Source organism: Ornithodoros turicata, chromosome 1 (assembly GCF_037126465.1).
Source record: "Ornithodoros turicata isolate Travis chromosome 1, ASM3712646v1, whole genome shotgun sequence".
NCBI lineage: Eukaryota > Metazoa > Arthropoda > Arachnida > Ixodida > Argasidae > Ornithodoros > Ornithodoros turicata.
This window is the reverse complement of record NC_088201.1, coordinates 202,408,633-202,547,052: the sequence shown is the minus strand read 5'-3', so window position 1 is coordinate 202,547,052 and position 138,420 is coordinate 202,408,633. Positions and strand designations below refer to the sequence as shown.

The 138,420-nt window shown below is 45.8% G+C and overlaps 4 protein-coding genes across 8 annotated transcripts; 3 read left to right on the top strand and 1 right to left on the bottom strand.

Annotated features, from left to right (window-relative positions):
* Positions 1-24,871: 24,871 nt before the first annotated feature.
* LOC135378956 (solute carrier family 22 member 3-like) lies at positions 24,872-45,677 on the bottom strand. The gene is made up of 11 exons (XM_064612144.1): positions 45,579-45,677; positions 43,641-44,038; positions 40,419-40,522; positions 39,435-39,589; positions 38,445-38,613; positions 37,509-37,656; positions 37,246-37,343; positions 35,278-35,483; positions 29,028-29,215; positions 28,764-28,897; positions 24,872-25,780 (listed from the first exon to the last, which is right to left on the bottom strand). Exons 2-11 carry the CDS (start codon positions 44,001-44,003, stop codon positions 25,546-25,548), a joined length of 1,800 nt encoding a protein of 599 aa, XP_064468214.1. The 5' UTR covers positions 44,004-44,038; positions 45,579-45,677; the 3' UTR covers positions 24,872-25,545.
* Positions 45,678-58,356: 12,679 nt separating this feature from the next.
* On the top strand, positions 58,357-79,831 carry LOC135378954 (zinc finger protein 883-like). 2 transcript variants are annotated; one of them, XM_064612141.1, is made up of 7 exons: positions 58,357-58,571; positions 60,479-60,587; positions 63,460-63,523; positions 63,867-63,982; positions 64,118-64,347; positions 67,891-68,043; positions 76,665-79,831. In XM_064612141.1, exons 5-7 carry the CDS (start codon positions 64,224-64,226, stop codon positions 78,053-78,055), a joined length of 1,668 nt encoding a protein of 555 aa, XP_064468211.1. In that variant the 5' UTR covers positions 58,357-58,571; positions 60,479-60,587; positions 63,460-63,523; positions 63,867-63,982; positions 64,118-64,223; the 3' UTR covers positions 78,056-79,831. The 2 variants fall into 2 exon arrangements, with proteins under 2 accessions (XP_064468211.1, XP_064468210.1); XM_064612140.1 differs by lacking the exon at positions 63,460-63,523.
* Positions 79,832-81,081: 1,250 nt separating this feature from the next.
* LOC135375502 (uncharacterized) lies at positions 81,082-96,696 on the top strand. Of its 2 annotated transcripts, none has more exons than XM_064608197.1 (7): positions 81,082-81,606; positions 88,228-88,531; positions 89,228-89,381; positions 90,189-90,371; positions 92,191-92,269; positions 92,356-92,486; positions 96,540-96,696. In XM_064608197.1, the coding sequence occupies exons 1-5, from the start codon at positions 81,301-81,303 to the stop codon at positions 92,237-92,239; spliced, it is 996 nt and encodes a 331-aa protein (XP_064464267.1). In that variant the 5' UTR covers positions 81,082-81,300; the 3' UTR covers positions 92,240-92,269; positions 92,356-92,486; positions 96,540-96,696. The 2 variants fall into 2 exon arrangements, with proteins under 2 accessions (XP_064464267.1, XP_064464265.1); XM_064608195.1 differs by lacking the exon at positions 81,082-81,606 and adding an exon at positions 86,243-86,739.
* Positions 96,697-101,852: 5,156 nt separating this feature from the next.
* LOC135378953 (uncharacterized) lies at positions 101,853-119,398 on the top strand. 3 transcript variants are annotated; one of them, XM_064612139.1, is made up of 11 exons: positions 101,855-102,164; positions 102,228-102,389; positions 102,508-102,688; positions 102,757-102,867; positions 106,520-106,656; positions 106,759-106,859; positions 108,835-108,967; positions 113,810-113,986; positions 117,571-117,929; positions 119,007-119,060; positions 119,173-119,398. In XM_064612139.1, the coding sequence occupies exons 1-7, from the start codon at positions 101,962-101,964 to the stop codon at positions 108,921-108,923; spliced, it is 984 nt and encodes a 327-aa protein (XP_064468209.1). In that variant the 5' UTR covers positions 101,855-101,961; the 3' UTR covers positions 108,924-108,967; positions 113,810-113,986; positions 117,571-117,929; positions 119,007-119,060; positions 119,173-119,398. The 3 variants fall into 3 exon arrangements, with proteins under 3 accessions (XP_064468208.1, XP_064468209.1, XP_064468207.1); XM_064612138.1 differs by lacking the exon at positions 117,571-117,929 and having other exon boundaries at positions 101,853-102,164; positions 113,813-113,986; XM_064612137.1 differs by lacking the exon at positions 117,571-117,929.
* Positions 119,399-138,420: the final 19,022 nt, after the last annotated feature.

Genomic DNA, 138,420 nt, shown 5'->3' with positions numbered 1-138,420 from the left:
CATGCTTGTCACTTAGCCTCCTGATCACTGTTGAAGGGGTACAACTGTACACAGCTGTGTCGACAGACAGAGCTAACAAAAATACACTTCACCTTTCAGGGTCCGACCGAAACGTCATCACCTTGCTGCTTGATATTAAAAGAAGCATGAAGTTGGTAGAGCAGCGCCTTGAGACAGTTGATTGTTTCATAGACACATACTGCCAAGGGAAGTCTGACGGGATACCAAACTTCCCATATCTTCCAGTCAGCACCGAGAATGAACTTCTGCAGTTGGAAACACTGCTATGTGAGGACCGTGCCAGGGTATACCTGGTGCGTTTCTCTTCCACCTGTAACTTTCTCGTTTTTTCACATTTCATTTTCCCAAGTATCTGTGAGTCTTTTGCCTATCAAGGCATGGAACACTCTCGGACTTTAAAATCTTTGTTTCCGGTCGTGGTGTTCAAATATTTGTACGTTGACCCATGTATTTTCTTCCAGGTCGAACTTTTGTCACGCATGGGTGGAAACTCTATGCTAGAAACTGTGCGTCTGATCATGAACCGGGTGATGAGGAACACGGTAGCACTGGAGTACAGCCTGAAAGGAGCGCAGCAAAAAAAAAAAGAGTTTTTCGTCTTTGCGACTCTACTCTTGCGTTGTTGGTAAATATCATACAAGCTTGTTCTTCTTGTTTCCAGAAACTGCATCTGCCTACCATTCCGGGTACGTTCCATACTTCTTTCCTTCCAGATGTGTTGCTCAAGAGGTACCAGACAGCCATCGAGCAACAAATTGATGGGAGAATTGGACGCTACTTGGCTGGAGCTCCTGACCGGGATGGTGGACGTGAAGCTCGCAAAAGAAAATCGCGGACGGCGGCCGAAGAAGAACATTGAATGGTTTCAGTAGCGTTGGATCACGCAATAAATCAGAACACGCCTATACCTACCTTGTACACGGTTTGTCATGAGCATTATTATTGGATAGCTTAGGATAGTGCATCACTATCCAATGCCAATTTGCCAGCAGCATAGCGCGGCATGCCTTGCCACTGAAGGGGAACGAACCAGGCACAGGAGTCCACCTACCAAGGTCTGAGCAAACAAATACATAAAACATTAATATAAAAATATAAATACAATAAATGTCCCCGCAGAACCACGACGGAACCAATACCGAAATCGTATTGGGGACGCGTCGGGCGTCGGTACCGGGAGCCAATATTGGGCCGGTGCGGGTGTGATGTTGCACTCCCGGAGCGCTCCCGGTACTGATCCCCGGGGAAACCCCGTTTGAGAACCAATGCTCCGCCGACGTCAGACCGGTGGGCTGTGCTGCTCGGGAAACCAATGCACCATCGAACACGTAAACAAGAGGTACACAAAGGGAAAACAATTTGAAAAACATGACTTGAAAACCCGAGACATGGTGGGGACAAAAACAGACAAACACAAACACGTAATTTAAAAACAATCTATCAAAACGATAAACATGCACAAACTTAACACTGAATAGCAGAGAAACACTCTAAACGGCGCAGCTGCAAACGTGTAAACAAGAGACACATGCAGGAAAATAATATCGAAACAAACTATCAAACGAGAGGCATTACAAATTTAATAAATTGATATGGAAGTAATCTATCTTTTGAGCTATTATAAAATCATCCTTGCGACCTAATCTAGTCGAACAATATACAATTTTCGTCCTACTCAGGCACTATAAACATTACCTTGACAGAGGTATATCCAACACGTAGTCAACCAAGCCAGCAATCTTTGCTACTTGAGCCTGGAGGGGTCTCTCTCTCTCTCTCTCTCTCTATATATATATATATATATATATATATATATATATACAGGGTGTTTCAGTTAAATCCCTGGGCTAAATAATTCGCGAACCGGTGCACCAATCGAATAACTTTCTTTTTTACAAGTATCTGTCCAATACCGCCTACAAGATGCGCACCGCGTGAATGAGCGGGAGGCGCTCATTATTTAAATAAAAATGCAAATGAGTTTCGTAAAAAAGCGTAACTTCTAAAGCAGGGCGCTGCCGGTATTAAAATAGGTACTACCCCTTTTGGGACCTTCAGTGGACACCTTTCAGAGAAAAATCTGCCACCGAAGCGGGTCATTTGTTGCAGTAATTAATTGGTTTCGGTTTACGTATTTTTGTCGCGGCTGGTCGCGGCGAAGCGCAAAAGGACGTAATTCATTGGTGTAAGGACGTAATTCATTGATGGATAAGGGAGTGAAAGAGCGTCTTTTTGCGCTTCGCCGCGAGGTCTTCTTATAATTCTTAGGTCTGGTCAAGTTTGCACAGAGGCGAAATTTCTTAGTGATCAACTATCGCAAATAGATATTAGCATTATTCGATTCTCAAGAACACCACAAGAATTCTATCAAAAACAAACAGTAGCACGCGAACGATCTAGGAATAGACGTCAATATCAGTGCAAACTGGTCTTAGAAAAAACATTATCTAAGCAAGCGAGAAATATCACCTACGGAAACAATACTCAATCAAAACTAGAAACGTTGCATTTAATGTATTTCAGATCAGACACAACTATCATGCATACATTATTCTCAACTCACAAAATATCAATCGAGTGAACATCTGAACCAAAAGAGAAAGTCAAGCTCATTCAGTGATAGAAACAATACTAATTCGAAACGAGAAACAAATTTAATTACATCATTTTTCATAATACCTTTGCAACAGTAATTTCTACACGCAGACGCCACAAACAAAACACTCATCTGAAATGCAAATTATTGTAAAAGCTTTCTATAGCGAAAATCAACGCACACAGATCAAAAACACGTTCCCATCTAGTAGAATATTTTTTATTAATATCAATGGAGTGATCATCTGAAACAAAGTAAAAGTAGTAATTAATTTATGCAAACATTCTCCTAACCACGCAGCGCAAATACACCACAGAAACACGTCTTTTTCATTCAGGACCCCCAAGTGGATTCGAAGTGAGAGAGGGAAGCCGCTAGCCATAAAGTTCCCATGCACTTTCGTTAAGGTTACGCCCGCAGGGAGTAGGGGAATTCTACAATGGTCTTGGTACACAATGTATAGTTGAAAACCATAAGCTCGCTCCTGCAAATCAAGTTAGGGAAGGGAGGTTTCTAGCGCGGTCTTGTACGTAGAGTCATTGAAAGCACACGTTTTTTCTTACTCATCACATCTTTTTGTAAATTGATTTTCATAATTCTCACAGCAGGTGGATATTAATAACGTTCTAAGTCTGATATCATGATACATTTTTAATAAACAAAATGAGCACCTATGTGATTTAATTGAGTGTAGAAGCACACTAGAAATCAGAACGAGGAAGTTTCAACGAAGAGATGGATGGATTTTGTACTCATTACCATAGGTCATGGGAGGACATGATAAAAGGCTGCTTCGAAAAAGAAGAGCAACGAAATGATTCTATTATCACAGCATTTCCATACATCTTAGATATGGTCGCATTCGGGGATAGGGTACAAATTATGGAATTGAACGTGCAAGAACTTGTATGCAGAATCTACAATAGTTATAAAAATATTTGCACGTCAACATCGGAAGGGCCGCTGGGATTGATGGTAGAGTTCTTGAGGTTTGCTAATGAAGAATTGAAATACGCTAGACCAGGGGGCTTAATCGCTTCATCGTCGTTACGGTCGTTACAAGCTAACGAGTGGCGGGAAATTCAAAAAGGCGGGAGGGAAATTTAAAAAGGTGGGCACGTGATAAAACACGTGCACGGCGCTCTTCGCGCGATACGTGAAGGCCGTGGTACACGTCACGCGCAATGTGCCACGTGCCCACCTTTTTGAATTTCCCGCCACTCGTTAGCTTGTAACGACCGTAACGACGATGAAGCGATTACGCCCCCTGATGTAATTGTAATCATTGTAATGGAAATTGCATTAATCAAGAAAGCAATCAGATCAAATTATCATATACAAGCAGTCTATATCGCACGATTCATTAGGGATTTGTTGAAATTACACGTAACGGTTGAAATGGAAAGTACATAAAAAATCTTATCACGTGATACGTTCCACTAGAGCGTCTACACAATTTTCTTCTTGATGATGATGATGATGATGATTAGGAGTTTAGTGGCGCAACGACAACAAAGATCATAATGCGCCAAAACTCTGATGTGTAAAATAAATTTCATTTAAAAATATACTGATTGTTTTAAAAGGATAAAAAATATTCAAATATTCAAAAGGTGAGTAAATGCATAAAAGGGTAACTGTGACACTACAACTCATTAATGATCCCTACATCTCTAAAAAACTTAAAAACATTTTCAAAAGAAATGAGGGCCTCATCACCCAGCAGCAATGCTGGATGGAGAGGTACACAGCGTTCATAGAGGAAAGAAAAATGGCGTTGACGATGTACCTCGAGAAAAGGACAGCTAATAAGTAAATGCAAAATGGACAGGTCAGTTCCACACTCTGTGCACGCTGGTGGGTCCTCTCCTTGTAACAAATGCTTATGGGTCAAGAAAGTATGTCCCAATCTGAGCCGACTAAACAAAACTTCGTGCAGTCGGCTCCGAAAGTGTTGCACGCACTTTCCAATGTGCGGTTTTACGGTGTGCAACTTGTTGACTGTTTGTGCTTCCCAGAAGTCCTGCCATTTTTTTTTAATGTCTCCCTTTAACTGACGGACTAGATCACATAAGGGAACTTCAAAAGGTGTGACATCGCCTCCCTGGGCAGAGGCTGCTGCGCGGTCAGCTTTCTCGTTTCCACTTATGCCGACATGGCTGGTACTCGGCAAAATGCTAATGTGTAACCTCTACCCTGTACGACTCTCGCTAACTATTGTGCACGCCTCACAAGAAGATTTTTGAGTTTTCATAGTATTAATTGCATGCACAGCACTAAGTGAGTCCGTATATATAACAGAAGATATTATGCGCGTTGGTAAGACATGTTTGAGTGCCACCACAATAGCGTACATCTCTGCACTGAAAATGGACAAGACACTGCTAAGACAATGGGATTTTGTGCAGTCACCAGACACCATGGCACATGTTACAGCTGAACTGGTCTTCGATGCACCGGTGTAAATTTCAGTGTGATCACCGAAGCTCTCCTTGAGAAGTTCAAACTCGTGCTGTATTTCAACTGCATGACTTTCCCGTTTGTTGGACTTCAACAGTGAGATATTGCACGCTATATAGCAGGTTGTCAGGGAGGGAGCATTTTGCTACATTGCAAGGAAGACAGACAGACCCATAAACAAAACATGCATAGTCTAACCTGGAGCGCACAGTGCTCGTATATATGCGATGAAGGGTCTCACGATCGGCACCCCAAGACCTGTGTGACAGGATTTTCAGGATATTTAAAGACTTGAGGCCCTTTGCTTTTAAGTATTTGATATGTGCTGAGAAGGTGAGCTTTCTATCAAAAGTTACTCCCAGGAACTTGTGTTCATCCCGAACGGCAATATCCTGGCCGCTCATTTTGAGTGTGTGTTCTGGGAATAGACCCCTAATTCTTGTAAAATGAATACAGACCGTCTTGCTCGGTGAAAACTTAATGCCGTTTTCACACGACCACTTGTCTAACTTGGCAGTTGAAGCTCTCGCTCGCAAACAGCCACACTTGAAGCTGAGCATGACATCTGCAAATCATCAACGTACAAGGAATACTTGATTGATGGCGGAATAACGCTCGCAACGGAATTCACTTTCACTATAGGCAGTGTAACGCTGAGAACGGAGCCTTCTGGGACACCGTTCTCCTGCACGAATGGCCGAGACAGCGTAGCTCCCAGTTGGACTCTGAACATACGTCCTTGAAGGAAGTTGGAAATACAACGAAACAACCGGCCGCGTATTCCCAGGGAGTGCAGGTCTCTTAGAATGCCGTATCGCCACGTTGTATCGTAGGCTTTTTCACGATCGAAAATTATGGAAACACAGTGTTGCCTCCTAATAAATGCTTCTCTTATGGTAGTCTCTGAGCGCAGGAGGTGATCTGACGTAGAACGAGAGGATCTGAACCCACATTGGTACTGGTCAAGGCATTGATTTTCCTCCAGGTAGTACATAAGCCAGGCATTGACCATGCGCTCGAAGGTTTTTCCAAGACAGCTGGTCAGGGCTATAGGCCTATAACTCGCTGGATCCGAAGCTTCTTTGCCAGGTTTGAGAAGAGGAATGATGGTAGGCTGGTAGGCAAGGATCCTTCTCGCCAGACAAGATTGAAATAATCAAGAAGGCTTTCTAAAGAGGGAGTTGATAAATGACTGAGCATAGAATAAGTGATACGATCAGGGCCAGGTGCTGCGAATTTACGGCAGCACAAGGCTCTGAGCAATTCTTGCATTATAAATGGCCCGGTTATAGGCACACCTATCACCTGTGCCACTTGAAATGTTCTGTTTTTCGGCATGATGTTTAACTCTCAAGAAGTTATCAGCGTAATGTGAAGAGCTTGACACATTTGCAAAGTGTTCACCGAGAACATTGACTTGCTCCTCCATGTTCTGACAAACAGTACCGTTTACCTGCAGTAAAGGAATAGAAAAACTGATATAGTCACCCTTAATTTTTCTCAACAGGTCCCATATTATTTTAGAAGGGGTGCTTGGGTTCAGGGATGACAGAAAATTATTCCAAGAATCTTTCTTGGCTTGACGTCTTGTCCAACGTGCCTTTGCACGCGCTTTCTTGAAAAGAAGTAAGTTTGTGCTTGTGGGGTATCTCCTGAAAATGCCCCACGCCCGATTTTGTTGCTTGCGGGTTTTCTCGCAGTCACTCGTCCACCATGGCTTTGGACGCCTTGGGAGGTTACCCTTTGTTTGTGGTATCGACTGCTGAGCAGCATTTATAATAGTATTTGTAATTAGGCTGTTTGCCTCGTCAACATCAAGATGTTGAAAAGATTGGGTCAAGATATTGGCCTCTTTGGTGAAGAGGTCCCAGTCTGCCTTTTGTAGTTTCCACCGAGGCGGGCGTGTTGCAATGTTGTTGGTGGGGCCACGAAGTGTGACAACAATTGGGAAGTGGTCGCTACCACGCGGGTCGTGATCCACTCTCCAATGTAAAGAGGAAAAATGGGAAGGACTGCAAAGAGAGATGTCAATAGCAGAGAAGGATTGTGTCGCAGAGTTTAGGTAGGTTGTTGACCCTGTGTTTAGGAGGCAAAGTGACCTTGAAAAGAGAACTCTCTCCACCATCTTTCCACGGCTATCAACCTTTGCGCTGCCCCACAAGGGATTATGCGCATTGAGGTCGCCTAAAATCATCAAGGGCTGAGGGAGCTGGTCAACTAACTTTTCAAACTCTCTCTGACCGACGGAAGTTGAAACAGGAAGATATAATGAACAGACAGTTATAGTCTGTTCTAGACACACACGGACAGCAACACCTTCTAGGTCTGTTCTAAGCGGAATATTCATTGAAGGTACAGAGCGAGGAAGGGCAATGGCTACACCACCCGACGAACGTGCTCTGCCTACACGGTCTTTTCGAAATATATTGCACCTACGAAAGGGGTTGAAATTTTTGGGATTTAAGTAGGTTTCCTGCAGACAGAAACAAGTTGCATTGTGTTCCTCAAACAAGTCATTAACGTCATCCAAGTTAGAAAAAAGACATCGGCAATTCCACTGAAGTATGGTGCCAGCACCCATTAGGAAGGTAAGGGAGGAAAAAAGTAGCAACGACTTTGTCATAACTTGGATGTGTAACTTGGAGTGTGTGGGCATGAACGTTTAGCTTAGGGCGGAGTAATTCTCGGTGGAGGCATCTTCGGTGTCTCTTTTACTTTCTTGCCCCTACCTCTGCTAGCCGTTTTCTCTCTTTGTTCTTTTCCAAGAGAGGAAACACCTGACATACTGGAGGACGGCTTCTGTGACAGAGAGTCGTCGTCCTCCACCTCCATGTTTTGTTGTGTATCTTGAGACGAGGCCTGTGTGGAGCCGTCCCAAATAGACTGCGTGCCGTCAGCTTCACAGGAAGCTGAGGCAGTGTCCTGGCTGCTCGTCTGGCAAGCCAGGGAACTTGGAAGGGACACTTCCGTGTCCTGCTTTTCGTGTTGGGGGGTGTGGGGTGGAGGCTCAGACGTTTGAGTCTCCACTGAAACTCTGAGTGGTGCCACCCCCCTGCGCACCACCTCAGAGAAAGTACCTTTTCTTTGAAATTCAACCTGTGCGTTCCCCGCCCTGTATGTTATGTTTTGTTCTGCCTTTACTCCCAAGATTTTTTTCTCCTCTTGCTAACGTGGGCACGACCTGGAGTAGACTGCATGCCCACCCTGACAGTTTGCGCACTTTAATGCATTTTGGCACGAGTCAGAAGAATGGTTTGTCCCTGCACATTTTGGGCAAACAGCCTGACTTCACAGACCTGCGAACCGTGCCCAGACCGTTGACACTTAAAGCAGCGTCTCGGGTTGGGGACGTACGGTCGCACTGGGCAGCTGACATAACCTGCTTTGATGCTTGAAGGCAACTTATGGACTCCAAAGGTGAGAACGACATGTGGTGTAGGTATTTCTTTTCCTTCTCTGCGGATGATGATCCTCTTAGCGTTCATTACCCCATGGTCCTTTAAGTCCTCCGTCATCTCTGAGTCAGAACATGGTAGCAACTCACTGGCAGATATGACCCCTTTCACTGTGTTCAAGCTACGATGTATTGTGACAGAAACTAGGGTTTCTCCAATGGTCTTTAGTGAGGAGAGTGCTGTACTTTGTTGCCTAGTTTGTACCTCGACCTGTATGTCTCCGGTGTTCAGTTTCCTGGCGTTGTAAGACTTCCCGACTACTTGTTCGAGTGTCTTCGCCACAAGAAATGGGGACAGCCCTGCAAATGACTTTGTTTCATTCTCTGCATGGATGACTAGGAATTTAGGAAACCACGGCTCTTGACCGCTTTCAAAGAAGCTCATTGCTTCATAAGCCATAAGTATTGACGGGCATCTGTATACCCAAAAAACTGGTATCTGTATTGGCTCGAGCATCGCGCCTGTTCTTTCCGAGACTTACCTGAGTGTAATTGACAACGCTGTTTTATCCTTTATATCCTCTCTGTCTTCAATTGATGTCATTGTTAAAAGGTTTGTAGATGATCTGGTTTTCATTTCCACCAATGAGAGTGTTATTGATCAGTGTAAAAATGTAGTTGTGTCCGCAGCCCCAGAGCTTGTATTTACCAGTGAGTTCCCCACTGTTGGCGTGCTTCAGTTTCTTGATATCAGACTCTTGTTACAACCCGCTCTTTGTTGGTCTTACGGCAAATCTCAAGCTACCCATTTTGCCCGCTTCAAGCACTCTAGCACTCTCATTCTAAAACTGTAAAACGGGGTTTGATCACAGGTATCCTATCAAATGCCGTAAAAAAACCTTGTTGTCATCATATCATTCCCTCTGTGGAAAGTCCGCTTCTCCGTTTGAATGATGCTGGTTACCCCCATCACATGTTACTTGGTGCTTTAAATGTTTTGTTAAACACCTTGCTTCCTGGTTCACCCGAAACTAAGCCCTCTGTCCCCAAACGGGTGGTTTTACCCTTCTTTCACAAAGTGTCTCACAACTTGTTAGCCGTTGCGAAGAAGTTTCAAATCAACATCGTTTTCAAGAACAACTTCCGTCTTGACCGCCTCACGCCATTCGCCAAACCTGAAGTTTTTTGCAAGAATCACCGGAATAAATTTGTCCCTTGTTCTTCAAATGTTGTTTACCAAATCCCCTTAGCTTGTGGTTTCTGTTATATTGGCCAGACAAAACGTTGCTTAAATGATCGGTTGAGAGAGCATTCTTTAAAAGTAAAAAATAAAGCTTCAAACTCTAAAATTGCAGAACATTTGGAAGAACGCTCAGATTGCTTCCCTCTATGGGATGAAACAATTGTAAAGGCATCCGAAGTGGACCCTCACAGAATACTGTTGAGAGAGACCCTTTTCATAACTTCTTGTGGGAACAGTGTCAGCAAACCTTCCGTAATCCTCGGTCCGGCCTTGAACAGACTGCTCGTTCCCCCGAAATGACCTCCTATTTTGTTCTCAACTGGTGTTCCCTTCCCTTCTGTTTTGTATATATTCCTTGTTTTGTGAAGTAAAATTTTCAGCTGTGTTTGAGACTTCGTGTTGTGTCTGTCCCTTCGTGTTCCCTAGTCTCGGGGTTTTTACATTGTGCATCATCTTCACCAGCTCGCTTGCTTCCTAGCCATTTTTTCATTGTCATTGCAATGTCTTCGGTGCGGTGCCGCTTTGGGCGCCGATCAGTTTTTTTAGAATTTGATTTATCCATAAAGAGTGAATGTTGAATTCAGTGCAAAGGGTGTGTCGACCACCACCGACCCCAACCAAGGGAACGTGTCTCACACGTTAACATTTGCCTGTGCACTATACCCAAGTGCAGCTTCTGGAGGGTGAAAGATTGCCCAAGGTTGACCCTTGACGCCAAAGAAGGTGAAAAAGGAAATGAGAGGCTGAAGAACTAGAGAAAGATAAAGCAATGAAAAGAGAGATGGCGACTAGCTGAATAGTCCTGGCCTGGCCTTCCAGGACCACCCGTCTATGGGAAGCGGGGGCCAAAGTGGTGTATTGCTTTCCCAGAGGGGCCCCGAGGGGTCCAAAACAACCTCTGGTTCCACTCAACCACCAAGATCCCCCTTTCCCCAGACACGGTACAGCCACGCACAGCTATACGTGGGGGTCTCCCTCCAGCGGCGACCCAACCCTGAGTGCAGGAGGGGGCTACTGCGGCTGCTGCCGGGCGATGGGGGCGATGGGGGCGCCAAGTTCCCGACGCCAGGAATTTTTCTTCTTCTTGCAGTTCTTGCAATGATGTCGAATGAACAAAAGTTCAATATTAGCATACAAGGTCTGACGTATGGTCACTTATTGAAGCTCAACGAACATATCAATTGCGGTGGACCACCGGACGATTTTCATCTAATACTCTCTTGTACGCCATTCAAGAATCTTCATACAAAGAAGGGAAACATCAATCAGAGATTGTGCAAGTTCATCGCGACAAAGTGCAAGTTCTTGAAGCAATACAAACACGGCGACAACGTATCGCCTGCGTTAATCAACGCTGGATTCAAGCGCCTAATAATCAGACTAAACTATTTGATGTCTTCGGAATTCATCAATCAAGACAACAAACGAAAACTTCTGAGTTTGGAATAGAACTGTAATTTATCGAAATAAACAAGCGTATAACTGAAATAATAAATGTAATATTGGTCATCAATGTAATGTGTTCTACACATCGCAACGAAAATAGCTTATTAGTATGGCTAGATTGAAGCTTGCTAAGGAGACGTTTATTCCACACTACGTACAAGGATCCGCGCATGGAATCAGCGCTGACAATTTTACTCAGAGATTTTGCTCGACTACACTCTGACGTTCGATGGATAGAATTGTAGAAGAAGAATCGCTAATTGAAATTTAGAGGCATGTTGCACCAATCTTTGTTTACAAAAGAGGATCACTAATATTTTGCGAAAGATTATTTTATGAATTAAATTTCACAGTGTATATATTTCTCAAACAGTTGGACAGTTTACAATACATGTTGAAAGGAATCTGTTATCAAATGACGCGATGCAAGTGAAGGATCTTACAAGCATGACGCGCAGGCGGAGTCTACAATTCTAATCATCGTAACACGCGGCACACAATTGCAATCAGATTTTGGGAGAATCGAATTACACAACTATACAATGAGGATGAGCACTACGCATAAACACAATAGAAGATATGTAATCTTAGTTATAATAAGTAAATATTCCTTTTGCAGACTTAATCAAAGAAGCACAGATCATACATAAACATAGATCCAATTCACAAAATGTACTTGATGTTTTCATTAGCCATACTGTAAAACTATCAGCCTATTCATAATGTCATAGCATATCAGGCACTACACATGGAAAGGGTATAGTTTAATTTTAGAAGTTTTCAACTCATAATGAGACATTTCCTCCCCACAAACTGCTCTCCATTAAGACAGGGAGCTGTCCGACTGAATTACTCGAACAATCTGGTCCTGTAGCAAGAGGCGACCTTGACAACAGTGGATATTTGTCACCCACCAGGTGAGCTCCTCCAGGTCAACCTTGGTTAGATGAACCTGGGAATCCCAGGATCCGTGCGAAAGAGTGGAGTTCCTCAGGCGCTGGAGGGCCCTGTAGTACAATGGAGCTAGAAAAACTGCTAGGACCGTTGCATTTAGCTTCTCTGTTACTCGAGACAGTTGTCTGGCGGACGCCACTTTCTTCTGTAGAAGTTCCTTTATGGCATCCGACAGCAAGTTCCTATTTTCCAGAGGAAGGGATATCTGCATGAAACGTGTGTCTAGGACGAATCCGAGGAATTTGACTCACTGACACGGCACTATTTGCGATTTTGTCATGTTCACCAGAAATCCGAGGGAGGACAACATTGCCACCACTTCCGTGGTTAATGGTTGAAGGTCTGACGCAGTTTGGTGAAGGAGCAAAATATCGTCGAGATAAATCACAAGCCTTGCTCCTTTGGATCGAAAGAATGCCACGAATGGTTCGAGAAGTTTCGTGAATACCCTTGGGAATGAGGATAGGCCAAATGGGAGGACGTTCAATTGATAAATGCACATTCGCCACTTGAAGCAAAGAAGGTTCCTGTGCTTGACGTGGATTGGGACCGACAACTAGGCATCCTTTAGAGATATCCGTGTCATGAAGTCGTTCGGCAAGATTCAGGATCTCACTGTGTGCCAGCCTTCCATTTTGAAGTGCTCTTACCTTATGACGGGGTTCAGGTGGCGGAGGTTGAGGACCGGTCGAACCCGTCTTTTTTGGGGACAAGAAACAGGGGTGATACAAATGTGGTCTCCTTGTGTGGAATTACTGATATAGCCCCTTTTGCAATGAGCGCCAATACCTCCTGTTCGACCAGGTGTGATTGAGCCAGGGACATAGCTGCAGCTGGGGAGTGGGAGGACTGGTGGGGAACTCCAAGGAGGTCCAAACAGTAACCCTGAACTACTTGTAGGATCCAAGGGTCCTGAGACGATCTTAACCATTCCGGAAGACACTGTGCTATTCTGCTCGCAGTTTTGATTTGGGAGGAAGGTGGTGTTGAACTTACCGTTGGCACGACGAGCATACCCCAGCCCTCTGAAGCTTGTGTTCGAGGGGGGGGGGGATATGGAAAGGGCTGTCGGGACAGCTGACTCCTGAACGGCAGCCTCAGGCGCTTGGAGGTCATCGGGGGAGTATCACCTGCTGGTCTCTGCAGGCCCGCCTCAACTGCAGTGTCCAGTGAGCGCAGCAACGGTGCATTCTCCTGTAGAAGGGTGAGGAACTGCCGGCCGAACAAGCGGCCAGCGTTCTCCCCCGCTGGCTCCGGAATAAGGTTCTTCATTGGGTTCGGGAATGTGGCCAGGGCCCGCTCCCGTCTTCGCGTATCAGCAGAGCGTTGGCGTGCGCCACCAACGCGGCGGCCCTTGCCACCGCCGCTGCCACTGTGGCCTTTGAGTGGGGGGGGGGGGGGGGGGGGTCCGTCCACTGTTGGTGTGAGGAGCGTGGCTAGATGCTCCAGGGTCTCGGTGAAGGCCTCCTGTATGTGCTGCAACTTCCTATCCCGTGAAAGGTTGACTGGGAAGCAGCGACCGGCCCCAAACGTTTGAATTTCACGGTCCAGGAGTGAGGTCTAGAGGCCGGCAATTTAAGCGTAGGCGTGCCCTTTGGCCTTTTGGACCTTTCCGACCTGCCCTCCAGAATCCATGACCAAGAGATGAAGTCCGCCACTTCTGCAGGGTAAGAGGTGGAGGAATCCTCAGGCTGGGGATGCAAAAATGCTGTCCCTGGCTGCTCCCGTGGGTCAGCTGGCGATTCGTCATCTGCAGGTGGCTCCACATGCTCCTGGAGAGAGGGAGCGCCGATCTGCTCCGTGAGTTCGAGGCCTTGGTCATCTTGATTCTGTACGTTGTTTCTCTCCTGATGTGCCACATCATCCACTACAGGCACCTCTTCGTGACCCTCAATGATTACATCCTGGTTGGACAAGAGATTATGTAGAAGGGCAGAGGTGCCCGTCAATTCGTGCTGCATTGCAGCCATTCCCTGTTGCATGGAAGACATCCCTTGTTCCACAGAATCCAGGCGCGATTTCTCATCCTTCTTGGGAGAAATCATGACTGTGAGAAAAATAAAAAGTGGGATGGCTATAAGCTCCAGTAAATCTGAGTCCTGTTTAATCTGAGCGGACCACTCTTGGTTCTTACAGTCACACGAATGACATTGGGCAAATCAGTTGGGTGGGGTGCAGTGCTCTCCTTGGTCTATGGCGGGACTTTGGTTTTGAATTGCAATTGCCCCTGTGCCAGCAAGTCAGTACGCACGTAGTGTTGCTTGACTGCAGTGAGAATATCATATACAGTGCAAGGGTACAGCTTGAATAATTACGTAACTGCTCCCCGGACAAGGTAGCTACCCCGTAAACCACAAACATCTATCGGACGTACCAGAAAAATCCAAACGTCTACATCCAAAAGCAACATCTCATCGATGTCCATCGTACGTACAGAAAGTACTTTAGAAAAGTTGGATGTCTAAGGAACGTACACTGCACTCTGATTTCAGACGTCTAGTGTGCATCCATTGTTATGTGCATTGAACGTCTAATATATGTTGTAAACATATGGCGTCGAGAATGTGAATGGGAAAGGTTGTTTCTAGTTTGATCGGCAGGGCGAAAACGAGCGCCCACACTCTAAATCCAGTGACGGACACGTGCCGGTTCGAAAAGTTCCCTCAGACAGTACAGCCGGTGCACAGCTGCAACCGTCTGTGAATAGCCGTAACAGTTCTGAAATAACAGGCACAAGGCTCCCGATCGACAAATTTGAGCAGGTATGCAAAGCCGTCACATTGGCATCCAACAGCTTTGTGTCCGCTGAATAATATGTGTGCCTCATGACTCGTGTGCTTGTTGAAGAATCCGTGTGCCGGCTAATTACATGTGGTTTCGTTGCAGCGAACTACGTTCCTCCGCGCACCGCCGATGAGGAGTGACATGGCATCGCGTATTCTTCCAAAGTGCATTCTTTGCTTTGTCGCCTTCCCGCCGTTGTCTGAGCCGCAACCTCTCCGTTGAGGCGGATGACACCCGCACTTTTCAGTATAGGTCTAATGTTCGGTGAAGTGCAAGAAGCGTAGGTCAACCTATTTGTGATGCATCGTGCAACGCCTGTGTTTTACTTTTAACTGTCATCGTATGTTCTGTTGCAGACGGTGGACGCATTACAAATGGCGGCGGGCGAGATCGGCTATATGGGTGAAGCGACGTTCATTACAACTGAGGCTAATTGTATTGTTTCATTCTAGGTGACCGTGGGACTGTGTCGACTGCAAGAAAGTGAGTTACAAAACGGTCTAGTGTTCCAGCATTCACGTTGGAAGACTGCCAACCTGCTTCTACTCACTTCGGTTTCTTTACAGGTTATTTGCTGTCTAAACGGTCACACATAGCAAAATTGCAACTGCTTCTTACATCGAAGCGTGTCTGGTGGAACTTTTTGCTTGGACTATTGTTCGTCGGCCATTTCGTTTGAGGAATTATCGTGCTCGTCGCCAAGGATGACCTTGATTGAGTTTTGCAGTGCCTGGTGCATCGGATGGGTTGTGTGTCCGTGCAATGTGTGCACGTGTTGGAATCAGTGAACTGTGTATGGATGCAATTTAAAGGTACGTACACGCCAATAAAATTTAGTGCTTCAAGTTTGATGTCCTTGGAGCAGTTTTTGTTTTACGAAGCCTTTAAGTCATTTTTATGTTTTTAATTTTTGCTTACGGTTCTCGAGAGTGTGTCGTGTATTAGGGGGTCCGTTTAAACCTTCGAAACGATCGCTACTTTCGAGTGGCCGTGGCCAGTTGATCTGATGGCACATATCCGTCAGTGGGTTCAGTGTGCAACGTCGATTTAAAAAAAATAACAAAAGAAAAAACGCAGTATTAAACAATATATTTTTAATCGGTCGTCGTTGTAGTTCTCCTTAACTGACACAAAAATGCCTCTCTCCGTGTGACCAATTGATCAATGCTCATTTAATGCCCCCTTCTTCTGTGCCCCCTTTCTTCTTTTTTCTTTTATTCCAAACACCACGCGTGGTTTTTCACGCACGTTCGGTTTCCATCACTGACGGACGAGTAGCCTTTTCCATCTTCTGATATTTTGTGTTCAGTGACAAGTGAGTTAATTGGAGCGACGGCGGTAGCGTGGTAAACTGCGTACGTTTGGTATTTGCCTTACTCTGTGTTCATTGCATAGTTATGTAAATTGTGACATCTCTGGTGAAGCCTATCAGCATCTCATCCTTATTGAAATTCCGTGCTGCGCGTAGACGCTGTATAATACCAATATTAGCTTTATATAACTTTCAACCACAGCAAAGGTAACATGGGTAGCTGCGACTTCAGACAACTGTGTCGCGATTGTAAATTTTAACACGTGTGATGCTATAATACTGAAAGTACCAAGGTACAATGGTGTGTACTGCATTACAACAATTTCAGTGAGATTTGTATTGGAAGTATTTGTTCTCCAGTGCATTAAAGAAATTGTGACTCAGAACTGTGTTGTGTTGGATTACTATTACCTCGCTTCGACCAAGAGGTTGAAAATTTGTGCTGCTGTTCATGTGAAATGAAAAATATTTCCTGTATGACGCATGGTATGTACCGTGTACAGTGGTGGTCATATAGAACGTCCGATGGATATCCATGTGTGCTTCGGATGTATGTCCATTAGAGGGGAGAAACATCCAGCTTGGATATCTCTGCAACGTACCAGCAACGTGATTTGGACAAGCATTCGATCATCTATAGTACGTCTTTTCAACGTAATCTGTATGTATCTGGATATCCATTGGACATACTAAACGTCTATCTAAACGTAAATCTAATGGATATTTGTGGTTTACTGGGTACTCAGGAGCTATCGCACAATGCGATGCAAGGTAACTTCGTTCTGCAAGCACTGCGCTTTACACGCAGTGTTGCAAGGATGTCAGGCAGCTCGTTCTTTAAGAGAACGGCACAAGGCAAGGCAAATATAGAGGAAATCCGTATCTCACAGAGACAGGCAGTCGCATATGACGCGAGGCAAATATGCTCGACATCTCGCTCAAGGCAAGGGGAACTAGAAGTCAGCTCGTCCCTTACGGGGACGGCCTCTCACATAAAGCGAGGCAAATGTGAGGCAGTTTGACTTTGCAGAGGCAAAACAGAGGGTGAAGAGAAGCGGATTCCTATAGGGAACGGTTTCTCGCACACAGCGAAGTAAGGCAGTACATCCATTAGTGGGAAGGCCTCTCGCGCAAGGCGAGGCAAATACGGTTACTTTTGTCCTTTTGTCCCTGGAGGGCGTCCTCGCACACGAGCACAAGAGCAACGTGCGCCTTACGGGAGCAGTCTCTCGCACTATGCGATGGAAAGAACCATACGGAGAGCCACAGCGAGTATATATACCCGCACAGCTCTAAAATCCCTTCTCGTCTAACTACCCCAATACGTAGTACCCGGTTTCGAAACCCACGTGGCGGTTTCGAAAGTACGGACTACGACGCGCAGAAGGCAACTCGGGGAGCCTAAATTGCTGACGAGAGGGGTATCATGCTAACATGATGATCAACGGAAATTATACTCACCAGATGGGAAAATACGTAACTTTGAAACAAAGTGACGAGCGTCAATAAGAAACGACCGTACGGCGCGAAGCGAAGAGGAAAGATGGCAAAGTGGGACGAAGAAAGGGAGAGGGTGAGGCAGACCAGGGTTGTTTTCTCAAATCTTTGAAACGGCTGTATGTAGCGGAAACATGAGGGAAATGCTATGTGAAACATGATAGTAAGTGCTGGAGGATACTGATATATAATTGCGGTCGCTTTTATTACCGTGCCTTTACTACTGCGCCTCTGACTCGCCATTTAGCATGAGTATCCTTTAAAATGCCAAACGAGGATTTTTGCCAGTGTTACCAACTGTCCCAGGCAAAACTCTGGACTGATTCCAGCATGGTTCCAGTTGAATCTGGACTGGTTCCAGTTGAATGTGGATGGTCCCGGTATGGTTCCAGTTGAACCTGGATGGTCCCAGCTGGATTCCCAAGTGGAGTGGCTGGTTCCACATTGGTAAAATCAGTGGTACCACTCTGGCCTCAAATGGTTCCAGAACTTACAGTGGGAGCCACACAGGTACCATTTTGTTCGCACAATGGTCGATTGAACCACGTGAGATTCCAAGCTGGGCAGCTTCCCCTTTGAGATCCGTTAGGGGAGGAAGAGTCCACTCTTTCCATATGCGCTTGTGGTTTGTTTGATTCATTATTTTGATGTATTTTAGCACACGTAACATCTATTTTTATTGCTTTTTATCCATCTACATCTTCGATAAAATGTATGCTGCAACTTCAATTCGTGCTCATATTCCCATCTAAAAGTGAACGTCATAAAAAGTACCAGCATACAAGGTGTGAGGTGGTCAACAAAACGCCATGCTTCCTGTGGTCTGTGAGTGCATCGCGCAGTCAACACAGAGATGTGCCTAGACTAGACGCAGTGAGTGATTACGCGTAAAATACGTGAGAGATGTATCGATTATTTCTTTATACTTAGTGTATGCTCATAATAGAATAAACAATATTTACTTGAACAGTATGTGCTTTTCTACGCATTGCTTTCGGTCATGCATTCAGTGGTCCCATCTGCTAAGTGGTCGGATCCGATACCACTTAGCAGAGGGGACCACTGGATAAATTCCATTGGTCCCACTTCAAGTGGGACCACCATGAAACTGGTTCCACTTTTAACTGGTCCCAGCCAGTGAGTGGTTCCACATTCCAAGTGGCTCTTGTCCAATAATCCACTTCGAAGTGGTCCCACTCCAGAACTCCATTTTTGCCTGGGGAAGAACGCTGTTCGTTCGCAGAGCCTACACTCTCAGAACCGAACTTCACCGCACAGCATGTTGCGCACCAATTCCACCCACGAAAGATTTGCTTACTGCTTCTGATTTGAAGAGAGAAGGGGACATAGGCACTTTTATAGCAATTATCATATATCCAAATTGCTATTCGCCCCCCTCGCTCTTCGAATCAGAAGCGGACTACGGCGGACTACGGCGTTGCAGACAACGTGCTATACGGTGAAGTTCTGTTCTGAGAGTATAGGATTCACGCAAGATGCGCTTCTCGTCACGGATAATGATATCATTGCGCGCAAGATTGCTGTGTTCTCCACTACCTTCCATGGCTGCGGGTTCCGTGATGTCATCTTGTTTTCACGTGGATTCCTTGCTGTACAAAAATGAGATTTTCTATTGAGACGCAGAGGAGGACAACAGCTTTCCTTGTGATTGAGAGATGCATCCTAAATACAAAATGCACACAGCAGAGAGACATGAACGCTGCATGTGCAGGGCGTTAGAAACCCTCGGTGCTCTTCTATGCAGCGGCGCAGCACCTCGAAATGAGCGCTTGCAAGTGCACGGAACCAGGGTTTTTCGGACATGCGACTTTTCCATCCATTTTACCACGAAGTGATTATGTCGTCGCAGTGCGGGCACTAGTCTGTTTACATGTGCTCAAATTTTCACAGGGTAATTTTGAAAAAGAAATACGAAACAAATAGTTTTTTTTCACCGAAGCATTGTTATGTTCACTGATCCCGGATGCACGTATAGCACACATGCCGATACAGCAGGTGTGTCACGTAATGTGTCACAAAATAGAGGGGTAAAATTCTACTTCGGGGTGTCATTGGGGTTTGTCATCGACAAACTTTCGGTGTGACTTGCGCGCACTTGATCCGATTTCAGTCGCGAGAAATATTCTGGATATAAATCTGAAATGTGCCAACTCAGCCCAACTTTATTTCATTTCTGTGTTGTTGTCTTTCTTTGTGTTTTTTCTTGTTCGAAACAGAAAGGGCCATTTCGTTTTCTCAACCAATTTCAACACAAAACACATTACCCTACTACAATAGCTGCGGCAATTTTTCTTTCCGCAAAATCTCCACCGCGTTAATTACTCCGTCACGTAATGTAGAATACTGTGGAAAGAAGCGACGAGTCTTCCCTCAGTTCCCTCTTCCATGCTTCTGCTGATAACGGCAGCAAGCTTGAAATGACGCAGCTATCTGAAGCAACAGTGAGGTGGTTGCAAGAAAAGCCGGGTCACGGGGTGCTTCGTCTTCGCGTTTGCATAACTTGACGGAGGACTGCCCGGCCCGCAATCTCCGTTAATCATACAACAGTTCTCCGTTTCCTCTTTGCCATTACCCAGTAGCGCGGGTGTTTTGTGAAGCCATGGGATCAGGCCTCGAATCATGCTGTTGCTGTGTGTAGTCAGTTTGGAAGAAGTATTGATTCGATTCGATTCAAAATTGAACACATAATTCCGTATTCGATTCGGAACAGGGTTATGCGCCTCGTGATCCGAAATATTCTAATGGTCGCGCAGCCCAAATATATTTGACAATGTATGATTTGACCTTAAGTCCTTCAATGATGTATCGCTTTGCATTCCACTCTTCACCGGAGCGGACAGAAACCGGTGCGCTTTCTCGTTCTTCATTCTATCACGCTCGTGCCAGTGGGCGGGTCGCACGCATACTGATTTTAATCGGCACTTACGTAGGGGAACGAAACGAAAGGGAAACATTTTTCTTGAGCTTCCGAAGTTCAAAACTCCTCTCTGCGCGACGTCATCTTTTGAACTTAGTTCTGCTTTGAAGAGTCTAGCACCCCTGAACACAGGGAGGTGGAGGGTTCGAATCCTACCACCGGCTGTACTGTCTTGGGTTTTCCGAAGGCTTTCGAGACGAATGTCTACACAGTTCCCCCTGAAGTCGGCCCAGGAGGCATACTAACCTATCCATGTCCCTACACGCCTTCCTGCTGTCCTCTCTCGAGTCAATCCGACGTGCTACTCAGACGACTGCCCCATAGCCGGACGTTAGCTGCAATATTGACGTCACCGGCGCTCCCGTCTGCTAATCTTCCTCTTGATAGGACCTCTCGTCAACAATGCTCCCTTCGGTTTCTTTGTGTGTGTGAACAATTTACCAGTGTGCCTTTTCTAACAATACATTTCTTTTCTTGTAGTCGTCCATTTTTATTCCCTACAACGCAGTACAGGCGTCGCCACCCTTAACCGTAGCGCAGGAGCGCGTGGCCTGCTTGCATGCCAGCGCCGCCTTGCGTCGATGCTGAGGTGGAGGCTCTAAGACCATGGTACACGAGTGTCTCCTCTCGATCGGTTGAGCTCAGGGTAATCGGCATAGTACGAATGGATCACCTACTGTATAGTATCACCTTACGCTCTCGCAAAACAGGCACAATAACTGCGCGTGTGCGTTATCTACCACACTTTATCTAAATGCCGGTTTGCGGAAGGGCGAGTTTGAGGGGCACCACATTCTGAAAGTTTGAGACATATGCAAACACTGTAGGCTCACCCATGTTTCCTCTGAGCGTTCTGTTCACTATGATATGTGTTATCACAGATTTTCTTTGTTCTTGTTTCATGGTGCTGAGGAAAGATTTGGTAACGTGTTTGTGTCGATGCAAATACGCTAAAGAAACAATGATATATTTGCTCGTATACTGATTTTCTTATCGCTGAATTGTCTGCAGATACCTAACCGAGTAGGTGATCCGTGCGTGCTTGCCGTGCCCCTGTCGAGAGGGGGCGCTTGTGCTCCACGGCACCAGAGTCTCCACCCCAGCACGCCCCATCATCGACACAAGGCGGCGCTGGCATGCAAGCAGGCCACGCGCTACGGTTAAAGGTACTGTAAAGCAGTAGACAAGAATGATATGCCGATGATGTGACTAGAGCTTTTGTTGCTTCTAAATACTATAAGCGGAACCATACGACCGACAACGCGCTATAAATATTTTTAATTTGCCATGAAAGATGCGGCGTAGTGGAGCGGTGCGACGCCTGGTGTCAAACAACCCCCTGTACAGCGGGCAACATTGAAAATTAGTATTACACACTATGACATCGGAGTTTCGTTATTTTAGTAACCATATTATTAGTTTTCCTGTTTACCTATGCATTCTGAAACCCCTGTTAACAGTTTAACCTGTTAACCCCTGTTTTTGGGAAGTAACCCAGTGCTGGCCGCTGTTCGATGTGGGCTCTCCCTATCCTTCTTTGCTGCGCCTGCGCGCTCCTTTTGTTCGCGGCCTCTTTCGAACGAACAAACTCTCTCCGTGAACCTCTGTAACAAACAAGTCCCGACGCTGTCTGGCTTCTTGAACGTCTGACACATTTTTTTCAACGGCTCAGCATTTCATTTCAGTTCGCTTATCCGTCTATCCTCAGATGTGGACGGTTGTGTGGATTGCAGGGGCGGATTTTATCGTGGATTGTTATGTCGGACCCAGTGTTATACGCATGCAATGTGGTTGCCGCCGTATGTGTCAGAAGTACGGATTCATTTCGAATACCTAGTACAGTGTTGCCCGTAATCTTTAATTGTAATTTTCTAATTAACTGCGCCGTCGATTGGAATGAAACTTGCACAGTTTTTGTCCTGGTGGCTTGGACTATCGAATAGCCACACTAAATGACATTTGATCGGTGCTGCTTTACAGTACCTTTAAGGGTGGCACGCTTGTACAAAAGCATTATGCGATTACTTGACCCGTTTAGTCGTTCTTCACTTCTTGACACTCGCTTACCAGCTGTAATGGGGCTTGTAAGCCGGCAGTCACGGTCCACTGCATCGTCCCGAAAGCTACTCAGGAGTGAGTTACTCATTCGATCACGTGGTATAACCCGGTCACGTGATTACGACCTACCCGGGGGTTTGTTTAGGAACGCACCCTAGACAATATGGTTACGAACAAACTACTGACGCGGACAGCTGCACGTGAGTAGTTTGTTCGTAGCTATCTTGTCTAGTCTTTTGGGCCGCTCTATTTCCCAGGTATGGATAATCACCAACTACCCTGCCTTGTACAATTATAGTGCCACGATATATGTTTGGCAAGCATCCACCACAACCACAAGCACCACTGGCGAAGTCTTGTTTCGGTGTTCGCTCTCACTAAGTCACTAATATTTAGTGACTCCCACCCCCTGCGAGTGACATCATGTGAGTAAGACAGAGAAACACCTGTCATATCCTAACTAACTGATTTTTTTTTATTATTATTACTTTTTTGACACATGCTTTAAACAACATAACTGCATAATCCATACGGATCATAGCCTAAGGCTAGTACGATCTGGTAAAGAAAGAAAAAATACAGTAACAATGTTCAACAGCAGCAACAGTCAAATGTCAGTGCCAAGCTACCGACATCCAGTCGACAGCAAACATAAAAACGTAATCATACCAACTAACACTTATAGCAAGAAACAGTAATACTAACACTTATTCAGTAGGAACCTTCGCACAGCTAATTTTAAATTGTTGGACATTATAACATATAGAGGCAGAGAGTTCCACTTGATAACTCCTTGGTGTCGCAGAAGACGCTTACCATATATATTCGAGAACTGCGCAACATTAAAGTGGTGTTCCAACATAGCACGGCTCGTGCGTGTAACAGATATAAGCCTTACTCCAGCAACAGCTCCCTCGTTCATATTTATGTAAGTGATAACACATTTGGAGTAATCACCATTCGATGTGTCATTGTATTACGCAATATTTCTATACCAAGAAAGTTCTTCGAACTTCTGCTCGTCACCCTATGGCGATCGACTTCCGAAGCCCCGACGGGCAACAGCGAGGCACCGTAGCCACACGCTCTGCAATTGATTCTACAATAAAACCTGGTTATAACGAAGTCAAAGGTATCTGGAAAATAGCCTATATAAGCGGGAGTTCGATAATAAAGCGTGACAGGAAGTGGCGTACACAAGGAAGCACCTCACCAGATTTAAAGCAACCATGTACGTTACCAAGCCGACCTTTGTGGTGAGCACTTTGGCTCGAACACAACAAGTACCGCAGTACGGTGCTGCACGGGCTTTCGCCGGTTCACAGTTCGCGCTAAACGTAGTCGGCCGGCGGAGTACGTCGAATCTGCCCGAAACGCATACATTTCAGCCGGAACAACTTTGGACAAAGCGTCAAATCAAAGAAAAAAACACTGTAGATCGAGACATCACTGTAGATGCCCAGGGAAGGTATTGAGCAGGCCTTCTCTCCTGTCCGAGGAGGAGGATGGATCGAAAGGGGGTACATTTTCCAAAGTGGGGCTCGGGAGAAAATTATAAGTTCACTGCACACATACACACGACATATGTAGGGAGGGTTTTTAGCACACATGTGCCCCTATACTGCTGCCAGTCCAAAACAGTAGAACCATTTGTGCAGTGGCAGCCTCAACCAGGTGGAGGAGATGAGGTCCCCCGCCCCACGGACACAGAACAAGCTCCATCCAAATCCACAAGTCTTCAGCCCTCTGTGTAATCTGACTCCTGAGACATAGGCCGAAAATCTTCACGAAGTCTACAATTCGGATAAAATTGTTAATTTTTTTTGTGCTGGTTGTCCAGTGGGTTCCAGTCCATTTTGGTGTCGTGGGGAATGAACAAGCTGACAACGCCGCAGGAGCACCTTTTTAATCTAGGAAACGGACGTGTATTGCACTGCTGAGAGGAGACCGTCGTTCCATTCTTCGGTGTCTAGTGGCACCCCTAGCTTACCGCCAATGGATCTCTGGAGAAACGCCATCATGACGCTGTTAGACTAAAACCGAAACAAATCGGAAGGGGAGGTCTGGGTTCCACGAATGGGCACTTGTTGGCTGCCACCTATCGAAAGAAAAGTAGGACCGAAGGTCGCGTCCCTTTCAGGGACCAACGCAATCCCTCAAGACCGTGGGTTTCGGGCGCGACCTTGTTCACCCCTAGCTTCGAGCGTATCTCCCTCAACCAAATTGGAAATTCTTCACGAAGGGCGAAAGAGCGATATTCCGAGGGTTTTTACCCAAAGTCAAGCAAATTGGTGTTAAAACACGTTTTACGTAGGCACAGGGAAATACATATTGTTTTCCTTGCGACTGAAATTGTGTAAGAGTATTGAGGGTTCGACTACTGCACGGGCTCGGGCTTACCCAAAAACCAGAGCCCAGCCCGCGGGCCAGGCCGGGTAAAGCTTTATTATAAGACCAGGCCTAGGTCGGTCTCGAGCCTATTGCTACCCCTCTGTTAGATAACCAATTTTACAGCCTCACACACTGGGCCGGGCCAGCTATCTAATACATTTCTTCGGCCCGGAAACTTGGGATCCTTCAGGCTTGGGCCTGTCCCGGGCTAGGTATGCAGCCGTCGTACCGAGCCCGCGCGGGTAAATAGAGGGAAGGCCGGGCTCGGGCCGGGTCTAAAAATGCGGCCCGTGCAGTGTTCTGTTGGGGCTTTATAGCATCGAATAGGTAAATTGTCTAGGCTACACATCTTTACGGTACTTTTAATACCACAGAATCGGCGTATTTACTAATTTACGTCTATCCGACACTCCGTATACAGGTCTATATTATATGTCATCCATGATAATTGTTATATTGCGGAACGGTTAGTGTCCGACGACTTCTGTATGATGTCTCTGATGTCGAGCACAACATCGCTGATGCCATAGCTCGAGAGGGTGGTCGTCTCGGATCCATATATTTCCCCCAACTTGCTGAGCACCGGCTCGAGACTGTTGCGACTCATATGAACGGGGCTGTGACGAGAGCTTCCTTCTTCTGCTCTTCTTCTGTGCGATTTTCTTCCAAGCGGAAGAGGGGCTATCCTGCGTCAAAATGTATGCACAATAAATGGCGCCTGAAACAATTGATGAAACGTAGCAGTCTATGGGGCAACTGAACGCGGGGGAACGTATAAACAACGCAAGCCTCACGACGCCCTCTTGTGTCCTTCAATATTGAATGATAGCAGTTGAAGAGGAGGCACCAGCAATGGCAGTTTCTGCAACTGCCGCTATTGAATGGACTTTTTCCGAGTAAACGTACGCGCATGCGCAGCCAGCTGCAGGCGGCTACCATGTTAGTTGGGGGGAGATAATGGGCTTCCTGGCTACGTTTTGGGGGCGAAACTTGATCACGCCTTGATTACTCTAAAATGCGCGTTCACCCTTTCAATTTTTTTCTTGCAATCTTCCGTTGCTGTACTTTTCCACGCGACGTGCCAGTTTCGTATAAGCGTCACCATTATTACTGTGTGTGTGTGGAAGGGTGGGACATGACGTTCGACATTTTGCCGCTAGGGGCGATGTGAACATGGAAATGGTATAGATCCATAACTTAAAAACCCGAGACCTCGTCTGTGTTGTCGTTTTTTTTTTGTCCCCTAGTCTCGGGTTTTTAAGTTAGGGATCTATACCACCAGCTCGCTTGCTACCTCTCTATCCTCTCGTTATGGAAATGGTATGTTGCGTATATACTAGCTCCTTTTGTGTAGGGTGGAGTCACCCTTTGCAGAAGCGAACGCGGCAAAGCCGCCATGTTCACTCCCACGCTTGCCATGTATGAATGCTGTGCACCGATCTCACCCACTTTTTCAAACCTCCTCTCCTACGTATTTACTCAGCTCCAAAATGTAGTGTATAGCTATGCGTTAACTACACTTTTGTGAGACGCTGCGCCAAGAAAACATGAATAATCATCAACATCATCACTTTTGTGAGCGCATCGCGAGCTGTGCGTGGGAGTCAAGATGGTGGAAATTTGTAGCAGACGACGCTGTTCCAGATAGCATCGAGCCACCCTAGGAAATGGGCGATTAAATTTTGCAACTGGGCGTCCTAAGGCAAGTTTTCTGCAAGGGCCACTACCTGGTCATGATCATGACTAAGCTATAAGTACAACTCGGATGGCGTGCCGTTCTTGTTTCATTCTGATGATGATGCCCGAACATGCATGGAAACGTCAGATTACATTTTGTTTCATTGTTGCGTTAAACCAGTGTTTTTCCTCGTCATGTTTTGTGTGCGTCCTTCTATGCTTAATGGACTTTTTTCACAATGGCCTATACGCATGCGTATGACCTTGAGGCGCCGGAGAGGATTATCTCCATCTTCACGAGATGGCGCACTATGGGGACGACAGAAGTGGGGACCAGTGTGGGGAGACCGCACGAATGGCGCGACCTTGTTGCACCCACTCCGGACCTGTTTTGGCCCTTTGTGCTATCCACGTGGATTTGTTTTGACGCGCGCCGAGCATGGTTCGTTGGAGAGCCGCTAGGGTACGACGCGTATCTGAAAAAGGTCCATTGCCTCTTCAACTTCTACGTTTACCCGAGAAAGATGCCGCGAGCGTGTCTGTCTGTGTGAATGAAGAAGTGACTGGCAACAATGTGACAGAAAATGTGTTGAGGGTAAATGCGCGTGTTCCCTTGTTTCCTGGCGTGACGTGGTGCGCTGAAGAGAATGCAGCCAGCAGAGTGTATACCGGAGGATGCGAGTGCCATCATTATGTTCAAGTGTTTGAATTTACTCGCGACTTTTTCTGGTTAAATGTTTTCCACAAAATCGTAGTTTCGTATGAAAGGGAGGCTAAGTCCCATTACGAATAGTAGTCGACGAGAAAGAACCAGCAGTGGGTTACGAATACTGCGATTTCCGGACAGAGAAGTTATACCAGCATCAACAACGAGAGCTGGCCGAGCCAGACCAGAATTAGTTAAGATACAGACGTACGTAAGCCACAAACGCCCAGAAATTAAGGGATTCAAACAACTCAAGGAAAAGGGCTGCCGACGCCAGCAGCCGGACCCGGATATTCTGAGCTCCGGTCGTATGTGTGGTGTACTTATTGAGGCCACTACCTACTCACTAGAGACCTGGACAAATGGCAATCACCTGTGCGAGAGCCTGGTCATGGGTTAGTTACGCTAGTGGCCGCTGCAAGCGCCACATAACATTATTGGGGAGAGGAAATGACATGTCCCCTACTATCATCATTGCCACCCTCGCTCGTCTGCTACCAGGCTGTTGCTAAGCACGCGCTTACCCTCTCCCGTATCTCTTCGTCCTTGTCAAGACAGGCCACCATACCTTGCCGGCAGTTTCGCACGTGGTAACGAATCGTGCTAGCTAGCGCCAAATCCCATAGCGAAGTGGCGATTGCCAGAACTACTATCTCGGTGCTGGGGGCTTTGCGGATGTCCAGGTCTCTAGTATAGCAGTAGATCATGTTTGAGGCACTCTATCTCAAGGGAAACGGCGTGCTGGTGCGATGTAGCGGTTAGCATATCTGACCGGAGATTAGAAGACCCAGCTTCGATTCCTGGCGTCAGCACCTCTTTCCCCTTAGTTCTTTGTATTCGTTATACCAGAATTTATGGCCAAAAGCTCACTCCTGATCATCCTTACTCATGCTCAATACAGCGACTGAGCTGTAGACTTGCCACAGGGGCAGTCTTAACCACCGTTCCAAGAATATATCACGGCTATCGTGAACCATGGTTTGTTGTTGCCACACGGGAGTTCGTGATATGCTAGCATTGATCTCGTGATTGTAACACAACCGCCAGGCATATTTTCATTACGTTGTGTACCATGAAAAGAAAATGTCATTTTTGATTCTTAAATACTTAATTCACTACTTACTTAAATTAAATACTTAAATTAAATTCTTAATTAAAAAGCTTAACTATCACTAAGTACACGGTACGCGCATGGTTATTTGCGCGAAATGTCATTACACGCGTATATTGACGTCACGTGAATGTGGCGGTTACTGGGTTCGACCCCCAATGCCCCCAAAACTCACTCGAACATATTGAATTTCTTGACAGCCTCCGGTAACCTGGCGGCCTTCGTTTCCGGAACGCAGGTGACGAGGATGCCAGCGACCAGACAGCAAACAGCGTAAAGGACCGGTGGTCCGCCACTCTGCAGGGTCCACTATACGGGAAGAGAAGAACACATCAATTACGTTATAGACGCACGCAAACACAACCACTCCAGCGTGCAGCTACAATGTGTGTAATGAAACTCATATTGACTCTTCTCGTAGCGATAAGAAGGACATTACCAGATGTTGCGCGAGAGTAGCGCAGATCATTCCACTCCTGCTGCAGACAAAACCGCAACAGACAGCGATGGTTCTCACAGCTGTGGGGTTCACTTCGGCAATAACGAGCACCACCACAGTCTGTGCAACAGTTATGCCTAGCAGTTCCAGGATGTCTGTCAGAACTGTTGGAACGGCGCTTCCTTCATCTGCAATGAAAGGCAAAAGATGTTTGTAGCAGACGACGCGCCGCTCCGTGACGCAGGCGAAGCCAACACCTGTGTCACGCCCCTCTCGCGCTCCTGGTGCCTGCGAGCCCCTTTCATTCTTTCCTGGTAGTTGGTGGTAAACGGCCATAGTATTAAAGCGGTCTTGTCCTTCCTGCCTGGTCTGTCTATCAACTACATTTGTGACCCGGACAACACCCGACATGTACCGACCGCCAGCAAACCCCGCCGTTAACGTACCCGACGCCTTTCCGCCTGCGGCCTCACCGTCCAGCGCGGCCACGCCCACCTCTGCAGCCGTGCAGCATTTCGCCGTTCGGCTTCTCCCTTTTTGGCCCCAGCACCCAACTGTCATAGTTTTTGCAGGCGGAGTGCCAATTTGAGCTCTCGCACATCATCACTCAGCTCACCAAATTCCGCCACGTTGTCAGCGTTCTTCCGCAAGACATTGCCGCCCAGGTAGTCGATATCCTGTCTGCTCCTGCAGCGAACGCTCCCTTCGATGCCCTGAAGACTGCAATCCTGGAGCGCACTACAGCATCGGAGCGTAAGCGCCTCCAACAGCTTCTGACTGCCGAAGAGCTTGGTGATCGCCGCCCGAGTCAACTCCTCCGCGACATGCAAAATCTCCTTGCCGATCGCGCGGCGACTTTTCCCACCCTCTTAAAGGAGCTCTTCCTGAGAACGTGCAAATGATTTTGGCCACGGCAACCACCCTCCCTCTGCAAGACCTGGCCGCTCACGCGGACAAGATAATGGAGGTCTCCCCTCCGCAAGTCGCTGCAATGCCTGCTGTCGCCTCCTTCTCCCACGCAGTTGCGTCTGGACCAGCCACTTGCACCGCCATTACTGACACCCATCCTTCGAACCTCACGTGTGCTGTGGCGCAGCTCCAAGCCGATTTCGCCCGTCTTTCGACCCTGGTAGTTTCCTCACTCGCCCACAACGACCCTCGGCGGCAAGGATCAAGATCCCCACGGCGTCGTTACAACAGTCGTCCCCGTTCTCCCACACCTACGCCACAACAGGCGTCCCGTCTCTGCCATTACCATCGCCGTTTTGGCTCCAACGCCCAGCACTGCATTCTTCCTTGCTCCTGGGCGGAAAACTCCGGCGGAGACTCCACTCCACCGGGACACCGAGGCTCCACCGGCGGAGACTCCAACGCCACCTTCGCCTGCTTTTCCAGCGCCTGGCTGACCACGGCATCGTCGTGAACGTGGCAATGTGTGAATTCGGTGTCGCCTCCACTGAGTTCTTAGGCCACCGAGTCACTTCTGAAGGCATTGCCCCCCTGGAAGGCAAGGTAGAGGCCATAAGCAACTTCCCCCGTCCTGAGCCCTTCACACAACTGCGCCGCTTTCTCGGTGTCTGTACTGCGCAGAGACCCTACGTCCTCTTGAAGAATTGCTCGCCGGCGGGAATCTAACACGTCTCCTTTACCGTGGACCCTGACAACCGAGGCCGCCTTCAGCAAGATCAAAGGCGACCTCGCACAGTCGACGCTACTGTATCACCCGCAACATGATTCCACAACAGTACTCATGGTCGACGCGTCTAATGGCGCCGTCGGGGCAGTCTTCCAACAGCAGATCTACGGCAATTGGCGGCCCACGGCTTTCTTCTCCAAAGCCCTCCAACCTCCAGAGAGAAACTACAGCACTTTTGGCAGTGAACTGCTGTCTGCCTACCTTGCCGTACGGCATTTCCGGCATTTCTTGGAAGGCCGTCGGTTTTCCATCCTTTCCGACCACAAGCCCTTGACGCATGCCTTCCGTCCCGCCAGCAGTCGGTACTCCCCCCGAGAAATCCGCCATCTCTCCTACATCGCGGAGTTTTCCACAGACATCCAGCACATTCGTGGGGTGGAGAACTCTCCGGCCGACGCATTGAGCAGGCTTGCGCACCTGAACGCCATCGACCCACAACTCTCCCCTGAGCTCATCGCCCAGGCCCAGACCTCCGATGACGAGCTCACCCGCTTGCGCGCTTCCAACACCACCTCTCTGAACGTTACCGACGTCGCCATTCCCGACTCTGCGCTGACGCTGTGTTGCGATACGTCCGGGGCCCAGCCCAGGCCTTTCGTTCCAGCCGATCTTCGCCGAGCGGTCTTCAATTCCCTGCACGACCTTGCGCATCCCGGCGTTCGCGGCGTCCCAGCACATGATCAGCGCACGTTATGTTTGGCCCTCGATACATGCCGACGTTCGGGCTTGGGTCCGCGCCGGCCTGTCAACGATCAAAGGTGTACCGCCACACGATCGCCCCCCATGGCCAGTTCGCTCTTCCCAACACTCGCTTCGACGTGGTGCATCTGGACATTGTGGGCCCCTTGCCTCCGTCATCCGGTTTTCGGTACATACTGACAGCGATCGACCGGTTCACCCGTTGGCCCGAGGCGGTGCCAATGCCCGACATGACTGCCGAAATTGTCGCCGCTACCTTCCTCTCAGCATGGATCTCCAGATTCAGCGTTCCGTCTCAGGTCACTACTGACCGTGGCAGACAGTTTGAAAGTGCCCTCTTCTCATCCTTCACCAACTAGCTCGGAACTGCCCGAGTGCGGGCGACATCATACCATCCTGCATCCAACGGCATTGTCGAGCGCATGCACCGTCATTTAAAAGCTGCACTCATTGCTCACAAAGATCGTACGATCATGGCTTGCAAGACCCACAGAATTTGCTCGTAGACATTCCCTGTTCCTTTCGGGGCATTTTTAATTGACAAGTCTGAACAAGATGCCGTTACCTTAACACAGACACGAAAGGAACTGGATTAATCCGTAACATCTTTCGATGATTTATGGGCGAAATAAACCGTACTCTCGCTGTCCAGACGAATGTCGGCCCAGTTTGACCGAGGACGCTTACTATCCCCCGTGTCACCCTCTCCTTCCTGCTGTCATACCTCCATATCTCTCCACATCTCTCTCCATCTCTCAAAAAGTCGATAATGCGGAGCGCTCTCCCTCGGTTGTGTGTTGGCACCGAGCTCGCGGGAGATCGTGCGACCTGGGCAGACTTCACGGGGGAACTGTGCCCGGGGGAACTGTGCATTTGCCTTACAGCGACTGGAGATCGAACACCCTGGGAAAACGCCCAGACGGCACGGCCGGCGCCGGAGCGCTCTCTAATTGGCCTCCGTGAACGATTTGTCCAATCATCGTGCGGGAGGACCAGTCATAGGCCTCTCGGGCTTCTTGGGAAGCAGAGGGAGGAGGAAAGCCGTACACTGCTATTTCTCTCGGTTGCCGTTTTCAGTAAAAAGAACGAGCAGAAAAGGAAAAAAGCGCGCGGAAATGGCCTCGAAAAAAATTCGGATTTGGAGGTCACTTTAGTGGCATCCGCGGAAATACGCTCTTCAGGGAAACAAATGAAGCAACTATTGTTGTTTCGCGTACTTAAAGGGACTGTCGCATCCGTCGAGGTTTGATTCCGAAACTAGAGTGCCGTCCTATTCCTCGGTTATCACCGATAATAGATCTGTTTCACAATGACCTATGCGCATACGCATGTCCTTGAGGCGCCAGTGATGATTGTCTCCGTCGTTACTGCATGGCGCACTATGGATACAACAGAAGCGGGGTACGGTGAGGAGACCGCAGACCGCACAAACGGCACGAGCTCGTCGGTCCAATTCCAGAGAGGGTTTGGTCCTTTGTGCTACCCCAGTGAATTTGTTTTTGACGCACGCCGAGCATGGTTCGCTATAGAGCCGCTAGGGTACGATACGTGTGTGAAAAAGGTCCATGACGCCGAAAATTCGACGCGACTTTGTACAGTTTTTTTTTTTTTTAGTTTGAGTTGAGTTGAGTTGCGTTCAACTCAATTAGCTAAGTTGAGTGTTATTAGTCGAGTTAGTTGAGTTGAGTGAATTAGTTCTTTTTCTGCGCAATTTGATGTAATGCACGGCAAGAGTCGACTACAGATGTTGAGAGTATGCCAGAATTCCCTCTCTGGAAATCAGGGAACACGTCACTCGGACAAGACGAATCGGTGAACGCCCTTCGGCGCTGGCAGTGCCCTCTCAGGGAGCGGGCAGAGGGTACTTGGTGACCGACCAACGTGAGAGGAAGAACGGCGTCTGCAGGTCGCGTACAGTCTGACATCAGCTTGTGGAATGTTGCATCTGGTAAGCGTGGGACGTCTTCGTACAGCCAGGAGCGTGTGTTCCACGTAGCATGGTCGCGTCAGAGCTCGCAACGGTAAGAGAAGGTCGACGTATTTACCGGGGGCTTTTCATTTGGTATATTGTAGTGGGTACGCAAAGCAGAGCAGCTCGGAGACAATCGCCTGCGCTGCGCTCCCATTCGTGTGCCTGGCTTACGTCATCATGATTCTACTATCGCTGCGGCTTCCTTAGCTACAGAGGGACTCAAGTAGACTGTGAAACTAGGGGCGGATCCAGGACTTTTCTGAGAGGGGGGTCCAGCCTTAGCCAGCATGGTAGATACAGGATTTAGGTCAACTAGACACTGTGTGAAAACAGAAATTGAGGACACTCCTAGGTCCGCCCCTGTGTGGAACCATGTCGGAACATTACTGAGTCGGTCTCATGCACACGTTTCCGGATGAGATAGTCCTTTGAAGGGCTGAAGAGAGTGTTTCTGCCACAAAAATAGCCTCCAAATCTGCCGTTTTGCGGGTACCATTTCCACGTGCTATACGGGCTGGAACCTTGTTTCTGAATCCGTTAATCAGCACGCACAAGGGAGCGTATGTTATCACTGGGACGAGGTTCTGTATTTCGTAATTAAAAAGTTTCGTTAGTGAAAACCGAAACAGGCCGCACAGAAAGGTTGCATGTACAGCCATAAGGAGAGCCACTTACCCAGCAACATAAACATACGGGGCGTTTTTAGCATTCACAGAATTTTCGACTCATTTGCGAAATTCGGGGATCGATATTTTAATACCCCTGTCACACGGCGCTTTCAATGCGGATTGAACCCGATCCGCATCGAGTTTCTCAAGAGCGTTTGTGCGCGATGGTGCTACACGATCCAACTCTATCGAAAGGTTGAGTTGTCGACAGGCGGCGCTAACAGCCAGTACGCTGTGATTGACAAATATGTTCCTAAAAAGTAGACAATAACCGCATCCGCTCCCGCATTGTGCTGCTTACTAAGCCCTTACGGGGAGCGCGGTGTCGAGAGTGGTAGAGATTACACAAATTAGCAACCGCAGTCGCCCCTCATACCTAGACTGAAACAATAACCGTGAAATTCCATGGGCTTGTATAGGAACATTTGCAAATTAATGTAATGTTTTGTTTGCAACCAGAAATTCACTGACTTCGAAGATGCTAATGGCGGTCTTCAAGCTGTCTTGAGAATCTCAATCTGTTAGCAGAGGGCGTTATATCTGTTAGAAGAGAGCGACAACTACTGTGGGCGTGCGTACACTATCGTGGATAGCAATCTGCTTTGCTTTTTTGCGGACTAAACGCGCAAAAGACCGAACTCCCAATGCATTTTATGATAATTTGATAACCGTCCTTTCAACAATTATGTATCATGCACTTCCCAAGCAGCACAATGTACTGAAAGTCGAGTGCAATAGGGGTGGACGGTGTGTGTCTTATCAATGTTCTTTAGCTTCAGGAGTCTGTTCAAGGCCTTCCAACTACCCGTCCACCCCTATTGCACTCGACTTTCACTACATTGTGCTGCTTCGGTTGGTATGTACCAAATGTAAAGTGCGATTAAACGTTCCAAACGCTTCTATGCTTGGGGCCGCAGTACCCCTGCACTTTGTAACTTGTGGAACTCGGCTGCATACTCCTATAGTGCGGGTGTGCGGCGGGTAGTTCCAAGACTTGTGCGGGTGCGGTGCGAGCCGAGAAGGGTTCGCGCAAACCTCGAATCACGGACGCGAACAAGCAACGTACAAAGCGCAACCTCCCCCCCCCCCCCCCCCCACACACACATCAGCTTTCGGGCGTGTCCTCTGAATTTGTAGAAGACGATCGCTCAGCGTTTCTGTTTGTTGCTTTTTCGCCTATGAAAGCCTATGAAAACCTAAGCCTATGAAACCCACCGCCTCGAAAGAAGACGTCCAGCGAACAGGAGAACGCGGTCACTAACATGGCACAGGTCAGGGTGCGTGTCCGTCCCAAGTATTCCATTCCACAGTACGTCAACATCGCAATAGGTAGGAAGGTGAGGACAGTCACCAGCATGGTCGTGCTGGGATTCATCACCACATAGACGTGGATGCCGTAGTACGTAAGTGAAACGGTGAACCTTGGAAGAATAATGAGAACAAATTACTACATCGCGGACTATCTGTGACCGTTCATGATGGAATATGATGAGCAGCACGTTGGAGTTTGTCCAGGACCGTTACGAACATTGTCGTACGAGGTGTGTTTTTAAATGAGTTAGCATTAGCGTCCTCGCTACGAAAGAATCGCGGCGTGGTCTGTCTGTAGCCACTGCGCGGCGCGCATGCGCGGTGAGTGGAGAAGGAAGGAAAGAGAGGACGCGTGGAGAGCGCGACGCGGCGCGTCGGCATTGCAGTGCAGCTGTGGTGGTCGACAGGTTCAGATGTCTCTGCGTGGGCACACCATGGGTTATGAAACCGGTGCAGAGGAGCGGCGGCGAAAGAAAGCTGAGGCTGCGAGACGGCGCCGCCAAGCTGAAACGAAGGAAGCCCGAGAGGCTCGTATGGCTGCGGATACTGTCTTGCGTTAGCTTTGTGTAGGGTTGTGTGAAGGTTTGTGTAACGTTTGTGAATGGACGTTGAAGGGTTGTGTAGCGTTGTGAGGGGGAGTTCCTGAAGGGTTTTCAAGCTTTAATGTTGATGCATTTCCGTTGGACCCACCAATGAACCGACCATGATTTTCATTACAGATCACATTCACAGAGGGGCTTCCATAAGGGAGAGTGAAACAAAAACACACAGTGGACGAAGGAGAGGAGCTAAATCACTTAATCACAATCAAGGGCTCCCGGGAATAACTGAAATAACAGAATGGGGAACAGTTTTTGTTGAAATCCATTCTAATCTGCAAAAATCCAAAACAAGAACGCGTATCCTATTATGCCATCGCGACATTTTTTATGCAAATGTGGCGACACCGAAACCATCAAGACAGCACTCGTTCGACCTCAGAGGGTGACGTGCTTTGGGACGATGGAGATGACTGGAGCAGGTACTACTGTGTTGGGCAGAGGAACCGCTATGCATCCCTGATAGGCTGGCGACGGCGAATGTCATTGGCTCCTGAGGCGCGCGTCTTCGTTTTCGGCTTATTTGCATATTGCAAAATTTGCCGAAGGATATTTCAACGCACCTGCTTGTTCGTTCTTTTTTCGTTTTTTTAATCGAATGGCTTTTAACGATGGTTGTCCTCCATTCTGCTGTCTCACTTTTGCACGAAAGCCTCTCACATAAAATCTCACATAATTTCAACGTTTTCTATTATTTCGCTTTTGGTATTTAAAACAGCGAATTTTTCAGGCCACCATCGGTGGTGGCGCCGACCACCGCTGACAGGTGGCGGCAGAAAGCAGGAAGTGACGTTTAATCGTACATGCTTTCCCGTTCCCCGGTGACCGGCTGCGTTTCTACAAGCTCTCCGTCTCTGTTACCGTCGTCCCACTTCCTTTCTCACTACGAAAACGGGTAAGGAGGTGAGGATCTGACAGGGACGGACGAGCTTGCACAGTCCGTGATCTTCAGAGTGCAATAGCTCCGTAAAGCGGGATAGCATAGCGTCTTCGTGTGCATAAATCAATACACAATCAATAAATCAATACTTGCAACGTGATTTCTTCGAAGCTATGGAAATGGTTTCACAACCCCTTTAATGGCTCAGCGTGTAGGATTGTGAGTATATGCTTCATCCTGGGCGGCTGTGACCAGCTGAATGTGTGGAGACATTTCGTATGCCAAATGATGTCTGCGGTCTACCTGATGTATGACCATTGTCGCCACACCGATTAAAAAATAGCGCTCCATCGACATTCGCAGAATGATTCGAGTAGAAAGCAAACCACTTACCAAGAGTAGAAAAGAATTACGTTTGCGCGTCTTAAACTTGGAGCAAGAAGAACGCTCAGTAATTCCACTCTCAACATTTCGGAGTACTTCTCTTCTTCCTGTAATTGCACATCCATATTTACTGTATGCTCACCGTGAACGTTTCTGACAGTCCTCTCGACTCCTCGATGACCCACATTCTGCACTATATCCTTACTATATCATGAGGTGCACTGTTATTGTGCGTTCCATAACACAGCACGAAAGAGACACCCGTTTCTCACCTTTTCAAGTTCAAGACGAATGCTCCGCCAGAGCTCCATAGTATGTTCGGGCTTAGTTCCGTTAATCCTGCCAATAGTGAGAACAACTTCTTCGGCTTTGCTCAGATTCCAGCGGGATATTAGCCACCGTGGAGATTCTTGGATCCATCTATTGCATAGACGGAACGGTTTATGAAGGAGCTGTGCATTTTGAGGCCCAACCGCATGCCGCGTTTTTCGAGCGGCACGCAACGCTGTTGTGAGAAACGCCTACATCTAGCCGCATGCGGCATTTCCACGACGGCGATTAGACGGCGTCCCAAGCGAGCGTTCCCGTATTGCCTCGACGAAAGAAACTCCTCACGACCTGATAAGCACTATTATTATAAGTGGAAACGTCATACACACAAGTGCTTTTGACCGACGACATATTATAACCAACAAGATACTGCACCAGTGCGTACCATTCGCGCAGAGCCATTTCTTGCAAGTGTCGTCCTGCTATTGAACTTCACAATGTACCCAAACACGTACAGTTCCGCTTGACGTCTTCATCCATCTGTTGCACACTTTCCCTTTGTGTTTTGTATGCCTAAACTACGGACGCTTACACATGAATTTTCTGTGTAACGCGATCCACCAGGGCAATTCCGGGAGCCGCCATCTATGTATATGGGTACGCCAATAGTAGACCGATCGGATGTTAACGTGATCCTACTCTGATTGGGAAAGCGTGGGTTACACTTCCGCCCCTTGCGATCGAGATCTGTCCGTCGCGAACGTCAAGGACGGCGTCCCGTCTCTATTGTTCTCCACCGCCTGGCTTTGCTGCAGTCGCGAAACGCAGCCGTGCGCCGCTGAGAAAACGCCTCACGCAGCTGGGCCTTTATGGTATCTTGGACGGTATCGTCAAAAAGGTATCGATTTAGGGCAAAACATGTTTGATTGTTGACTCACGGAAATCCTAGGACGAGCGTCGTTGTCGGCACCATCAGCAACAGTTGGAAGAGGCGCCAGCCAACATTCAAACTCTGGGCTACTCGGACACAGGCTGTACCCGCAGCGTAACCTCCCGCTATGACGACGCCGTACAACCCTCGGTTCGACACTGCCACCACTTCGATAACTGCACGTAGTGAAAGTATCATAATGTCATAATGAACACTGGTCGGGACGCCCTCATTTACGCCCTGAAAGAGGTTGACATTGTTTCTTGCTGACTCAGTCGCTGGATTGGGGAAGTTGTTGTTACTGTGTTCAAAGACAAGTAAGAGGAACCATACACAGGGCGTCGCACGTAAATTGAGTTGCGCATCAGGAGAAATGACGGCTATATTATACGAGAATTAAACAGCAGGAAATATGTTGACAGATGTCCCGGGCAGTATTTTATTCAAAACGAGGCTCCGAATGGCTTCGAAGTGTCACCTGGCAGCGCGCGCGACAACAGGGCACTGAAGCGCGCCGTCAGGTGACGCTCGCAACCATCTTGTCCAGGACTAACTGCTTTGAGTATACATAGTGTTACTTGGTAGTCACTTACAAACATAGGTTTAGATTAGCATAGTAAAGGCATCATGTGGCCTCACTTGGGCTCTCATGGGCTGCGTTCCCACTCCTCCCCTTTAAATCGGGCTTTTTTGTAGCAACATTGTGCCGGTCGTCTAGGCCTGTTCTTCAAGATATTGGTACCGCTGCAAAGCTACAATTGTGGGCTAGGGTGGTACAGCGCTCGTTTCGCGATCGGTAGCATGGTTACGATGTTATAAAGCCGAAAACAAAACCTGGGTATGAGTGCAGTTTGTAGAAAGATTAGATGAAAACGAGGAAAGCTGAACTCTGTGGTTTGTTGAATCGTGCTCTATCATGATATGAGAAAGGAGGTGCCGAGTAACATTTTGGTATAGAAGTGGCAGGTGGACGAGAAATACCAGAATGGAAACTTACGTAGCACATAGAGAGGGAGTGCGAGGGCACTCACTGCACTTGCAACGAAGAAGCGAAGCACAATATAGAACGCGATGTTTGTAGCGTTGCCGATGGAGATGCAAAACACAATGACCGCTATGCAACTCACCATGGCCACTGGCTTCCGGCCGATACTGAAAACGTGAGAAATATGCACTTGACGATTATTATAGGTGGTAATGCGAAATTTGAGTGCAACTGTTAAGCTTGAGATCCGGACACATAGTCCTTTCTTCGGGTAGCACTCCTATCCCAATTCGTTAAGTAACTGCCGCGATTTTGCGGCCGCACGATTCCAGTCGCAAATTTGGTGCCCGGCTGACCAAACTGCAACCAGATGCGTTCCACCTTCCTAAACGTGCCCTCCTTCTCGCGCCCTCTTCACTGTGCCCGAACGCTTCCCCGATGGTTTCCTCCTCAGGCTCTCCCTTACTTTCATCCTTTCCTTCGTTCCTCGTTCGCTCTGCCGGTTACGACACCGACGCTCCTCAGCGCTTTAAATGTAACAACTTTATTTAAATGATGAGTGGGAAGTTACATGGAAAGGGCTTATCGGGCAAACGAATGCAGCCTCCCTGCGTACCCCACGTTATATCAAGGTCCCCTGGTTGGACTTTCCCTGCTTAAATATCCTTCGCAAACTGGCAACGTAATAATTAGAAGTCATTTTTTATAATTCAAAGAGAAATCACGTGCTATCGGAGTGAAAAGATTGGTCAACTTCGCACCTAGAGAGAAATGAAAAATCTATTCTGAAGGTAGATATTTTGTTCTACCAGAAAAGGACCTCTCCAGGTGATGATGTCCAATGCACATCTATAGCCAAATATTCCCAGCACGAGTTGACAAGAGCAGCGGACCTGACAAGGCTGCAGAACGTTCTTCTGCGAATGTCTACTGGCAGAATTGCCGTGCCAATTTTCATGAAGTGTGTCGGTAACGACAGGTTATTTGTGTACCTACCTGTCCGATAGAATGCCAGAAATAATGAAGCCCACAATGGTTCCAAGCAGGTAGACGACAGTGGTGGCTGGAACGAACCACGCTCTGTCGCATACCAAGTTCCACTGTCAAAGAAAAATAAAAACAAAATTTGGTGTCTGCTCCTGTACGGACAAGAAAAACACGTTCCTCTAGAGCAGGAATTGCCAAGTTCACTCACGATCTCTCGTCGTTTCTATCCGTACGTGTTAGTTTACACGATGAAAAGTAGCTGCTCTGAGGCTGAAACACACTAACAAACACAGAAACAATAGGAGCTTCAACTGTGCTTAAGAACATGAGCAATTGAAATGCAGTAGTCGTCGAGAAAGCTAGAGAGCTGCGAGAGTCCATTCACACACCTCACGAGTGGCCAGTCGCGTGTGCTAACCACTACGCTATGCTGGCCTCCACTTTCCATAGAAATCATTAGGAAAGAAGCCAGAAGGAAAGGTTCAGTACAGAAGATAGCACTTAGAACAGACGACCACTGAGAAGATGTAGACGGGGCGAGCGCTTGTCCCGTCAACATTTTCTCATTGGTCGTCTGTTCTTAGCGCTATCTTCTGTACTGCAATGCACCAACTAGTCCATCAACGTATACTGCTTGGAAAGATGCAGGAATGGGGGACAACAAAAGACTTAAACACAGGCGATACCTCCTGCCAGAGTCGAAGTCTGACAGCCGCCATGATCGATATACGGTGGATGCGGCCACGGCCTTTGAACGTGTGAACGCCTGTCCGCTTCGCTGTTCCTGCTGTCCAATCCAATCCAATTAGTGTTTCTTCTTTGTGTATAAATCGTGAAAGTTGAAATACTGCTTGCCTCTTAACATTTTCAGTTACCGCCTGGTAAGTCTAAAAAAAAAAAGAATCCAGGCCACAGTCTCGATCAAAGAATGCCAGTTGGTGACAACAGCACTGGGTGCGTCTCTTCAGCTACTATTGCATGGAAGTAGTGCGCGTCCTCGTCCTAGTTTTCATTCCCTCACCTATAGACCTTTCTAGCCTACCCTCGAACCGTGTTTTTGTACCCTCGGCAACAGGTGGTTTTCATTTTCTTCCGGGCTGCTACCCCGTGGTTGCTGCCGTGTTTGGGAGCGGTCGTGGCTTTAAACTCTGCAGTTTTCGACTACGTACAGTGCGGAGTGTAGTACGCAATCAAAACTGTCCGCAACGCGCATAACCTTCTCCCTGGAAAGCAGCGGGTGGCAGCCCAGTGACTGATGGATAGCGCTAAAAAAGGACAAGATGGCGGAAATCATGTTTTTAGGAAAAGCTTCGTCTATATATTTAACGATATATATATCGATACAGAAGCTCGTATCAACATTTCGAGGTAAGGCTACAGCAAGAAAAGGCGCTCTTTTTTAGAGATGGGACGAATCCAGAAATTTCCGAATCCGAATCCAAAGAAGGTTCTGTGAATCCACGAATCTTACGAACTTAAAAAAAAACACAAAAAAACTCTACTGAAAAGTGTTTTGAAGCAGAATTTGATATTTTTGTTTAGTGAAAAACAAATACTTCACTTTCACTTTCAGAAGGTAACAGACACGTATACCTCTCCTTAAATGTAGTTTATTCAACATGTTTATCGACTACAGGAAATACATGAACTCTCGAGCCTTAATTCTGTCCATAAAACTAAGAAACAATCAAAAGCAAAACCATGTAATGTAAACAACCAAATGCAATACCAAGAAAACACCCCCCGGTCAATCAAGCTTTCAGCGGACGGTCGCTGGATTCGAAAGATTCGATTTGCCGTTTTGGGCATGGGATTCGAGGATTCAAGGAGGAGGATGAGTGTCGTTGGGAGGAACCCGAGAGGTCTGCCTGCCTGATTAGGCGGCATGTTTCTCGGGAAGGGAAAGGTTGTGGAAAGGAGGAGAGAAAAGGATGATGTGGAAGACCTAGCGGAATCCGCTCGGGGAGGAGGATAGCTGCATCCATGGGCCGACTTCAGGGGAACTGTGCCGGCATACGCCTATTACACATCTGAGGGAAACCCAGGAAAAACCCCAGACGGCACAGCCGGCCCGCGGATTCGAACCGCGGACCTCCCAGACTCCAAGCGCACGCGTTACCGCTGCGCCACCGGAGCTGGTCGAGGATTCAAGGATTCAAGGATATAAGGATTCAGTTGGCCCAACATTCCTACGTCTTTTTCTTTCAATTGCCATTGGATACGTGAGTACTCGAGCTGAATACACTAAAGAAAAAACTTGGATGGCCGAAAATTGCAACAATTTCTCGTCGTGGTATGAAAGATGGTGTTATCTTGATGCCAACACAAAAGGAACTGGATCCCATTCGTTGCGTCCTTTGTGGTTTATGAGCGAAAGAAAGCGCAATTTATGCTTTCTCTTACCCTCTCCTTCTCAGGAAGGCCGACAATGTGGAAGGGCCCTCATTGGACTCCTCACACAGAATTCGTCCAATCATCGCGGCACATCGATTGAGGAGTCCAATGGAATCTCTCCCCGCATTGTAAAGAAGATGGAAAGCGTAAATTGCGCTTTCTTTACCCCATAAATCGACTTCCTTTTGCGTTGGCATTAAGGTAATGCCTGCTTTCATACCGCGAGAAATGACTGCAATTTTAAATTTAATCCCATAAAAAGTGCGAGAACCAAGAAGTATACTCAAAGCAGTACCTATTTGAGCACTTGGTACTTAGTTGTGAGTGAGGCCAGCTATGATACGCACTTTCAATACAGAACTTCACCGCATAGCACGCTCCTAGCCAACCACCATCCCGAATGTCATCGTTCTCTCCCCGGATTTGCTGGAAACGGGAGGCGTACGCCATTTATGTGACAATTATATGAACGGCATTAAGTGTCACAAAAATGCGTTCGCCCCTATATTCAACGAATCGCTGGAAACAAAGATATCATTAGAGATTATGATTAGCTAGCAGCGTGCTATGCGGTGAAGTTCATTTTTAACAGTGTGGCATAGTAGTAGTAGTAGTAGTAGTAGTAGATGAGGCATTTAAACGAAGGACGAACACAACATCCATAGGCGTACTTCAACTGAATAATTGCACTTGAAAAAAATGGCACAAGCAATGGGATTTGAACGCACCCTCCGCTCTTGGGTCAGAGACCCTACCAAGCTACATGCTAGCACGGTGATCTTTTGTTTATGTATCGTCATATGGTAAGATCTAGAGCACTGTCGATCCTACGCTCACCTCTTCCACGATGGTTCCAAAATGGCGGGAGCTTTCGTACAGCCATTCCGTACAAGACACGACGGAGCTGTTGTCCGACCCGTTGAACATCTGGCATTGGCTGTACGTGCCGTCCTCGTCAACGGGGATGCTCATGTTCTTCCAGTCCTCTTCACTGACTTGAATGCCGTCAGGGGGAGCGCACCAATGGTTCACATCAGGAGAGGCGACCAGAGGCATCATGTTGTTTGCCGCCATTACGAATGCTGCTAGACTTCCATAGAGTAATGTCATCCGCTGGTAGATGCCGTCCTTGGTTACGAAGCCAACTTCACGAGAAGTTGACGGAGAAAGCGGAGATAGTTCCTTCGTAAGAGGCACCATTCTCTCCGGTGGTGGTGCTGAACGGGGTTCGACTTCTGCAGAGCGGAAGAGTTATCGACATTCAAACACAGACACACAAGTAACTGTCAGTACTGAGTGTTACTATATCGAGACGGTAGAAAAGTAGAAAATCGAGCGAACTCTGACTAAACGTTAAGGACGAACACAGACACAATTTCGAACAGAGAGTGTCCTACTTCTGGGTACCTTCCGGTTAGTAGCGTAGCCAGAAGAACACTCTAGGAGTGGTACTACGGGAACTTTACAAGTAGGAGAGGATTTCCCCCTGGTTCTCCCTCTCTCATATGCACTGCCAGGGGTACGGTACCATCTCTGACCGGCAATCAGAGTGTGTGGATTCGAATCCCACTCCAGTACTTTTCCTTGAACTGTCATGATTCAACATGGGGACGATTTGAGGGGTTTGAACTCCCACCACCACCACCCTGGCTACGCCGCTGCCTTCAGTCGTCTTATAGAGCCCGCGAACCATTGAACGCGTCATCCCTAAGCCTTAATATTGAGATGCGTTTGGTAAATAGTAGGTCAGTAGGTCAGTGCTAAATGTCTGCACCACGGGCTTCTAGAGATCACTAAGGGCGTAGCCGCCAGAACACATCATGACCTGAGTGACCTGAAAGAAGTCCTTGAGAGTTCCGATGCCGGAAGAACAGCGCATGAGGTCTCAATTCCGCATCGCGCCGTTTATTGCTTAACTGCAAACACATGGTTCAGCACAAGATGCCTTTTTCACTATCTGCTTGTATTTTGCGTAGAAAATCATGCACCCGAAACACGAAGCGCTACAAAAGTACATTTTTTGGGGCGCTACAAAAGTAGATTTTGAACTGGGCCCGCGCTGAATGCAATACGGCATATACAGGGTGTGTGCAGAAAAACATGACCCGCATTTTTACATGTAACTCGTTGTCTACTTAGCCGAGGAACTTCCGGTGGCGCACGACGGCGCATTTATGCGTGCGAAATCTGTAGAAAAATTGTGGAAGCCATACCCAGCTTAAAAAATAAAGGGAACAACGAAAACGTCGGCTTCCGTGCATCAGAATAGGGCAACATGGTGGACAATAGGGTGTATGTGAAAGGGCAACGTGGTGCACGTAGGAGAGTTGTGTTCAAGTACCGCTAGGGGAGCTATCGGTGCATAAATCGAAACGATGTCCCACATGGATGCTCATCGGCAGTACCCCTAGCGGTGCCTGCACATAACTCTCATGAGACGGAAATGCACTACCATGCACTGTCGTGACCGCCCTATTCTAATGCATGGACGCCCATGTTTTCGCGCTCTGTTTATTTTTTTACACTGAGTATGGCTCCCAGGATTTTTTTGTAGCTTTCGCACGCATAAATACGCCGTCGTGCGCCACCGGAAGTTCCTCGGCTAAGTAGACAGCGAGTTACATGTAAAAATGCGGGTCATGTTTTTCTGCACACACCCTGTATTTATAATAGGACTCCCTGTAAGCCATTCTACAATGACATATCAGATATTTGGAAATCTCTTCGTGAACCCTTTAAGACGAGTGCTACAACAGGATTTGTGCTGTTTCTTACCACGGCTGATGCTGAAGCAGGGTGTTACCAGAAGAGACGCAAGGACAGTCCACCTTGCACGACGAATAAGCCAAGGGACCTGCACACGTAACACGAGGAGACCACTTACTTCTTCTTCGCACTTTCGCGAACAGCGATGTCTTCTTCCTCATCAATCACACTTAGCATGATCATCTAGCGTGAACCGATTGTCAGGAACCCACAAATCACCCACGGCCACCCACGGGTGGGTGAGTGAGTGAGTTGCACTTAATCCCTTTTATTTCAGGGCGGACTGCCTTGCAACAGAGTCACAGGTGCGGCATAATGACGTATAATATAAAGTGGTATAAAGTAATAAAGTGCATAAAGTGCGGTAAATATAAAATAAAATTAAGGTGTTCTGTCGTTTTTCGATTGCTTGAGTTCAGGTTCAGATTAGCTTAATCCCTTTAGAAACAGGGCAGATGTCCGAAAAAAAGGGTACGGATAGCATAAGCGAAGATTCAGACAAATTGTCTAGAAAACTGCGGAAAATAACAGGTGAAAGGGGATAACACATCCGGGGTGTCACTAGTAGGGTCAGGTGGGGCAAGATCGTGTTTTTCAAAAACTAGCCATAAGCACATTATCAGGGGACTAAAGCTTCCGAGCCTATAAATGCAGAACGGGCGTAGCCGCGGTCTAAAATAAATGCGGAACAAGAAATTCAAAAGTGTAAATTGTATCATCTTGCCCCAATACTCTGTGGACAAGACAAGACATCGCGTGGGGCAAGATGAGACACGCCGTGGTTATGAACAATACAAAGTAGTTTTTGCAATCCAAGCAGGCAAAGTAAATCACGTGGGCCCCTATACAAGCCCCTTAAGCCCACCGCCCATATGATATGCAATAAAATCACACAGAACCGGGTCCTACTTTGCTCCACGGTCCATTGCAAACAAGGCACCGCCACCCGGCATCGGGAACTTGGCGCCCCCATCGCCCGGCAGCAGCCGCAGTAGCCGCCTCCTGCACTCACGGTTGGGTCGCCGCAGGAGGGAGACTCCCACGTATAGCCGTGCGTGGCTGTCCCGTGTCTGGGGAAAGGGGGATCCTGGTGGTTGAGTGAACCTGGAGGTTGTTTTGGACCCTTCGGGGATAGTCGTCTTCATAAAGTTGTTTCTGCCAGGCTGAGAATTGGGCGCACGCATTTGACCCACAGTCATCTCCTCCGCAATGACAAGGCTCCGCGTTGCATGAGATGCGACGAGACGAAATCAGTCCTTCCTTCACATGCTCATTACATGTCCATCATACGACACACACCGACTTCACCATTTTCACGAATTGCACACATACCATACACCTCTACATCCCTCCCTTTTGCTGGGGGATGAGGCTGTTTTACCGTTTCAACACGTTTTTAACTTCTTTCAAGACATTGGTATTTTACCTGCATTGTAGTTTTAGTTATTTGATTTTATGTCCTTTGGTACTCTAACTGTAAACTTTTGTTTCACTAAATCACTGTACTTTTAGCTTGTACTTTTCTTACCATTGTCTTGGCGCATTATGGCCTTCGTTGCTTATGCGCCATGGAAACCCGAATCATCATCATCTTCATCATCATCAAGGCACCGCCAGTCTGATATGTCGCTGGTCGGTCGCTTTTGCGTGGGCTTCTGCCCCGGTGCCGGCTGTGCTGTCTGGGGTTTTCCTGGGTTTTCCTCAGACGCTTTCAGACATATGTCGGCACAGTTCCCCTAGAAGTCGGCCCAGGACGCACATTTCCCCAGGGCGCCAGTCGTGACGTTGCCCATATACGTGAGGCCGACAACGGCAAGCCCTTTCACCATCACCACCACCACCACCACCGCTTCTGCTTTGCTGGGAATATCCTCGGAAACAGGAAAATTTGCTGGAAAATCCTAGGCCATATGCAAAAAAGAAATCTCTGGGGAACAAGCATAAAGCCACCTAATAGTTCGCTTATCAGTTTCTAAATTACTTTAAATTTAAGTTGCGCTAATTTAAAATTACATTAAATTGTCGCGTCTTGCCCCGTGCATGTCAACGGATGCATTATTTCCATTCAACACCGGATAACGAAGAGTGTCCATATTTTCCATGTATCTAGATGAATGAATAAAGAAATAGGATGTGGACTTACATTGGCAGAATGAACCTGCGAAACGCTCCTGCACAGACGACAAGAAAAAGGACTGCAGAAAATCACGCTTTCGCGGGTCTTTACATTCCAGGCAGAACTATTTCTCTATCTCTATCTCTCTCTCTTTCTTTTTTTTTAACGCATACATTAATCCGGACGATTCTTACAATTAAGCGGACACGCTCCAAGGATGTGGATATGTTCCAAGTTTGGCCTTTCTTCATATTAATCTTCCTTATAAGGCTTAACTCTGCTGGAGTAGGTAATCTTTCTCGTTTTCAATCACGATACCGAGGTAAGTATACAGGGTGTCTCACATAAAGTGTCATAAAAATTATATTTAAAAATTTACACGTCGGAATATTGAGGGGTCATCAGTATTCACGTTCAGAGAGCTTTTGCCGTAGTGTGAGAACACTTTTATGGATTTTTTGCCATGGGAAATTTATTTTTTCGAATTAAAGTTCAGAAATTGCCTAGTCAACCTAACATTTTTTCGACAGATTCGCGAAGCACGGGTGGGGTTTAGCCCACCACGGAAAAATTCATTTCGTGGTATACAAAAGTAAGGAGCGGAAAAAAATTGAGAAAATCGGCTTTTTCTGACACGGGTAGTATTTCAACGGCGCACAAAATCGGCCGCAAAGATGCGATGAGAGGAGTACATGCCTCTGTTTATGCCCTGCCCTATACCAAAAGGAATCCATGTAGCCTCAGATTATTATCGCGATGCCTCTTCTTTTCCCTATTCTCTTGTGTTTTGCAGTGTTCTGTCTATCATCTGGGCAGGGGCATGTCCTCCTCTCATCGCATCTTTGCTACCGATTTCACGCGCCATTGAAATACGCGCGTCAGAAAAAGCCGATTTTCCAAATTTTTCCCCGCCTTACTTTTTTACCACGAAATGAATTTTTCTGCGAAATTGAAAAAGCTCTATGTATGTGTGTGTGGTATGTGTATGAGATGGTGAAGCCTCACCGAGGCTGACATGTACAGTGGACATGTAAAGGGGATAGAAGAGTGTAAATGTAAATGCAGGTAAATGTTATCAAATCGAAGTAGTTGAACGTAATCAATAAAAGGTAAGAGTAATTAAAGGTGATTAGAGGGAATTAAAGATAATTAAAGCAAGAAAGTTGAGTTTAAAAGTAATTGATGTAAGACACGCGGAATTAAGAGAAAGATTAAGTGAAATTAAAGATTACTGCCGGTATCCGCAGGTAATTAAATGTGATTAAAGGTAATTAACATCAATTAAAGAGAAATTGATAGTAATTAAAGCAAGAAAATGTCATTAAATGGAAGTCAATGAAATTCAAGATTACCTCAGGTAACCTGCCGTTACCTTTGGTAATTAAAGGCTAATTAAAGGTTAATTAAATTGACTTCCACGTAGTAGTTGAAAGTGTCGAACCGGAAGTCAAGTATAGACCGGAGGTGGACAACCGGAAATCAGGTCAGACCGGAAGTGGAGAACCAGAAATTACGTATAAATGAGAAGTAGACAACTGGAAATTGGGTTTAGACCAGAAGTGGACAACTGCAAGTTGGGCTTAGACCGGAAGTCTACGCCCGAAAGTCAGTATAGATGGAAAAAAGTGCTTAATGCTAACATATTTCTCTCTCATTTTTTTTATGCCTGACAAGACTAACCTGGTATGTCAATAGTGTTCTATTTGATTATTATGTAACCTTTCTTTTCTTTTTAATGGCAGAGCCATCTCAGTACATGAATTGTAATATAGTTCATTGTTATATAACATTTCAGTTTATCACGAGAGATTCTCCTAGGTACTTCAGTTGTAATCAAGTGCATTCTTATGTAACCTCTCAGTTCGTCGTGACTAGGGCCTGGAATTTTAGGCGTTTGCCTGTGAACGCCTAAATGCGACATTTTCGGGGCTTTCCGCCTTTTTATGGACGCTACTGAATTGTGGCCTTTTTTGCATTTTTAGATGACATAACAGCCTTTTTTAGAGGTGCATGTGCAAGTGCGCCTTTCAGTCTCATTCTGAGTGCTGCATTTTGTTTTCATTTCTGGGATTTTAGGTCTTTTGCTCCTCCTTTGTGCTTGGTTTCCTTCAGTACCTTCGTTTTCTAGACGGGGTTCATGTTATAGGGTTCTTCGTTTCCGGGTTTTTTTTTCCCCGATTTTTCACGGTAGTTCCCCCCCGAACAACAACAACAACTACATGAATGACTATGGGATGAGGTGATTCACCGCAACAATTGCCGTTCCATACCTTAGTGCATGTAGGTTAGTATATGAGTGGGATGACGATGAAAAAGATGAGGCATACACACTCGTACACACACCTCTTATTCCGTTGGCCTCCTATTCCGTTGGAATCCTGAGCATTGTGGCTGCCGTGAGTTCGAAACTTCTCTAACGCGTGCTCGGTGCCTCTCTCTCCCATTGAACTTCTATCTTCACCGTGCTGGCCTCGAATCGGCACCTGCGTGCCCGCACTGCGGACAAGCCGAGACTGTCCATCACTTCTTTCTCGACTGCCCCTCCTACGTCACCATTCGTCGTCGCCTTCTCGTCCCCCCTCTTCTCTCCATCGGTGCTCAGCTCTCCCTGACATCTCTGCTATCCCTTGGAGCCTCCCATAATGGCGTTAGGGACCGCGCTGTTCTCCATAGTATCATGTCATTCATCTCCAGCTCTAACCGATTCTAACTCTTTTTTAACATCCTGTTGACCGCACCTCAGTAGTCCTGGCCAATCTCCCTAGCGGATAAGCGCAATCCCGCTTGAGGAGCAACAACATGAGACACGCAAATGGGGGTTGTGCCTCATATGCACCAAATGCTCATAACCTCCAAACGCTCAAAACCTCCAAACGCCCATAGCTCCGGTGGCGCAGCGGTAACGCGTGTGCTTGGAGACTGGGAGGTCCGCGGTTCGAATCCGCGGGGTTTTTCCTGGGTTTCCCTCAGATGTGTAATAGGCGTATGCCGGCACAGTTCCCCTGAAGTCGGCCCATGGACGCAGCTATCCTCCCCCCGAGCGGATTCCGCTCGGTCTTCCACTTCACCCTTTCCTCTCCTCCTCTCCACCACCTTTCCCTTCCTGAGAAACATGCCGCCTAATCAGGCAGGCAGACCTCTCGGTTCCTCCCAACGACACTCCTCCTCCTCCTCCTCCTCCCATATGCACCAAAAAAAAGTTGGTGGTTTTGGGCGTTTGGTGGAAATGAGCAGGAGGGGAGAAGCTGCTCATAAGCACCAAACCTCCAGAACATCCGAATGCTCATATGCACCGAAAGTCGGGCGACCGCAAAGGCCGGGTCTTTCTCTCCCGCATTTGGAACAAGGTCATAGGGGAGAAAGGTGGAATGAATGGCGACTACCAAGGCCGCTTAATGTAGCCCTTTTTTCATTGCCGCTTAATGTGTCAGTTTGAAGTTTACATAACAGCTTGGTCCTGCTTGCATGTAGCCAGAACGAATAGAATTGCTTCCTGATCTTGTCGCGGTGTCTGTACTCCGCAAAATAAAGAGAGGAACAGAAAGAACAGACGCAATTTGTACAGTACAAGCGGTGCAGCAAATGGAACCGCTTTTATGTTCCTCATTAAATGGCGTGCAGTATTTATTGTTCATTAAGATTAATGTTAATTGAAAAAAGCATGCCTTCCAATTTCGAAGAAATGAGGTGTGCGACCGATAGCACTCGATTTGCTATGATCCGGTTCATCAGGTGTCCACAACGACGCTCATGTATTTTTGGGCGCACGGAAAACCGCGCGGGACCTTTTCTTCCGCCACGCAACCAGGGACCAATTTTTCCTGGACCAACTTTTCCGGGACTATTTTTTTCCGAAACTCAATCCAACGCGCTCTACACATTCTCGCTCCTATAGTTCTTCAACCTTCAATCTGGAAGGTGACTGGCTTGGTTCTTTGGATGATTGGTTTTCAACACATTTCTGTTTGCCCACCGTTTTAGGCATTCAAGAGCAACGCCACTTCCTCTTATAAGTAGAACTCGGAAATTTACGTGCTAAAACCATGAAAATAGACAGGTATTTAGACCCTCAAAAACAACTAAGCAGGCAAGAACATGCAAAAAGAGACACGTTGTAAACTTGTAACACGTGCCAACATTACTTCAAATGTACGCTTCACGACGCAGGCTTTAAACCGTGGAACTGTAGTGAATGCTACAGAACCATTCGATGACGCCAGTGCCTGACTGCGACGCCGTGCAGCGCCAAGCCTCCTTCCTGCACCGCTAGTTCAAGCTCACCAGGTGTTATCGTTGATTCTCTAACATATATTCAGTTTCATTGTATTTCAGTTTATTTCTTCAGTTTATGTTTACTACTCGTTTTCTCTTATGTTTACTCGTTTATGCAGCGTTGGCCGCTATGGAGTAGACGGCGTTCCATGCTGATATCCGTCCATCGGCCATGATTTCCAGTATTAAAAATGTTTGGCAAATAAAAAAAATAAATGGCATTTTTCAACGATTTATCCCCGTTGAATATGGACAAATTTTAACAATGTATTATTGTTTGTAATCAACTGGCCATTGTATAGGAGAAAGAACAGTTTGAGTTTATTTACTTTTCGCCTATGTGCAGATGAATCTAAATTTAGTTCTTGCAACAGACATGTAACCGAAGAAGTTCTTCGAAACCTAGGAAAGGTAATCATGGTAGCAGATCATTCTACTTTATCTTTCTTTTTTTTTTTTCGGATAGCGTGTATGTGTAGTGACCCCAGACTGCAGATGCATACACTAAACGAGGTTGAACTAAGGTTTTCTATGCTGTTAATTTAATATCTTTCGTTGTGCTATGGCGAAATTTTCTTTTTAGCACCCACAGACTTCGAGTGGCTTTCGAGCACATATGGCTATCCCGTTTCAGACCGTTCCCTTTAAATATGTCACCAGCAATGAGAGGGTGCTCAGAAGAAGCACAGACTAACGGTTGCTCCCAACCTGGGGTAACTTTCTTCAATATGTGTCCTACTGGTTCGTAAATGACAAACGTCTACAAATAACCAGTGGTCTCCCAGCAAACAGGAACAACAACAACAAAAAGCAGAGGACACTGATTGCCCGCTCCGTATGCTCGAGTCTAAAGTTGCAGAAAAAGAGCTGCGGATGACACAGTTCACATGCAGTTTTGAACTCCCTTCGAACAAATATATTTCGAACAAACGGCGTCGATCAACTAGCTTTCTACCACGTGGCGTTCGATCAAACGCCTTCGATTAAACGGCATTCGACCAAACGGCGTTCGACCAAATGGGCAGACACCACGGCGGACGTGTTTGTCACGTCAAACGCCCATTGACTCACGATAACCCCATTCAAATCCACACATTCAGCCAAATTCGAACTGTATGAACTTCCAAACTGACACATTAAGTGGCCTTGATAGCCTCCATTCATTCCTCCTTTCTCACCCTATGAGCTTGTTCCAAATTAATGGAAAGGAAGACCCAGCCTTTGTGGTCCCTCGCCTTTCGGTGCATATGAGCATTCGGATGTTCTGGATGTTTGGTGCTTATGAGCAGGTTCTCCCCTCCTGCTCATTTCCACAAAACACTCAAAACCACCAACTTTTTTTCGGTGCATTCGGGCGTTTGGAGGTTTTGAGCGTTTGGAGGTTATGAGCATTTGGTGCTTATGAGCTACTATACAAATGAGATATCACACACGCAGGTGGGTCGTAACTGATGGGAATAGTAGTTCATCCAGTCGGCCACCGGAGATGAAATTCTGTGAAGAGCACATCTCCGCATGGCAATAGCTCTGAAGTCATAGGAGTTCAAGTGGGTTAGAAGACGTCAGGAACACATAGAATGAGTGCAGGCACTGACGGTGCTGCACAGGGTTAGAACAAGGACCCAAGATTGCTGCAAGGCTGAACGGCTTCTTGTTGATACGGGTCAGTTGGGAATAGACCATTGCTCTCTCAGAACTGTATAGAGGGCAGTCGTTGAGGACGTGTTGAATGCTTGCCACTATGCCGCAGTTGGAAGACGAGCTGCATGGTTGAAGCATAACCAAGTCTGTGACTCCGAACTGCGGGGTTTTCAAGAATTCGGGTAAAACCCGATATCTACCCTAAATCCTTGCGGTCCTTCAACTTCTGTGGTTATATGTAAGCCGTCGGAAAGGGACTCATAATATCAGCAAGGAGAGCTATTTGTGTCAACCTACTCCTTTTATAATCCCCTCCTGCAGGAGAAAAAAGACGAACTTTTGTGGAGCTCGATCGGACAAGTGTTTGAATACCACAGTCATTCACTGCCGCTGTTCCGAGCGGGAATGTAAAGATTGTTGTTTCTCGTCCCAGTGTCACAGCAGTGGCTTGTTTCATATGCCTTTCGTTTCACCCGAAAATTCTCCGATCAAGCAGAGATCGAAGCGCACGATTTCTCCTTGAGTTCTCGTACCGATTTTTACCCCCCCCCCCTCGGATTTTAAAAATCATAAAACACGAAAACGAAGAGCCTTATGTATATTTGATCAAAAAACTTGGCTTTTCTTGGCCATTCAAGATCTTCGAGGGCAAAGAACTGAAGGTATTATTCAATGTAGCGCGGTTCGAGGCCGCCTCAGCATTCGTGTACAAGAAGTCAAAGCCTGCACTGTACCGTAGCCTTTAAATGAGCATCTTTTCTTGAATGAAGCATTGTGAAACACTAAGAAAGTCATAGAGCGTACCAAATTAATGTGCCTATTTGTGCATTGCATCGCGTATTTTTAGGGCCTGAAGGGTAAGGGTTTAATGCGATTCTTCCCAGAATTTGCCCCCCCCCCCCCCCCCGAATTGAAGATTACCTCTTTATGGAGAAACCCAATTTTGCGTAATTGCCCTCAATCAGCAAATTGCCCTCACTGAAATGTATATATAGGAATGCGCACTAACTTGTTTGGTAGCAGATGCAGTGACATCACAGTTTGTACCAAACCAGTACCGTTAGTTTGAGTAACTGAGCCTGATTTCTCCAGGAATTTTGCGTACTGCAAGTTTTTCCAACCTGAAATTCGCATGAATTTAGAGCGCACGTTTATTTACCCGATTTTTATCTCCCGAATTTAGAAAGAAATGTTTCCCGAAGACTTCAGGCTCTACCTATTTTGGTGTTTTTTAGGGCCGAATGCCAGCCTATTGCTTGGAATGCCAGCCTATTTATATCCATCATTTTTGTGACTTTGGTGTGACATTTCAGTTTCAGTTTTGTGTCTCTCCTTTTCTTTTCTGTTCTTCTTTGTCTGTCCCTTTTCTTTTCTTCTTTGTTTTCCCATTTTCTTTTCTTTTTTCCTTTTCATTTCTTCTTTTTCTTTTCCTTTTCTTTTCTTCCCCCATTTTCCATTTCTTTGGAATAACAAGCCGACCTCCGTCTGACTGAACTTTCCTTTCTTTTTTCTTAATAAACATATCCCCCCCTCATCATTTTTAGTGCCGAAATTTCCGGGCCCTAGTCATGACAGAGCGTCCAATCAGCGTCAACGTTCCAATTGAATATGTATATTACATTTTCCCTCAGCTAAAGTTATCGTGCGATGTAAAGTCACACGTTGTTAGTGTTGACACCTATCAACCTACCAGTTCACCTTCAGATACAAAATTTCCAGACATAAAGTGCACTTGGTATTGTAATAAAGATTATGTTCGCAATGTGCCGTGAAGGCAGTGGATCCTGCGCATCAACTGGCCAATCGTCCTGCAACGCACGCATTGTGAAATTAACATGTGTACAGTGCAGCTTTGTCTTCACTTTGCATTGCCAGTCCGTTCGGTTAACCTTTCCGTGGAATACATAAATGAGCTTATTGCACATTACATTTTGTTTTAATTTGGTGTTGAAGTAGACATCCAAGCAACAGTCAATTTACAAATGGTGGACGTTGCTTGGATACTTGTTAGTAAAACGGGGGATTCATCATATCTGATAACTAGGGCTCGGAGATTTCGGCAGTAAAAAAAATGGGAAGAGGCAGGCGTTTAGGCCCTGAAAAACACCAAAGTAGGCAACGAAATGCCAAAAATAGTCATTGGCATTGGTGTTGTTTCAGAATGCTCCATCCAGGAAAAATTGCTCGTTTAAAGGCTACGGTACCATAGAAGGTTTGACTTCTGGTACAGGAATGCTGAGGTGGCCTAGAAGCACGCTATGTTGAATAATGACTTTTGGTTCTCTGCCCTGGACGATCTTGAAAGGCCAAGAAAGGCAAAATCTTTTCATCAAATATACGTGAAGCCCTTCTGGTGAACCAGGGTACTGAAGGAAACCAAACACAAAAAAGAACAATAGGAAAAATGCAACATTCAGCATGAGCTGGAAAGGTGCACTCGCACTTGCACCCCTAAAAAAAGGCTGTTATGGCAGCTAAAAATGCTAAAAAAAGGGCTACAATTCAGTAGAGTCGATAAAAAAGGCAGGCAACCGTGAAGATGACACCTCTCTGTGTTAATAGGCATTTTCGTGTAAAGGAAAATGCCTAAAATTCCAGGCTCAATTGATAACCGATTTCTTTCGTGTTTATTTACCTGGCAGCTACTCACAATGCATGAGATGCTTGTATTTCTCATGCTGTATAGCTGTGAAATAATAGCCCCATCATCATCATCATCATTATTTGTCATCCAGTCATCATGATAATGTGATTATTTATCCTGTCATTTATGTATTGCTGTTGTGCAAGGGGCACTGGACGACATACCTTGGTGCTCGTTTTACCTCCACTGGTAGTGACCTGGATGACTGAACTTGTGCCATAATTTTGATCTCGAATCAATGTAGGCTGCAGCCTTTGTGGCATATTCCTGTAGCCTGTGTTCAATGTTCGGACATCAAGGTTCACGAGCCAATTGATAGATAAAAGGGGCGTATATTTCTTCTATGACGAACCATTTATAAAGTGAGGGAATGTGCAACCCCAGGTTCAACCGTGCATGTATATTTATTCGACTGAGTCTACTTTCATGATGTCGGCACTGTTGCGAATAAACTGTTGTACCAAAGATACATGATTATTACTGGACCATTGTAGAATGGGAAGCGCGCCTCTGCTTCACAGACTGTAGGAACGGCGTCGCTGTCCCCTAGGAGATGTCCGTTGTATATGCTCCATTTGTCGCAGTTGGGAACCTGAAGGGTGGAACACACAAGTATCTCTTGGCTCTTCGTTAATGAGAAGGATGTCAACCGTTGCCACCCTTTGCTCCTGAAATAACACAAAAGAGACAGACACGTCCAGAAGTTAAAAAAAGTAAACTAAATATCAACAGCTCTCGTATGCTCGCAAAATGTGAAGACCCTAAACAGTGTGCCAATTATGCGTAAATAAAACTTTCAGTGTGTTTCTGCAAAGCTGCCCAAGTTCCACCACAGTGGTACTGCTTTTATTTGCGAGAACCCAGCGCTTGGTGGTTCAGCGAGGGATTTCCCTCTCCCCTCCCGCTCAGAGGGAGTGTACACTCTCTCAGTTTTTGCCCCCCCCCCCAAAAAAAAAAAAAAAAAAGTCGGAGATTGCCCCCGATTCGTCAGTGCCCCACTCTAACGTCTCACTAGCTTCAGGTTTATCGTGCCCCAGGCAGACTTGGTCTTGATCAAGCTGAGATGTCACAAACTGTACGAAGAAAGTATGAAAAACAAACATTTATTGTAAGCTATACTCTTTGAGAAGTTAAACATGATTTGTTTGTGAACAGATTTTACAGTGAAAGGTGTGGTACAGAATCGTCACTACCAATACCCTGTGCTGCGGGATGTTTTTCTTTATTTGACCCACATTTTTTAAATAAAAGAATTATTAGAGCTGCATGAATTTCAGTTTTGATGATGCGTTTTGAGGCTGTCGTTCTCTGTAGGAGACCGTGTACCTATAGTGTACAGCTAATTAGTTAAAATTCATTCATTGACTTATTAATTACATTTTCCTGGGAAATGCGAGACCCTTCACTCTTCCCGTGCATCGTTTGGACGGACTGCGAGGCGGACATAACTTGAGAGAGAGATAAATTGCCAAATGTATATCAAAATGATGGTGAAGGTGCCTCACAGAGTTGGGAATATGCGTCCTGGGCCGTCTTCTAAGGGAACTGTGCCGACCATGTGAGGAAAACCCAACAAAAATCTCCGGTATTCGAACCCGGGTACCTCCCATTCTCGACGTGATATAACCAGGGCCCCGATCTTCATATAGTGATCGTTATCGTTATATTTGAAGTTCGCGCGCCTCAAAGCCGCTTTGATAGGCTCGCGCGAGAGCTCGTGGCGAATCACGGGCCGAAGTGATGCGTAACGCGCGTTACGGGATAACGACAAGTTGAAGATCGGGCCCCAGCGCGCTAACCGCTGAACCACGTGAGCTGCCATATGCAAACCAGACAAAACTAGAATTACACACTTTTCGTGCGCAGAAAAAACGACGCGACTTTCGCCAATCAGCTCCGTCGCTTCAAAGCAGACGACGCCCGCCAACTTTTCCAACCACCTGAGTTATTTGAATTTTTTTGTGCGTTGGAGGCCTGCCTCTCGGAAAACAGCTAGAATCGAATGTTTCAACATGCGTGCCGTAAAAAACGCTTATAGACATTTTTCACACATTTTTGCGCGCATTTTACACTAGCGCCACCCAACAACGTCGACAGCGGCATCTCTGTGCCAGGACCAAAGTTGCGAGATGTAAACAAAGTTCGTCGCCAGCTGCGAAAGCTTCGAATGGGTGAACGCCTTCGATCTTAGTAGAAGGAATACGGTCCGTGAAGTTTCACTGCGTTAGAATCCACCTCCAACACGGCGTGTGCAGGGAATTCAGACAACGATGTGTGAACGCACGGATGCTACTTTATTCCTCCGCTTCGGAAACTGAAAAGGAATCAGGTATTGCCTCCACCGTCCTATACTCAACCCGCGACCGATTCTGTGAACACGCTCACAAAGGAAAGCTCTCGAGGGGAAGGCCAAGTGACAGGGGGCCGTCTCGATGTTGTGCCCCTTGTCTGTATGTGCTTGCGGCCATCGGCGAAAGAAAGTTGCAGAACAATTTAGTATCGCGGTAGTTTCCCATAGAGTCGGGGAATAATAGCTTACTTAGCTGAACAAACAGGTGCTTGCCCCCTCACTACGTGTGACCTAAACCGGCGACATATGTTCCAAAGTTGCGCAGAAAATGTCATCTACGAAATCCCGGTGTCATGTAACACTGTTTATTCCGCGCTATGTAATGTTAAACAGAACGCATGCGTTAGCTTGCGTTCTGTGCTGCACCTGAAATGCCGTGTGAATGCATATTGCTATGAGGCGCAATATGCTGGCGCAATATGCTCCAAAAAACTGGAGTACAGGTTGGCTGACTCTAAGGAAATGCTGGGCAGAAAATGCAAGTAGCAGACTGCATGACAAGATCATAAGCAGTGTTTCTGTTGGGTCTTATGTAGAACACACAAGTAATCTCCACCAAGCAAGGCGCACAATATGTCAGAAGATAAGCATTGCCACAGCAGACAAATCGGTGTTGAAAAGTCATCTACGACTCTTGGAGGATACATCTTTAGCAGCAGCAGCTGAAAAATGTTCGTCGAGTGTCAGTGGGTGACCTAACGTTGAGAATGCCTAAACGTCACCGTGGAAATGCACATAATTCCTCTCATCTCCTACCCCTGGAGTGAACTGTTGGAAGCATAATCTGTATAGTTCAGGAAGCGTAGACTTTGTGGTCAATGGAGTTAGCATCCATCCGCTTCTCGCTCAGTTCTTCCGTAGATGTTTTGCATGTTTTTCAACGAATGTTCCGGTATAGAGATACCACCATGAGCTGCTCTGGCAGAGGTAAAAAAATGATGTGCATTCCATGAAAAAATGGCTAGGAAGCAAGCGAGCTGGTGAAGATGATGCATAATATAAAACCCCCAAAACTAGGGAACACGAAGGGACGGACACAAACACGAAGTCTCAAACACAGCTGAAAATTTTACTTCAAAAACAAGAAATATATACAAACAGAAGGGAAGGGAACACCGGTTGAGAACAAAACAGGAGGTCATTTCAGGGGAACGAGCAGTCTGTTCAAGGCCGGACCGAGGATTACGGAAGGTTTGTTGACACAGTTCCCACAAGAAGTTATGAAAAGGGTCTCTCTCAAAAGCCTTCTGTGAGGGTCCACTTCGGATGCCTTTACAATTCCATAGAGGGAAGCAATCTGAGCATTCTTCCAAATGTTTTGCAATTTCAGAGTTTGAAGCTTTATTTTTTACTTTTAATGAATGCTCTCTCAAACGATCATTTAAGCAACGTTTTGTCTGGCCAATATAACAGAAACCACACGCTAAGGGGATCTGGTAAACAACGTTTGAAGAACAGGGGACAAATTTACTCCGGTGATTCTTGCAAAAAACTTCAGGTTTGGCGAAAGGCGTGAGGCGGTCAAGACGAAAGTTGTTCTTGAAAACGATGTTGGTTTGAAACGCATTCCATGTCGTGGACTGCAGCTGTTTTTTGCTTCCAAAATTCGACACATGGGGAAGAAATCGGAACACTCGGTGCTGCTTTGTATTTGGTGAAACAATGTTCCGAGACATGTCAATGTCAAGCCGTGTGGGGCATTATATCATTCCAAGAAAGGGTCAAGCAGCCTTTGAACCTTCCTTGAATGTTGTCCCTTGGAACGCTTGAAATCCTCGAATTTTGGGTTAAATTTTCTGTACGAACACTGTGTACTATGAATACATTGGGATCTTCTTCACTATTTTGATATTGTCCTCTTTTACATGCTTGTGCCTGTGCCCAAGGACTGTCAAGCAAGAAAAACAATTGGTGGTGAAGCTAGAACAGTACTTCAAGCGAGCAGGACAGAGACCTCACGTTACAATGAACTAAGAAAAATGGCTTCCGAAAACAGTAAGTTTCCTTCAATATTTCTTTTATGTCTAGCCGCATGACATTAGCCTATATGTAGAGAGTGACTTTTTCATTTAAACCCGATTCCGCCCGGTTATTCCCCCCCGAACTGACTTCCTACCAATTGGGGTTAAACCGGATTTCTCCCCGAATTCCAGTCACTATGGAATCCTCAGGTGACGTTTCCACTGAAGACGAACAATGGTTGCCACGTGTAACACATGTAAGAATGGGTCACTTACGTTCCCAGCAATACACCCATGTGTGTCAACACTGTCTATGCTTTCGGGGATTACCGCTGGGAGGTCACGATCCCGCAAAAGACAACAGAAAAAAACAACAAAAACAAAAAAGACAGATTAGGAAAGGACTTGATAGACAAGAGGAGAAACAAAAGCACCCGGAAACACCCAAAGGCACATTATCGCCCGATTTCTCCCCGAATTACAGATTTTAAAAAAGCGCCCGATTTTTACCCCCCGAATCTGAGAAAGGCATTTAACCCGAAAAAGTCACTCCCTACCTATATGATATGCCGTCGAGGGGGCTCTGTCATTTTGCACATTTCCAAAAAATACAATCTGAACATGTGAGGGCTTGACAGTACAATTTTTAGAATTGGTTATTCAGAAAAAAAAAAGCTTGTGTTCCGTCATGACAAAGGGCTACATTGTCATGATAAGCGAGACTTTTCATTTGATTATTTGTACAGTCATTTATAACTCACTTTATTCATGGAATAAAAAAAAAGTTCTTCTTCTTTGTGTAGCTCAGGATGTTGACTGGCACTCTGCCTTTGTGGTAGTATTAGGTTAAGTACAGCAACGTTAATTGCTGCTAAAACATCCTTTTGGACTTGTTGTTACGTAACTTGCATGGGGCAAGAACGCTAAACCACAAGCACGGAGTAAGAAGACTGGGAGGTGAAACTGCCCATAAACGAAGCGCCGACGCGCGACCAGAGACTGGCACGTTGGAGGAGAGAAAAAAGGCAGTTGCTGCCTTTACGCGACAGATGGCACAGCGGCACTGTCTTCCATTTTGTGCTTTCACATGGAAGGCTATGGGGAAAACAGTGACTTTCGCGAGTCGTACGGCAGCCTCTACGGACGAAGACAAACTGATGAACTGAGTTGCTTCGTCACAGCTGCTCGTGGAAATAACTTGGTATCTTACTACCATTATTTTAAAATGCCAGCATTTAGTTTCTAACTTAAATACTTTTTAGATATCCTGTGGCACCTGAGTAATATTTCAGAGGTGCCTAGCTTGGAGAACCATGTCAGGTTTAATGGCTGCGCGGCGCACTGATATGCTGGGCTGAAGATCATGAGTGTTAATGCTGGGGGTATGTGGGAGTTGCCGTCTGTCAGCTACTCTTGACCACACCCTACTAGGTTATAACGACCATGTCATAATCGGCAACCCCTATGAGGAGCCCGTCCGCACGACCCACTAGGGGCACTACTCATCGGCACGCAAGACCTACATCATGATTGGACAATGGAAATTTGCATTTTGAATGCGCAGAAGACGGCTACCGTAGCAGACGACAGCAATGGCTCCTATGAAAACGCGTAGAATGATGATGATAACCAACTTTAGAATGAATACATCTTCCGTGGTATACCCACCGATTGTACAGAAATACTAAGGTAAGCTGAAGTACAAAGTATTGTAGAAGTTGAGGAAGCAATAACTGGGCCAATGAGTGCCGCCACCGCTAGCTTCCAGATACGGCACTGGGAAGGGGTGCCCATGACACGGTCGTTATAATCTAGTAGGTCATGCTATTGGCACTGCACTCGAACGCTAAAGAGTTGAGTATTTAGGAATCTACTCAGTTACTTCTCTGCTAGAGGCATCCTGTAACTGACCTTAACTACTCTTTGAGTGTCTGCTACGAGCTCGCTATACAGGGTGGTCCACCAACCATGGTAGAAATTCATAGTAAAAAACGTAGGCCCTGGAGAGACATGTGGTCAAGGGATTTTTTTCTGCTAATAACTTTTGCTGCATAGTGGTAACATTTTTATTTCCTTTCAATTGATGGAAAGTTAATTTCTTGAATTGAACTTCGAAATTTCTCAAGGTAACCTAACGTTTTCTTTGCGGAAATGGGTTCCCCGTGGTCATTTTACTCGGTATAGCCCATAATCCCACTCGTAATGCAATGGCAAGTGCCGAAATAAATTCGCCGAAAATCCGTGGAAATGAGCCCTTGGCTCCGCCTCTTTTTTGACAGCTCGTAGTCTGAGCGCAAAACTGCGAAGAAAGGAGGTTGCATTGACGCGCCACACGAGGGGGGAAAGGGTGACAAGCCGTCGGGTGACCTCATTTTTGATAAGATAGCTCCGATTCCCGCACTCACCGCCCGTGTTTGTTCCGTGAGTAAGGCTTGTAACCCTTTCCCCTCTCGTGTCACGTGTCAATGTAACCTCCTTTCTTAGCAGCTTTGCGCTCAAACTACGAACCGTCAAAAAAGAGGCGTACGTTGCAAATAAATAAATAAACCAATAGTGATTAAAATTAGCCTGTGTATGGGAAGTTGGGTTACTTTGCAGAAATACACTGATAATTGAACTTCTGTATGCAATAAGGGGATAAGTCGAAAAATCCCAAACTGAGAAAAGGGGCCTAATCTGATTGTTCGTCCCATTGAAACACATGCGTTTTTCTATTTCGTACCTGTAGCGGGCCAATAAATTGCAATACAGTCCTAAATTTTCTTTCTCAGGTACATACTGGTATGTAGATATCATTGCAGCAAAAATAGTAAAAAGGGGATAAGTCGACTTATCCTCTTATTGCATTCGGAGATTCAGTTGTATTGACGCATCATAATCATTGAAATAGATTTGTCCACCAACAGGGTGTCTACCAACCTGGAAAACCGGGAATTGTCGGGGAATTTCAATGAGCTCAGCGCCAGAAAAGTAGGGTAACCTTACTAATACTCAATAAATTATGTGTTTTGTTTGGGATCTGTATCAACATGTAGCAGCAGGCACCAAGTTCCCTTTTGTTCTGATCAGGGAATTCTCTTGCAATAGTCAGTGAAAACCTGGAAAAGTCGGGGAATTTTATGGCTACAAATTGGTAGGCACTCTGATCAACTAGGCAGATGTTATCCATGTCACAAATTGCTCTTTACTTCCTTGTGGGGAAGAGTGGAAAGGAGGACCCTCCTCCTCACTCATTGCGATTTACATTTCCTGAGTGTCATCAATTGAATCTAGGAGGTATTCTAATAGAAGTATCATACATTCCTTTCTTCAGAACCAACAATGTCTATGCGGGATGTTGTAAAGAACCTCTCTGTGACATCTACTGTCTCTTACTGGAAACCAATGCAGGCACAGGGGCGGTAAACACAGATCACTCTCCTGGGAACAGTGAGTCGACACTTCAATCTAAACACTCTTCAGCGTCTTCACGTTTTATGAGCCTACGACAGCTCTTGATGTGTTATCCTTTCCTTTTTCTTTTTTTTACTTCTAAACCTACTTGTCTCTTTCGTGTCATTTCAGGGTCAAAGGGTGGCAACAGTTGACTTCTCGTTAACGAAAAGCCAACTGGTACTTGTATGTTCAAGTCGTCACAATCCTGCCCTTCAGATTCACAACTGTGATAAAAATGGAGGTGTCCCCAGAGTTGAGCTGTCAGCTCTCGAGAGTAAAATCGGAAACCCTGCATGCTGCCTGTCTACCAGAACAGGGCCAGATAGAGCAACAGCACTGCAGCGTGTCTGCATTAGGAGGTGAGAGTTGTGGTAAAATTTTTGTAAGCACAGGTGGTGAATGTTTTCCGGAATATTCTTGAAGAAGTTGCCGCAAGTATGATTGCGTAAACCTGAGTCTACATCACAGAGAAAGAGACTAGGAGATAAAACTTAGCTCTATCTTGCGACCACAGACTGTACGGGGGAGCACATGCCCCAGCACACAGTGCCACCTGTTGCATGCGGACACAAATTTTACGAAGCTTGCGCTCACCTGACGCTTGTTCTGCGCTCCGCCTCTGCCCTTGCTTGGGTCAGCGCTTTGCGTTTGAAGGCTGCTCAGTTTCCTTCGAGTGATGTCGTGGATGGGTCAGCACTTTGTTATGCCAGTATGCAGATTGTGCATGAAAGCTCATCATTAAACTTAGGGGCACCTAACCATTCGGATTTTGTTCTGACTGCCTACCTCTTGGACTCGACAGCGTTTGCCTTTTACCCATTTACAATTACTTTGGAAGGCAGACACTAATCTTGCTAAGTTCGAAATACAGTCCAAAGAAGCGTGCAAAATGACACATTAAACCAAGGGGAAAGTTTCTTCATGCTTACAACACTTGAACTAAAAGTTAGAAAAGAAGAAGAAGGTGAAACGTTTTCAAGGTTGCGCTCCCGTCACCTGCACAACAGAACCAAGATCCAACAGAACGCAATTGTTTCCCGTTGATTTCGCTGAACAAGAAGTGCTATGTAGTTGACATGCATGATGTTTATTGTCAAGACAAACATCGTTCGCGTTCATCAGTTTGTTTTAATTCGTAGAGGCTGCCGTATGACACGTGAAAAGCACGGCTTTTCCCATAGCTTTCCGTCCAGCAGCGCAAAACAGAAGGTAGCGCCTCGCCATCAGTCGCGTAAAGCCAGTACAGTATGCCCCCGATAACTTGAAGTCGTAAAAAACGGAAAAAATTTCGAGACAAGCTGGGTTTCGAGTTAAGCGAACAATGAAAATTACGTTGCCACGATGTTATGACAATGCGCTATGTTATGAAACGTTAAAAAAAAGCGTTCCTACAGTAATAGGGCTCGTGAACAATTCCGAAGCCATTTATTTTTTAACATCATCTGATACAGAATAACTCCGTAATAGCAACTGCTTAGCATTCACGTCTGGGAACAAGAAAGCATCTTCAAGCACTTCAATGCAACGCATGAGACGCTCCTCCCGGCACGTCACTACAGTGGGCACTATCGACCATTTCAGTATCACTCAGTTCACCGCTACTGGAACATCGCCGTTGTAAAGCGCATGGTGCTCGAAGTTCAAGTCCTTTAAGTCACTCTCCCCACAACATGCGAGGCGCATCACGTCGTTGCACAGTTCATCACAGTCACTGAACTAGTCTGCTGGCTCCAGTACGGCAGTGGAAGACCAGAAACCTGCATGAACGAAACAGTTCACGCTAAAGGCTTCATGAACTTGCTGCCAGGCGTTTGATAAGTGCCACCTTCCGCTCCAAAGTCAGGGACTTCCACGTGCATTGTTCAGCCATCACGCCGCGAAGAACGAAATGTGACTGAGACGCTCGGACGAATGCAGAGGAGGAGGAGGAGGAGGAGGATTGACGTTGGGTGGAAAGGAGAGTGTCGTCCGCCTGCCACAGCTAGCGGCGCGTGAGTCACTAGGACTGAAAGGCTTTGACCCTGACCTAGCCTGGGGGACCGAAGAATGCACGTTATCAGCCGTAGGTACGCTGACCTACCAGTGATGGAAGTTTGAGACATCCGTACTCCAGCAAAAAAAAGCTTCGACTCAAAAGGGCACAAATACATCAGAAGCATTGGGACGAGGATCGGGACACAAAAACATTTTCGGATAACCAATATTTCGAGATAAGCGAGTTCGAGTTAACGAGGGTTTACTGTAACTGCCTTTCTCCTCTCCCCCAACGTGACTGTGTCTGGTCGTGTGCCAGCCTTTGTTTGTATGAGCAGCTTCATCTCCATGTCTTTTTTCTGTGTGCCCTACATGCACTACACTGGGCCAGAAAGCTCCCAAGAGAAAGCTGTGCCAGACTTAGTTTGCATGCCTGCCACATTGGCACCAATGACTGATGCACCAATCCTCTTGTTCTGTATGTTGGTGCCACCTGCGTGTGGTGAAATGAATATGAAGCGCACGCAGAAGAAAATGGCGGTTTTGAAGCGAGACGGGCCATAGAAAGTGCATAGAGCGAGATTTTGCTTGATTTTTAATTCTTCCTGTACAAACCACCTCCCGTGGCATAGTGGTTAGGATGATTGTTTTCCACGCCGAGACTGGGAGGTGACACGGGTTCGAATCCTGTCACCGGCTGTGCTGTTTAAGGTTTTCCCTGGGTTTTCTGAAGACCTTCCAGACGAATGTCGACACAGTTCCCCCTGAAGTCGGGCCAGGACGCATACTGACCCCCCACTGTCCCTCAGTCCTTCCTGCTGTCCTCTCTCTATCTGTCCACGTCTGTACACCGCTCATAGCCACAGTCACTTCGCGACGCTAACAGGGAATCGAAATCTTCTCGTACAAGGTGATAACGCTCACAAAAAGTTCCAACGAAACTTCAGATTAATGGCTACATGTCTAGGAAGTTTAAGGTTGGCTAACCACATCTTTTGTGTTTATGATGCAATCGAAAAGTGTAATGTTTGCTAGACCAACCCTGTGTGTACTCGGACGGTAAATGCAGTGATGGCCAGTAGTTAACTACATGTAGTTAAGCTACCTGATTGTAGTTAAAAAGTAGTTATCAACTACTTGCAGAAATGTAGTGGCAATTACTAGTTAAACTACTATTTTAAGTAGTTAACTACAGCAGTTAGGTTACTGAAGGCGCCAACTACTTCCAATATTGCCGCAAGCTTTACGGCATGATTGTGCTTCCGACTTTTTCCTTGAGCTACTTGTTTGATGAGAACGGAGGTGCAGAGCAATTGTGTTGTGCATGTTTACTAAATCTTCACTTTTAATGCTTGTCTAGTGAAGCCTCATTTGCTGCGAAATAATTCTGCAACTTAGTTTATCGCGTAGGCACAGAAAGAATCCCGCCGCAAGCTTTGTATTTTACGATCGTAGCAATGGCTTGAGCCAAAGTTTATTATTGCTTGTGATTCATATTTAGCTGTCCAAGAACACTACAAGGGATTGGTGTTGGTGGACAACGTTAAGTAGGTATAGATGTAGTTAAAATACATTGCAGTAGTTAAAGAAGTAGTTTTATTTACCTCCCCTAAAAAGGTAGTTGAACTACTAGTTAAACTACTCGATTGCAAAGTAGTTAGTAGTTATAGTTAAACTACTGTAGAAGTAGTTAGTGGCCATCACTGGGTAAATGTTCTGTGGAACGTTTCTGAGGAAGATGTCGTACATCTGGCCATCTCACAGTATTCAACGTTGCAAGATTCCAAGCAAGGTTTTGTGGGCTTACGCCCTTGTATGCGATATGTCAAGATCAGTCGCGGTAGAGCGTCACTAGATTTGGAGATGACCCTCGCTTTCCCTGAGGTTTTTCAATGTGGCTTACTTATCGTCTTCTTGTTTTATTTTAGGGGCGACACCTGGTGCGTGCCACATAAAAGAAGAACCTCCAGAGGACTGTTCAGATGAACATCCGATCGTGGAAGTGAAAACTGAGCCTTACGACACTGCGATATTGGAGGGGCGGGATCATCTGGAACACAGTGATGACTCAGCATCCGAAGGTAAATACAAAATGGTCAATTGATTTAGTCACAAAAATATTGGAATGGTAGGGTAGGCACAAAGAAAGATTGTAATAAATGTGATATGCGGTAGCAGCGAAATGCGGTAACAAACGGATTCTGACTTTACGTGTTGAAAGTAGTGAAGGAGGGCGAGAAGGCATTAAGCAGTGCTTCTACGTCTACGTGCTGTCAGCAATGACCCCTTGTAGACGCCGCCACTGCTCACACCATTACGGTTGTAGAGGAGACAGCGTTCCTCTACATGGCTCCCGATAAGCGATGATAGTTGTGGGAACCTCCTCAACAATACTTATCCTCCGCTATTGAAGCCATCCAGAATAGAGCAGCCCGTTTCATCGTTGGTGACTACTCACGTCATTCTTCAGTCTCGGTAATTAAACAACAACTTCAACTCCCTAACCTAGAAAGACGTCGATACATTGCAGGGTTGTCTCTGTTTCACAAGTTCATTCATACCATTCCGCCTAGCCTTTCCCCTATCACTCGTTCTTCCACAATCTTTCCCCGCTTCGACCATTTGTACAAGGTAACTCATTTCGTCTGGTACACTGATATCTTTGCTAAATCATTTTTTTGTAAGACCTACTATTAACTGGAATGATCTTCCTTTGAATATTGCGAAGCTCACTGATCACACCACATTTCATGGGAAGATATCATCTACCATGTAACCATTCACTAATAATCAGTTGATTCCTTTCTTTTCGCACCGTTATTTGTCAAGTGCATTTATTGTTATACCTAATATCTGTACAACCCCACTCCCCCATGCAATGCTCGCAAGAGCCTTTCGGGTATTGTAAATAAATAAATAGATAGAATGTCCCAGGGGGCCCGACATGCTGGGGAGCTTCTCAACCGGTGGCTTCTCTCCGGGACATTGCCGATAGAGCCATTGCCTACCGATTGCCAGCTTGTGGCATGGCACGGTAGAAGTGGTGCGTCGTTGTCCACTGACAGCTACATCACTCCCCCCCTCGGATGCGGAGAGGTGCTTGTGGTTGAGATCCACATCGATACCACGAGCTGGAGAATGAAGACTGCACGTGGACGGGGGATACCAAGCATACGGCAGTCAGTAAAGCAGCTGTAAGATGGCATGGGCAAGCACAATGTGGGCCATGCATGTTCCAGTGTGAGGAGCCGAAGCAATGCGAGCTCAAGGGAGAAGTGTGTGGTGACAGTGCTGCAACCGCTACATGATTCGTTCCCTATTCTTCTTTCCTCTGGGGCTAGTGTTGCTTTTATAAGTAATGGTTGTATGAGTAAACGGAACACTTATTCACAAGGTGAACAGCCTGTAGGTGGCGCTGCAGTTTCTTTCAAGAACGTGTGTGGCTCGTTAGATCTGCATAGCTGTTGAAGAGATTGTGAAAAAATAGTCCGCTGTTGCTGTGTCCTGCATGATGGAAAGCCGATCTGAGGCTGAAATATGGAAGGACGGACACAACGAAACATAAGGCTGCAAGATGCTGCTGAAAGATGGCAGACATTGAAAAAGCCAACCGTATGACAGGACATTCTTCAGTGCTATATGTGTCAAGCTCGGGATTAGGAAATGAATGACACCTTGTAAAGTTACTCAGCGTAATCGGTATGCACTGTTTGGGATAAGGATCATAAAATTACCTTGTGGGACAGGTGCACACCCTCTTCAATACGTGCTTCACCAGCACTAGTCAAGTGGAGGCTAACTAAATGGGAGGCATTTTGCTCACACATTCATACGACGAAGTCGTATGAATGTCGTATGTGTGAGCAAAAATGTAAGAGTGAAAGGAGGATGAGTGAGAGAGAATGACTGGTTTGTCCCTTCAGATGACGCACCTTGGAAGTCGCTGAGAAGGCATGTTAGCTTAGCTCAATTGGTAGAGCCCTGGACTGGCAATCCAGAAGATGTGGGTTCGAGTCCTAGAGCTGGCTAACCTTTTCAGTGACTTTCATCTTTCATCGTTAATTTCTTAGGCAAATTGAGGCCTTGTATGTATTTGTCCCTTCTATGTTGTTCCAGCCTCAGAACATCAGTTCTTTCTTGTTCTTTCTTGGATACCTTACCGTTTCAGCCTGAAGATTCAGCCTTACCTGATTCTCAAAATGCGGATGTCTTGTTGCCTTTTCTTTTAACTTCTGTAAAAGTGTTTAATCTACAACTCTCGCTAATTTTGCATCGATACTTTATCTAGTTTTCCTCTCAAGCAACCTGACCAATGGGAGACAACTGAAGGCTTATCTAATGATAAATGGTATATTCTGGGAGCTTGTGCACATATATGAGGAGCATTCAGTAAGTTCTAAGCACCACATAGCAGTCAGAACTCAGGGCCATTTATTCTCTTTTTAGGAGCATTTTCTTCTGTTTTGTCGAACAATTCAAGGGGTTGCGACAGGTCATTCCAGCTTATTCCAGATAAACTTTAAACACGGTTCTTTGCATCAGTGTGAACCAGCATTGAAAGTTTCACCGTGAAGAGGGTAATAGAAGCGGAGAAAATGGGCATCGTGAGTACCAAAACTGACATCACAGTCCCCGCTGCTGCCAATAAGGCAGCGCACGACAAGTCACATCTTTACAGCTGCCAATGGGAATGGATGCAGCTCTGCGACACCTGCACTTCGCTCGGGAGTGAACACACATTGTGTCCTAACACAGCATCTCCATCACAGCCCATCACATTGTAACCCATCATTGAAGATTTATATCGCAGTCAGATTTCAAGGCAGCCCCCTCCCACATGCACGTCTCTGAGTACTCCGCCGTTGTGGCGCCACAACCCAACAGGAGCTTATGGGTGCTCAGTTTCTCAGCAACCACAATAAATAAAAAGGAACAAATGGCATCCGAGAAAGCGAACGGGGACGAGGAGGTATGAACAGCCTTTGCCTCGTTTGGTGCAAGTTTGAGGACCCCGTGCTCCCACCATGAAGCCCGTGCACCACATCGGCAGGGAAAACATTGAAAACGAGAAACAAGCTTTATTCACATAGTTAAGAAGCCCACTTGAACCAAAAGCTCCCGCGTTCCCCCCCCCCCCCCCCCCTTACCCCACAAGTTGTGTGTCTTCCGATCTTTCTTTAATACCCTGGTACACCCCTTCTATGCAATGTCACCTTTGTCGGCCTAGGATCCATACTAACCCCTCATCTGTTAATGTCAGTACGTTTCACAATTGCTTCGTGGCGCTAACACCGAATAGAAGAAATATGTCACTTCTGTTGCCTGGTTCTGAGTTGTGACTGCAGTGCCATCTGCTGGTACTCGATTAAAGTATCATCGTTGTTATATATTCCCCGCCCCGAAAATGTCCAACAGAGCAAAGCTAACTGTGCTATGCTAACAATGCTAACTGTGTGTCCGTTGTCCTTGTGTTTTTAGCGCTTTTGTTCCGCCATGCCTTACCAACAGGCCCAGTCTGAAGTTTTAAGAACAGAGCAAAGTTCAAAAATCTGTTCTATTAATGACTAAGTCCTCTGCTGCTGCTACAGGTGCTACTAGTGAAGCACTACCTGTTTCTTACACAAGTAGCAGAAAAGTACCACTTGCTTTTCTTTTATCACTCGCTTTAAATATAATTTCTGGACACGTTAGAGCAAACACGCTGTACGCTCTGTCACAGGACAACGGGATTTCGTATACTGCTGATAATTCACAATCAACTATTTCATCTCTATGTTTTATGTTGCACTCCTTCTTCATTCTTCCATTACTCAGTGGGATGAGTGAGGTCAACCTTTGTAGCTAACTGAATACCACCGGAACACCGAACCTACTCCCCAATTTCTTCAAATGATGTCTTACATACATACGGCAACACATAAGGTCTTCCCGTGGGTCTTTCTCTAGCTTTCTTTTGTCCTTTTACTTCTCTATGTAACCCCTGAAGAATGGAAACAGTCATGTGACATGGATAACGTGGTTCTTCTAATCTTGACACCTGCAGCAGCCGACCCCATGTGTACATGTGTTTTTCATGTCCCTTGTCCTTTCAGCTCCAATTTCTTCGTATCATATGTACCAACAGGCTCACTCGGCCATTCTAATCAACTAGCACACTCTGTAATGTTAGCCAGAGGTTGTTATGGGGAAGTCTTCTTGTGATGAGTACCTGAGACAGTGCAAGAATATCAGGACATCTTAATTGTAAAGTAGGTTGCATTGTCAGTGGTCAGTTAGGCAGGAACCCTGAACAGGCACAAGGTGTTGAGCAGTTGTCCCACATTTTCTGGGAAGTCGGCATCCCGAGAGGAAACTGCTCAATCCACTTTGCCAAGTGATCAGTAACCACAAACAGATTACTTATAGGACTAGAAGCCAGGGCAGGACATATTGCTCTGAGCAGGCTGTAACGCTCAGGGGGAAATCCAGCACGAGGTTTTGCTCTCCGGCATATTGGACAAGTACAAACATACGTCATTACGTCCATTACATTACATTGAAACCTCGTTAATGCGTACCTGGCAGGGACACGAAAAAACTACGTACTAAGCGGTAGTACGGCTTAACCAAAAACTCAAAATAAAAGTCCACGTGCCTGCCTAATGGAAGAAAAATAGAACATGTTCCACAAAATGAGGATAGATATCGCCGTTTATTCACTTTGCAACAAGATCAAATGGCTTCAAATCCACCAACATTATTGGCGAGCTGTTCCAGATGTCCCCGTTTTCTGGCAAACTGCCGCAGTTCATCTAGCGCTCGTGCAGCTTCGGCGACCGTTGGACCTTCCATGTCTTTTACCCCATCTTTGTCGTTGCTGTCGTCGCCACCGTCGGCGTCACTTGCAGCGAATGACTGGTCACTGGTGACAGAGGCGACAGTCTCAATGTCGGACCAGTCCGGACAAGTTTCAGTGTCATTGTTAGTGTCACGGAACAGCTCAAACGGCACAGTTTCTCCAGACCCTCGGTGCTCCAACACTTCGAGAAGAATGCTCCTGCATTCGTCGTCATCAACGGCGTCCTCTTCGTTGACTCGGTCATGTCGTCCGCGCATACTGTGACTCCGGCTCGTCGGAAGCAGTTCTGCACCGTCGCAGGTGCAACCTGTTGTCGTGAGTGTTGCAACAAATGAATTGCTCCAAGGAGGTCAATTGCGTAGGTCTTGCCACTCTCCATGTCCAACAAACTCCTCCGTATGAGATTCCTTCTGTAGTTCTGCTTAAGGCACGAATTACACCTTGGTCCAGTGGCTGGACAAGAGCGGTTGTATTTGGGGGCAGGAAGATCAACTTCAGGGATGTCAGGTTCTCCAGATGAACATGCGACGATGCATTGTCGAGTACAATGACGACATTCCTGCCCTTCACTGCGAACCGCCGATCCAAAAGCTGGATGTATTCCTCAAAGATCTTTGCAGTCATCCAGGCCTTGGTGTTGCTTCGGTAGACGAGGCCAGACGGCAGCTAGCCACCCTTAAAACATCTTGGGTTAGCAGACTTCCCGTTGACTAGGAGCGGGAGCTTCTCGTTTCCTGCCATGTTTACCCCAAAGGCTACGGAGATCCTCTCTTTTGCATGCTTGCCACCAGTACAGACTTCTCTCTTGAAGTGGAGTGTCCTGTCCGGTAGAAGCCTGTAGAATAGCGCCGATTCATCGATGTTGAAGATGTCCTCGAGGACGTAGTCGTTCAGAATTTTCTGCAACATTCCCGTCGTCCATCCTCGGGCATGCTCTTCGTCCGCCGCGGATGCCTGGCCGGACACTGCCCATGTGCTTACGTTGTGCCGTGCCTTAAACTTCACCAGCCAGCCATTACTGCACACGAAGCCTTCGTGGTTCAGCTGCAAGGCGGAACATTGTGCCTTTTCTGTCAGAAGAGGACCGCTGACTGGCAAGCTTTTGCCGCGGCAGCATGATATGCCGGTGATGTGACTAGAGACTTTGTTGCTTCTGAATACCATATGCGGAACCATACGACCAACAACGTGCTATAAATATTTTTAATTTGTCACGAAAAATGCGGCGTAGTGGAGCGGTGCGACGCCTGGTGTCAAACAACCCCCTGTACAGCGGGCAACACTGAAAATTGATATTACAAACTATTACATCGGAACTTCGTTATTTTAGTAACCATATTATTAGTTCCCCTGTTTACCTATGCATTTTGAAACCCCTGTTAACAGTGCTTTTTGCGAAGTAACCCTGCGCTGGCCGATGTTCGATGGAGGCTCTCCCTACTTCTCTGCTGCGCCTGCGTGCTGTTCGCGGCCTCTTTCCAATGAACAAACTCTCTCTGTGAACCTCTCTGAATAAAACAAGTCTGGCTTCTTGAACGTCTGACACATTTTTTTCAACGGCACAGCATTTCATTTCAGTTCACTTATCCGTTTATCCTCAGATGTGGATCGTTGTGTGGATTGCAAGGGCGGATTTTACGGTGGATTGTGGTGGATTGCTATGTCGGGCCCAGTGTTATACGCATGCAATGTGGTTGCAGCCGTATGTGGCAGGAGTAGGGATTCATTTCGAATACCTAGTACAGTGTTGCCCGTAATCTTTAATTGTAATTTTCTAATTAATTGCACCGTCGATTGGAATGAAACTTGCGCAGTTTTTGTCCAGGTGGCTTGGACTATCGAATAGCACACTAAATGACATTTGATCAGTGCTGCTTTACAGTACCTTTAAGCCACTGCATCAATGCGGCTTCCACATCCGGAAAGGTTGAGGTTGTGTTGAGGTCCACATCCGGAAAATCTACCCTCGCATGCGACACCGATTCACGCTGGTCGAAGATGCATTTGTTAGGATCTCCTCCCTTGCATTCTACGCTCCACAAAGTGTCGTCAAAGGAAGGCCTCTCTCGCGTGCAAGTGTGGACTTCTTGACGCCTCGCTCGACGGTATGGATAATGTCCAATTTCTCCTGGATGTTCAGGACACGGTGTCGTGGCATGTTGCTGTCCCACAAGCCAACACAAGTGACAAAGCAGTGAGAAACGAAACAATAGGAGGGAGAGGAGGTTCGGGGTTACTCCCTACTCTGCGGGAGAATGACCTCTCCTCCTCGCAGGAGTGACGTATTGGCGTTGCTCCGTCTCTGGAGGAGCCACGTGCTTCCAAATCTTCGTTCTTGGTAGGGAAGGAGCTAGTTTCTTTGTTCTGCGTGGTCTGTTTCAGGACGAAAAGTACGCATTATCCGATATTGAGGCTACGAGCAGCTACGGCTTAAAGTAGCACAGAAGTCATTTTTAACACCCAGTTTTCTTCCTATAAAACTGTTAAGTAGGCCTGTAAGATGCACCATGCGAAGTAATTTACACCACAGAGTCATAATTATCGCAGAAATTGAATTTAAAATACGCCGCAAAAAGCGACCGTGCGCAACGGTAGTGAAGAGCAGTACCAGCCTGTGATCTGCCTGGAACCTCGCGCTGACGCTATAAGGAGAACGCTCGCTGATTGGCCTAGAGAAATGTTGTCCGCTACTTCGGGGTTCTGATAAAGCCTTTCTCCTTGCTCGGTAATGCTTCAGCCGCTCCTTCTATCCCCAATTCTCCGGGAAAACTGGCAAAACAGGTTTACGGCGGCAAAGGGACAAGGCGCTGACCCCCACTGACCGGCAAACCAGAACGGGTTCCTTATGCCGTCATCGGTGACGTGCCATCATACCTCCTCATCCTCGTTATAGCTGGAGTGGCGAGTTAAGGGTGAAGGCGCGGAGCTATGTTTATGTGAGTTTTTTTTCTGGGAATCAAATTGCACACATCAAAACCTTTCGCGCTAATCTGTCTAATGACACACACACTTTCATCAGATGTCTTAATCTGAAATTTTTTTGGATGGCCCTCTGTACTGCTTTAAGCAGGTAACAAATACAGTGGTTTCAATGGAAGTCACGATGGGGATTCAGTGCAACTACTTCTTGAGCGGAATTATGGCTTAAGCGGGTACATATTAACAAGGTTTCACAGTATTTCATTACGTCCTGCGTCATTCCTGGCCATGTTGTGTGTCCATAAGTTTTCCTGCCACTGCTGTGACCTGCCGAGGCCGAGTCATGAAAGATAACACACGAAAGCCTTATGCAACTTCCATGCCACCATGACTGTAAATCTGTATGAGCCGTCGCCTCATCTGCCCGGAGAACATACATGAACAGGATGCCATCCTCGCAAGTAGATAGTAGGTGTGCCATTTGTCAGACATTCCAGTGTCCACCTGGTCCTGCTCAGCTTGCCAGTGGCACACTGCTTATCACTACGTTTTACACATCCTTTACAGACAATAAGGATTTGTGAGTGGGCACACTTCGATATGTTGTACCATATGTTGATGTTGACATGTCTGATGATGCCCAGATGCTCTGTCTTATTGGTTTACTTTTCTAGTGCATCACTTCACTACTGTAGTGTTTTCATTCATGTTTTAAGCACAGATTTATAAGCATGTTATAAGCACGGAAATGCATTATTTCAGCTAGAGTGTTTCAGAGTTTAATTTGTTAATTTGTTGCTGTGTCATTTTGGTACCCTCCGTCTCTACGGTGCTACATTTTTATGTACAAAAAAGTCGTTAATTAGGTGAACAAATACGGCAGTGAGTGTGTTAAGGTACTCCATCCCATCTGCATTCTCACCTGTTCCGTTTTGACGATTTCAGATGCAACAGCAAGCACTGGCTACAACTCTTCGAATGCACAGTGCAACACCAGCACTGCTGAACTTCAAACTCTATTCACGAACACTGTTCCACTCACCGAGCCGAATCCCGGAGATGTTTCTCCAGACCAGAGAGAGACTCAAGAGGCAAGCGAGTCATTGTCCCGGACCTCTGACCACCAGAAATATGGGACGAACAGGTGCACGGTCTGTTTCACTCCGTGCATTGACGTTGCCCACTTCGACGCTCACCTCAAAACTCACAGTGCAAACACATTTACGTGCAACATGAATTCTGCGCCAATTCATCAAGCATCACACGGAGTGAACATGAACACAAAGCACCACACGGTCGAAGGGTTGTACAAATGTGGGGTGTGTACACATGAATGTGTGTCGCAGGCCAGCCTGAAATACCACTTGCTGGAGCATGCCTGCAAGGAGTCTGTGCAGCGTCACATTGAGGCCAAGCATCAGATGGGATACTTTGGGAGTCACTTCAATCCATCTACATTCCCCTGGTCTGAGAGTGGCGAGAACCAGAGAGAGAACCGAGACGAAGAGCTGCACGAGTGCAACTTCTGTCCTGCGACGTTCAGCTGCAGCACGAGCCTGCGGCACCACAGGCAGCTGCACGCGGGGGTCCAGAAGCCATACAGGTGCGACCTCTGTGCCGCAGAGTTCAGTCAGGGCTCGATCCTGCGGCGTCACAGGCGAACGCATTCGGGCGAAAAGCCCTACAAGTGCGCCCTCTGCCCCGCAGAGTTCAGCCAGAGTGGGAGCCTGCCGCGCCACATGAAGTTGCACACTGGCGTGAAGCCACACAAGTGCCAGCTCTGCCCCGCCGAGTTCACCCGCCTGCACCTCCTGAAGGAGCACGTGCGGACCCACACGGAGGAGAAGCCGTACAAGTGCGTCCTCTGTCCCGCAGGGTTCAGGCACAGCTCGAGCCTGCAGCACCACCGGAAGAGGCACACGGGCGCAAAGCCCTACAAGTGCGACGTCTGTCCCGCAGGGTTCGGCCAGAGCACAGACCTGCGGCGCCACCAGCAGATACACACGGGCGAGAAGCCGCACAAGTGCGACGTCTGCCCTGCAGAGTTCAGCCAGAGCACGAACCTGCAGCGTCACAAGCGAACACACACGGACGAGAAGCCGTACCAGTGCGACCTCTGTCCTGCGGCGTACAGAGACAGCACGAACTTGCGTCGTCACAGGCAGAAGCACACGGGCGAGAAGCAGCACAAGTGTGACCTCTGTCCCGCAGCGTTCATCCAGAGTACGCACCTGCGTCGCCACCAGCTGATACACATGGGCGAAAAGCCGCACAGGCCCGACCTGTGTCCCGCGGAGTTCAGCTACGCAGCGAGGGTTGGCGGCATCACAAGTTGACACACCTGCGAGAGGGAGTAGAAGTGTGGCATTTATCAGCACGAACCCGCGGCATTGCAAACGTGAGACACATGTGAGAGGTGGCACACAAGTGTCAACTTACTTCTGTTGCTTGTCCTCTACCTGGAGACCTGAAGATGCACATGGTGATGCGCGGAGAGGGAGATGCCGTACAACTTGAATTGGAAAGGCAGAACGAGCAGTTAAAGCACACGTAGCACTCACTGCCTCCTTGGCAACTGCCGTCTTTCAAATGCTGTACGGATTGAAACTGTAGCCCACCTGTCAGGCCTCACTTGCATGCATGAATATGCTAAGGTTGAAAAAAAAAAAAAGTTGGTGCATCTAAAATGTGAAAAAACCTCCAGTGATGGAAAGTCAGACACAAAGAGGATGCTCCCTCACAGGGGCTTCGAAGTGCCAAGATTTATTTCTGTGAACGATATCCCTTTGTTCCTCTTTTTCTTCTGGAGAGTGGGGACAGATACTTATCTTCCGGTTATTTTATTCCTCACATCTTATGAGCTGATCAAAAAGAAGTAAACAGAAAAAAAAAAGGTAGGAAGTGCACAAACAGAAGAGTGTTCTATGGGTTAGACGACACGAAAGGAATAAATGAAGCGGAACAAGGTAAGGATCCGTCACAAGAGCAAAAGCAGGGACGATAAATAAGCCCTCATCGGGCACTCAAGTGCATCCTTCCTTTGTGCGCCTTTTGATGTGACGGCATTATTGCGGATACGTCCCAGGATATTCTGTGACGTGAACGAAAGGTAAGTATAGTAGCGCCAAGGGGCGATAGCTTGCACCACGTGCAAGCTATCGCCCGCACGTGTACCGCACTGGGGCATAGGTAGAGCCTGAAGTTTTAGGGCTTTACCCGATTCTTCCCCAAATTTGCACCCCGAATTGATGGTTGCCTCTTTAGGGTGAAACCCGATTTTTACCAGGCAAATTGCCCTCTCTGGGATGTCTGTAGGTATGCACCATCTTACTTGTTTGGCAGAAAAATGTAGTTGCATCACCGTTTCTACCAAACCGCTACAATTAGTTTGAATAACTGAGCCCGATTTCTCCCCGATTTTAGCGTAATGGATATTTTTTTCACTCGAATTCGCATAAATTTAGTGCACATGTGTATTTACCCGATTTTTACCCCCCGAATTTAGAAAAAAATATTTCCTGAAAACTTCAGGCTCTAAGCATAGGCCGGCATTCACAAAAATTCATTCAGCATTCGCAACCATGACTACAACTGGTAACATTGTGTCGCCATAGAAACATATAATTTATTCCTGGGTTAATATGGGTCACTATTCTCAACCCGTACCCGCAGCCAACAGAAACAGAAGTTTTGTCGGGAAATTAACTCAGATACACCAGCACCCCGTATATTTTCAGAAGTTTGCCCAACCTGTCATGCCTCCCAGTTTCGGTTTTTTAATTTGGGTGTGTTTCACCCGTGTCTGACCCGCTACCTGTTTCAGGCGTTGATTTTTCTGGCGTGTACATTGTATACCCTGCGGTTATTGGTGCGTATAAATTGCAATGTAATTCCAAAACAGTGCGTCCCAGCGCCAGTCTTAAAAAAGTACAAAGTTAGCCCGTGTGAGTCATCAATATTGCTCCACAGCGAAGTGGTGATACCTAGATCGTTAAAGCATAGATCGTTTAAGCTAATTGCAGCGATTAATCTCCCTAGTCTTCCATCAGATATTTATTTGTATTGGACGTGTTTTGTTTTGGTTAAAACTAATAAACAAATTTACCAGTGTATGTTTTTTAGTTGACACGGAAAACGCGGAACCCGGTACGTATTTAGTGCTACAGTTCCAAATAACACTAGTGTACCGGAACTGAGGGTGGACTGTGATGTACCAAATGCGAAATTTGCGTTCCTGGTGGTATAATCAACGTGTTTGTTCCACAAAAGATTGGGCTGTAGGCGTGCATCAAGGTATTCATGCAAGTTAGGAGATATACAGGGGGTCTTTTTTTAGCGATACAGATTTTTCATAAAAAAACTATAAGGGCTATAGACATGCCGATTTCACTTCTATCATTTCCGGGCCGGCGGATGTCTTTGCCATATGTTGCTCTACCGTCAAATGACTATACCTAAAAATCGTTAACTTTTTAATTATAAAAGCTATAAAGTTTACCCAATGAGAACGTTGGTTCCTTTCGGTGACCTGATATCGTAGCTGTTTTCAGGACAAAAATCCGTTCGGTAGTTCGTCCGCAAAAAATTAGTGAAGGAACAGCATTTTTGCTTTATTTTCTTCATTGCGAGTCTCCGAAGGTGCGCAATGAAGAAAATAAAGAAAATGGTGTTCCTTCATGAACTTTTTGCGGACGATCTACGGAACGGATTTTTGTACTGAAAACGGCTACGATATCAGCTCAGACAACAGCTAGGTCACCGAAAGGAACAGATGTTCTCATTGGGACAACTTCATAGCATTTTATAATTTAAAAGTTAATTAACTATATTTAGGTAATTAGTCATTTGACGATTGAGCAACATATGGCAAAGAACGTCCGCCGGCCCAGAGATGATAGAATTGAAAACACCGTGTCTATATTAGTTCTTTTTTTATGAAAAATCTGTATCGCCTTGAAGACACCCCGTATGCATAGTTGTGCTTACGAAGACTGTAAAGAGGAAGGGAACAACGGAATTGACTACGGCAACGACACGTGAATTATCATTCTGAAGGGCGGTTTTATCGGAGGGTGTTGCGATTTTGCGGCAGATTACGAAGTTATCGGCAAAGAGTGATTGTGCTAAAACACCCGAAGGGAGATCGTTAGTGCTTATATATGAACTCTGCAACTACCATTGTGTCGTTTCGAAAGCTGCGCAAAGTATTATATGCAATAGTGAAGCCGATCTTGATTTCTATGATTGTCATGGAAGTCATTTTTTTCGTATAGGGGTAGTGCGCAGACCGTGGCGCCACTACGCGGACATTTTAGCGTGTTGGCTGGTGACACCATGAGTGACATCTATCAGCATCCGACGCGATCCGACCAATAGTCGATCGGTTCGCCACTGTTTTTCAGCGTGCGCGCGCACATTGTTTGATTCGTATTTCAGACTTCATTCCTTCGTTTTCATTCATTCAGTGTTCTTTCATACTTTCGTTCGTTTTTGGCGATGTCATAGCGTAAGTGTTCGTACTTATTGCTTACGGTGAATAGTGTAGAAAGCGCAGTAGTACCCGTGTGCTTTTGTGCACGAAATGCCAACGGTGTGTGGTGTGCCCGGCTGCAAACTACAGCATAGCAAAGGTGACGATGTGAGGTACCACTCCGTGCCTAAAAAGTACAAAGAAGAGTGGCTGAGAGCCATAAACTGGCCTCCGGGAGAAGCAGTGCCCAGGAACCTTCGCGTATGTTCGCGTCATTTCGCCGAGGATGCCTATGGACGTAACCTCTTGATGTTGAAAGCTGCGTGCGGAACGTCGAAACATGCAAGACTGAAACCAGGTGCTTTGCCGACGCTGGCTCTCAGGAGCGTTTCAGTGACGACCCACGAGAGCGTGGACGTAAGTATATTTGTTTCAATGATAAAAAAAAAAAAAAATAAGGAAGCGTGTTCCTCGCAATGTGTGATGAATGCGTTATTCTTTGAATACGTACAGGCTGCAGCACGTCACAGCAGAATGAATAGACCTCTCCATGTTTGTAAACAAATGACGTCATAGTTTTACAAGGTCTCGCCCGAACGCCACGGTCTTGAGGGGATTACGATGGTCTGAAAGGGACGCGACCGGCGGTCTTTCAATGGGTGGTTTTCAAGTTGAGAGATGCCGCTACGCATGCTGGGTCTTCGAGCTTCCGGTCCGAAATTTCGCTCAACTGGAGCAAAGCGAAACATTATAAACTCTGGCTTAAACGACAACCACGATGAGTTCGGCTGGGAAGGCCTGGCCCCAAAGAAGTAAGGTACCTTAACAACTACTTCACACGTACTTTTCTTCTGACAAAGATAAGATTTCGTGACAGATCGTGCATGTTTCGGTTTCGTTTGGCGTGCGCTCTGAAATCGTGATCTTTTGCTGGGGGAAATGTTCTGTTACAACGGTGGTCAACTAGGCGCTTCTTGTAACAAAGATAACAATTAACATTTCAGATATGACAAAACAAAATGTACGGGAAGTATTTTACGCAGCAATCTTCTGCACTCTGAGGATAATACGCATGTAGTTGTTTCTTTTTAGTTTGGGACGAAGCTGTGACTTTAGTGATATTCTTTTCACATTATGGTGGGGGGGGGGGGGGAGTTGATAATGTTATCACAGCTACGCACAATTCAACATGATAAGTACACAGTACGACATTTGATGACAAGTGCCTACCCAGGCAGCACAATGTACTGAAAGTCGAGTGCAATAGGGGTGGACGGTATGTGTCTTATCAATGTTCTTTAGCTTCATGAGTGCGTTCAAGGCTTTCCACCTACCCGTCCACCCCTATTGCACTCGACTTTCAGTACATTGTGCTGCCTGGGTACACCCGTAGTTCAATTTTCGTTGACGCTGATAACATTTTTCCAAAGGCACAGGATCCAAGGGTACGCGATACGTTTTATGTCCTTTTTCCGCAGAATTAGTGCAGTTAAGCGCTGAACATCCGCGTTGAAAACACGGTAACACTATACGGCTCCAGCAGAAGTTCGGACCGGAAGCGTAAATCCACGTGACATTGCAACTTCTCGAACGTCATTTTGACAGGAAGTTGCAAACCACCCATAGGAGGCAGCGAACAAGTGCCCATTTGTGGAACCCACCCCTCCCTTTCAGCTTTGTTTCGGTTTCAGTTTGCCTACCAACAACATCATCATGACGTTTCTCGGGTAGAGGCATGGGTACAGGTCTGCTGCATGCTGGATGGCGGTGCCCGTGCCCGAAAAATAGTGCGTTCCTGAATTAACGCCAGGGGCATCGGAAGTCCTTCAGGGCAAAGGGGCGGGTCGAGCCCACATCTGACTTAACCCAACCTAACCTCGAAGAGCCCTGGGTTCATTATGTTCTTGTTAGAAACAACTCGTCCATACAATACGTATCCGATGTTCGATCGAACCTTTTTCTTTTTGCCCCTGTTCCGATGAAGAGCAAGTGCTCGAAACGTTAACCGATCTTTCAACTTTTCTTTTTTGTCGCCAAACTGTTCTCCCATTCATTGGTACCTTAGTCCTTCCGTTGTGTTCCTCTAGAGTCACTAATGAGAAGAGTGGCGACACAATGAGACATGCCGGCGAGCGCGAGCCCGCCATCTTGAGTCATGCGCGGCTGCGTCGCCTAGCAATGGGACGCAATCTCCCCATTTTCCGGTGTAGGACAACGCGCGGTCGAAGCAGCTTGCAACCGAGGAGACTGGTTTTGGACAGAAGTGACTCAACATGGAGTCGAGTTCTTGGAAGAAGAAGCCACGTGAGACGATAGGCCCAATCGTGGTCACCGAAGGGCGACTCCGGGGCGGAAAAGGAATACGAGTGACTCCCTGTACCGGGTGTTTCACGGATATCCCCCGGCTGAATAATTCGTGAACAGGTGACTCCATCGAAGAAATTTCTTTCTGGTAAAGATCCTTGGGACGTCGGCTGTCAGCTGAGTAGTGATCGGCTCATTTGCATACGCTCACTAATTAAATAAACATCCGAACTTTTAAAATTTACTTTAACACGCTTACGGAACCCCTGTTTTACGCATCAGGGCCTTCAGCGAAAAATATTGCAAGGAAAAAACGGCGTCGACACTTAGTGATTTTTCCGAGTAATTAATCGGCTTCGGTTTACATATTTCTTGCGAGGAGCAGTGCACTAATGTGCTCTTTGGATCAGCTATCCGGCTGTCAATTTCGTGTTCATCCGCATGGTTCACGCACGGGGGCGACGGAAGATTAGGAACAGCCGCAAGAGATGCTTCCTCATCAAAGCGACTGGTAAACAGCGCTGGCGGTTCTGTCGCTCCGTAGGTGAGATAGCGTGCTCTTATCATGGATTATGACGAATGCGCCGCGAGCGCTGTGAACTAGTGGGGTACACTCTTAGAAATTAATTACACCAGCACGCTCCTAGCCAACCATCATCACGAATGACGACGTTATCGCCCATTAGACCTCTACCCCAGAAACGTCATCATGGCGTTAATAGAAAGACTGAAACTGGAAGAAATTGGGAGGGGAGGGCTGGGTTCCACGAATGGACACTTGTTCGCTGACTCCTAATGAAAGAAAAGTAGGACCGAAGGTCGCGTCCCTTTCAGGGACCATCGCAATCCCCTCAAGACCGTGGATTTCGGGCGCGACCTTGTTCACCTCTAGCTTCCAGCGTAGTTCAACTCTACCAATTTGGTGGCGCTGTCGAACACTATGACGTCATTTGTTTACAAACAGTAGAGAACTGTAGAGAAGGAATACCAAAGCGTCTCCTGCGGTCTTGCGGCTGTTCGTTATCTTTCCGTCACCCCCGTGTGTCAACCAGGCGGATGAACAAGAGATTGACAGCTGATTCAAAGAGCGCATTGGTTCACTGCTCCGCGCAAGAAATATGTAAACCGAAACCAATTAATTACTCGGAAAAATCACTAAGGCTGGATTTCACCAACGCTGGTTAATTTTGAACTGAGATCAAGGGTTGCTAAAACGTAAAGTTAACACTCGTTTCTTTTTTACAAACGTTAGTTAATGACGTAATGAATGTTTCAGTGCGAAGAAGTCCCTTTAGTGATGCAGATTTGAGCGTTAAATTCGAGTTAATTGATCGTTGATCTCGGTTCAAATGTTAATCTGCGTTGGCGAAACCGGGCCTAAGTGTCGACGCGGTTTTCTCTTGCAACATTTTTGGCTGAAGGTCCCGATGCGTAAAACAGAGGTTCCGTAAGCGTGCGAAGTAAAATTTAAAAGTTAGGATGTTTGTTTAATTAATGAGCGTATGCAAATGAGCAGCTCACTACTCAGTTAATGACCGATGTCCCAAGGATCTTTACCAAACAGAAATTTCTTCGATGGCGCCACCTGTTCACGAATTATTCAGCCGTGGGATTTTCGTGAACGGGTGTTCGTTTTCAGTCTGTGCGGTAGCAGGGCTGAAAGTAAGTGTGTCTCGGACGACAGGTAGAGATGAAAAATCGGGTGTCGGGACGCTCAGAGGCGGAAGTTTGGGAGGAAAAAGTGAAAATCCTGGAAGGAAAAACGGCGGTGTCGATGCGGACAGTCGTGTTGACTGTATATTTGGCCCGAGCGGAGAAAGAGGGTAGCGGCGGAGCACAGAGGAGAGGAAGCCAATACGGGCGCGCGGCGGCGCGTGACGTCAAGGCGGATGCGCAACTGAAGGAGGGGGTGGGGGGAGTTTGAAGTATACAATGGAGTGCGAACCAAGTACGAGTTCCGGTCCAAGTAGGCGACAAAGGAAAATAGAAGGCGATCGACGCCGATGGGCTGCCGAGACTGAGAAGCAAGGTCTGTCTGCGGACGCCGCGGTTCAACACCGAAAGCGCGCAACGGACACCGAGGAGGAACGAAAGCAGAGGCTTGCACGGCTAACTGAAACGCGCCGGAAGAAGCGTCATGCAGACGCCGAACTTAGCGCGACGGAAGTTGGGGCAAAAAGAGCTCCACTGGGATGTAAACGCTCTTCGAGAGGCGGAGCAGCCGAGAGGGCTAAGCGACAGGCGGAGATGGAACGAGAGCGGGTATGTGGCGCAAACAACGCATTCGTCAAACACTTCATTGAAAATCCTTTCGGGCTTGAATGGAGGCTCCGTGCGCGCCTCTGGCACAACAACGATTTGAAAGCGAAGCATGCCTGCGCACTTGCATGAACTCAATACCGTAAGCGAGCGCCTAATTCCACCAACAATTCCGTTCATGTAGGTTCACAAGCTGATATATAACGCTGCTGGGGTAGCAAAAGAAGGAAACGCTTATGCTAACGCATTTCCAAAGGATCCTCCTAAATTTCACCCTAAAATCTTGCAAAATTAGAGCAGGTAACGCTGAACTGTGCTCGTTTTCAGCGAATATGAAATCTTACCAATGGAAAATAAGCACGCCCATTTTACAAACAGAGACTGTCAATGTCAATCTCAAGAGTGACCACGAGCTCGCAACTGGAAGTTATGCGTCCGTACATGAACCCGCATCAAACGCGGTCTCCGGCGGCGGCGTCATCGTTGGTGCCGGTCGGCGCGTGGCAAAACCGCGAAACGGGCAAAACAAAACCTCGGCGGCGGCGGTCCATTGTAAACAAAACGCTTTCGACGAGTTTCGCGCGCTGCAACAAAACCTTTGGTTCTTCTCTTTCATAGTTCCTCCCTACATAAATGGGAGGCAGTAGATGCTGCGTCGACAGCTGCGACAACTACTCCGTAAAGAACAGTGCGGCAGTGTTCCACTTGTTTCCGTCCAATATTGATCTTCGACAACGGTGGATAGAGGTCTTGCGTGCGGTCAACAAACGTTCGGGATGGACCCCCTCCAAGAGCACAGTGATTTGTTCTGACCATTTTTCGGACGATTCCTACATAACGAATTCGAGTAACTCAGCCCGACAAAGCCTCGGACTCGGTAGAAAAGGGTGCAGGCTACGTCCCGAAGCAGTGCCTTCCCGTTTCAGGAAGCGTGCAGCTGATGAGACTTGGGGAAGCTGTACGTCGGCAAAGGAATGTCGCCTGGCGGTAGTGTATTCTAATCCGTACACAGTTTCTCAAGCTTCAAGTTGTACACATCATATGCGTCGTCAGAAATGCTATGGTTACGATACGACGTCTAGGTTTTCCCCAGTTATGAATGAATGCCCAAAAATTGGCGTCAGATCATTGATAGTGGAGCGTGCCTTACGTCCCCAAATCCCTTTCGGTAATGAGGTGAAGCCGACTTGCAGAATGGTGACGGCCACCAAAACAATGCAGATTTCTATGATAATGTGACTCGTGCATTTTTTTTTACAACAAAGCGCAATGCAGGGAAATGGCAGTTTTATGAATGACGTTTGAAATATTAGCGCCAATAAACCTAAATATGCAATGTTTACAAGATTTTTTAAAAGTTTTACGAAGTGCACCCTTCAAGCTAAGCCGTTTACCAAAAGATGCTGCTTGACTATTACGTGGTGTTGGCAGATTAAAACAAGGCAGTCATTGGAAGAGCCAGCTGGACATTGTCATTCTCAATGCAGCCCTTTGTAAATCATCGCAGAGCCGGGCCAGTGTTGCGCAATGCTTCCCACACTTGTCCGGCAGTTAGCAGGTGTGGGCTACAAAGTGACGCTGCTTTCTAGCTTTTTCGGATTGTTCCAGTACTTTCCATCTTGTTTCAGTACGTGTCATTGTTAACAACTTTTTCGGATTAAATGTCTGTCCCAGATTCGGGAGTGGTGCTCTACAGAAAATGAAACAACAAGGTTGCACTCTATGTCTCAAAATACTAAATGGTAGACAAGCGAGACTGTCACATGCAGATGTCACACGGCAGATAGTTTCAGTGTTTCTGTGTTGCTGTGCTGTAAATATGGAACCAGTGGACATCACGAGGGCATGAAACCGAAATAAATCTAATTGAGTACTTTTATGTATGCACTTGATACGGCAATATCATGAAACACAGCAACCGTGTTTTGTCTAGAAGCAGTTGCTGAATTGCATAGCAGAACGGAAGCACGGAGCTGCTGACGGTAACATCCCACAGTTTGAAAACGCCATCAACCATAAGTTGACCATATGCATGACAAGAAAGCTGGTGATAGTGTTATTTCAGATTTCATTTAGGTTGAGACTGCCTCTTTAGTCACATTTTCTTCTGCAAATAAACCATGCCGTTAATAATTTCAGCCTGCTCAAGATGCCAGGCAGGACAACAGCAGTCCAATGCAACTCATTGGCAGGGTTGCTAGATTTGGCTAGTTTCTGGCTGGCGATATTTGGGCAACTGCGACTCTATTTTCTAGCTACTTTGTGAATACTTCTTCGCACTACATTTGAGACTTTCGTGCACTTTCGTGCTTGTAGAAATGACAGTTCTGCATTCGTTGTACGATTTGCTTGGAGATGCGTAGTACATTCAGTGCGAAATAATGCCTATGCACCGCTGGGCACTCAATTAGCTACGTACTCGGGGAAATTGGGTGCTTGTGGCCACTCTCTGAGTGTGCGTTGGGAACTTTTCAGGATTTCGACCTGGAAACCCTGCTCCCTGGTTCCTCAATCAAAGTAACGTCATCCACCCAAACATATCCTAACTGTTCAAATCGTGGCTGCCAGGCAATGCCAGACTCCAGGACCAGGGGCACCCTGACCTTCCCTGACCTGCGCAACAGGGGCACGCAAGCGTTTATAGAAAGCAGGAGCAAGGGCTGCCAGGTCTTCACACGAGAGACGCAAGCCGCAAAAGACCGCAGTGTGGGATGTCAAGCAGATATAAAGCCCAATGTTCACAGGTCCACTCAGACAGACTTCAAAGACATTCCCACAAGTGAGTATAGCCTCACTTATGATGTGTAAGTGATAGGAAATTAGGTGGTTAGACTCACATGGTCCAGACTCGGTAAACAGCCTTATTTAGTCGACGAAAAGAAGGTGCCTCAAAGATTCTATACGTGAAATTTCAATCCTGTTTACAAACGCTGTGCATTTCTGTCAATTTTTGAAGATTTGCTGAGCCTCCCCAAGTTTTGATGACGCTGCTACGATATCAGGTGACCGAAAGGAAAAGATGTTCTCATTGGGTCAACTTCGTAGCTTTTATAATTAAAAAGTGAATTAACAATTTTTACGTAATTAGTCATCCGACGGTTGAGCAACAGATGGCCAAGAGCATCCGCCGGCCCAGAGTTGAAAGAAGTGAAAACAGCATGTCTATAGCCCTTATAGTTTTTAAATGAAAAAATCTGTATTGCAAATAAAAAAAGAAAAGACACCCTGTACGGGCGATCTCACTCATCAAGGGGGTTACCTCACCATCTCCCGGCCTCTCTATTTGCCTCGCCAAATCTCAAACTTCCTCCTCTCCCCTTCTACCGCATTCACTCAGACAGAATATTTGACAACCAAAAGTGGCAACCCTAGCACCTGCTCGTGATCTCTTGTGACATGTGACCTTCTCTAATAATCATGCTGCCGGAAAGCAGTTCAAAATCAAAATGATTCAGGAATAGGTAATGGTTTTCAGGCCCTCAAAAGAAAGCAGGCAGGCATTCATCCGGCAACCCATCACATGGACCACCCGTGTCATCTGAGCAGCACGACACGACCAGAAGTAGCAGTGCAGACGACGGACGAGAGACTGCACCGTGCCCGGGAACTCAGTGTGCAATAATCAGCTCGTGAGTAGGGGCATAGGGCAATGTAGGGGTGATACGGGCAACCTGCCGAGGGTGAATTTGTGGAAAAGGCGAACTGGGGAGGGGCACATTTAGTAGATTCATCATTCTTTCTCTGGTTTTTGCATTAGCTGTGCGTTTCTTACAATTTCGTTACCCAACGGAAACGTCTCGTGGAGTCTGAAGAGCACATTGAGGAATGAGACGGCTACAGGATAAAGAACTTACCAACAAAGAATGAACTGACATGGAACGATCTAGTTCTATTCAAGAGCTGCCAAACTGGGTAAAATCTAATGATATTGAGTGGAAAACGGATGAAAGTGCTTCCCGTGTTTCAGTTGAACCAGAGCAACACTGGAGAATACACAGTGCTTAGTGTTCTCCAGTGCCCCACACTGGAATTTGCATTTGGGTGGAAAAAGGATGCAAGTGCTTCCAGCGTTTCAGTTGAACCAGAACAACACTGATGGATGCACAGTGCTTAGTGTTCTATAGTGCCCCACACTGGAATTTGCATTCAGCAAATTTGTTTTCGCATTTTTTTAACGGTCTTATCCTGAGTGATAATGATGGGGATCAGGGGGTAAAAACAGGTTTTATCGGGTTTAACCCTAAAGCATAAGGCCCAGTGCATACCGTATAACGAGATTGATGACTTTACACATATGCTTCAGCCCTGCTGTGCTCGTCATTCTCCTGTGAAAGACTGCATCTGTTTTCTCTTGCGTTCCACGACAACCAGAAATGAAGATTTGTTGCATTCACTTGCTCTGTTTTGATGCGTATTTGATGATTGTGTTAAAACAGGTCTGCCGAAGAAACATCGCCGTCGACGGCCCGTGAGAGCATTGCAGAGGAGCCGAACTATGTGGTTTCCGACACTCAACTCTTAGAGGCGCTGCAGTATTGCAGAGATTGTGGCACTACCGACTGTCGGGTTCAGCTTTCGACTGAGGGTCACCTTGTACGTGCTGTTATCACATGTAAAAGGTAACTTACATTCCCGTGGCTGTGTGTTTTCATATTTGTGCTATGAAGCATGTTTCACACTGTGTAGACTAGTTGAGCAATGCAGCATAATAGAGTCTGAAGTTTTAGGGTTTTACCCGATTCTTCCCCGAATTTGCACCCCGAATTCAAGGTCTACCCTTTAGGGTGAAACCCGATTTTTACCCGGAAAATTCCCCTCACTGGGACGTCCGTAGGAATGCATTAACTTACTTGTTTGGCAGCAAATGCAGTTACATCACCGTTTGTACCGAACCATTACAGTTAGTTTGAGCAACTGAGCCCGATTTCTCCCCGAATTTAGCATCTCGGGAGTTTTTCCACACGAATTCGCATAAATTTAGTGCACACGTTTGTTTACCTGATTTTTACCTCCTTAATTTAGAAAAAAATATTTCCCGAAAACTTCAGGCTCTAAGCATACATGTGTGTGTTTATTTCTGACATTGCCTCGCGGCACAGGACGTCCCGCAGACCGCACAGCAAAAATTTTAAAATTCGTCATCTCTGTGTTTGCATTCTGAATTTCCTGTACTTTTTTTTTTTTTTTAGATACTGCACATATTCTGCCATCTGTTACTGAATGTACCTCTGAAAGTTGGGAGTACATTTACTGGAACCTGCAATGCCCAGAGTACAGTGTTGACCGTGAGCTCTCAAAAGCTGTGTAGACTTTAGTAACAGGATATTGTAAACAGACAATAAAGCGAACTTCACCTAGCGCACAAGTGTAATGAGATGAAGCCAACTTGCAGAATGGGGCGTACATCAAAAGAACAAGGGCGGTGATGTGATGTAGGCTTAAACTAACTCTCGAATATAATGAGGTGAAGCCCGCTTGCAGAATGGCGACGGCGATACCTCGCTTCAGTACCATTAGAAAGGTATTGGAAAATTTCGAATTCTGAAAATAGGCTGCAAATAGCATTTGAATAGCCATTTGTTTCATATTTGAAATTTCGAATATTCACACATCTCTACAGCTTTCTTTTTTTTTTTTTCCTGCAGAATCTCGCGGATTTGTAAATCTCACTTTGCGGAAGGGTAAATTTTCCGCCACCGGGCCTTATCGAGTGCTCAAGAAGAGTTCCACAGGGAAGTGCTTGCTTTGGCTAGTATTGAAAAGGCTGCTGCCTCAAGAGATGGCATCACCAACATGCAAAAGCTGTGTTCTGCCAATAGGAACATTATATGAGGAAACAAGGTGTGACTAGACAAAAGCACCGTTTGAGTTAGGTGACTTCCCTGTGCTGTGAGAATGTAGTGAGAAATAAACAAAAAGTAAAACATGTTTTAATTAACCGGAAGTATGACATATCCACATTTGAGTTAACGGGGCTCTGCTGTACTTGAAATAAACTAGATTTCCACAACCCGATGTAAAATTTATTTTATCGTAACTGTTCAGTGACACTTGTGACCTATAATTAGGGCCTGACTTTTTCGGGTTTTATTTTTGGCCAAATTCGGGGGGTAAATATCGGGTGATATTTTTCATTTGAAAATTCGGGTGTATTCGGGCTAAATCCCATTACGGCATATTCTGTCGTCAGGCTGTCGTCAGGAATTCGGGTGATTTTTTTTTAAATAAAAATTTGTCTTAACATGGAACTAATGTTTAGCAATGTTATCAAACTTTATTTTAATGCACGCTTATGAGTGTGCCACGCGACCAGAGGTTTACGGGTAGGTTCGGGTTAAACCCGAATTTTACAGATTTCGTTCGGGGGGTAAATATCGGGCGGATACGTGTTTAACCCTAAAAAGTCAGGCCCACCTATAAGATCATTTTCGTGTGCAGGTCACATGCAAGGACATGGCACAGCCAACGCTTCCAGTGCGATAAATGACCCCAGGAGAGAAAATGGTATTTTTGCCAGGTATAAAGCCTCCTGCAATATTCGGGTGATACTGTGCTCCCCCGAGTGATTTCTAAAAAAATATTAATTAATAATGGTATGTGCAGGTTTGGAGGGCTAGAAAAAACAATCTATTCCGTAGCCAAGTGGAAAAAAAATGAAGAACAAAGTATCGGGCCCTCGGGAAGCGGTGGGCACGAGATAAGTGTGAAGGGCACCGTTGAAGTTGAGGTTGTAGGTGAGTGAGATTTCTTTTTTGTCGGGGTCTCTTGTTTGAATCTGTGCAGGTATGTGGGTACTATAAAAGCAGAGCACTTGATGTGTTGCAAATCCATGCTGAGTGCAGAAGACACGAGACAAAGCACAAATGATAAGGACAAGCATGTAGTTCCAACAAGTTTACTTAACACTTACGCACTTTTCTACGCTTGAAGACGCCCCCTATCCTTGAGTTTTTTCCTGTGATTTTTGTTACTTTCTGGAGAGCGAGACAGATTCTGTGCTGACACACATGTTGTCATTCTCGATCAAGACAGCTTCCTAGTTGCTTTCTTGTGCTTTTTGTTACCATGCTAACATGCTGTCTATTCCGCTACTTGATTTGTTACAGGTAGAGCTGCGCAGATTTGTCACCTCACTGTGTACTACTCTTATTAGAGATGGGACGAACCCAGAATTTTTCATATCTAAATCCAAATCCAAATCCCAGGAAGGTTCTGCTAAACCACAAATATTACGAATCTTGAATCTTTCAAATCGTTTTCGAAGCGGTTTGAAAAACCTGGGGAAAAAACACTTCTACTGAAATCTTCAAAAGATTTTTATTCGCCATTTTTGGCACTGGGATTCGGGTTCCCGAATCCCTGTCTAGGATAATAATAATAAGTATAATAATGAATATAATTACTATTATTATTATTATTATTATTTATTATTATGTTGCAATAGCAGATCTTCAGTCTATATCACTCCAAGTAGGCATCGTGTCTCTGACTTTAGGGTTGGCGGGGGGGGAGTACCAAACGTAAACACAATACACACAAAAAATGGAGGACAAAAGCCTTGTCCTATGTTGTACAGGGTTTGCAAAGATAAACTTCGGGGTTTGTAATAAAGGTAAAACGAATAAGAACAATGTCGGGAAGCTAAAGTAGATGTTGGAGGACGTATTATGCCCCAAAATTTTATGTCGATACTGCCACTTGTTCCGTTTCCCTGCGGATAAATCGTGACAATTAAAAAACTGCCGCAGCCTAACAATTCCGTTCACATTCGACTATGTCGCCATCTGACGGAAAGGAGCTGAAACACAGGTATAGCTGATTGGAAATGTTAGGCAGCGGCAGTTTTTTAATTTTCACGATTTACCCGCCGAGAAACAGACCAAATGACGATGCACAGTCAAGCTTCGTTTGCATGCACGTGCTGTAGTGCTTAGTCTTGACCTCCCTCAAAGCTAAAAAAAAGTGCATGAAGTTCGGCGCACCTCCATGTTTAACGTCCGCAGTCGCAACTCCTCCTCTTCCTCATCCGTGGCGCTGTCCGCAGGTCCATCTCATGACAGTTTAGGACTTCTTATGATAGTTTAGAACAGGCAGTTCCGCTGCGGAACTGCCTGCATTAATGAAGTCTGTGAAGCAAACATCTTGGCAAACAAATCCACAATGGGGAAAAGAGTTCGTAATCGTTGCTGGACTGACTTTTCGAGACTCCGTGTTGTGTCTGTCCCCTTTTGCCCTAACTTCGTGGTCTAATATTATGCACGGACTGACCTGCACTCATGCGCACACACCAGCATGTGCAAGGCAATGAGCACTGTCTCCGCACTCGATACTCCACTCGTGAGCTCATAAGCGACCCTGTGCACATGGAACGATGGCAGCAACGCAGACAAGATTCCGAAAAAGGAAAAGGAGAGGAGGAGAAGATGCATTCTGGTGGTGTCTGGTGATTGGCAGAAATAGTAGCTTGGTGCACAGTTTGAACCTGGAAAGCTGACTGTGGCAGCGTGCAATCGTGGGCGCGCAGTTCAAATTATCCGTAGCGGAGCTGATTTGAGTGTGATTTAATGGGCTACCCTATACATTGATGTATATGGCGGCACCATAATAACTTTGCCTCCTCCAATTTGCGACTTTGCCTCGCAGTCTTCGCAGATTTTGAAGTCGACCATGATGACTTTGCGAATTAACCAGCAATTCGAATTAATGAGGTGCAAATTAACGAGCTTTTACTGTATCTCAATGGTCCCCCCTTATCTCGAATTTCCCCCATCTTCTACAATGCAGTAAGCGTAGTAAGCTAGACGTCGTAAGCCAGCGGAAGGGTTCAAGAAAGATGTAAACTGTCTCGAGCGAGGAGAGGTCTTGGTGCAGACACATCTATGAATTCAGGAGCCATTATCGCTTTGTCTTCTGTGACAGCCTTCAGTATAAGTAGGGAGTGACTTTTTCGGGTTAAACCCGGCTCTCCCTCTCCCCCAAACAAACCTATGACCAATTCGGGTTAAACCCGATTTCTCCCTAAATTCCAGTCATAATGAAATCCCCATGTAACGTTTCTACTGAAGAGGGAGGGACACGGGTCACCACGTGTAACACATGTAACAGTGGGTCACTTACGTTCCCAGCAACACACCCATGTGTGCAAGCACTGTCTACACCTTCGGGAATTAGCGCTTGTCGGTCACCCACAGGAAAAAACAAAAAAAAAACTCACGAAATAATTTAATAGACAAGAGGAGAAACAAAAACACCTGATAACAACCAATGGCACAATTATCGCCCGACTTCTCCCTGAAATACAGATGTGAAAATAGTGCCTGTTCCCCCCCTTCATATCTGAAAAAGGCATTTAACCCAAAGAGGCCACTCCCAATGTTTACGTGTGGCAGAAGCTGTCTTTGTTGTGTGCTCCCGTACAAAAGTAACTTTATTTTACCATATAATGCATAACACAATTATGAAATTTTGTTCAATATTCATCAGATGCATTGCCTTCATACCGAAAACCATGAAAAGCATTGCATATATTCACAGTTTTTGAAGATTTTGAAGATTTTTGGTGCACAGTTGCATGCATATTTCTGGAGGTTTTAGTGCACATTTATCCACGCTCTAGTGATAACTGAATGTGACTGACGAACACGGGGGAGAGACACATTTCTCTGTGCCCGTCGTTCATTTTGTCCGTGTCTCCATGCGTCAGTCAATCATGTTTAGCATTTCAATTCAGATTTTCTACTTTTCAACATTTTATATTTGTTGAGGGTTTTTGCTCTTTTGTTTTTCATACAGTGATTGGTTTTTGTTAGGGGTGTGCGAATCCGAATATTTCAAGTCGAATCGAATATCGAATCGAATGGGGGGGAAAATTCCGAATACCGAATCGAATATAGAATATTTGTGCAAAATTTACAATATGTGACTTTCGCACTAAAAGTTTCCATTTTGTAGCCCATGGCTTTAGTGTAATTTTTCTGGCATTAACTGTCACGAGAGAGACACACAATTCTTCTGTTTAAAGCCTCTACTCTTTAATTTTACATGAGAGTGCTTCCTGCTTTTCAGGTGAGCCTACACTTACTGGAGTACTGGAGTGGTTACCTTCATTTAAAAATTTTATGTCAGGCAGTAGCATGTTATACGGATTAGGCTGTAATTGTTTCAGACAACCACAGGACATTTGTGAAACAAACGAATTGGCATCCTGCCTCAGTTTTGCCATGAACACCCTTTAGTTTCTTTGCACTCGTCCTAGGAAGTTGCACTACTGAAATTTTAGATGTAAAGGACATCTTTAAGACACCCTTCTTGTTCATGGGCTGTAGTCATTATTCAAGAGTCCTAACTTTTTAAAGGCAACCTCACAGACATCAAATCAAAGTCCCTCGTCGGCACTGCTAAACTGCATGTGGGAGGGGCGCCGCCCCTTCCACATAAAATGTCTACAAAACCAACTTTGGATAACGTTATCTTAAACCAAACACCGTCCAACCTGTGTTGGTCCTGCAGCAAGGGCAATTTCGTAAAGGAGGCTTCACCTCATACACGGAAGCATCAGGTGAAGCCCACTTTCGGGTTGTGTCGTTCATATTCGTGGAATAGTCGAATATTCGAAAAATCGAATATTGAATATTCGATTCACGAGTCGAATAGTTCGAGCGTTTCATATTCGATTCGATTCGAGAATTCGAATATTCGCACACCCCTAGTTTTTGTTGTTATTTCCAAATTGCCTTTATGTTCCCAGTTGTTTTGCCCATGTGGTGATCGAGACCTTTTCATTTCAGATGTGGCTGGACATGAGCCTGCTTGATACTTGTGGCACCTGTACTGATCCTGTGAAGCTGGAGGCACTCTACGAAGAACCTGGCTTGTTCCCATAGCAACCAGACCAAACCTTCGCTTCACACCAACAGTTGCTCTCTGGCATTTTTGACGACTGAATATTAATATATTTGAATATTAATAATATAATGAATATTCAAAGACTTACTTAATATCTCAATATTTTCCTAACCTCTGGAGGGTTCATTTCTCTGGGTTCTGTCGTTTGTAGTTTGGAGATTTCATTTCGATTCGAATGACCTTAGTTGTCCGTGAGCCACAAAAGTCATCATCATCAGTATCATCATCAGTATCACACACTACACACACACCGCAAAAGCTATAGTGATGAATTGAAGATTTCATCCAGATTTAATTAATTCTTAATAAATTACATTATTTATCAGTATTATTTCATTAGTTAATTTTATTAATTCTTTACATACTACAAAAAAACATTAGGTGCACTGCAACATATTATTCATACGAAATAGGAAAAGCACTCATGAATGCAATTTGCACACAGCCGATATTCATGTTTGCGGGGACTCGCAGGTGAGTTGGGCGACGTTGATTGAGTTGTGGCTGAGGAAACAAATGTTACAGCGAGAAAGATATTATTTTCTAACGTAAGATTTTTGAAAGGCTCTCCTGTAAATAAATATTTTGAAATCATTAACAGAATTTTCCGGCATCTCTAATAACCGCAAACATGCCGTAAAGTATAGCAAGGCGCGATATATCTCCCATGCAGCTAGTATCTGCTATGTACCGCAACGGATCACACCCTCATTCAGAGCAGCTCCCTTTGGTGCAAACTTTGCTTTGTTTAGACCACGACCTACTACTACATTATAGCGACCACGTCGTACGGACACCTTTCCAGCACCGCGTTTGGAATATAGCGGTGGCGCTGCTCTACTTTAGCTTACCTTAGTATTTTTGTACAAGTGGTGGATGTCCCATGAGAGATGCTTCCTTCTAAAGTTGACTGTCATCATCATTTTACGCGTTTTCATAGGAAACTGTTGCTGTCGTCTGCTACGGTAATCGTGCGTCCGCTTCTGCGCGTTCAAAATTCAAATTCCATAATCCAGTTGTGATGCGCTGATCTCGCGTGCTGATGAGCAGCGCCCATAGTGGATTGTGCGGACGGGCTCCCCATAATCTAGTGGGTTGTAGTTTGGACCAATCCTCAGTCCCCTTTGAGTTCAAAGTAACAAGAGTAGAGCCTCACTAATTCGTGCTCCCTTAAAGGTGTTGTGACAGTTGGTTTCCAGCTTTCCCAGATAAATACATCATCCCATATTCAAGTTTTTAGGTTCATGACGTGAGCAGGTAAGGGAGAAAAAAGGCCCCGAAGAAGCGACATCGGTGACGTCACACAGGAGCAGCGAGGGAAGACGCGCGTCTCCCAAGCCAGATGGGGGAGGAGGGGTCCGTGAGGTCACACCGTGGGTCGTCATTTTGTGGCTGCGCCTATTTTCCGGACCAATCTAGCGAGAGGAAAAATTCTTTTTAACACTGTGTTCTCATAATGAGTACGATCCATATGTATATTTAGGGCCCGACTTTTTCGGGTTAAACCCGTATCCGCCCGATATTTACCCCCCGAACAAAATCTAAAGTTCGGGTTTAACCTGAATCTACCCGAGAACATCCGGGTCGTGTGGCACACTCATAAGCGTGCATTAAAATAAAGTTTGATAACATTGCTAAACATTAGTTCCATGTTAAGGCAAATTTTTATTTAAAAAAAAAATCACCCGAATGCACCTGAATTCCTGCCGACAGAATATGCCGTAATGGGATTTAACCCAAATACACCCGAATTTTCAAACGAAAAATATCACCCGATATTTACCCACCGAATTTGGCCAAAAATAAAACCCAAAAAAGTCAGGCCCTATATATATTATGCTTCAACACATCAGAGAAAGCGTCGCAACACCTTTAATTCAAAATCCCGATGAACTCGAAGGTTTTCTGCTATCCTACGTTCGCACATTGAAGTCTGACCACATAATTTTCGAAGCACATGCACCTCACAACCTGGTTCATTAATTTATTTGATTCAGTCATGTCTCGCTTGTACGGAGTTCAAATATCCGGAAAACTCGTTGTCAGGACTACGTTACCGGGAATGAACATGCCACCAAATTGGATTTTGTCTCTATTATCTGGAATTTGTTATCCGTATCCGGACAGCAAGTACGGGGACCAATCATCCGGGACCTAGATTCACTTATCCGGAAGGGTGTTAACATCAGAGTTCGAGGTAACTCGTTACTGTAACTAAGTTCCTTTTTTTGGTAACTTGCAACTGAACTCGGTACTTTTGCGGCCTGGTAACTTTTAGAGGAACTCGTTCCTTTTTCAGGTAACTTTGCCAAAGTAACCTAAATTAACTTCCAAGTTACTTTTAGCTCGCTTTTCACTCACGTCCACATATTTTCTTGCTTTCTCTCCGGTTCCTCCATGGCATTTTTTACCATAAAACGTGATATTCAATCAATGACAGTATTTTATTGAGGAAGTAAGAACTATTGCCATTGAAATGAAGCTGAGCCATTGTGCGCCCACAGGGAGTAAGATGCAAAGCGTTCGAATAGACCTCTACCAGAGAAACGTCATCATGACGTTGGTAGACAGACTGAAACCAAAACAAATCGGAATGAGAGGGCTGGGTTCCACGAATGGGCACTTGTTCGCTGCCTCCCATTGAAAGAAAAGTAGGACCGCAATCCCCTCAAGACCGTGGATTTCGGGCACGACCTTGTTCGCCTCTAGCTTCGAGCGTAGTTGAGTTCTACCAAATTTTGGCGCTGTCAAACACTATGATGTCCATTTGTTTACAAACAGGGAGAGGTCTATTGTTCGACATAAACGAAAACTATCTAAGCGTGTCGCACTCCTCCGCAGGCAACTCGAGGTCTAACTCAACTGCTCACGCGCACCTGCACCTGCGTAATGCTATTTTGTGGCCGAAGTAACTTGGAAGTAACTCGTTCTTTTTGTTAAGTAACTCAGTAACTGTGAGTTATATTTCACACTGAAGAACTTCGTTATTTAACTTAGTTACACTTTGCACACGGTAACTTAACTTGTAATGAGTTTGACGAGTAACTTCTCAATCTATGGTTAACATACTCTGTCCCTGGCATGTGCTGGGGCGTCTCACTGGGACATTCTGTACTGCTTGACTGCCCTTACTTCAGGGGTCTCTCCCTTTGGTGTAAGCGGGCACCGCGCACATGGTAGAGATAGCAGGCGATAAGCGGAAAAACGTGCCCTGTATCCACCGTGTGCAAGAAATCCACGTGTGCCAAAGACATTTGCAAAAAAGACGGAAACGTGCACAGGACCAGCTTTCTCAAACATTACCCTCCTTTGAACAGCAGGGTGACGCAGCCGGTGCCGTGGCTGTGACAAAAATTCTGTCGCACGCGCGCCTACTAATTTCACTTCGCACGAATTTTGGAAGTAACTGTTTTTTTCCCTGTCCTCTTCCTCTGGAGCTATAAACGGGTCTCTCAAAATTGTTCGGGTTTCCCCGGAAGTTGGCTTGGTTCAGTTATCAGGAAATGCGTTACCTGGACGAAAAGGGCCCAAGTGTTCGGATAATCGAGACATGACTGTAATTAGTAAAGTTAATTAAGGAATATGTTATCTAGTTAGTCGTCCAGTACTTACTTACGCCTTGCAACAGGTCGTCTGCCAGGATTTTTTTAAATAAACAAATTAACTAATAAACTAATTACCTAATTAATTAACTAACTAAAATTAACTAATAAAAACAAACGCCCTGTATAAAAATGAGATGACACACAAGTATGAACAACACAGACCTGTGTCTTGTGTTCTTTAAATATGCGTGACTACAACCATCATGCTCTTCTAGTGTTGTCTTCACTGTCATCGTCAAAGTTTGTTTAAACCTTTAAACCCCATGAATGTCTCAATTTTATTTCTAGCGACTTCAAAGACAACATATTTCCCATAATGAGCAAGTCAGGCTCCGACAAGCATTTATACGTTTCATTCTTCCGAAATAGGTACAACGAATGATTTTTTTTAAAGTGTACCTGGAAATGAAAAAAATACTTATGGAGGCAGGAAACATACTTTGGTGAATATAGAGAATCCCAAGAGGCACAGTCAGTCATGGTTGTCTTTTTGTAAATCTGTTTGCGAGCGTTGTGGAGCATTTGCACCTATGTGTGGTACACGGATCTGGACAAGCCCCTGGAAGACTGACTCCCAGAACGAGTGAAACTCTGGGTTGTTTGTATGTGCACCCTTGGCCAACTTCAGGAGGAACAGTGCAACATCTTGAAAATTTTGTTGCAAAAATCTGGACCGCACGTCTGCTGGTAGTGTTCTGCATTTTAGACCACATTATTTTCTGGTGGTTGGTAATCTGACTTCAAATTAATCTTTTGGTTGCTCGAAGCAGAAATTACAAACTGGAAGAAGCAGCTACACATCTTTGCATGGGATGAATCATTTTTAAGCTGGGATTTTAGTTCGCATGCTTTATCATGAAACGGTACTCGTAATGCAAATCGAAGCTAAGCGAGCTCTGCTGCGTGCTTTCTTGTTATTCCTGGGATAACCGCGCAATTGAATTTTAGCATTTATAATTATTTTAACCACATATCTATTTCGGTCGGACGACCTTACGCAGGCGCGAATCTAGGGGGAGGGGGGGGGAGGGGTCCAGGAGACTTGAACATATGGTTCAATGGGCCAATCCCAGCATGCACCTGGCACTTGTACATAGTGGACCCCACACCCTCGGGAAAATCCTAGATCCGCCCCTGACCTTAATGACGGGCCGGGCGTGCGATACCGCTAGCTGACGTTACCGTGAAAACTGAAATTGGTGCGGATATGAAGTTCGTCTTTCTTGTTTATCTGAAAGAATCTGCATTTTGCTGGTCGCAAATTGCGAATGTCCTGTAAAGCGTGTTTGACCTAATGCTTTGTAGTGTGAGGTGAAGTCAACTTGTGGTGGCTGCCGAAATCGAAACTCGTGCATTCTGCATTCATATTCGATTGATTTGCATAGAGCAGAAAAGAAATTATGATTTCAGTTTTATGTCAAATTCGGTCTGTACTTTTTTCACAGAGACTGTTTGTGAACATTTTGCAATTCAGGAGTGTTTCTCTTCGGATGGATGGATTGCGGATGGATGATACTACGGCGCTTTTCCTTTTGAACGAGCGGTAGCTTGCGCCACCATTTAGCAGTTTTAAAAAGTAAAGTTTCGCGGGCGGACGTAAACGCCGATCTCTCCCCTGGCGAGACGAGCAGGAATATATCTCTCGTATCATTTATTATTATCATTCGATGCCGGTAAGCAGGCGTGCAGGGCGTGCTACATGCGAAGGATGGACGGCGACACAGGAAGCTTCCCGCTGAAAAAACGAAAAACCGGTACTATTTATTGTTGTGTAGTTAACTGCCACAACAGCGTGGAGAACACGAGGGGTAGCTGTCCTTCCGTAACGTTCCACTCCTTCCCTGGAAAATGGTACGAAACGGCACGGAGGGAAGCCTGGATTTCAGCTGTTCGTCGGGAAAAGTAAGCATTCGAGCGCCGAAATACGTCTGACATGCTGTTTACCGTGCCGCGCTTTTCTTTCAGCCCCGACGGTTCTTCTTGGCAGCCGACGAAGAGGTCAAAAATCTGCAGTGCGCACTTTGTCAACAATCGTGTGAGTAACGTCGAAGGCGATCCTTCGTACGTGCCTATGATCTTCCCCTGTGTCTACAGCAGGAATGTGCCCGGCGCCGAAAGACACAAGAGGTAGTTTGAACTGTACCTGCAACTAAAAATGACGGGGTGGTGGGGAGGGGCACGGATTATACAAAATCATGCGACCAGCACAACAGTTATTCTGACGAATATCTTTGTACGATATCAGGCACTTCGGACGCCAAAGCAAAGCCCGACACGGCGCTGTGCAAATGAGCAGCGAAAAAATGGAGCAGCCGGGACCATCTGCAATATCAGAACCTCCGCTGCATGAGATACCTGATGGGGAACTGGACGTGCTTGGAAATGTTGCCCTAGATGCCTCAAAGCTGCCAACGCACCAAGATGTGGTAAGCTGCTGCCATTCCACAAACAAAATATTTTAAGATGCAGCATTGTTTATGCATATTTTTCTCAGGGAACCGAGACTGATGGCTCAATGCATGTCGGCCAGTTGAAGATCCTGCTGAGTGCCACTGATGGTGTGAATGCTGCGTGTCAAGTGAACCACGCGGAGCAGGTTGAAAAGGTGCGTACACATGCACGGGTGTAGTTGAAATTGCTCCTGACCCCTCACGCATTTCACAAACACGTTCGCAAAGCTTGGTGAGAGGGGTAAGGATTGGGAGGAGTTTGTCGACGGCATCCTCTACATCCACAAAAACTTGGTAGTGTAACGGTAATGCGCTTACCCGCGTTCCTGGATTTAATTTGGTCTCGTGCTATCGTGTTGTCAAACCGACAGTTCTTGTATGTTTGTGGCCGTGTCCTCTCTTCCATCCATATCCAGCCAGCAGTAGCCAGGCTAGGGGTACGTGTTTATATGCATTCGTTTGGAGGTGTTCAGGGCAGATATGTCATCACGGGGGTAGCTCGAAGGCGTAGGAGGATTGGTTCAGATCCGCGCGCTCTGTGTTTGGATATTTGCTCAGAGTCATATCCGAGGCAGCTCGTTTCGCTCTGAGCATGGAGGGTGAGCGCGCAGATCTTTCCCGCAATTCCCGAGCTAGAAGATGGTGGGTATTTTGAAATTTCGAAATGGCTTTCTTCTAACCACCTTATCACCCAAATCGGATTGTGGAACTAGTCATAAGTTTTTAGATTTTGCCCCTGGTGTAAAAAAAAAAATTGCTGTGAATGAAACACATTGAACGACTTTATGTGACATAGGCTTTCACACAGACCCTGTGCTCCTTCAGGTAACGTGTGTACAGCATGCATATGACATGGAATGACTGGAGAGTATATCCGTAAGTGCCTGCGTGACTGCCCATGGGACGCATGCAGTCTGCGGATTTTGTTACAAAGTGATAAACAGCGCACTGCGACGAGCACTAACTGGAAGCAGACGACACAGCGGTAGGTGCTGCACAAGCACATTGTCGTTCTCAATTGGTTGCCTACGGGATTTTCTTTTCTCCGTGGTTCTCCCTGGTCGATCGGTTTCTGGTTCGATGACGCACACCCGCCCGACTCTTGCTCTGCTCGGAGCACATAAAAAAAGGGTGTACTTGCACCCTGTGTTTTTTGTGTCTAAATACAGGACTCATTTGCATACCAAAATGTAGGGATGGATATTTCACAGCGCACACTCTTTTCTGGATTTTAAAAATATAGAATGGCTTTCAACGAGGATTGTCTCCTGTTTTGCGATCTCGCTTTTGCCCCAAATTCCCTAATTACAGCGTTCATCAACGGGTTTCAGGTAATTAGTCATCTTGTAGTTCCACACTCTCCTCCAGAGGATGTACGTGCGTATAACTGAACTACAAAAACGAGATCTGTGCTGCTCTCTTAGCCTTTTTTAGAAAAATTATAGACCGTGTATATAAACGTCCTAGGTGGGGGCAAGCTACCGCCTGTTTATCCCTGTGCCTTCACCTCTGGTGTACCTCTGGGTTTTCAAAATGTTAAAGACGAACACTGAAGCGCTACTGAATACTGAAAACCGATTAAATTTGGTCGTATGAAACTAATGACTACGACTTGCATAGGAACAGACGTAAGTTGTAGAACCAGGTGCAGCTCCGGACTCGGTGCGAAAAACTCCGTCCGTTTTTAGTAAAATAAATTATTTGAATGTTTCTATCTCTTTAAATGCTTGTCTTGTTCACTTGCGCGAGTGCTAGACTTTTTCCATTTTTGCCTGTTACTTCCCTAGAGACCTGTTTATGAAGGTGGCGTAAGCTATCGCTCGTTCTAAAGGGAAAAATCCACAGTACACTCAGAGAGCCGTATCCATCCATCGCGCCCCTAGCCGAGCCGAGCCGCCTGCATATGTGGCGATTGCTTGTTTTCATTTTGTGATTCCGACAACTTTCGGATGTTGTTAGCGTTTGCAGATTTTACGTCGTTGTTATTAGGCCAGCATGAATCGAGGCAAATGGAAGCGGGGCAAGTGTTGTTGCATGTGCGATAATTCGTGGAAGATCAATCGCGATGTGGGCTATCACGCATTTCCCGAGGACCCTGCGTTGAGACAGCAGTGGATTGCCGCCGTAGGGAGGAGTGACTGGTTACCGAAAGATTCGTCATTCGTGTGTTCCAACCACTTTGCGCCATATTGCTACGACATAAGCATGAGGCTGAAGCAGGAGTTCGGGCTTGGCAAGAGCACGCGCATGTTGAAAAAGGGTAGTGTGCCGACTCCGAACCCGCGAACGGAGCTGCCGGCTTGTGGTTCCAGTTTCACAGCAGCTGAGGGACGGAAATATCAAGTAAGCCTCTCTCTTCCAGTGCTGGAACAACAACAACAAAAAGTTTGTATGTCCGGTCGATGTGTCAGGGACGCTGTCGCCTGCTGTTTCTCGAGAGCTAAAACAGGGGAGTGCCAACCCAGCAGGGGCGTAGCCAGGGGTGGGTGGGTTTAGTGTGCTTAAGCTCCCGCAAAATCATACATTTGGTAGTGCATTTGGGAGAGGGAAACACCTCCCCACGTAAGGTCCTCGCAGAACCCCCCGTCGCCGTCCCACACTCAGAACACAACACAGATTTCTGGCTGTCATGCTGCCAACATGTCATTACAGTTGAAATAACAAGCCCCGCCCCCTGTAGCGGGTGCACACGTTTTGCAGATACAGGGTGTCACCAAAATTTTTTTTGGGGTGTTAGGGGGTCTGATTATGTCACCGCACTGCACTCACAGCAGATGTGTCATCTAGTCTTTCTGATCTGTTTCATTTTGTGCTGCTAGAATGAATATTTCTGTCACGGTAATGGTGTCTTTTATTCCGCGTGGAGATATTGGTGACGTTAGTAGACAGTTGATAGTGTGGCTCTCGAAGTACTGTGTCTATTGCACGTTATCAACTGATAAGATTCTGAGTCGTGCACACTGCTATTGGTTTCGGTAGGTGCAGTAGATAGACGTTGGCAATCGTCTACTAATGCTGTCTATTTTTGCACTCAAGTGTCCCTTTATTAAGGATCTCTCGAGTTGCCAAATTAGTCCTCAGAGCCACCACCGTGTAATTGCTGATCATTGAAGTTGTCTTGTAATGTAGAATGCTGAATCGTCATTAGAGATGGGATGCATCCAGATTTTTGCGAATCCGAATCCAAGGAAGGTTCTGCGAATCCACAAATCTTCCTAACCTCAAATCTTCCCTTTAACATAGTTTAAAAAGCAAAAAGCAAACAGCAAAAAATGCTTCTGGAGAGTGTTCCGAAGCTGAATATGATAAAAAAATTTTTAATGAAAAAATAAATAATAGTAGTTCAATTTCGGCAGAAAACATACCTATATATAGGTATTTAACATATGGCTCACAGACAACAAGAAATATATAAGCTCTTGAGTTTGAATTATTTGCATATAGCAGAAAGCAACAATCAAAACCATATTACTTTTTAACTTGTAATGTAACACTTACTGCCTGAACTCTTTCAGTCCAGAGCAATGTAAACAGAGAAACAAGAAAACACCCGTTGGCCAATGAGGCTCTTGGCGGACTCCGGAGGTGTCAACTAAAAAAAAACAATAAAATATAAAAAAAACGAACAAACGTGGTCAGCGGATTCGAAAAGTTCCATTCATCGTTTTGGGCACTGGGATTCGGATTCCCGAATCTCAAATCCCTGCCTAGGACTCGCGGACTCGGTTGGCACATCCCTAGTCGTCATCATTATTTACTCTTAATTATAGCCCTGCTCAACTCAAGTTGGTGCATTCATGTTCGCAGTTTGACGCGTCTACATGCGCGAGCAGATGTGCAGATTCGTCGTCGCCATCCCATGCTGACATCTCGCAGGCAGCAGAGACGTACAGTGTGTGGAGTGCCCCCTTTGGTGCTGGAGCAAGGCCACCTTTAATCATCCGGTTTGTAACTTAAGTCCCAATTGAATAATAGTAATAACAGTTGAATAATATTTCTTTCATATGTCTTCTATGTAATTTATGTTGTCATGATGGACCACCCAGATATGCTTCACTCCCTGCTCGGTTCAGTTTGGCTTGCCAAGCAGAAGTTCACCCAAAGAGGCACAAAAAACTTCAGGCCAGAATAAGAGGAGTGGCTGTGGGTAAGTGGCGTTACCGTAGAGATAGAGTACATTTAGGAGTGAGTTTTTCGGGTGAATCCCCCGATTTCGCCCGGTTATTGCCCCCAAACTGACCTCCGACCAATTCGGGTTAAAACACGACTTCTCCCCGTATTCCATTCACTATGAAATCCTCGAGTGACGTTTCCACTGAAGAGGAGCAAAGGTCACCACGTGTAACGCACATAAGAATGGGTCACTTACGTTCCCAGAGATACACCCCTGTGTCAGCATTGTCTATGCCTTCGTGGATTAGCACTGGTAGATCACCCACAAGAAAAGAAAAGAAAAGAAAAAAGATTAGGAAAGGACTTAATAGACAAGAGGAGAAACAAAAACACCTGTTAACACCCAAAGGCACATTTATTGCCCGATTCCTCCCCGAATTGCAGATTTAAAGATAGCACCCGATTTTTTGCCCTCTCGAATCTGAGAAAGGCATTTAACCCGAAAAGGTAGGGATATTTAGGAATTTAGTAGGGATGCTAGGGATGGTACTCCCCTTCCTCAGTAGGGATGGGCCAGCTGAATCCTATGCAGGGATTGGAGAGATTCGGGAATCTGAATCCCAGTGCCCAAAACAGCGAATCGAATCTTTCGAAAACCACCAACCACACTCGCTTCTTTTTGAAATTTTTCGTCTCCAGAGTCTGCTGAAAGCCTGATTGGTCGGCTGTCCCGGGGCGTGCCAAAATCTCAGCATAAAGCATCGGCATAACAAGTTTAAAAGTAACACGTTTTTGCTTTTGATTGTTTCTTGGTTTTACGGAAAGAATTCAGACTTCAGAGTTATGTATTTTCTGTAGTCAGTGAACAACTTGTTAAGTATAAATTACGTTTAACAAGAAGCATATGGATACATTTTCTCCTGGAAGTAAATTATTATTTTACTTGTTTTTCATTAAAGGGACCATGAAAGAATATTTGACAAGCCCACGATCATTTTTAATTAGTTCCCCTGTACTAGAGAATTCACTCTGTGAAATATGAAGTTGAAAATCGTACAAATAGCAAAAATATTCTATATTTACCACAGGCGTGAACGGCAGCTGCTACGGCCCGCCTCAGAGGCGAACTGGCTGTGACATCATACACAGAACATGTTGCCGATTCGCGGACGGGCCTTTGCGAGCAAAGTGCAAAATTTTCAAACAATCTTGCATACTTCGTCATGAAACATGTTTTAATTTGACTTGGAGACAAGAATGTAACTAACCGTTGACACAGAATCCTACTAGAAAAGTAATATAGCCGTTGACTGTCAGCATGGTTACCGGAGCACGTTTTCCTGTTTGAACTTCTTCTTCATCAGAACATACCTTCGTCGGTGACATTTTACGAGCTGCTGCATACTGAACGATCCATAGACGCTATATGTGTCGCATAACCTCTTCCTCAATTGCTGATAATTTGCCTTTCGCCATATTTCAAGTGATTTTGGCGGGAGATATACGACGTCGTTGTTGTCCAAACCGAAACCATGCATCCATGTGGTCTGGCGGGGTGTGTCTTCCTCGTCGTTCACAGTTGGCTGAGAGGATTGGATGGCGATGACGTAAGCCCACTTCAAAGGAATATATCCAGCGGTCACGCCCTGCTATTTTTGTCTGATAACTGCGCCCCCGTTGTACCGAATACGGTTAAAAGTCGGTGTGTGTACGATAGTGATGGATCATGAGAACGGTTTCCTGCAGAGTACTCGGAATTCTCGAAAATCATTTCATGGTCCCTTTAAATAAAGATATCAAATGCTGCTTCAAAATACTTTTCAGTACAAGAGTTCTTTTTCCCCTGCTTTTTCAACTCCTTTTTTTTTCTTTTTTAAGAAAGGCTCCGAAAGATACATGGTTTTGCAGAATCTTCCTTGGGTTTGGAAAATTCTGGATTTGTACCATCATGAGCATTTTTACGTGAGTATTATTACGATTACGGTACATGAGTGCTTTTACGGTTGCAGGTACGCAAACTCTGCCTGGCGTGAGCCACCGTGCTGTTCAGGTTTGTCCCGTTGACATGCAAAAACTGCCGGGCGACGACCCCACGTGATCAAGTACAGTGATCTCCCGGGTTCACGTACAGGCGCTTCAAGGGTTTGTAACTAAATTTTGTAACAACATTTTTGCAAATCAACTAGAGGTATTATAAAGCAGAAACAGAAATTGGAAGCAAAATTATTAAATATTTTGTCTTATTTATTCAGTCCACTATGGTGAACAATTTTGACATTTTTCTGTGAGATTTTTGTGGTATATAGTAGCTTGCAATCAACATAAATTCTGCACTTCGAGGGTCATGACGCAACCACTAGAGCTTGTTGCTTGTAAGCTCGGCTCTGCAAGTTTCACAGGGTATTTATTTCTATCTTTTGCAGAACTTTTATAAAAAAAAAGCTATGAGAATAGCACAGATGTTGTCTTTGCAGTTGAGACATACGGCCAGGTGGACATCCTCTGAAAGAGAGTGTGTAGTTGCAGGGTGACTAATTACCTAAAATCCACGAACTAGCTCTCTAATTAAAGAATTTTGGACAATGACGAGATAGCAGAATGGAAGACAATCCTCATTGAGTGCTGTTCTAAAGTCCAGAAAAGAGTGCATGCTGTGAAATAGCCAACCCCAAATTTAGATATTCAAATGAGTTGAAACCAAAAACCGCGAGCCTCAAGAGTGCATCATCTACGCCGACGGAGGCTTATCTAGGCTGGAAAGTGGCTTATCTTGCCAGCAGATCGACAATCATCTCTGCCGCTCCAAATCACGTGGCCCTCTGACGGGAAATGAGCACTGTGTTCCATGAGTTCCTGGTTGCCGCACTTTTGGTTTTGGCTCATTTGCATAACAAAATTTGAGTATGTTTGTGTTAACACACGTGCGTGTTTCAGGATTTGTTAGATGTGGAATGACTTTCAAAGAGAATTGCCTCTCATTCTGTTACCTTGCTTTTGCCCGAAATCACCTAATGAATGAATGAATGAATGAATTAATTAATTGTAGGCAGTTAGTTATCTTGTGGTTGCATACTTTCTTCGAGAGGATGGTCGTAGAACTCAACTGCAAAAACTAGTGAGTTTGAGTTTGAATACGTATATATGAGACAACAATGCAAATGACATCTGTGCTGCTCTCGTAGCTTTTTAATAAAAATTCTGTACAGTATAATAATAAACACCCTGTACATGTGACAGGGAATGCTAAATATTTTTAATTTGCAAGTAAAATTGCAGTAAAACTGCTCAGGGCTCCTGCTGGGGAAGAATTCTCAGTTTTGCAAGCAACAGTGATTTGTTTCATACTGGCTTCCTGATCATGGTGACTACATAGCCGACTTCTTTAGTTTTAGACAGTGTTATGTGCATGCAATGTAGTTTTCCTGCTGTGTTTGATGAGTGATGCGCAGTTGGTGGCAACTTTGACACAGTGTTGCCCATAATTCTCAATTGTAATTTTCTAAAAGAACAGAGTGTAATTGGGACAGAAATTGTGACACAAGGGTACAGAGGGCTTAGGCTCTCAAACAGATAATTTTTTCTGAGATTGCAGCTCTACTGCTTTACAGTGCCTAGCTTGTGTGGCGACCGGCATAATTAGAAGGGCTAATTTTCGAAGTGCAAATAATGTGGAACCTTTCTGGGGCGCTAACGAAGAGAATGGAGACAAACTGCACATAAGCAACCACCGTATTTATAATGTATCTAAAAGTGCGGAAGGAGAACAGCCACTCGCGTCTGTCTGTCCAAAACACCTGTAAGTGGTACGTTGAGAGGATGGTTATTTGACGCCTCACAAAATCCTGGCTTGCTAGTGAAGGCTATGTACGTTTATTTCTCTGATTCCAGCCACTTGTAATATGTTTTTGACTGAGTCTTGTATTCCTTTCGTCCTCTTTGCACACACGCACAGCTTCGTCACTGAAATCTACATTGTGCGTCCGTTTTATCCATACAAAAAAATCACGTGAGGTCTCAACTTATTGTCTAAACTTGTACTGCAGTTTTTCCGGTATCTTCAGATACAATAACGCTAAAGAGATCCTCAAAACAGAAATTATATGAGTTTTTACCTCGGCTACCACCGTCGAGGCTTGCGGCACGACAGCTGTGAAATGGTTGGTGCGTAAATACTAAAACTAAACCTTTTGGACAAAGTAGAACTTCCGTTCTCGTCAACCAGATTACCGGGAGCAATATCGGCTCAGGGCACTGGCGATGAAACACGTCAATCAGTATCACGATGCAGTGGCGTTTCACCGTCATGAAAGTGGCAACTGTAAATCATTGATCATTTTGCAGGTCCTCATTCAGTTTAATTAAAACTAGAACGAAAGAAATAGAATATGTTGTGCACACCTTATGCAATGGCAGAATGCGAGTCACAAACACTATTCGCTGCCAGTCTAGTGCCCTCGGTGGTATTGGAAGCATAGAAATCACGAGAAATGAAACATCAGGTCCCTAATGAAGAGTTCTTTTAGGTGCTGGCACTGTTAGTGATGCAACAGTTCCAGTGTGGCAAAAAGGACACCCACACTTGACATGCTACACCCGCACTTGAAGGACACCCGCACTTGACGCACTAGCTGGCTACATGGATTCGCAGAATATGCAATTCACACGTACGGGGGGATATATTTATTACAACAAAGAAAAAAAAGGAAGGATGAAACACAGCATGTTATATCCAAGACGCGTGTTGGTTACTACATATTCCAAGGAGAAGAAGTAGAAAGAAACAAGGATGGGGCAAAGTGTAAAATACGAAGCGACACCGTGCAAAACAAAGCGATAACCTCATAACTCCAGTTTCTTGTTTCCTCTTGTTGTACTTTCCGATGCATTCCCCATTCAAATTAGGGAGAAGAAAGAAAAAAGGGCGTGAAGAGAGGGGTAACTTCCATGTTGCAACCGAGGTCAACATGGCGTCTAATAAAGGGTGTAAAAAGTGGTGGTAAATGAAATTGTCATTTATTCAAATTGCTACCGAAAGGTGTACGCCCCCACGGCTCACCGAATCAGAAGCGTGAAAACGTGCACATGTAAACAAAGCTGGCTACCCGGCGGCTATCACGCAAGGTACTTTCTCCGGAGGCCGCATCGCGGCGCCACCAGTTTGTTGCACGCTCCCTATAACTATCATCGGTCGAAATGCTGGCAGAAATTCTGCTTATAAAAAACACACCAACACAGTCATACAAGAAAATCATATGCATTTCTGGGTGGGGGGTGGGGGGAGGCAACTTTGGTTGTAATCATTGCGTGCCATACTGTTCCGACACTGTCTGGCTGTGACCCCCTGTGTTTCACCGACTACGACATGACAGGTGATGAACTGTGTGAGCACAGTAACACAAGCCAGTTATTTCAACACAAATTTTTTTATGCGACCAGGTTGTTGCTGTGTTGAAGGCAGAGTTCGGAACAAAATGGATTTCAAGCTTGCGGTATTCCAACAATCATTTACACGAACTGAGCACAGTTGTGAAATATCTCACGTGAAAACAAAGGTGGGGTCATAAAAACGACTTTGGAAATTGCTGCCACCGAGCACCATTTCTCTGCTCAGCCAACATCACCGTCCATTAGCCACACCATTCCTGGGCTGTTTTCTGACTCTCAGGGAAGCAGATGACCGTTGTTTCTTTTCATCTGTGTCTGAGTAATCTGATCTCGAATCTTCGTCCATTGTTTCGCTTCGGAAATGTAACACAGCGTCTACGACCGGCGTGGTATACTACTTGTCCACTCCATGCGGTGTGACGTAATGCGTTCTCATATGTTTTTAGTCCCTACAAAATTTATACCACTTGAAAGGCAATAGAATGATGAACAAATAATATTTTTTTCGAGAAAATAAAGCGTGGGGTTTTCGAGAAATTAATCCGTGAAGTCGGCGTATTTTTCGAGGGTGATCCCGGTTTGCTCCCTCATACCGCCTTAGCTTTATCATCCACAATCTTTAACAGCATACCGTTAGAAAGAGCACTTAATGGGCTATCTTTCACTGTAAAAATCACTTCGGCCTAACGTCCACGTCCCTGACAGGAAGGCTACAAAATTCACGCAAAAATGCGCTTCACGGCTTTTTGCGTTGTTTTTCTCGAGCGAACAGGCGGCAGTAGGTATCGGGCTATGCCACAGAGTTACAGTCCAGTATGTAGAGAACGAGTAGAAAAAAATGTCGTCCCCGTCACTTGAACGTAGGGCGCATAGGGTTGTCTCGAACTTTGGCCTGAGTGCTCGCTGATGGTGCACCGTGGTGCGCGCTTTAAATTTTTTTCCCAGCATCCGCTCCGATTTGAAGTCCGAAATTTGTGCCAATGTTCATCACAAAGATGTGGCTTTCACAACAAAAAAAATGTGTAACAAAATCGAAGGACCTCGACTGACGGGCTTGCCTGAACTGAGATGAAATCACCCAACCACAACACCTGGTATCGGTCGCGCTGTACTATTGGTCACCCCGCTCCCGCGTCTTCCCTGACCTCGATGTGTCGTGGATATTTGAATCTAAGATGACACCCGACTTTGGAACACAGGATTTAAAAAAAAAAGAAAATTTGGTAACTGAGGAAGAATCATGCAGGCCCCTCTAATTTAAACAATATGAATTTAATTGAAAGAATTTAAATTAAACTTAAAGAATAATTTAAATGACCTTTTTCGAATCGGGCACAACACACACGTTCGCGGCCACTGAGCTTCATGAAATCGAGATGCTAAAGTTTGTAGCTTGATAGAAAATTAGGGGTGTGCGATAAATAAGGGTTTCTACGGTATACTACTGCCCTGTAACAGTGATGTGCATTAGTGTGCTTAGATTCTGCTTTAATTGTGTGTACGCTTCAAGCATGACCTGCCTGAAGCAAGTCTGCCTGATGTAATGCCTTTTAATGCACAGGTTAGTGGTAATGAGACATTGTCTATGTGTTTGTGTAGCAGACAAGGTTCAAGTTTTCTGGCAGCCAAAGCTGGTGACTGTGTCTGAACAGCTCTCCCACAAAACCACCGTGCCTTGCTGGAGATGGCATGTTGCATTCCCCTGGGCGTTTTGCCGACTTCGGTATCTGGAGGACGCTGTAAGGTTCCGAAGGTGGACCATTGGAGCTCGAGAAGGTACTCTCTTCTTGTTTTTCTTCCAAATATTGTAAATACCAAGATTACGAAATATAAAATGGCTAAAATTCTTGGCAGAGGTACAAACGCTGAATGGTTTTGTGCACTTGTCAAGAGCATTATCACTTTTATATTTGATAATTGTGATTGTTTGTACCAACAATCCCAAGGGAACCATGTAAGTACCATGGTTTCAACATGCTGACCATTTTAGTCATGTATACAGTCACCGACCGTTAATTCGGACTTCTAGTGGTCACTGGATTTGTCCGAATTATCGAGCAGTCCGAATTTGTAGTTAATCATAAAAATCCACTCTCACACTGGCGTTTTTACAAAAAATTTACACGGGACGGAAGAAAGTGTCGATACGCGTCTGCCTAGCAGCGCGCGCACGAGACAGAACGTCATGCTGCATTTCTCATAATGTCACACTGTCGGAATAAACTCGTCCGAGCGTATCGATGGCCACGAAGGTCTGCGCAGTAGACAGAGGTTCACCGACGTTCTCGTCGTCGTCCTCGTCGTTGTCCGATTCATCCGCAGGCAGGTTCAGAACTTCGGTGACGATATCATCGGTGACGACGTTTGTGAAGACATTTCCACAGTTTCGATTGTCGCATCCGAAGTGCGCGTCTAAACAGCAACGTCGATCACATGAACGCGAGCTTTGCGCGGGCGCGCGCTTCTCCTCCCCGCAGGCGGCGCTCCGAGGAAGCTACTGGAGGGGCAGCCCGGCGGCGAGCGGGAGTCGGAAGCTCGAGGTTCCGATTTTGAATTTAGGAGCGTGGATTTTCACAAAAGGTAGGGAAAGTCGGCCAAAATCCGTCTGAATTATTGAGCCGTGGCCCCGAAAACAGTCCGAATTATTGGAAGCTGAAATGCATTGGTTCTATGTGGTCTATTGACTGAGTCCAAGATTTTGTCTGAACTATTGAAAAGTCTGAATTATTAGGGTCCGAATTAACGGTCGGCGACTGTACACTGAAAAAAAGTGACCCCTATTCGAGGCACAGGGCCATCTCGCATAAAATGACACTTCCAAGCGTAGTCAAATAACTTAAACTCCGGCTATCAGGCAGGGGTACACTGTTAATTTGGTAACCTTCGTATAAAAGTAAAAAACTGGCCAAAAAAATTTTCTCAAAATATAAGCCTACCGTGTTACCTTTCTGTTCCTTCTATTCAATGCCTACTCCCCTTTGAGGGTGTCATGCATGGCTGCCTTTCATATGAAGGGCTACAGAACAGTGGAAGAGTTGTGAGTTACTTAATTTCTAGCACACATTTAGAATGACAATTCTATGTCCTTAGCTGCCTCTTAAGCAGTCTAAGAGCGTATGCATCTGACTTCATTTTTCTGTGTGGTGCCGGTAGGCAGGCTTTCGGAGCGTCATGTGTTGCTTTCATCGTTTGAGAGGTCTATCGGTGTCGTCAAACTGCCGTTACAGAGGCTTGCACGTGAACAGCAGCAAAAACAAGGAAGAATAAACAAGTGTTTTTGGAAACCAAACTTTTCGACTTTTCCTCGGCATTAAAGGAGCATGGAAAAGGTATTCGAGCTGTCTAAAAACCACTCTTGTTTCGTGAAGTCGCCAATGGAAAGCATACGCAGAAAATATCTCGAATCAGGAAAGTTCAACTATGAGGCAGTTTAATTGTAAAAAACGCTGCCACGGCAGGACATTTCCGGACTCCACCTCCTGGCCACTCCTCCGGTCCAGTGACGTCGTACCGGCAATGCGCCTCACTGCCTACAAAGAATTGGTCCGCTCTCGACAGAGCGACGTCCTATACCTGCTGACTGCTATTCCTTCTAGGATGTTAAACAGGAAAAGTAACGTTTTGAAAATGGTATCTGGTTACTGATGGCACGCTAAAATGGTTGTTTTATGGTTCTTTTATCATAATTGCGTACGACATCTCGTATGTGGCGGTGTTCAATGTGGCTCTTTGCGGTTTGATGCGTCTCTCATTTCTGTTACATTTAATCGAGGTAGAACCCGTATACTGTAATTTCATGCGTATAAGCCGAAGGACACGTTTTTAGGAACATTTTGGAGAATTGCCGGCTGATGAGCCGCAGGCAATACGACGCGACTGATTTTTGGAGTAAACCAGTGGTGCAGATATAAAATCAGTTCTGGGATCGGGATCATCTATAATACGGGAATTATAGATGTGATCCTGGTACTAGCGCGGTTGTAGTGTTCTACGAAGATCGGATTGTGCCCTTGTGTGGACCCTCGGGTCAGTGGTCTTCCCGATGACATGGTAGGTTAAGCCTGAAGTTTTAGGGTTTTACCCGATTCTTCCCCGAATTTGCACCCCGAATTGAAGGTTGCCTCTTTAGGGTGAAACCCGATTTTTACCTGGCAAATTGCCCTCACTGGGATGTCTGTAGGAATGCATTAATTTACTTGTTTGGCAAAAAAATTCAGTTACATCACCATTTGTACCATACCGCTACAGCTGGTTGAGTAACTGAGCCCGATTTCACCCCGAATTTAGCATACTAGAAGTTTTTTCACCCGATTTCACATGAATTTAGTGCACAAGTTTATTTACCCGATTTTTACCCCCCGAATTTAGAAAAATATATTTCCCGAAAACTTTAGGCTCTAATGATAGGTACCAGGAAGGTCAGTCTACTCGAATGGGAAGGCACCCCTGTTATGCATTGTTCGTGCATTGGTGAGAAGGAGAGACTGTTCCTGAGACACTGTGTGGGCCCTTTCGATAAAACCGGGGTATGGGGGAAAATACCCCGGAAAATAATCATCAGATAAGCTGCATCGGCGGATAAGCCGCAGAACGCAGGCGAAAGAAAAAGATTCCGCATAAGCTGGGGCTAATACGTGTGAAATTACGGTACTTGCCCCTATATGTGTGTTGCACACGAGTACTTTATTGAGGAGGCCTAAAGTGATGCAGTGTGGAGTTCGAGCAGGGTGTCTACCAACCTGGAAAACCTGGAAAACAGGGAATTGTCAGGGAATTTTGATGTGACTGGAAAAGTCAGGGGATTGTCAGGGAATTTGGCCAAAAAGCAGCTCAAGTCCGGGAAAATTACAGACAAGTGCCGTGATGATGCGCAGCGAATCGCGAGTGCCGACCGGTGGTTGAGCAGTGATGCCGCAGCAACGTTACCGCGAGTAGCAGTTTGCCAATACGACAAGCTCTGAGGCAGAAAAGTAGGGCAGCCTCACTAATACTTAATAAATGGTCAGTTTTATGAGGGATCTGTATCAAAAGGTAGGAGCAGGCACCAAATTCCCGTTTTGTTTTTGTCAGGGAATTGGCTTGAAATAGTCAGTGAAAACCTGGAAAAGTCAGGGAATTTGAAGGCAGCAATTTGGTAGACACCAGGCTGCGCAAACGAAAAAGAAAAAAAAAGAAAAACAAACCAACAAAACGGCACACATTTTTCGCAAGCATCAGGTTCCAACAAATGAGCCACTAGAGGTAAGTGGCTTGCCTTGATTCATCGTGAGATGTTCAACCTGGCACTGATCTCCGAATATGCAGTCTACATTTCTCTGAGACTGATTATGAGTCACCAGCGAGCATCTTGAAATCCGTAGGTGCTGACTTCCATATCTGTCTGAAACGATGTCTCGCCCTGTCGCTAAATTCACCTGATGCGAACAGCCAATGCAAATGGCAAAGAATGGGCATCTGCACAAAAACCTGAGCTGCTGCACAAGAGAGATCGACCGGTTCGGACTCCATGTAACCTTATCGGGAGAAGCGTCTGTCAGAAGAAACACCGGGAAATTACGTAGCAGACAACGCTCCGACCTGCCGTGTCGACGGCCGATCCCAGCTGACGTCACACCGAGATCTTTCCTATGAATGGATCATCACATCGTGACTCGCCTTCTCTTGGCCTGTCATGAGAGCTCCGCATGAGCGGGGGAATGAAACATCTGCCTTAGCCACAGTACGTTTGCTAAGACAGTATTTAGTGTGTGAAAACATAGTACAGCAGTGACACATTTGAACATGGTCAAAGAAGAACTTTTTGTCTCCACTTTCCATGCTCCTCTAAGCAGCTGGGGGTATTGAAATGCAGTTGTTTGGCAAGTCTTGATAGTTCAGTGATTCAGTTTTGAAAGTCGAATCTTTGTTTCATATTCAGACCCTCAAGTTTTCGGGTTTTATATTTTTCCAAATTCAAGGGGAAGAAATCGGGTCAATAAATTGATGTCGAAAATTCACGCACATTCGGGCAGAAAAATTACCATCAGACCAAGTTCGGGGAGAAATCGGGCATTATTGTAGAATAAACGTTCACTGTACCGTTTATCCAGAGTGCCAGAAGTAAGGGGCAGTCTCATATTTTGTGAGAAACTAGTATGTCGATGCTTTGAGGTGCCTATCCTAGGTGCAGTTTTGCAGGTAGAAATCGGGTTTAACCCTAGATAGGTGAACCTCAATTCGGGGTGCAAATTCGGGGAAAAATCGGGTTTAACCCTAAAACATCAGGGTCTATTCATATTCAGTAACAGCGTGAAATAAATCGATGGTCGTTACGCGTGACAACTGCAAATAAAAAAAAGCCTTCCATTTTAGTTGAACATAAATCAGGTCTTACAGGTCAGTTTTTGTATAAAAAGTGTTGCATATTAAACACCTGACGAGAGGCATGCCAGACACACACAGGAATCATCAAAATTACGACATAAAGGCATGTGCATGCATGCTATTTCAGTTTTACGTAAATCCTGGAATCCCATCCCGGGAATAGCAGGAAAAATTCCCGAAATCCTGGGACTGCAGAAGTGGCCTCTACTGGATTCCCAGTTCTAGTGGCAGCAGCTAGCGACAGAGCTACATTTGCGAGAGAAAAATTCACATGAATTGAGAGCACATGTTGATTTTCTCGATTTTCTCCCCCGAATTGGGGGAAAATATATTTACCGAAAATTTCAAGCGCTAGTTAAGGGTGTAGATAAAGGCCTCGTGTTGTGTGCTGCTGATATTTGGAACATGGACTGTTCTTCTATTCTCCTACCAGGTTCATCGGAAGCCCTTGTACTCCTCTGAAGAACAGGCCCTCTTCGAAATATCGGTGCGTTCAAACCAGACTTTTGCTTCAAACTGCCAAGCTTGGTTACTGATAGTCCTAAATTCAGAATCAGCTGCAGATTATTGGTAAATCTTTTCCTTTACATACATTTCAGTCAACAGAAGTCTCTGCATGTGACACCTGGAATGTGGACTGGAGCATCTGAAGGTTGCAGGATCGTCCGTTGACGTGTCAGTTGTTGAGAGACTCCATCAAGACGAAGCACCTAAGCATTAAACATTAAACAGCATTAAATCCAGAAGATGTGGGTTCGAGTCCTACAGCCGGCTAACCTTTTCAGTGACCCATCTTTCATCATTAAACAGCTTTGACATCTAGCATGTCACTAAAGTTTCTGTGCAATGGTAGTTTTATCTGAGGATGCGCGATAAGCATTATGAAACCAAACATGTCGAAAAGGGGAGAATACCGTATTTTCTCGCATATAATACGAACTCTGGTATAATACGAGGTGCAATTTATAGACTCCTATCAAAAAAAAGTTTTCTGACTGCCGTATAATACGACATTTCAGTTTCACCCGCCGTTCGTTGCGATGCCGTCGTTTCTGGCGAGCTGCACTGCCTTCACTCGAATTGCTTGCCCGGTTACGGCGATGTGCCGCGACCGAAGGTCTTTAAAGTACTCGATGAGTTGCTTCTCGATCTCCGGATGATGTCCCTTCTTCGGGCCACGAAACGCTTTCCGTGTTGCTGAGCACTGAAACAACGACGCCCGCTGACTACGCCAAACACTAATGTTGGCTTCGTTAATCCCAAACTTTCGTGCAGCAGACATATTACTAGACGCTTCGGCCGCCAGTACAACTTCCCGTTTGTACTTGGCCGTGTACGAAGCCCGGCGTGGAGCCATGCCCGCGCGCGCGCGGTTACTTTCGGAAAGTTGGCGGGTGAGATGAAATCACGTGGGTGCGCGCGCATGACCAGGAGAGCCAAGGGGAGAGGGGAAACGTACACTCTTTCAAGAGAGGAGCGGGGCTCGTCGCCGTGGCTCATACAACCCGCAAATAATACGAACTCGCGTATAATACGAGTCCGCATTTTGGGGGTCCATTTTTCGGAAAAAAAACTCGTATTATATGCGAGAAAATACGGTATGTTTAATCAATGGTTGAATGGTGGAAAAAGAAAAGGCCAAAGGAATTGAATAACTACGTATCGCCTAGTGTACAGTGATGCATTTCCCCTGCACACGAACATCCCTCCTCAATGTGTACAGCGTGACCTTGATGAGATCACATTGGATGGTCAGGGGCAGAGATGGAAAACTGCTAGTTTTGCAGTAGCAGCTGCTAACGGAAAGATGTTAGGAGATCGCTGTGTCTGCGATACAAAACCAACTGTGACATGCACGCTTGCATGCACTCACATATACAAACGTGTTTTCACACATGGATATACAGTCAACCCTCGATTTATGAACACCCTCGGTTCTCCGAAAAATCGTTCATAAATCGATGGATTTATAAATCGAAAATTCGCTTAACTGAGTACTATCGAGCAAATGGAACAGTATTTCCGAGTTGGGATTGTGTGTATAATGCCATATATTGTGTAATTTTGCTTTTGACCATGCCTTCTGCTGTATCATTCTCACAAAGAACAGACGTTAGCGCGTTCACACTCTGTTTATTATGCAATACTAAATTGTTTAATTTTGCTTTGGACCATGCCTTCCGCTGTGTCAATCTTGGAAAGAAGAGATGTCACCACATTCGCACTGAACTGGTCTCGGATTTCCTCTGGGATTTTTAACCTCCGTTTATTAATCTCCGAGTGACAGCGACCACTTTATTCATCAACTGAGGTCAGGAACACTTTGTCGCACCTTGTGCAACCCTGGAAAACCCGTTTGTTGTTCGGATTTCGAGGGGTTAAGAACCGAGGATGCAATACCTGGTAAACGTTTTGTCCGTTCAGGCGTCATTCATAAGACCACGGAATCATCCCCTTGAAGGTTTCTGTTGACCTCGGAACGATCCGTTCATAAATTGAGGGCAAAAACGCTGGGCAACTCCTAGTTGGTTCCCAGAAATTCCGTTCATTACTCGAATATCGAGGTTCATAAAACGAGGGAAAAATGAATGGAAAAAGTTTGGTTCCCCGTGCTAGTGTTCATAAAACGAGGGAATACATAAATCGAGGATTGACTGTACACACACGCTCACACAGGTATGCCCTCACAAAAACAAGGAAACAAATTGTGTGATTTTCAGCTTCTGCTGCATTCCCAGCACTGAAGGACTATTTGCAGGTACTAAAGCGCACAACAGGTGAAACCCGGTCTGAGCTTTCGCATGGTACTTATACCATGGATTTGGTTTCTGAGTGCACATCAATGCTATTAATTGCACGTGTACAGATATCCTGTGGTGGGTCCAAGGACAAGCAGGGATAGAATTTTTTTCCTCGTGCGGCCGACTGTGTAGTCCTGAAAGGGCTAGGGGGGGTCGTATCGAGCCCACAAGCCTTGGAGGTTTGGCTATGCCACTCTCCGCTACAGGGAAGCAGTATAATATATGATACCTCTGGTTTCTCTTGTCACCCCGCAACCTAGTCCCTACATATCTGGCAGGACGTTGGATGACATGGCATGCTCCCATTAGTTGACAAAGCCAGCTGCTCCATGTGTGAGCGGCATAAAGGTAAACGGTGGGAAGCGTAATTGTACACGGTACTTGAAGAAGGGAATTGATGACCGTTACTGTGACTCAGGTGACAAAAGTAATCTATCACCGTAACAAATTACTCAGCATTACTAGCATTACTCAGCACTCAGTAATATTTCCGAATGACTGAAGCTATGGCGATAAGTAAGGAGAGCTTGTCAACATGGCGGTGTTAAAGAGGAAGATCAAAGGAAAGGACAATCGCGGCTACAAGCTCCCTCCCTCCCTCCCTCCCAACCTCCGTCTACATCTTGTTTCAAGGCGAGGTCTTCGCAATAGACCTCTCACTGTTTGTAAACAAATTACGTCTTGGTGTTTGACAGCGCCACCAATTTGGTAGAGTTCAACTATGCTAAAAGCTAGGGGCGAACAAGGTCAAGCCTGAAAGCCACAGACTTTGGGGAGATTACGATGGTCTCTGAAAGGGACGCGACCTTTGGTCCTATTTTTCTTTCAGTAGGAGGCAACGAACAAGTGCCCATCCGTGGAACCCAGCCCTCCCCTTCAGATTTGTTTCGGTGTCAGTCTGTCTACCAACGTCATGACGTTCCTCGGGTAGAGATGATAGAAGCGCTTAGACGCACTACATTGAAACTTGGAAATTCGAGGCGACTCGCTGTGTCAGAAGCTTGACCTGTCACTCTAGCTTGACCCACTGTACACTGTATACAGTAGGTTGGCACATAAAGAAAACAAAAGAAGCTATCAATCGACAACCAGGCCCCCTCCCAGAATGCTACGCTCCTCTTCTACGTAAATACCCGGTGACGACCAGGACAGCGTCATTCTGATGATGGGTCCCGAATAGGACCCGAAACGTTAACTGTATTTTGTTATGTTTGTTGAAAGCCGGTGCGGTTGAAACTAGTAAAGATGTCTACTCCCGGCAATTGGACTACGGTATATTCAGTAGGTTGTGGTAGGAAGAGATTAAGGTGTCCCGCAGACACACAAAATGCATGTGATGAATGGTACTACAATGGCCACCACTTATAGTAGTGGCAAGTAAGGCAGATAAGAAAGCTGGTGGTGGAGCCTGTGGGTTGGTTTTGCTTTGAATTAAGTTTAGTTGCAAAGTAATCGATTACTCACGAAATTATACTAGAAAGAGGGCGACGAAGCTGCCTTGGACTGCTGTAGAAGATAGTGTCATGTAGCAAAAATAGTAAATCAGGGCTTAGTAGTTGCGAAAAAGGTAAAAATGCTTCGCGGTGTAACATATTTTGCACGCTGTACAGAAATGGGAAAATGTATAGGATGCTTATCTTGAACGAAAAGGTGTCGAAAATAGCGCAGCGCATGGGGAAGACCTTCTGGAAGATTAATATTTATTTTTTAGCCACCAAAGTTTGTGATGCGGCTTCTTCGTTACTCTATTTCACCGTTACACATTCTCCGCGATTTACTTTTCATGAAACTCGTCAATTAGCTCATGTCATGCGTGATGCCCGTCCGCTGTCGCATCTCTGGAGCAAATTCTGTGTCTTTCTCCTTACCTGGATCACCCTCCCGGCCAGATGCCTTTCAATTTCCAAGCAAGGAAAGATGGGCATATCAAGAAATAATTTGTCGTCGCAGAGTAAAATCAATGGGATAAAGTATCGTCCATAGCGTCGAAGTTGTTGCTCCTACTATGAGCAATTCCTACCAATAACAACAACAACTTTATTTTGAGATGATGGATGGGGAGTTTCGTCATCAGGGGCGAGTGTCTACCCCATTGCTGGTGGTGATGTCGTAAATGAAATAATGAGCCCCTTCACAATAAAAATTCAAATCCTATGGTGTCCAAAAAGGTCAAAAGAGCATTGGTGGTCTGGATGTGGCCAGGGACCAAGCAATTTTGAGAGAGAGAGAGAGGGTAGATTTCAGCTGGTTAAGGGATCCGGAGAGTGTGGTTCAGGAAGGTTGCTGTGTGTGCAATTAAGAAGAATGTGCTCCAGATCCTCCACAGCACTGCAGTGACAGCATCTGGGAGAGTGAACTTATCTCAAGCACCAGCTCCATTGAGCCGGGAAAGCCACGTTGAGTCGCATTCGATTAATTAATGCAGCAGGGTAGTTTCATTTATAATCGAATGATGCCCGCCGGTCACATTTTTTATTTCTCTCGCAAAAAAAATATATGTTATCCCACCCACAAAGAGATGCAAAAAGTGACTGACCGCAGGTCCCTGCGATATTTTCCTCTCCGTCCACGGCGCTTCGAAGCAACCGGCGCTAGAGTCACTGCAGTGACTCTATCCGGCGCGATTTCGCGGCTTAAATTTTTTCCAACTTTGTGACCTTGTATCTCTTGAACGAAATGTCCCATTTGAAAGAATTCTTTTTTTTTTTTTGCTGACAGAGTGGATGGTGCACGTTCCACCGTGGGCTATCAAATTTATATGGTCAAGAGAAAAGTAAACGACAAAAATCCCGAAAACGCAACAGAGAGCCTTTTTACCGCACGTTTGGAAGGTTATGGCCGAGGCCCTGGATCTCCGACTGTGATGTTCTTCGCACGAACAGAAAGATAATTCTTTGCTCTTTCGTTTGACATTAGATACGTTGCTTTATCTTCAGCCATTATTCCGTAACAATGCCGTGAACACGGAAGGGTAGGGGAAAATTCTCATTTTCGCGGCAGTTTTTACCCAAAAAGGACTTCTTCAAATTTTCCGATATTTTCTATTAACATAGCTGAGACATAGCTCTTTCAGGATATGCAATAAAATGTTTGCTTATTTTGGTCCCACAGGGCTTGCACTGTTTTTTTTTCGCACCCCTATTGGGCAGCGCTCACAGAGGTCAAACGCACGTAGAAACAGTGGACTTCTACCCCACTCCCTGTCTTTTTTTTTTTTTTTTTGCTTTCGGTGAGGGTGTTGTCATGCCGAAGGCCGACTATAGTAATATGCACAGATCACTGTGATGTCCGCAGAAAAGCAAAAGTTCGTTGCTTAGGCCTTCCCACCCGGTTAATTGGACATGGGAACAGGCATTTGTAAATACTCCGGCTCTGCCGAACCGAAGCGCGAGACGTCTATTCTCTTGTAATTTTGTTTTGTTATTTGCTGGTTTCTTCTAGTTCTGTTTCTTTTACTTCGTCTACTACGGGGGGGGGGGGGGATATGTTTATAAAAAAGAAAGGAAAGGAAAGGTCTACTACGGGTGCCTCAGTGGGCTCACACTAATGTCTTGCTCTGCTATGCTTCTGTTCACAGTCTGCACGATTTCGGTGGGGTCACCGAAATCAGCGTCGTCAGGGCTTGAAGCCGGAGGATATTGATCCCATGAAGGCCCTGCCTCAGCAACCTGCAGTCGAAGCGTGTTGTAGCAGTTCACACATAGCTCGTCGGTGTCGTGGACATGGACTGCCTCCGAGGCGCCCAAGATGGTCTTCAAAAGCCCTGATCCTATCAACGATACGGGCCTGAAGTTCTTGTTCCAGGGTATCTTTTTCTTTCGCCGTTGAGTGTAGTACGGGCAGTATAGTCGACTTCTGGTGTGGCTACGGCTGGCCATGGGGAGCGCAGAAGTACACGCTACGCCGACGACAAAACGAAATCCATACGTAACATCGAGGAAAGCAAGGCCCTTGTCTTAAAATGTGGGCAGCGAATATATTAATAATACTAATATTTCTGAAAGGAGTTCACCTTGAAGAAACAAGGGACCAGACTTGTCCTATCATTCCCAGGAAGACCAGGCGACCAGTCCTTGGGCGATCTGTCGGCATCGTGGCACATCGCCGGAGTGTTTCAAATTCCGTCCTTGTTCACAAGTAGAAGAAACCAGCAAATAACAAAACAAAATTACAAGAGGCTAGACGTCTTGCGCTTCGGTTCGGCAAAGCCGGAGTATTTACAAATGCCATGTTCCTACGTCCGATTTCCTTCAAGCACGTAACCTTGAAGGGATTAACCGGATGGGAAAGCCTGAGCAACGAACTTTTGTTTGTCTGCGGACATCACAGTGATCTGTGCATATTACTATAGTCGGCCTTCGGCATGACGGCACCCTCACCGAAAGCAAAAAAAAAAAAAAAAGACAGGGGGAGGGGTAGAAGTCCACTCTTTGTACGTGTGTTTAACCCCTGCGAGCGCTGCCCAATAGGGATGCGAAAAAAAAAATTGCAAGCCCTCTGGGACCAAATTAAACAAACATTTTATTGCATATCCTGAAAGAGCTATGCCTCAGCTATGTTAATACAAAATATCTGAAAATTTGATGATGTCCTTTCTGGGTAAAAACTGTAGCGAAAATGAGAATTTTCCCCTACCCTTCCGTGTTCACGGCATTGTTACAGAATAATGGCTGAAGATAAAGCAACATGTTTAACGTCAAACGAAAGAGAAGAGCAAAGAATGATCTTTCTGCTCATGCGAAGAGCATCACAGTCGGAGATCCAGGGCCTCGGCCAAGATCTTCCAAACATGCGGTAAAAAGGCTCTCTGTTGCGTTTTCGGGGTTTTTTTTTTTTGTATGCTTTTCTCTTGACCATATAAGTTTTATAGCCCACGGTGGAACGTGCACCATCCACTCTGTCAGCAAAAAGATTCTTTCAAATGGGATATCTTGTTCAAGAGATACAAGGTCACAAAGTTGAAAAAAAATTAAGCCGTGCAATGGCGCCTGTTGCGTCGAAGCGCCGTGGACGGAGAGAAAAATATCGCAGAGACCTGCGGTCAGGCACTTTTTACATCTCTTTGTGGGTGGGATAACATATATTTTTTTCAAGAGAAATAAAAAATATGACCAGTGGGCATCTTCATGAATCATCATGAATCATCATGGGCATCTTCACGAAAGGTGTTTCGTGGCAGGCGGAAAGGGAGCGTTGGATCAACTCTTCTTGGCATAGCCAGGGGGGAGAATGTCAGCTCGTATGTTAGAATTTTCAATAGCTTGCAGGGCAGATTTTGAGTCGGTGAACACTGCGCATCCCACAGAGTAAAATCAACCATGCGCTGTAGAAAGAAAAGGATGGCTAGAGCTCCGCAGCTGTTGATTGGGTTGGATGCGAAAGGTATCGTTTGTTGCATTACGCCCTCCAATAAAATAAAAACAAAGCAAAATGATGCACTGTTCCGAAGGAGTACTTCCCGAGCCCAAATTTCAAGGCGCAGGGAGCAGCCGGGCCCTGATGTGCCGAGGTCCGGGAGTGGCGTATCCGATGCATACACTGGGGCAATGTTTTATATGTTTCATAAATAACATTCAAAATTCTCATCACGCCCATTAAAATACTTCACACATATAAAACTCAATATTTTATACCTCCCGCTGCCAGGTGTCGTCTTCTACTGTGTCAGGGAATGCGGCAACAACTGATCTCTATGTATAAAGGCTGGATCGCGCATAGGAGAGGCGCTCGTGGGAGAGAGGTGCGGCAACCGGCCGCCATGTTGTAGGGCCCACTGGCGCCGGCTGCTCCCATAGGAAACAATGGGAAGCGATTTGATTTGGAGTACTTATTGCGCTTTAAACGCTCCTCATTGCTGATTAGCACGCATCTTTCTTGGGAATCAGTGTGCTGATGTATTCCAAACCTGCTTCAGCCGTGTTCCTGTAGCTTTTAATAGTAATTGCCTTCTTTTTCTTCTGCGCTGTCCGTATTCCGAATAAGGGGCCGTAAGTGTTGTGCACAGGGAGCATTCGCATGAAGGTGAATTCGTTGAATGTCTACCTATAAAATTCATTCTTTTTGCTCAGAAGGGTTTCACAGTGTTTGTTATTGTGAGGTACTTCCGTTTTTATATTTTTTGTTTGTTTTCGTTTCTGTTCGGTTTTCGTGTGGTGTTCCGCGGTTCTCGTTCGTTTTTGTGTGGTTTGGTGTTGTATGGTTCTCGTTTGACTTTTTCCGTTATCGTATTATGTTCTACGAGTGTCTCTGTGTGTATTACAGAACACACAACCTCGATCCTTATTCTGAAGGGGATCATTATTTTATTCACCACACCACCACCAGCAATGAGGTGGAGTACCCTGGCGATGAAACTCCCCATTCCTCATCTTAAAATAACGTTATTGTCACGAGTGCTTTGCAGTTGTTCTGCTGTGAGCGTATTTCATTACAGAAATTCGAAGCGCTGTGCATGAAGAGCATGCATATGCATGACTTATCATACACGCTGTAGGAGCGACTGCACATACGAGGTTAACACAGCAGTTTATTTACTTCCACCATGCCTCACAAATTAAAAGAGCAGTGGAACAAATTGGCATATTGGCGTAGGTTCTGCATCCGGTTCTTCGGCACAGCAGAGCGAACACCTGCAAGCACAAACGCATTGTTTATACAAAATACATGGTCTTGAGATTTGTAGGTGCAGCCACACATACTTTCTTAGTACGCAATGGTACCAGTGAAGTAGCAATGCAAAGAAGTCCGAGTTGTCAGATGCATGCGATACGAATAAACAGATTTTTCCTCAAAATAAAGGGCTTACCTGTGACAAATCCTGCTTTCTCTGTCCGTGTGAAGTGTACTCAAGGCCGCAACAAACTGGCATGACATGCCCTTTAGTTTAAAGTAAATCGTAAAAAATACGGGCAGCCCCGCTTGAACTAAATGCAGACGACAGAACTGCGTTGGGCCCACCAATATGGCGGTCGGTGACCACGCTGTGGAGCACCCTATGCGCAATCCAGCCTATACTACAGAGATCAGTGGCGGCAACGCTATAGGCAATGGAGATGTGGATTAGGATGTCTTACGAATCTTTTCACTTCTTCCTTGTCTATCTGTCCATTTCATTGATGCGTCAAAACAGATCTTTGTTGAATACACCAGAGCTGAAATGGTTAAGCGTTATTTTTGGGAAGATTACACATTCGTGCACTTCCTCGTTTGGATCTTCTTTCCCTTTGGATCTTCTGTGATGTGAACCCGTTGGATGTTCTTTCCCGATGGATCTTTTTTACTGTTGGATCTTTCTTCCACAAGCGGTTCTGATTCTTCCTTGTTGGCTTCAAGCCTGATGAAGTGTCCCCATTTTCCCTGTGGTTCTCCCCAGACCCACTAAATATAGGGAGCAGAGTGGCGACACTGAGCCACGGCGGCGGGCGAGACCGACATCTTGGGTTCGGCTTGGCTGCGTCGCCTAGCAATAGGACGTCAATCTCCCCTTCTCTGCCAGAGAACTGCGTGCAGACGAACCAGCTCGCAACCGAGGAAGCCGGTTTTGGATGGAGGGAACTCAACATGGACGGGGCGTTCTTGGAACGAGGAACCACGTGACGCGATCGGTACAATCGAGGACACTGGACGGCAGCTCCAGCACAGAAAAGGAATGCGATACTCTGTACCCCTATTTAGTGACTCTAGCGTCGCCTAGCAATGGGACCCCAACATCCCCCTTCTCCTCCGGAGAACAGCTCGCAACCGAGCAAACTGGTTTTGGGTGGAGGGGACATAACATGGATGGCGCGTTCTTGGAAGGAGAAACCACGTGGCACGATCAGCCCAATCGCGGACACCGAACGGCGGCCCAATCGCGGACACCGGCGCTGGAAAGGAATGCGATACTCTGTACCCCTATTTAGTGACTCTAGTTCTCCCTTAAGGCCTGTCCTGTGGGTTTTTCTTTTTGTTGGCTGTTTTTGTTTTTCGCCATATCTGAGTGTCTCCCTCGGTTCTGCTTGACTGTTGGAGTGCGCCATTTTGCTATACTACTACGTCGGGTACTTCCAGTCGGTCCGTCAAGGACTCTATTACTTTTGTTTATGTGGTGTTTCCTGCAGTTATTTCCTGTGTTTTATCTTCAATCGTCTGAATCTCATGTCTTATAGGGCTGTTGCGCTAAAGTTTGAGGAGAGCGACTGGAGCGCCACTCTGACCCCTACCGTCGGAATGCTACGACACGCGGCCGCTCCCGCCTCGTATGCGTAACTGATAGGAACGGATATGGCGCGTCACAGTTCACCGTTTTTTTTCCGAAATCGAACTCTGCTCGAATGGAACCGAACTCTACTAAAAATCGCAAACTTATGTTGCGTACGCATAGCAGCAAGAAGATGGCTACGGCAATGACTTGCCCGCCGAAGAAAAGCCCCCGGAAAAGGTGCCCCCGAAAGAAATGTCCCTGACTGGCAGCGTTATTCCGGCTGCCGGCGATATGCAGGCGGCGGTAATTTTGTTGTACTCCAGAGCTAGCTAATTCCTGAAATATGAAGCCCTGAAATAATTATTCCTGACTACTGCCGCAGTTTACAGTTTTCAGTCATAGACTTGCATTGCGGCTATGTAATATCCAAGTATAATCATTGCAGTAGACAAATATCGGCATCCATTCTAATGAAATAGAACACAAAAACTTTTACCAGATATACTTTTCGTTTTCTTGTATTTGCTTTGCATTTTTCTGCTTTTTATATTAAAAGTCGACTGTGCAGCTGATGCTTCGGATAATTGCCGCTGTGTGACAGTAAGATCTCGGGTCTAGTGACAACGAAAACAGACACACACAGACAGAGTTTGGAGACATCTGTATGTGTCTGTTTTCATTGTCCCTCGTCTCAGGGTCTTACTGTCATGAATTACACTCAGCAGCTCACTTGTTTTTAGCAATTCTTTCACTGGGTCATCGTCACTTCATCGTCAAACTCCATATATACATATACAATAAAGCCTCGTGCATGTATATGTGCACAACCTTTGGTTCCGTACGTATATTTAAGAAAAAGTTATAGACGTCTGTTTGAACGAGGTGGACATATGATAGCTGATTCCATATCTAAGTAGTCGAGAAGTTCGCTCACGCTGCATGGCTGTTCCCGAAAATGCTTCGAAATCATCGGTACTGCGTTGCCCAATGGCTGTTTATTCTGTGTTCGTGGTAGCGCAGTGAACATTCGGCACGCGGAGAACACAACCAAAGGTTCCAGGAAAGAGCAACTATTTGTGTGTTGAACCATAAAACAGTTTGCGTTTCTTTTAGATGTCCCGTTATTATTATTCAACTGTCATCAATTATAACGACGAAAGTAGTAATGTAACAACCCAAGATTTACACAGAAAATCCACGGCAAGTATTGCACTTTTTACTTTAAATTATTTTAAAGTTACTTTAAAATTTTTTTAAAAATTTAAATTTTAAAAATTTTTAAATTGTGCAAAACCTGACTAATACTTGTCGTGGATTTTCAATGTAAAACTCGGGTTGTAGAAAATAAAAAAACTAGATAGAAAGGAAGCAGACAGTGGGAAATAACTTATTTGAAAATCAATGACGCCATCTTGAAGAAATCACGCCGGTGCGGGCGACTGGAGCACGACGGTTGCAGAGGCAGGTGGCACGCTAGTTCCAAGGCATCACACCAAATGGCGCCAGCATCGTAGCTCTATACGAGAAACACAGAGAACAAGAAAGTACTAGCGACACATAAAAATGGCAACCCTGCTCGACAAGTCTAAGCATGCCAGAGCGCGGGGAAAAGGCCTAACCGCTACTGCTAAACAGCACGGAGAAATCACTACACATCGGGGGAAAAGGCTTAAGGCAATCGACTAGGCCTAACCACAGCGTCACAACACTTTGCGGCTAACACAAGGTGGGAACCACACGATGGTAAACGTGCGTCAACAAGCTTGGAAACCGCTAAACAAGTCTAAACATGCGAGAAAAAGCTTAACACGAGCACGGTAAAACAACGCGCAAACATCGGTAAATCACTGTTTTTTTCCACTAATGCTCCTTTGGTCAATCTGCAGTGAAGCCACGGTATGACGTCATCATGCACCTGCGTGGCTCAAGGACGCGTGCGCTCTAGACAGGGGACCTATTATTTATTGAATCACTATCCCAAGATTATTTCCTTTATTCTTCTATAACGATTGCATAGGAAACTATTGCAGAAGAGCACCATGCATGAAAGCTGATCGTAGGAATTCCAAAGTCTTACTAAATGAGACTTGCAAAAGAACAAAATATCCTAACACGTAACTCCATCAACGGCAAATAAGAGGACTAGGCACTCAACAAATCAACGCGCGCAGAACTCAGGGCAGCACTATCGTCAGGACGACAATGTTCCTTGTCAAAAAAGACAAAATACAAAGCGTTAACAAAGGAAAGCATGCATATCGGGGCATGTCAGGACACGTCAGGACAAATCGCACGACAGTTGGGCAACAGAGGAAAACGAACACTTGAACAGAGTGAAAAGACGCTCACTATCATCGGACACGTACACTACATTCCCTCATTGTAAATCCGCTCGTCACAAAATCCACCTGCATCGTTGAACACCATTCACCAGTGACGAACCACACATCCGCACCCCATCAGAGGCAGATAGAACCCCACCTAAGCTACGCTCTTCCACTGACGATCAACGCAATTGTCAGGATCATAATTACCGTGTCTACACCCGCCAGTGTCCAAGAGAGAAGTGAATCCTTGCGCCCCCTGCAGGCCAGTCTCATTGGTCGTGACGTCATCCTATTGTCTCAGGGCTATACTGTTTTTTTCCACTAATGTTCCTCTAGACAAGGTCAACCTGCAGTGAAGCCATGGTATGACGTCATCATGCAGGTGCGTGGCTCAAGGACGCTTACGCTCTAGATAGGGGACCTGTTATTTATTGAATCGCTATCCCAAGATTATTTCCTTTATTCTACTATAACGATTGCATAGGGAACTATTGCAGAAGAGCACCATAGATGAGAGGAGATTATAGCACTTCATTCGCAAAGTCTTACTGTATAGGGAAAAAAATGGTTCAGCAAGACATGTTCATCCCACCCGAGAGCCAGGCAGATAATTGAATAATGATGCTTTGTTCCTCCTGAATAAAGTCACACACCTGTCCCCCTCGCGGTTACTCTCTGAACTAGATGAATCGCAAAAGTATTAAGAATAGCACTATTCCCATTCAAGGCAGCACTATCGTCAAGAATGTTTCTCTTCAAAAAGGAAAAATCTACATGTAGAAGGAAAGCATGTCAGAACAGGCCCAGGCATGTCAGCACATGTTTGTCAGACAACAAGGGGGAAAAAAGCGGAAAAAAAACAAAGAAGAAAACCAGTATCAAACTATTTCTAAGCACACGCACTCCTCTTATTCAAAAACAGTGCTCATCATAAATCTGTCCAGGGAATACACACCATTTTGCTACACCTTTTTCAGTAACAGTCAACGCATTGCTACAGACTGCGTGACGTCATCACATCCTGTCTGAAGAAGAAGACAGCAGCAAAGACTCCTATTAATTATTGAATCGCAAGATTATTTCCTTTGTCCTACTCTTAATGACATTCATTCTCTCATTAAAATTCAACAAAAAAGCACCCTGCATATTAACGATTTTCACCCCAAATGCTCATCATGGTCATTAGAATTACAGTAAACTACCACTGCTCTTTAAAATGATAAGTGAGTCCACTCCACATCACCTCCAGGCTTATGTAATACATGATCCTTTCTATGCTCATACATTCGTTGTCTGAGGCTACACCTGCGAGCAAAAAGGCGCGGAAGCTGGGGGGGGGGGGCAAAGTTCCATTCGCGCATTGCGAGCAAAAAGGCGGGAAAGCCTGGGAGCAAAGTTCTATTCGCGCACTCCAAAGCACAAGACAGAACGCCTTTACGGGAACCTGATGGCATTCCTATACTATATTAATGATTATTGCATTGCAGTTTAGAAAAGCTTCTACAAAACTATATTTTTAGGAGCCCATTAAAATTCTACTTCCTATGGAAACTATAATTGCCCTATTACTTGGATCGCTATTAATGAAGCGCTCCAATTTTTTCTCGCTTCCCATTTCATCCTTGTCATGCAGTGAAGCAGACTCACATCAAAAATAATTAATTTACACTGAGGGTGCTGTGCTTCAGGAATTCCTATCCTACGCTCAGATGCAAGCGTTTCTGCACGAATACCTATAACAGCTGACTTCCTCAACATACCGAGCTCCTAACAACATCTAACAAACAATCAGAGAAACCCTCTTCTCAGCTGCACCATGCGACTTTCTTCTGTGTAAAATCGGTGATTTGAGGAAAGAGCAGCAAAAATTGCGCGCACTTGTGCTTGACTTAAAAAAAATGAAGCATATGCCAATAAACCAAGAAAAAGACACTCATGCCTGGTGTCTGATAGTGCCACATACACAGACGCATTGTCGCAAAGAAAGCACAGGACAAGGGTACACAAATTCCTTTAAGCGAGCAGGGAAAAGGCTTAAGACCTCAGGAATAATAGCAGAGTCACCGGACATCGCTACGCGGCTAATACAAGATAACAACAACAAGATAATAGCTGCGGGTAAAATCGCAACACTGCTAAACAAGCCCCAACATGCCATCATGACGTCGCAAACCAGGAAAAAGAAGCACGCGCACACACACACAACAGCTCAGGAATGCACAAGGAGAGGTGCTTTATTGGAATTTCTCCTCCACACTCAGATACCAGCACAAATACTTATAACTGCAGCTTACTTAATACAGCTTACTCCATCATCATATCGAGTAAAGCGAATACTGACACTCAACATATACCAAAAAACAGCAGAGCTCACCATTGTAGTACCCTCGCGATAAATCTTTTATTCCAGCGCCAGCAGACCCAAGCAGGGTCCCCAAGCTTGCAGCCAGCGATGCAGGAATGATTATTTGATTTGATTTGATTTCATTTTGAGTCAATATCGACTCACCTATTTAGTGATGACCTATGAACACATGTTAAGTGGTTTGGTTTAAAAATGATGAGAGCTACAAACCAAAATCCATACCTGCGATGAACCCTGAACCATGCATTGGAGCGATGCGTTCGTTCCCGGTAGGAATGCCAATCCCCGAAAAAACTCGGAAAAACGCACAACTTGGCCACCCGAGTAACGTTCCTGCAAGTTCCCGCGGATCACCCGAGCGTTCAAGCTGGGATGATACTGCGTGCGTCCATGCATGCAGCCCAGAGATCGCGGTAGCCCCTCCTCCCGCTACCCGCCCACTGCCGGGACTCAGAATGGCGAAGATCAATAAAACTACTGCTTCCGAATATCAGTAAAACATATTTATTTCCTAAGCACAAATGGCCTTGTACACACCACGCACTACAAACGAGAGTACTGAAACACAGTGGAGGTGCAATGTTCCACCTATTCTCGCTTCACAAACACATTCACAAACTTCTCTCATCTCTCTCGGCAGAGAAAATAGTAAATGGGTGGGTAGAACAGCAAACTGAGGAATGTTTGTATACAGGGTATCTGAGATAATGTGAACCGCGGTTTTAAAACAGGCGAAGCTTCTACGCGAACACCAGCTGCTGAACCTTGTTAACAGCGTGATCTGCCTACCCGTTTTTTCCCTCACTGCTGCTAATAAATAACTTAGGGATAACAAAGGAAACTTTTTCACTTATTATGTAGGGTCGATGTGTCAACCAGAAGGTTTAGACTGCGTTGAGAAACACCTACCCCCGTGTCTCAGTGAAAGTACACCTTTTTTTTTCTTTTTTTCAGGAAAAATGCACCGCGTTACAACCTGGAAATCCACAGAATTTTTTTTTTTTCACATACGCGCGGACGCTATGCTATCGAAACGCACAAAGCTCGCGTGAAACAGATTGTCACTTCTGATATTATTTCGTATTGTGGTAATTTCGCGATCTTTTTGCTGCGAACATCATCTACGCAAGGCATGCATTGCAGCAAACACATGCAATATGTGTTTACTCAAGACAGCCTACAACCTTCGAACTTGCAGCTCGGCCCAAAAATAAATTATTCGAGATAATACAAATTACTCACACTTAATTTGTCTCAAGGAAAAAATACATGCGAACAAAGCATACTACTTTTAGAAACATTCAACAACTGTTCTTGATATACAACACTTATCGCCTTTTCTTGTTACATTCCTTTGTTCCATCATACGTAGCTGAGACATACTGTACACCACAAAAGATTGCACTGCATCACAATATCGTTTGGGAGCATCTCTATTGGCTTACCATACTGTGAAGTTTGCGCGTCTGGTTGCCTTATTGGCTGGGACTGAGACATACAGCTGGGCTGACTGCCTCACTCGCTCAAGTAGACGCTCATCCATTTCCCTCGCCTTTCACTGCATCGTTGTATACTTGGCGGACTGTGTGGGACTCTGTGTGACAATGTCGAAAGCGATATGAAGCGCATAAACTGTCAAGGTCATCCAGCTGTTCTGAAATTTGGGTTGGATTTGCTTGACGACCATGCTGAAAGGATGTTCAAAAGTGTTTTGTTTGGCTGGAAATACATAACAATACATCGGGGTTCTGCGTACCCCGATGGGAAATTTAGGGTCCGGATGCCCAGCTTCATTCACTGCATGACGAATGTCTGTAATTTTACCAGCGCTAAAGCACAACAAGTTCAATGTAAGGCCACAAAACAGTGGAATGAATCATACAGTGAGAATAAGGTTGTCATTTTTTTTTTTAATTTAAAAATCAATCAGGTTACCACGTAGGTAGAGACGTACCGCACATCCTGGATTGGTCTGCGCTTTTTGATGCAGCAGCAGAGACAGCGTGACAGCATTTCTCCTATTTTCAACAAGGAGTGATCGTGTTCTGTAACAATGTCTCACTTCACATGCAACGGCCAGGTCTTTCAGTGTGGGGGAACAGTCATGGTGCAGAAGTTGGCGTGACAGAATTTTCTACAAAGAACAATGTACTGACACATTATTCGCTACTCTCAACAACTCCCGAATTGTGGTAATGAAGATTAATTTACCTTGAACATTGGTCAAGTCCATGTATGTCAGTGGAGAGCGTCCTTCAGAATTGTACTCTGACTAAACATCTGTACTAAGCATGCGTCCTTGCACTTTAGTCATCGGCACTTTGCGATCGGTAACGCCTGTTCCGTACAAGCGTTGCTCAAATGAGCCATATCTGGCCCTCACTGGTGTAACACATGTATTTCTCCTTCTGTAGCTTCATCGGAACCGCCTTGATAAATGTCCCTGACATGCGACCCACTTGTTTGAGAATAGCAGGATAGAAACGCGCCGTGTTCCAAGCACAGGTCGGCGCAATCATGATCACAATGCCTTATCAAAGCCTGATGATCGCGATCATGAGTGCGATCACGAAGGACTGGCAAGGCTGCCGCGATCATGATCGCGCCGACCTATGGTTCCAAGAGCATTGGATCGATGTTAGACTGAGGCTACGCTCGTTGCCGTCACATTGTTAGTTTCGCCGCTGTAGCTTGGAACGTATTGCTTGCAGGCTCTCACTCAGGGGGCACTGACACTTCGTCGAAATGTGCATGATGACATCCACATTTTTTGGCACTTCTGCGTACAGTCAACCCTAAACAGTCTGGTTCCAGTGTGGTATCTTTTTTGCCAGCTACACTCACAAGCAGACAAACAAATGAACATTTGCCGCTAGTAGCCATCTTAGCTCCGCACAGTGGCAAATGATGGACTGCCGAAACTCGCTCACAATTGTAACTTCACACCACAACACCTCCAGCCTGCAACCCGGACGAGCTTGCTAACGGCGCTAACGGCACGGTTTGAACATTTGAACCTCGCTCCCACTGGCCGCCTAGAAGCAGCGCAAGCTGCGTATCTTCATTAAAACCGAAAAATACTGGGTGTTCCGATGCGAAAACATGAAGAATGAAATTGATAAATTTTACATCGAGTTCGGTAACGATCATATTAAGGACCACATAATAATGTTAACAAATGCAGCCAAAGTTGCGTACCGCGCATGCGCAGTTGGAGACGCGGAGGGTTCGCGGCGTCTGCATTCTCGCACGCAGCTCTCACAGGGATGAATACGGGACGATTCCCTATTGCTCGCTCCCCGAGATCCGGGGGACGGCGCATGGGTCAACTCATCCCGATGAGGCAGTGAGATGAAAACGGGATGATCTGGGAATCATGTGTGTTTGCTGGGAATGATGTTCACATTTACCCGTTCTGCTCTGTAATATTCTTGCAAAATATATGGGTGCAAGGAAATAAAAGTAAAAACGAAGGTGAATTCACTCGCGTACAATGATCGCTGCGTAGAAGCACGGCACCGCTTTCTTCGGATGTATAGCGAACATGCATTCCATTCTTTTTTTGCTTTGCGACGGTCGACCGGTGATATCCTATTACATCCGGAACGAAGACCTTTGCGTGCGCATACATCTGTGAGCCGTCTTTTGACGCTGGTTGGATAATTATTGACCTGAGGAATAATATGGACTTATGTGGCTATGAATAGACTTTGTGTTTGTGAGTGTGAAAATGTGAGTGTGTGTGTGTGTGTGCGCGCGTGCGAGCTGGGACCCCACTTGACAAGTAAGTGTTTGCCTTTTCGTGTGACACGAGTGATACATTTATGTACTATTGCGTGAAGTAGTGGTTTAAAAAATAAGGGTAGTCGCGTTTGCATTGCTATCTGTTGGATTGGACGAGCGTTTTTAATGGAATTGCCTCGCGAACCCGATGAGGCTTTTGTTTTGGAGAGGGTATTTTATGAGTCCCCGATGTCGGTCCTGCTGTTGTTTGTTTGTTAGTATGTATCTGTCACGTTCGTGGCGCTGTTCAAGCTTTGTTTTCTTTGCAAAAATTCAGACTTTATGGTATTAAGCTGTCCGAGTAGAAGTGACTTTCCCTGCTCGCTTAAGATAAATTGTGTGTCCTTTTCCCGTGCTTTCTTCACGCAGGGACAATGCAATTGAGTATT

Coding starts and splice junctions, on each gene's coding strand:
- LOC135378953 (XM_064612138.1), top strand. CDS start 101,962: ATGCGAAGGATGGACGGCGACACAGGAAGCTTCCCGCTGAAAAAACGA. Junction 106,657..106,758: donor AGGCCACCTTTAATCATCCG/GTTTGTAACTTA, acceptor TGGACCACCCAG/ATATGCTTCACTCCCTGCTC. Junction 106,860..108,834: donor AATAAGAGGAGTGGCTGTGG/GTAAGTGGCGTT, acceptor TTACGGTTGCAG/GTACGCAAACTCTGCCTGGC.
- LOC135378956 (XM_064612144.1), bottom strand. CDS start 44,003: ATGGTGCCTCTTACGAAGGAACTATCTCCGCTTTCTCCGTCAACTTCT. Junction 40,523..43,640: donor TTGGAACCATCGTGGAAGAG/GTGAGCGTAGGA, acceptor TTTCTTTGACAG/TGGAACTTGGTATGCGACAG. Junction 28,898..29,027: donor CTACTCTCGCGCAACATCTG/GTAATGTCCTTC, acceptor CTTCCCGTATAG/TGGACCCTGCAGAGTGGCGG.
- LOC135378954 (XM_064612140.1), top strand. CDS start 64,224: ATGGAGGTGTCCCCAGAGTTGAGCTGTCAGCTCTCGAGAGTAAAATCG. Junction 64,348..67,890: donor CAGCGTGTCTGCATTAGGAG/GTGAGAGTTGTG, acceptor GTTTTATTTTAG/GGGCGACACCTGGTGCGTGC. Junction 68,044..76,664: donor TGATGACTCAGCATCCGAAG/GTAAATACAAAA, acceptor TGACGATTTCAG/ATGCAACAGCAAGCACTGGC.
- LOC135375502 (XM_064608195.1), top strand. CDS start 86,386: ATGGGAGGCAGTAGATGCTGCGTCGACAGCTGCGACAACTACTCCGTA. Junction 88,532..89,227: donor CTTCAAAGACATTCCCACAA/GTGAGTATAGCC, acceptor AATGGTTTTCAG/GCCCTCAAAAGAAAGCAGGC. Junction 90,372..92,190: donor GCTGTTATCACATGTAAAAG/GTAACTTACATT, acceptor TTTCGTGTGCAG/GTCACATGCAAGGACATGGC.